At 44.2% G+C, this 144,179-nt stretch overlaps 1 protein-coding gene across 1 annotated transcript; it reads right to left on the bottom strand.

The window, feature by feature from the left end:
* Positions 1 to 45,747: 45,747 nt before the first annotated feature.
* Positions 45,748 to 141,608, bottom strand: LOC122919826 (protein crumbs homolog 2-like). Its single transcript, XM_044269017.1, has 13 exons — positions 141,536 to 141,608; positions 110,477 to 111,145; positions 90,691 to 90,886; positions 90,461 to 90,600; positions 88,138 to 88,320; positions 85,369 to 85,482; positions 58,301 to 59,260; positions 56,588 to 57,135; positions 55,708 to 55,873; positions 54,517 to 55,372; positions 52,900 to 53,016; positions 49,960 to 50,080; positions 45,748 to 46,564 (listed from the first exon to the last, which is right to left on the bottom strand). The coding sequence occupies exons 1-13, from the start codon at positions 141,606 to 141,608 to the stop codon at positions 46,337 to 46,339; spliced, it is 4,371 nt and encodes a 1,456-aa protein (XP_044124952.1). The 3' UTR covers positions 45,748 to 46,336.
* Positions 141,609 to 144,179: the final 2,571 nt, after the last annotated feature.

Raw genomic sequence — 144,179 nt, 5'->3', positions numbered from 1 at the left:
CTATCTCAGCCGCTGCCTCACGCAAAGTTGCCACCCTCTTCTTCTGATGGTGGTGATGATGATGAAGCCCCCTCTTCACCCGGCTCCCACTTGAAATTGGCCACATCATCGTCCGCTACTCTCTGCACGTCACTGATGTCACCCTCACCAGTCTTAGGGCCACGTGCCTGATTGCTCGCAACACCACCTCCCACTCGACTATCATCATCGTTACTTGCACACCTACCGGAGGAAGCAGCAGATTTCTCCTCCTCATCTGTCTGTTGGACATACTGTACTGTAACATTAACTGCAAGGGTAAAAGAGTAATAGTATCTCCGCATCTACTGATTGATGCATCAAATTAAGTGTAAAAGAATTTGAACACCCTAAAATGTATAGTATCAAACCAGGTTTGGGTCAAAAACACAGAACAGGTGCAGATCTTTCCATTACACCTTATCTCTGAGTAGGCTTCACTACTGGTTTTGGCTCACAAAAAACGATAGTTTTAACTAATCAAATAACTGAAGTGTGAACTCACCCTAAAGTGTGTAAAATTAGACCGCTATTTCACATCAACTCTGCAACTAAAGATTGAGGCATCAAATTAAGTGTAAAAGAATTTGACCACCCTGAAAGTGTGTAGAGAAGTGTTCTGCTTTGGCGGATAACACTTTTCGGGTTTTCTGTTCTCTGCCTCTATGATGTGATCACTTCTAATATCTTTTTTTCTCTTCTCTTTTTTTCTCTTGAGCCCGAGGAGCTTGCTTTCTTTTCACCCATGCCAGACCATAAGTACTTATTTAAAAACTAAATACACCCCAAAACTGTTTGTATCAGACTGCAAATACTTATATATATATATATATATATATATATATATATAAAATTAACACACCTCAAAACTGGTTGTATCAGAACGCAGTTTTACCACAGAATCAAGGATGAATGGATGTACTTATATATCAACTAAATATACCCCAAAACTGTTTGTATTAGACAGCACTTTCAGTACAGAAGCAAGGGTGAATGGAAGTAGTTATATATATTTAAAATTAACACACCCCAAAACTGGTTGTATCAGACCGCAAATTCACCCCAGAAGCAAGAATGAATTGAAGTACTTTTATATATATAAAAAAAACACACCTCAAGGAGGGCGGGGCGTGGGCTGCCACACTGGTGAATGGACGCAGGAAACAAGGCCTAAGTTGTGGCCTACCATCCGGCCAAAGCCCCGACCTTAAGTATCGGGAACATCCTGCACCTCCACCAGAGACCGTGCGCAGTCACCCCGAAGGGACAGCCTCCTAAGTCCAGACCCGTCCCGATCCAAAAGACCCACCGAAGGACAGAGCTGGGATGGGTAGTCCAGAAGCGGACCACAGAAGCGGCGGTGAGGAGAGGAGGCCCAGACTGCGACGCAGACTCCCACTCACGCTGATTCATTAGCAGGTCAGTCTGGTCTGGAGGGGGGAAAGCCAGCCGCATGGGGAACTGAAGCTTGCGCTCAGCCACCATCTCAATCCCCAACAGCAATTAGTGGACTGAGCGCTGGGGGACATATTAAGTCATAGACGCTGTGCTAGCGAAATACCTTGGAGAGATTCCCCTGGAGCAGCGTCTCCATGATTCTCACACACCGGGAGAGGGGGGAGAGACTCACAGTCTGATCACAAGGCTGAGCATCAAACCACTCACCAGGCCCAATAGTCAAATAGATTCTGGCTACAAATCAAAATAAAGAGGCCCATCTGGCCCTATCACTGCAGCAGGCTTAACAAGGACTATTGCAACGGACCCACCAACTAAGAGCATTGTTCCAATTTTTCAGATCCCTCACAGGATCTACACGCTATCAAACAGCCTCTCCTGCTACCCACTCTCCCCATCTGACCTCTACTGCACATAGCGAAGAGACTGGTCAAAAACCTTTTCTTCTTTAAAGGCTCAATATAATGTGATCCTCCCATCATTCAAACGGGGGACCTCAGGCATACTACTAGTCTACAGGAGATCATTATGGTGAAAATTGGCCGTAAAACACTTAGAATAGAACAAGAGATAACTATAGCATCTACCAACTCTGAAATTCATAAGTTCCTGACTAAACAAAACTCTATGGCGGCATCCAAAACACTCACCTAAAGACACCCCTGCATTGTACTCAGACCAAGCAAGTGATGACAGCAGTGAATACTGTGAAAATAACAAACCAATCTAGAGCATTTCTTACCCGCCTACTAACCTCCTCCCTGGCCCCATTGCTAACAACATCTCCGAGCTCAAGCGAGACCTCCAACATCTGGGCCACAGGATACGCTTGAACAGACACAGGAGTCTGTCATAAACCTCTCGGCAGCAGTCGCTTCAAATCTCGAAATACAAGAGGCACACATCTGTAAGGGTGTGGAGCAATGTTCATTAATGCTGTTGAATGTAATTTGTATTCTGCCTGCAACGTCTCTCTTCTGTCAGTAGATGGCGACAAAGGATAAGATATAGTCTCACTGAAGCTGTTAGCAGAGAAAAGTTATATTCAGTTTTGTCTTACAAAGTTCAAATAAAGTTAATTTAGGGGCTTAGTAGGACCCTCAGAAGGGTGATAGTGAACTGTAATTGCAGATTTGAGGCTGCACAAAGATATTAACTTACTGCATCACACTCTCTCTGGAAGGGGACGAGTTCCGGTGCAAAGCAGGAAGTGACTAGACAGAGGTTGCCTGGTGAATGCCAAGGATGTCAGGAGAGAACCTCTGTGGAGCCTGGAAGAGGATTTACAGCTCACAGTGGAGTCTGGCAACAGCATCAAGGGAATATTTGCAGCGACGACTCCGGCAATCACGTGACTATGGTCCAGTTCGGGAGTGGACCAGTGGTTCAGGGAGAGAACGCCAAGAGTCCACTAAGTATCCAAGGAACTGTAAGTGCGGCTTTGCCGCATCCCATGAAATTGCACTGTTCCAGTGACACTTTTGGGCATATATGAAAGCTGCAGGATACAGACTTCACCTTCTATGGATTACAAATAGTATTGCACAATACTTAGGGGGCACCCCAATGTTAAAGCTTGCTCAGGAACATTCAGGCGCAGCCAGGCTGCTTTATGGACATTGGGGAAATGTACGCAAGTACTAGGTTAGAGTTAGGCAGTATTATCCTTAGGCCTCATGCACATGACCGTAGTTATGGTCCGCATCCGAGCCACAGTTTTTGCGGCTCGGATGCGGACCCATTCACTTCAATGGGGCCACAAAATATGCGGACAGCACTCCGTGTGCTGTCCGCATCCGTTGCTTGGTTCCGAGGCCCCGCAAAAAAATATAACATGTCCTATTCTTGTCCGTTTTGCGGACAAGAATAGGCATGTCTATAATGGGCCGCTCATTTCGTTCTGCAAATTGCGGAAGGCACAAGGGCGGCTTCCGTTTTTGGCGGATCCGCAGTTTTCATGAGGCCTTACTGTGTGCATAAGGCCTTACTGTGTGTTTATGCTTTGTTACCATTCTGTTTATGCATGCTCAGCTACTTATTCACGATAACTGTTCAGTAAACGCAAGTGTTGAAAAAGAACAGCGGTCTGTGTCTGTATGGCATCATGTACCCTTTGAATCTGTGGGTCCAGCCCTCGGTCTTCTTTTACATCAACAAGTTGTATGCCAGTATGGAAGATCTAGAAAACCGCAACAGACGCAACAATTTGAGAGTTAGAGGGGTCCCAGAATCCGTTGAAGCCATAGACATTGTGACTACTTTTACAGATATATTCTCAGGCCTACTTGAGGACTTCGAAAAACAGTCGCTGATCATTGAAAGGGCACATAGAGCTTTGAGACCAAAACCCAAACCTACTGAACCACCCAGGGATATTGTCTGCAAACTACTAGACTTTCGCATAAAAGAAAAAATCTTACATAATGCTAGATCCTTGGACTCTCTTATCTATAATAGAAGCCAAATAGTCATATTCCAAGATCTGGTACCATCAATGCTTGCAAAGCGACGATTGCTCAAGCCACTCACAGATGTCCTATGCCAGAGACAACACGTGTTTCGTTGGCTATTCCTGTTTGGCATCTCCATATCCGCCAATGGAAAACGCTACACAGCTCGTATATCAGAAGAAGTGATTACAGTGGCGGCGGAGCTGGAAATCCCACTGGATGCGCCATCAGTACTCAACCATCGACATACCACCTCTACCTGTGCTGTTGCCATGGGAAACTGTTGAGAAGCCCAAGAATCAAAGAGCCAAGAAGAAGTCCCAAAGAGCTTCGACTTCACTAAGATGTCTGGAAACCGCGTGAGCTGCTGAGACACATCTCCCGCGAGACTGCTATTAATATGCTGAGTATTATATTTAACCTTCTTTTACAGGTTTTCACTAGTTAATGTCCCTCAGTTCTACTGGTGCGTCTGACAGTACCTCCTTACTATATTACAAACACCACAAGATGTTCAATTTTACGTTCTTAGACATACTGTAGTACACATAATACCACTACCTGTTACTCCAAAGGTAGTACACACTCCACCTTTACATTTGCCTTCCCAACTTCTGCCTCCCCTACCACACGAACTTCCTCATCCGAGATCATGTCTCATGCTCAGGCTATCGACCACTACACTTCCAGATGGCCACTGACATACAAGCTATGACTTTCGTCTCATATAATGTGAGGGGCCAACACGTTAGTAACAATAGGAAACCTCTGTGCTCCGAACATGCACTATGAGAGAATGCAAACAATTTATACAGGGAATCTTCCTTTTCGGAGGATACTTAAATGTAGCCTTACATCCTCACATGGACACGTCCACAGGGCGCTCAATACTGTCCAAAAGAGCGCTTACCCGAATCCATAAAACCTTACACTCTGCACAACTTGTAGATATATCCATTCAACAGACAGAGATTACACCCACTTTTCTCCGTGCAATAATCATATGGACGCATAGATTACCTATTCCTTCCTCTCCCATCGCTCATGACCATCAGAGAAGTATATAATCCCCAGTGTGCATTCAGATCACTCAATCCTACTGTTACGCACATCACTTGGCAACATCCACACTGACTTGGAGATTAAACGAATCCCTCCTCTCCAATCAACAATATAAAAGCTGCATAGAAAATACCCTAAGAGACTACTTTAATCAGAACACTGATAATATATTACCCTTTACCATGATTTGGGAAGCCCACAAAGCCGTCATTCGAGGCAAATTTATTTTGATAGTTTCACATCTCAATAAATCTAGACAAGAAACAGTAAAGAAATTATACAGTGAGATCCAACAACTAGAACTCACACACAAATCATCTAACTCTAAAAATACCCTCCGAACACTAGTGTCCAAAAGGCAACAACTGAGATATATATTAAACATGCAATCAACTAAATTTTACATCTCATGGAAAAATAGACTCTTTATACATGGGCGATAAGGTATCCAAACTAATGATGTCTCTCATTAAGAAACGCAAAGCACGCACGTATATACATTCAGTAAAACACCATTCAGGCTCTTGTGTCACAGACGCAAAAGGCATATCTGAAGCATTTTGTCTGTATTATAAAACCCTATATCAGCTAAGGGCACAAGTCACAACGATCAAACAGTCAAGAGACAGGAAGATATCAAGGACTTTCTTCTCTCCGTCTCCCGACATTATAGGGGGACCAACAAAGAGAGATCAGCAGGCCTTTTACGCTGCTCGAGGTCCAGTCCATCCTGTCGAAGAGCCCGGGCCCTGATGGTCTCCCTATCTCATACTACAAATCCCTACGAGAAATTCTCCAACCCCTCCTCCTGTGCTTCTGTAACGCTGTGCTGCAGGGCTTGGCATTACCGAGACAAGTGCTTGAAGCACATATCTCCCTTATACACAAAGAAGGGAAAGATCCAGAACTATGCAGTTGGCTTTGTAAAGGGTAGGGAGGGCAAGGACAATTCCATCAGACTTTTACATCTCATGCAACATGCTGCTCCCCTCTAGTCCTCCTTGGCACGGACACTGAAAAAGCCCTCAACAGGATGGACTGGACCTTCATGACTGAAACTCATTTACAAATCCCTGACCCCTTTATTAAAGCCATCTCTCAACTATACTCCCGCCCATATGCACGAGTTCGTGTCAATGGCCTGCTGTCAGATTCATTTGACATCCTAAATGGTACTTGGCAAGGTTGCCCACTGTCTCCATCACTATTCATCCTACTGATGGAAACTCTGATCCGGAGTGTAAGTGTCATGATCAGTGTGGGGGGGGAAACTCCACACTGAACATAGGAGGGAAGTGGAACAGTAACTGGGCCTGGAAACTAGGGAAGAAACAGGTCACCTCCTAGACAACCCTAATCCGGGCCCTAACTATCTATCAATATGAATAGACCCTGAAGGTAGGAATATTCATATGCAGGATACCTAGACCTTTATATGCCTATTATGCCATGGAAAAGGTTAGGACCAGAGACAACCCATTCCTCCCCGGATGGATGAATGGAAGTCTCTGTCTCAGGCCCAGAAACAAACACAAACAAACACGACACTTAACATCTGTAGAGATGAATGAGCAGGAACACTAGAGACTATCTCACATCAGCTCAGCCAAACCCAAATGAAGCTATCTACCGCATAGTTAGAAGGGTGGGGCCAGACTATAAAGGGTAGAAGTGATGACCACTGAGCAACAGCTGAGAAAATGGAAGTGGTCATTAACCCTATCAACACTGAATCAAGAGAAATCAAGGAGGCTGTTAGATTCCTCCACACTCAGCCAATCTCCTTGATTTCCTGACGTCAGTCACCTGAGGGACCGTGACAGTAAGACAACACCCCGCCATAGCAGGATATATACGGGCAACACAGTAGATCATAAAGCAGCAGCCTTTGCTGACGATCTTCTTTTGATTCTCACTGACCCTATAAAATAACTACCAGCGGTACTAGACACGTTTACCAGATTTGGCTCCCTTTCCAACTTCAAAATAAACCTTGAAAAATCACTAGGCATAAATATCTAGGCATAAATATCTAGGCATAAATATCTCTCAAGAACTTAAGAGCACTCTTGAAAGCCAATTTCTATTTAAATGGCCAAAAAGCCACATGACGTATTCAGGGATTAAACTCAGCTCACGTTGGTCAGATTTGACCAAACTCAACTACCTACCACTACTACAAAACTCTCTACATGAAATCGAATCCTGGTCCGCTCCCTTCATATCCTGGATAGGAAGGAAAAACTTACTAAAGGACTCATTCTACCCAAATTCATTTATCTGTTCCAGATGCTGCCGATCAAGGTAACTAACTCCTATATTATAAAAGTCAGATCACTCTTCTCAAAATATATCTGGAAAAACAAACGACCCAGACTAGGTTTCTCAACACTAAGGGCTCATGCACACGACCGTGTGCTGGCCGTTCCGTGCATTGGGGACCGTAAAATCCATGCGGCGGCTACAGACAGATCCAGACCCATTCAACTAGAATGGGTCCATGATCTGTCTGCACCGCAAAAAAGTAGTGAGTGCACTACTTTTTTGCGGTGCGGAGGCACGGACAGAAATCCCACGGAAGCACTCCGTAGTGCTTCCGTGGGCTTCCCTTCCGTGCCTACGTTCCGCATCTCCCGGATTGCGGACCCAGTGCCCGTGTATTGTGGACCCGCCGTATGCAGGCCGTAATACGGCCACGGGCAGCACACGGTCGTGTGCATGAGCCCTAACACTCCCCAAAGCGCTAGGTGGACTGGGTGTACCAGACCTAATCTTATACCACTCGGCAGCAGTTCTTTCTAGAGTAATACATTGGGCTAGACCCACAACAGACAAATTACATGTAGCACTAGAGGAACTCTCCTCTCCGATACCTCTTAAGACCTTACTAGTAGCACCAGTTGACTACTTAGACACAATAACTTTTAAGAATACCCTAACTCATGGGGGTAGCACACTTATGGAAAATACATGCAGCACACCTACTACCCCCTCCCCGTTAGCTACAGTGAGAAACCTGCCGAAGCTATACATTCCACAATAGCATCTTTATTCCCCAGACCGATTACAGACCATAGACATACCACTAGAAAACATAATAGAAAATGGAACAATGAAATCTCTTACCGACATAAATAACGTAACGGGTGGGACACCATTAAATTTCCTAGAATACAATAAACTCAAAATGGCACTCCACTCATACAAGTTGTGCTCATAAGTTTACATACCCTTGCAGAATTTATGATTTCTTAACCATTGTTCAGAGAATATGAATGATCACACAAAAACTTTTCTTTCACTCATGGTTAGTGGCTGGCTGAAGCCATTTATTGTCAAAAAACTGTGTTTATTATTTTTAAATCATAATAACAACACAAACTACCCAAATGACCCTGATCAAAAGTACATACCCCAGTTCTTAATACCGTATATTGCCCCCTTTAACATCAATAACAGATTGAAGTCTTTTGTGGTAGTTGTGGATCATGGATGAGGCGCTTTATCGTCTCAGATGGTAAAGCTGCCCATATTTCCTGGCAAAAAGCCTACAGTTCCCATAAATTCTTGGGCTGTCTTGCATGAACTGCACGTTTGAGGTTTCTCCAGAGTGGCTCAATGATATTGAGGTCTGGAGACTGAGATGGCCAATCCAGAACCATCACTTTATTTTGCTGTAGCCAATGACAGGTCGACTTGGCCTTGTGTTTTGGATCATTGTCATGTTGGAATGTCCAAGTACATCCCATGCGCAGCTTCTGGGATGATCAGTGCAAATTTTCCTCCAGTATTTGTTGATACATTACTGCATTCATATTGCCAGCGATTTTGCCCAAATTTACTGTGCTTTTGTAGCTCACACATCCCCAAAACATCAGCGATCCACCACCATGTTTCACAGTAGGAATGGTGTACCTTTTATCATAGGCCTTGTTGACTCCTCTCCAAAACTTTGTGCCAGAAGGTTTGAGGCTTGTCTCTGTGCTGTTTGGAATATTGTAAGTGGGATACTTTTGTGGCATTTGCGTAGTAATGGCTTTCTTCTGGCAATTGGACCATGCAGCCCATCTTTCTTCAAGTGCCTTCTTATTGTGCATCTTAAAACAGCCACATCACATTCTTTCAGAGTCCTGTATTTCACCTGTTCACCACAAGTTATTTGTGGGTTTTCCTTGCATCCCGGACAATTTTTCTGGCAGTTGTGGCTGAATGTTTAATTGGGCTACCTGACTGTGGTTTGGTTTCAACAGAACCCATACTTTTCCACTTCTTAATTCGAGTTTGAACACTGCTGATTGGCATTCTCAAGTCCTTTGATATTTTCTTATCGCTTTCCTGTTTTATAGAGTTCAACTACCTTTTCCCGCAGATCCTTTGACAATTCTTTTTCTTTCCCCATGACTTAGAATCCAAACAACATCAGTGCAGCACTGGATGAAAGATGCAAGGGTCTGTCAGGAGTCTAGAAAGTCACTGACCTTTTATACACACCAATAAATTACAAGCAAACAGATCACAGGTGAACATGGTTACCTTTAATAGCAATTGTAACCCATTTGTGTCAAGTTGTGTGCATGTTATCGGGCCAAATCACTAGGGTATGTCAACTTTTGATCAGGGTCATTTGGGTAGTTTGTGTTGTGATTATGATTTTAAAAGAGTAAACACAGTTGTTTGACAATTATCGGCTTCAGGCAACCACTAACCATGACCATGAGTGAAAGAAAAGTTTTTGTGTTATCATTCATATTTCACTGCGAAAGGTGCACCACAATGATATGCAACTGACAACTCTGGCTAATCCCTCAGGCTGATGTTAAGAGCTGAGACTTTAGCCAATGTAGTCCAGTCAGGAACACATCGGAGCTCTTTTGCACCACCGTCAAGGTATCTCAGTGTGGCATGGGTTCCTACCAGTAGACTATCTACGGTGTGTGAACACGGTCTGAGAGGTGCTAAGATACAACTCACAGCCAAGCTCCCACATACCTCCATAGTGAGATCACTCAGGTAGTGGGAGAGATGATAAGGCTGTAAACCCCACCTATAACAGGCCATGTGACACAGGCTACCGGGTGCAACAGAATGCTACCAGCATTGCGCAATGGCACATTCTAAATATCAAGAAAAATAACTGAAATGGGAGGAAATGCTCAAAAACTCCAAACACTGTGGCGTGTTTATAACAGGGGGAGCAATTCCTTCACATGTGATCTGTTGCTAACGGCAATCCCCAGCAAAAATGCATACAATGGAGAATGTCGGCAGCGGACCACATGCACCACAATGGCATCCTACACAAGATGGAGTAGTGTGTGGCTGCAAATATTAAAATACATAAATCACTGCGAAAGGTGCACCACAATGATATGCAACTGACAACTCTGGCTAATCCCTACAGCTGATGTTAAGAGCTTAGACTTTAGCCAATGTATTCCTGTCAGGAAAAGATCGGAGCCCTTTTGCACCACCGTCAAGGTATCTCAGTGTGGCATTGCGTACTGCTGGTAGCATTCTGTTGCACCCGGTAGCCTGTGTCACATGGCCTGTTATAGGTGGGGCTTAAAGCTTTATCATCTCTTCACTATGGAGGTATGTGGGAGCTTGGCTGTGAGTTAGATCTTAGCACCTCTCAGACCGTGTTCACACACTATAGGTAGTCTGGAGGTAGGACCCATGCCACACTGAGATACCTTGACGGTGGTGCAAAAGGGCTCCATTGTGTTTCTGACAGGAATACATTGACTAAAGTCTCAGTTCTTAACATCATCTTGAGGGATTGGCCAGTGTTGTCAGTTACATATCATTGTGGTGCACCTTTTGCAGTGATTTATGTATTTGTATATTTTCATCCACACACTACTCCATCTTGTGTAGGATGCCATTGTGGTGCATGTGAACCGCTGCCGACATTCTCCATTGTATGCATTTTTGCTGGGGATCACATGCGGAGGAATTGCTCCCCCGGTTATAAACACGCCACAGTGTTTGAGGTTTTTGATTGTTTCCTCCCATTTAGGCCACTTTATTTCAGTTATTTTTTATCATTTATATTCTCTGAACAATGGTTAAGAAATCATAAATTTTGCAAGGGTATGTAAACTTAGGAGTAGTGATGGGCAGTTCGCAGTGTTCGCCGACGTACACATGCGATCTGCCATCTTTATTCCCAAGTCCGGCGATGCAGAGGTAAGTCCTTACCTGTGCCTGCGCCGTGAGCCGTTCTGAAACACATGCGGTCACCGGGAGCAGGCAGTTCCGAGAACAGCCTTCATCGGGCTGTTCTCGGAACTGCCTGCTCCCGGTGACCACATGGGTTTCAGAGAGGCTCGCGCTGCAGGCACAGGTAAGGACTTACCTCTGCATCGCCGGACTTGGGAATAAAGATGGCAGATCGCATGTGTTCGTCGGCAAACACTGCGAACTGGCCATCACTGCTTATGAGCACAACTATATAGATCACATAGAACATTAGACAACTGACACAACTCGAAACCCTAATAGCACAACATAACTCAACTATCAAAACTCTATAACCTTATTCTCACTAGGTCTGTCCCAATAAAGCAGGCTTATGTGGCCTCTGGGAAAGAGACTTTTAAATTTAACTTGTCACCCACCGTAATCTCCAACATTTACGAGTGTTCCCACCACTGGCGGAACCATGGGGGGGGGGGGCAACTGGGCACTAGGCCGGCAGCCTATCAGATGCCAGCGCAGGCAGCGCAATGACGTCATCGCGCCACCTGAGCCGTACAGCACGGGACACAGGCCGGAAGAGGCCTGCATCGCTGACATGGAGGTAAGTATAAGGCCTCTTTCACACGAGCGTGACAGATTAGGTCCGGATGCGTTCAGGGTGCGTTCAGTGAAACTCGCACTATTTTGCAAGCAAGTTCAGTCAGTTTTGTCTGCGATTGCGTTCAGTTGTTCTGTTTTTTCCGCGGGGTGCACTGCATTTTGATGCGTTTTTCACGCGCGTGATAAAAAACAGAAGGTTTACAAACAACATCTCTTAGCAACCATCAGTGAAAAACGCATCGCACCGGCACTTGCTTGCGGATGCAATGCGTTTTTCATGCAGCCCCATTCACTTCTATGGAGCCAGGGCTGCGTGAAAAACACAGAATATAGAACATGCGGCATTTTTCACACAACGCATAACTGATGCGTGAAAAAAAATGCTCATGTACACAGACCCATTGAAATGAATGGGTCAGGATTCAGTGCGGGTGCTATGTGTTCACGTCACGCGTTGCACCCGCGCGGAAAACTCGCTCGTGTGAAAGGGGCCTAAGTGTTTTATTTTATTTTTTATATGTACAATAGTTTTACTGGCACATTAGGGGGGGCTCTTGTTACTGGCACATGATTGGGGGTCACTTATTACTGGCACATGATTGGGGGCACTTATTACTGGCACATGATTGGGGGCACTTATTACTGGCACATTATTGGTGGGCACTATAGGGGCATCTACTGAAGCCACAAAGAAGAGGTATTTTATATGGAGGGCTCTGTATAGTAGCATTTTGTACTGGGACACATTATGGTGGGTACTATGGGGAATGGGGGAAGAAGAGTACTATGGGCTCATCTACGGGGGGGCACTAAGAAGGGGTATTTTATACTTGCAAATTTTGGGGGACACTGAGGGCATCTACTGGGGCACTATATATGGGGAATTTTATACTGGTACATTATGATGGGCACTAGGAGGAAGGGGGGAGAGGAGCACTATCGGGGAATTTACTGTGGGCACTATATAAGGTTAATTTATACTGGCACATTATAAGGAGAATTTTTTCTACTGGGGGGGGGGCATTATGGTGGGCTTTATTACTCCCCCATGGTATGACCCTCTTGTAGCAGCACCAGCCTCTCCCTGCTCTGCTATCCCTCTGCCCCTTCTCCAAATCTTTATTATGAAATCTTTCTCATTAGGATAAAATACAACATCAGCTCCACCGAGCCCCCCAGCCAAGTGTTGAAGTGGCGTCTGGGATCCCCAAGGGCCAAGTAACTGTAAGTTTGCATGTGAAATATGTTTGTTATACACATATAGCATACACTGTGCCACACAATATACAGTATACCTCTACACTGTGTAGTCTGTTCTATAAGCACCATTGTTTTGTGGCGGCGGACAGAAAATAATCTGGAAGTGCCCCTCCGGAGACCAGGCTCTGGGTCCGCCACTGGCTCCCAGGGACCATCCTCTTGTATATGAATGAAAGAAAACTCATACAAGATACTGTCCCACTGGTATATAACCCCAGTTAAAACTAATATTTGGTATCCCTCTATCCCTGACACTTGCTGGAGGTGTAACTCCGAAAGAGAGACATACTTGCATATCTGGTGGTCAAGCTCAAAATTGGCACCATTCTGGACATCTGTTTTAGAGACTACCAAGTCCATCTGTCTTTGAAAACAATACCTTCACCTACCTTGATATTCTTAGGTTGGAATGCAGAGCAACAAAATGTGCAAAGCAAATCCCTTCTTTCATTCCTGTTAGCAGCCGCTATACTTCTCATCCCCCCTTTTTGGAGAACATCAACCTGCCCCACATTACCTCAATGGTTACATAAAGTAAACCTAATATATGGTATTGAAGAGATTGTTGCGTTAACCCAACATACCCATAGTAAATTTGTGACACTTTGGACCCCGTGGGTTACCTATCACAAATCAACCTCTTTCCTTTACCACATATCAAAAGAAAATTCACCCACAGACTGGGTATGAGGCATATGAGACAAAATCACCAATCATGGCACCATTATCACTTCCTGCACCTCTGTGAATATTAGAAAGTGATCTCGGGTTTGCATAACCCCCCCCCCCCCCCCCCCATACATATATAGTTATCATACAGTTACTATACCGGTTCTTTTATTTATTCTCTTCTACATCCATGGCAGTTCATTAAGTCCTTAACTTTGCTCCTCTGAAGATTACTAATACAAGACAAATACAAACACTTTGAAACAAGGAATGTCCCAGATGGTACGAGTCCATGTCCTTTGAGATTTAACATCATACCCGGGACTGTAATATTTTACTGTACTCAAGGTCTACCGATGTTAAGGGTTTGACTGATCTATCTGCAATACCTATCCAAACAATGTACACTCACCTAAAGAATTATTAGGAACACCATACTAATACGGTGTTGGACCCCCTTTTGCCTTCAGAACTGCTCAGGTAGCCCGTGGCATTTAAACGATGCCCAATTGGCACTAAGGGGCCTAAAGTGTGCCCAGAAAACATCCCCCACACCATTACACCACCACCATCAGCCTGCACAGTGGTAACAAGGCATGATGGATACATGTTCTCATTCTGTTTACGCCAAATTCGGACTCTACCATTTGAATGTCTCAACAGAAAACCCCAATTAGTGCAGCAAGGTGTAATAGAATCACTCCTATTACCCAGGCTGTACACTCTCCTATTGCACCCTGTTCTTCTTTTATAGTGTAGTTGATGCCTCTCTATCCTTTCCCTACACCTTGACTAATCTTTCCCTGAACTTGTAACGTCTCTCCCTGCACTAAGTACACTTTAAAATGGCGGAGATCGGGCATGAGGAGGCTTTTTATAGGGCGGTGACATAACAGTGGCTGGCTATCTGCTGATTTCCAGACAAGTCCTTGCTCATTTAGAGGTCATCAAATAAATGGGATAATGCCTTGTACACTTGTTCACATGTCTTCTTTGTCCAGTCTATCAGATAAACTGAACAAAGCCTTCCACAAACATTTCCACACCAGTTTCATTGTTAAATTTCATCAGACAAAAATATACAGGGTCTCAAATAAACAGTTAAGACAAATAGACATAGGTCAGAATCATTTTAATATTTTATTTTAGTGTCAATTTGCAAATTTAGGCTATGAACACTTTTGGGGGCATTTTTTATTATCGCTTTCTACAACTTTTGGGCTAAAAATCATTTTTGCAATAGGTTTTTATTAAAAATGCTCAGTAGTTTTTTAAATTCAGGGATTAAATAACTTTCTCTTTAGTCCCGTCAGATCAGGGCTCATTTAGAGCTCTTATCTCTGATCTCCTGACCTCATAAACACTTAATATAGCTAAATTCTGAGAAAACTTCCAAATAAGAAAAGGATTTTTAGCCCACAATTAGTAGAATGCAAACTTTAAAAAAAAAATTGCCCCTGGAGGTGTTCATAGTCTTTAAAGAATAGAGAATGAAAGAAAAAAATGTTTTCAAAAATTATCAGCAAATGAAAATTAAGCTTGCCGATTCACACATTAGGTGTATTCTGTCCAAACCCCACAATTTCTGTGGGGTCAGCCACCCATATGTATGGGGCCTCCTGACACTTCGCTGATGGCAGATTTTGGAGCAGATAAGAAATGGGCATGCTAGACTTTAAGTCCTTGATTCGTTATGTTCTCGGGGTGCTAAGCCACTGCCAGGGTAGTCCTCTTATTATTTAGCACACATGCTTACTTGGCCGAGCCAAGCAGGCATGTTAAGAGGGGATCTGGAAGGATAGCTGTCGGCTGAACAAGGTTTCATCCGACCGCTATGTTATAGGTATGGCGCCCTGGGCCATCATACCACCACGTACGTAAACTGCTAAAACGTGGTGGCTTTAGGCAGTGTTAGCATTTGACCCAGACACTGTGCCGCTGTTGTCCACAGGCTGTGTCTGGCATTGCAGCTGTGCTTTACTCTTATGAATGCGGTTGAGCTGCAACAATATTATTTTTTTGAGTTTTAATAGAACTTAGTAAAATTATTTTGGCTAAAGTGCCATAGATATTGGTTAGAAAACAGATGTAAAGGGGTTCTGTACTAATGTAAAATGTATGTTACACTATATCAGAACCTCGGGTACTACACTTTGTAATACAATACAGTGTCAAGGTTTTGCCTCCTTGTACAGTGTCCGGGGTTGTGAATTTTGAAAATGTGTAATGTTTTACTTTTGTCCATCAGGGGAACAGTTTACCTCAGTCCCAAAGAACCTTACGAGTGTGTAAGACTCGAGATAGAGGTCAGATTATCCTTAGCAACTAAAAGCAATATTTCAGCTAGTTACTCTTTGTAAATTAATGACATTCTGGGATCAAAGCTACAAAATTGGGAGGAGATTTCATTAAGTAGTGTGTGGATACTTAAGAGAATTAAATAAAAATTTGTACAGGAGCACTGAATGAAGCCATTCGCCCACAAATATCGATTATAATCTGCCTGAAGACCCATGAACTAGGGATCCGGTATCAAATTGAAACTGCTACATACAGTTGCAAGAAAAAGTATGTGAACCCTTTGGAATGATATGGATTTCTGCACAAATTGGTCATAAAATGTGATCTGATCTTCATCTAAGTCACAACACACAAATAATTAAATGTTACCATGTTTTTATTGAACACACCATGTAAACATTCACATTGCAGGTGGAAAAAGTATGTGAACCCTTGTATTTAATAACTGGTTGAACCCTCATTTGGCAGCAATAACTTTAACCAAACGTTTCTCGTAGTTGCAGATCAGACGCGCACAACGGTCAGGAGTAATTCTTGACCATTCCTCTTAACAGAACTGTTTCAGTTCAGCAATATTCTTGGGATGTCTGGTGTGAATCGCTTTCTTGAGGTCATGCCACAGCATCTCAATCGAGTTGAGGTCAGGACTCTGACTGGGCCACTCCAGAAGGCGTATTTTCTTCTGTTTAAGCCATTCTGTTGTTGATTTACTTCTATGCTTTGGGTCGTTGTCCTGTTGCAACACCCATCTTCTGTTGAGCTTCGGCTGGAGGACAGATGACCTTAAGTTCTCCTGCAAAATATCTTGATAAACTTGGAAATTAATTTTTCCTTCGATGATAGCAATCCATCCAGGCCCTGATGCAGCAAAGCAGCCCCAAACCATGATGCCCCCACCACCATACTTCACAGTTGGGATGAGGTTTTGATGTTGGTGTGCTGTGCCTCTTTTTCTCTACACAACTTTTCCTCATCTGTCCACAGAATATTTTGCCAGTACTGCTGTGGAACATCGAGGTGCTCTTGTGCAAACTGTAAACGTGCAGCAATGTTTTTTTTGGACAGCAGTGGCTTCCTCTGTGGTATCCTCCCATGAAATCCATTCTTGTTTAGTGTTTTACGTATCGTAGATTCGCTAACAGGGATGTTAGCATATGCCAGAGACTTTTGTAAGTCTTTAGCTGACACTCTAGGATTCTTCTTCACCTCATTGAGCAGTCTGTGCTGTGCTCTTGCAGTCATCTTTACAGGACGGCCACTCCTAGAGAGAGTAGCAGCAATGCTGAACTCCATTTATAGACAATTTGTCTTTCCGTGGACTGATGAACAGCAAGGCTTTTGGAGATACTTTTATAACCCTTTCCAGCTTTATGCAAGTCAACAATTCTTAATCGTAGGTCTTCTGAGAGCTCTTTTGTGCGAGGCATCATTCACATCAGGCAATGGTTCCTGTGAAAAGCAAACCCAGAACTGGTGTGTGTTTTTTATAGGGCAGGACAGCTGTAACCAACACCTCCAATCTCATCTCATTGATTGGACTCCAGTTGGCTGACACCTCACTCCAATTAGCTCTTGGAGATGTCATTAGTCTAGGGGTTCACATACTTTTTCCACCTGCACTGTGAATGTTTACATGATGTGTTCAATAAAAACATGGCAATATTTAAATATTTGTGTGTTATTAGTTTAAGTAGACTGTGATTGTCTATTGTGACTTAGATGAAGATCAGATCACATTTTATGACCAATTTGTGCAGAAATCCATATAATTCCAAAGGGTTCACATACTTTTTCTTGCAACTGTATCTTGCATGAGAGGGAAGAAAGTGAAAGCTAATAGAAAGACACAGAGGGTCATTTTTCAAAGACCAGTCTTTGATATTCCCTGCACCACCATAGAATATGCTTAATTTATGATGGGTGTGCAGGCTTTGTCATAAATTAGGCACATATTCCTGTAGTCTGTGCCCCTAAGATTGAAATCTGCTCCACCTAATAGCTGGAGCAGATTTCAGTCATAATTTACACAGTAAACTGGTGTAAATGATGGTGACTATGCCAGGAACGATGGGGCAGCCTATACGACACCCCACCCCTGTCACGAACCCTATTTAGAAAACGGGCGAGTGGTGTAGAAGCACTATTTACATCTAAATATAGGCGCAGTGTTGTTCAAAAAGTAGCAAACTAATACTGTTTCTGGCATAGGAGGTCATTGTGCATGACCCCCATTGACTAGGGCTAGCCACTCAAGAATCACAGAAAAATTGTGCTTATAAACATCCACCTTCTGGGGTCAGAGCTTTCTTTTCCTGAACCGGAGCTCCAAATCCAACAGGTTATCACTGTTCCTGCCCAACCTTAACTTTAATGATTGGTACTGATGGCATTATGATAAGAATGTTGCTTAAATAAGTGTTTTTGAGTTCAGGAAGTCCGAGATAAGATTTAGGCCTCTTTCACTGTCACGGAATGTGTACAGGTAACAAGGCAAAACAACATGCATAAATGTCTCGCTGGATCCAAAAGCTAAGGAACGAAAGGGAGACCCCTGTAGAAGACCTGGCACTTTCCCTGGCTGCTCAGCCTATGCATAGATCCGAGTGGTGGAGGTATGCATATCCACGAACCTTGACTATAAAGCCCTGAGCACCCTACAATAGTGAGGGGACACGACCACCGGCTCCCTACACCAGACACGGAGGGAGTCAGGGTCACCTGGGATCCAGCAAACAGAAAATAACAGATAACAGTGTAACACTTAACTTTGTGGAGGAGAGGAGAACCAGATGGGCAAGCACACATACTCCAGGAAGAAATATAAGCCGCCCAGAAAAGCATTCTGGGGAAGAATTTAAAGGGAAACAATTAGTCCAGCACATAACAGCTGAGAGACGCTAATGAGAGGAGGAGCTGAATACCACAACACAGAACTCAAGGAGGAGGTTCTGAAAGGCCTCTGTCAGAGCTTCTCAGCTGTCTGGTTGTGACAGTACCCCTCCCTCTACGAGTGGACTCCGGACACTCAGAACCCACCTTCTCAGGATGGGACCTATGGAAAGCCTTGATGAGACGAGAGGCTTTAATGTCCGTCACTGAGACCCACATCCTCTCCTCAGGACCATACCCCTCCCAGTGAACAAGGTACTGAAGAGAACCGCGGACAAGACGAGAATCCACAATCCTAGAGACCTGAAATTCAAGATTCCCATCAACCATAATCGGAGGAGGAGGCAAAGGCGAGGGTACAATGGGTTGAACATAAGGTTTCAATAAGGACTTATGAAAAACATTATGGATCTTCCAAGTCTGAGGAAGATCAAGACGGTATGCAACAGGATTGATGACAGACAGGATTTTGTAAGGCCCAATAAACCTAGGACCCAACTTCCAGGAGGGAACCTTCAATTTGATATTCTTGGTAGACAACCACACCAGATCACCAACATTCAGGTCCGGACCAAGCACACGTCTCTTATCTGCCACACGCTTATATCTCTCACTCATGCTCTTTAGATTATCTTGAATCTTTTGCCAAATAGATGACAAAGACGAGGAGAATCTGTCTTCATCAGGTAAACCAGAAGACCCCTCTCCCGAGAAAGTCCCAAACTGTGGATGAAACCCATATGCACCAAAAAATGGTGACTTATCAGAGGACTCCTGACGACGGTTATTTAAAGCAAACTCAGCAAGGGACAAAAAAGAACACCAATCCTCTTGATTCTCCGCCACAAAACAGCGCAGATATGTCTCCAGATTCTGATTGACGCGCTCTGTCTGGCCATTCGACTGCGGGTGGAAAGCAGAAGAGAATGACAACCGAACCCCCAAGCGAGAACAGAAAGCCTTCCAGAATCTGGAAACAAACTGCGTGCCCCTATCAGAGACTATGTCTGAAGGAATACCGTGCAATTTGACAATGTGATCAACAAATGCCTGCGCCAGCGTCTTAGCATTGGGCAAACCAGGAAAAGGGATGAAATGCACCATTTTGCTAAAACGGTCCACCACCACCAGAATCACAGTCTTCCCCGAGGAACGAGGCAGGTCCGTGATAAAGTCCATGGACAGATGTGTCCAAGGACGGGAAGGAATGGGTAAGGGAAGGAGAGGACCTGATGGCCGTGAATGAGGGACTTTGGCACGAGCGCAAGTCTCGCAGGCTGCCACAAAACCCTCAACCGACTTACGAAGCGCAGGCCACCAGAATCTCCGAGCAATGAGATCCAGTGTGGCTCTTACCCCCGGGTGCCCAGCAAGGACCGTATCGTGGTGTTCTTTAAAAATCTTGTGTCTTAAAGCGAGAGGCACAAACAACCTCCCAGGAGGACAAAGATCAGGAGCCTCTGACTGGGCTGCCTGCACCTCTGCCTCCAATTCAGGAAAAAGAGCAGAGACCACCACACCTTCAGCCAAAATGGGACCCGGGTCTTCAAAATTCCCGCCTCCCGGAAAACAACGTGACAGGGCATCTGCCTTCACATTCTTAACTCCAGGGCGGAACGTGACAACAAAATTAAACCTAGAAAAGAACAACGACCATCTGGCCTGTCTCGGGTTCAGACGCTTGGCTGACTCCAAGTAGGCCAGATTTTTATGGTCAGTAAATACGGTAATAGGGTGTCTGGCTCCCTCTAGCCAATGGCGCCATTCCTCAAAAGCCAACTTGATGGCCAACAATTCCCTATCTCCCACATCGTAATTTCTCTCTGCGGAGGAGAGTTTTCTTGAGAAAAAGGCACACGGTCGCCAATTGGCAGGAGAGGAACCCTGAGACAAGACCGCCCCCACACCCACCTCAGAAGCATCAACCTCAACTATGAAGGGTAACGAAACATCAGGTTGCACCAAGATGGGAGCGGAAGCAAAACTCTCCTTGATATCAGAAAAAGCCTTACGCGCCTCTACTGACCAAGAAGAAAAATCTACCCCCTTTCTGGTCATATCAGTGAGTGGTTTAACAATAGAAGAATAATTATGGGATTTTACTAAAGTATGACGTAAAGTCATGATTTTATTAAAGACACGGAGGCGAGTATTGCTTTAACCTTTCTTTACTTCTACCATAGCAGCAAAGAGAGAAAATGGTATACAAAAAAGAAACCATGGTAACAGACTCCTCCCCCTTATCCCAGTATATCCTTCCTTGTCTGTCTGAGCTCTTCCTCTTTCTTTGTGTCTCAAACAGCGCTGGTCAACCGGAACAACAGACGCCGAAACCACCGGGTAACGAAAAAACCCCTTGAACTCGTCGGCTTGGACCGCCACAACTGGACCTCCGACCGGAACTGTGTAACTCTAAAACATGAAGCCGTAAGCCTCTCAACCTAGGAAAAAAGGAAATAAGAGAAAAACCTTCTAAGAGCATAATCCAGTGCATTAGAAACATAGGATCCACTAGTTGGAAACACAGTAACAACTTTAAAATTCTGACCATACGGTAAATCAACAAAACATACTTACGTCAAAAACCCCAAGGGGTGGGTCCAGGGAGGGCAATACTCGCCTCCGTGTCTTTAATAAAATCATGACTTTACGTCATACTTTAGTAAAATCCCATAATTTTATAACAAGACACGGAGGCTCCTATTGCTTGTTTAAAGCTGAGCCACTATAGAATCAAAAGCATGCGAAGCCGGTCGGAAATAAAACTCCCGGAAAGTGGAAGATCTGGACCAATCCGCCAATCTCATAACATCCTCCAAACGAGCCCCAGATAACGTCATGGACGTAGCTGTCGCACTGCGGACCGAATGTGCCGTGAAGATAGACGTATCAATCCCGGAAAGGGATAGAATCCACTTGACCCAGCGAGATAACGTAACACTGGTAACCGGAGCAAACGGGCTGCGAAACGAAATGAATAAGTGGGGGAGAGAAAGAGACCGCAGTGGACGGGTTCTGTCCTCATACTCGCGTAAGCACGCTACAGGACATAGCTGTGGAGAAGTCGGAAAACGGGGGTAAGAGACCGACCGGATACTGGTTTTCGTGCGACGGGAAATGTTAAAGTGGACCCCCTCCGGGGTGAAGGATCTGGCGTCCCAATCCAAAGCACGCACATCCGAAACTCTCTTACAGGAGATTAAACAGAATAAAGTGACCAATTTGGCCGATAACTGACGTAACGACAATAGCTCATTTGAGGGCCAACTGACTAGAAATTGCAAGACATCCGACACATCCCAGGTAGACGAAAACCGTGGCCGAGGTGGTCGGGCCAAACGTGAACCCTTGAGTAAACGACAGACCAGGGGGTATTGACCCGCTGGACGGCCGTCGACACCGTTGTGTCTGGAGGAAATTGCTGACCTAAAGACATTGATGGTGCGGTAAGCCTTCCCTGCCTCAAAAAGTGAGGATAAAAAGGCTAAGATGGAATTGACAGGGGCCGTAACGGGATCCAGAGTCCGGTCGACGCACCAGCGAGACCAAGAACCCCAGGCGGCTCGATAAGCCCGTCTCGTCCCGGGCGCCCAAGCGCAGTCCAATAAGAACCTAGCTGTTCCTGAAAGTCCAGCGCCTCCTCCTGGACTCCCGATATCTTGCAAGCTAGGAGGCGTAGCGACCCGTTCTGCAGGAGTGGGTGAACTTCTCCTGCAGGCCCTTGGAGTAGTGACACCTGAGTGGGAAGGAGAAACGGAAAGTCCACTAGAAGTTCCAGGATCTGAGGGAACCAGGACTGGGTTCTCCAAAACGGAACAATCAGAACCAGGTTCGCCAACTGCTGACGAACCTGAAGGAGCACTCGTGGAATGAGCGCGAAGGGAGGGAATGCGTACATCAACGCTCCTCCCCAATGTTGAAGCAGAGCGTCCACTGCCTCCGCCAAGGGATCCGGCCTCCAGCTGAAAAACCTGGGCAGTTGGGTATTCAAACGGGAAGCGAAGAGGTCGACTGCAAAGGGACCCCACAGAGAAGAAATAGCAGAAAAAACCGTCTCGTCTAACTTCCAGTCGCTGGAGTCCGATATGTAGCGAGAACTCCAGTCCGCCAGAGTGTTGTGAAGGCCAGGAAGGTACTCGGCCACCACAGAGATGTTCCTGTCGAGACAGAATTCCCAAAAATCCTTCGCCAAATGGGTCAGAACCACCGACCGTGTGCCACCCATACAATTGACGTACCTGACCGCAGATATATTGTCCATGCGGAGCCTGATGGCTGAGCTGACCACACCATTGGCAAAACTGCGAATGGCAAACGACCCTGCTAGGAGTTCCAGGGCGTTGATGTGAAGATGGGATTCTTCTGGAGACCATGGACCGCCCGTGGACACACCACTGCAATGTGCTCCCCATCCGTGCAGGCTCGCATCGGATTCTATGATCAGATCCGGTTGGGGACCCACGATCGCTCTGCCATTCCACACTGACAGGTTGTGGATCCACCATCTCATCTCGTCCGTCGTCTCGGCATCTAATGAGACCAAATCTGCGTAAGAGGCCCCCGACCGAAGGTGAGCAATTTTGAGGCGCTGCAACGCACGATAATGGAGGGGGGCTGGGAAAATGGCCTGTATTGAGGAGGCCAGAAGTCCGATTATCCTTGCCAAATGCCGCAACGACATCTGAGGTAGGCGTAGAGCATGCTTCAACTCCTTGCGGATAGCCTTGACTTTCGAGAGTGGAAGACTGAGGGATAATTCTTCCGAGTTCACCTGGAAACCCAAGAACTCTATGGATCTGGAGGGGGTCAAACAGGATTTCTCCTGGTTGACAATGAACCCCAAGTCGGAAACGAGCGTCACCGTCAAGTGGAGGTGTCTCAACAAGAGAGCCCGTGATTGGGCCATGATCAAGATATCGTCCAGGTAGACGATCAGACGAACACCTCTGCTGCGAAGCCAAGCCACCACTGGGCGCATGATCTTGGTAAAGCACCAGGGGGCGGAGGACAGGCCGAACGGAAGGCAGGTGAAGCGCCAGGCCTGACCGTTCCACAGGAACCGCAGCAGGTCTCTTGAAGAGGGGGACACTGGGACCGTGAGATAGGCGTCTTGGAGATCTATCTTGGCCAACCAATCGCCTGGAAGGAGCAGATCCCTCAAAAGATGGATGCCCTCCATCTTGAAATGTCGGTATTGTACAAAATTGTTCAGGGCTTTCAAATTGATCACCGGGCGCATCTGGCCCCCTTTCTTTTGCACCAGGAAAAATACTGCTGATGACACCCCCACGATTCTCCGGTGCGCGTTCGATCGCGCCTTTCTGCAGAAGATCCGACAATTCCCTCTGAAATTGGGACCGTGCCGCATAGGACAGTGGTACCGTAGGGGGGCTGGGATGGAGCTCGGATCGGCAATCAGATCTATTGTGAACCCCTGCACAGTAGAAAGGACCCATTGGTCTGAGGTTATGCCTGACCACACATGAGAAAAGAATCGGAGTCTGCCCCCGACTAAATGGTCTAAAAAAGGAGGGGGACGAAGAACATAACTTACCGAATGGTCGACGGGAGCCTGGATTCCCTCGGAAACCTCGTGACCTGAAGGGAGCGCCTCGTGAGGGAAAAAAGGACGGCTGATGTCTCTGATCCTGGAGGGATGCTCTATAATTAAAGGAGCCTCTGCCGGAACCTCTGGCATGAAAGTTGGAACGGCCGGACAGTCGGCCCCTAGCACTGCCGGCCCTGTTGGAAAAACGCCCTTGAAAGACTCGACGCATCGAAGTCTGGGCTTTATCAAGAGCCGTAAAAGCTCCTACATATTTCCCTAGCTCTTTAATAAAAGAGTCGCCAAAGAGCAACCCCTGGGCGTCCTTGCCCGCTTCAGTCAATGCTAAGTTCGAGAGCTTTGGCTCGATCTTAATTAGTATTGCCTTCCGCCTTTCAATGGCGAGCGAGGTATTGGTATTACCCGCTACGCATATGGCTCGCTGGGCCCAACCTCTCAATTCTATAGGGTCTACCTGGCTACCTGCCGCGATAGCGGACTCAGCCAAATCGAAAATCTTTGCTAAAGGACCTGTAATGTCCAGTAGCTTGTCTTGGACAGCCTTCAAGGCCGCGTCTAGCCCTTTACGGGGGTTAAACCCCGTCTTCGCCAGAAACTGGACCATCTTTGGATCCACTGATGGCGTCTCGCACACTTTGTGTGGTATTAAAGGACGAGGGCACTCCGCCCGCAACTTATTACGCGATTCCTTACTAAGCGGATTGCGTATGCGAGCCTCCATATACTGCGCCACATGTGTGGCGGGCATCCATTCCGCGGAGCGGGGATGATGCAGCTCCTCGGGGTTAAACAGCGGTTCCCCAGACGGATCCAATAAGAGATCCTCTGCTGATCCCTGTTGTAGTAACGGGGCTTCCGGGTCTAGATTACGAACCGGATCCACAGCAATATCCGCCAAATCGTCCTCCACCTCATCCGTCAATTCATAGACGTTGTCATGAGTCTCCTCCTCTGACTCCCTATCAGAGTCTGACCTAGGCTCAGGTAGAGACCTGGCAGTCTTCCATGCCCGCGTTTTTTCTGCCTGGCGGGTACAAGCTCGTTTACGCGACTGAAGCGCGTTGTCTTGGGATGGGGATGGCCCATCAATCTGAGGTGTTCTGGAGACAATAGGAGGTGGTCCTGGAGGTGGGACCAAAACCTGGGTAGTAGTAGCAGGGCGCGCCATAAGGGCCTGAGATATAGACTGGGTCAATGCAGATGACATCGAACCCATGGCGGTTATAATGGCATTAGATATGGATCTTTGCAGTGCCACCTCATGGTCGTCCGGGTGGATCACCTCGGACCTCCTATCCTGCGCAGGGGAACCCTGATCTACTTGGGGGGCTTCACTAGGGGCCACAGAGGCAACGGAATTCTTTCTGACAGACATGGTGAAGTAGCAAAAGGCAGGGGTTAGTCACCCCGACCGGAGCAGCAAAAATAGCACTAGAGGAGAAAAAGAGAAAAGGGGATAATGAAGCCAGGAATCATAGCCAGCTAGTGGGTAGACGAAATGGAATAAAACAGAACTTACAAGGCTCAAGAGCAGTGGAAAAAGACCGCCAGGAGATGCGCTGTGCAGAGCGGGATGTCCGGTGTGTGCAGAGCGGGGAAACGCACAGGGACGGCGAAATCTCGCGAGATCTCGCCGTCAGTAGCAGCCGAATGCGAAAAAATGCGAAAATGCGAAAATATGCGAAAATATGCGAAAAAACGCGCGCGAAATCTCGAACTCGCGAGACTTCGGGCGAGAAGGAGAGGAAGAAGAAGCAGAAAGCGCGCGCAATGGCGGCGCAGTCTGAGGTAACGAGGGACAAGGATGACAGGGCAGAGAAACGGATCACACGGGGGGAAAGCGGGGAAGCCGCAAAAACTGTTATAAGGACAAACCCCTAGGCAGAACGGCCACAGAAGTACCTGAACGAAAAAACATATACATATATATACGTACCCTAGATAAATAAATATATATATATACAGGAGAGAAATATGTATCTACGATAAGAGTCTAATCAGAATCTAATAAAGAAACCGAACGAACCGATAATCCAAGCACATAAAAATACAAATATACCAGACCCTGAGCAATGCCACAGAGCTGGAGAGTACTTATCTGCCTGGTAGCAGCAAAGAAAGAGGAAGAGCTCAGACAGACAAGGAAGGATATACTGGGATAAGGGGGAGGAGTCTGTTACCATGGTTTCTTTTTTGTATACCATTTTCTCTCTTTGCTGCTATGGTAGAAGTAAAGAAAGGTTAAAGCAATACTCGCCTCCGTGTCTTGTTATAAAATTCAAGATGAACTTCCTGTAATAATTGGCAAAGCCCAAAAAACGCATCAGCGCCTTTTGATTCTCAGGAAGCTCCCACTCAAGCACAGCGCGGACCTTCTCTGGGTCCATGCGAAAACCAGAAGCGGAGAGAAGAAACCCCAGAAATTGAATTTCTGGAACCGCAAACACACATTTTTCCAGTTTCGCATATAATTTATTCTCCCGCAGGATGAGCAAGACCTGACGTAAATGTTCCTTATGAGTTTTGAAATCGGGAGAAAAAATCAAAATGTCATCCAAATACACCAATACAAATTTTCCCATCAATTGATAAAAAATGCTGTTCACGAAATGCTGGAAAACGGCTGGGGCATTCATCAAACCAAAAGGCATAACCAAGTTTTCAAAATGGCCCTCAGGGGTATTGAAGGCCGTCTTCCATTCGTCCCCTTCTCTGACCCTGACCAGGTTGTATGCCCCTCTTAAATCTAATTTGGAAAAGACTTTAGCCCCAACAACCTGGTTAAATAGGTCCGGGATCAGAGGAAGCGGATAAGGGTCACGAATTGTGATATTGTTCAGCTCCCTGAAATCCAGACAAGGTCTTAAAGAACCATCTTTTTTCTTAACAAAAAAAAACCAGCGGCAACAGGTGACTTCGAGGGTCGTATGTGTCCCTTTCTCAGACTCTCAGAGATATAAGCACGCATAGCGATCCTCTCAGGTTGGGAAAGATTGTATAAACGAGATTTAGGCAGCTTGGCGTCTGGGATGAGATTAATAGGGCAATCGTACTCCCTGTGCGGGGGCAAATCCTGAACTCCACTCTCAGAGAAGACATCCGAAAATTCAGAGAGAAAAGATGGTATAGTCTTAGTAGCAACCTCAGAAACAGATGTCATGAGGCAATTCTCTCTGCAAAAGTCACTCCAACCATTTATTTGCTTCGCTTGCCAATCAATGGTGGGGTTATGCTTAGTGAGCCAGGGCAGCCCCAACACCAGCGGGGTGGGCAAACCGCTAAGGACGAAACATGACACATCCTCAACATGAGCATCACTCACAATTAAACGGATATTGTGAACTATGCCCTTTAATGATTTCTGAGAAAGTGGAGCGGAATCGATAGCAAATACAGGAATATCCTTTCTCAAAGCGCACACCTGGAAACCATGAGTTATCGCAAAGTGATTATCAATGAGATTGACCGCTGCTCCACTATCCACAAAAATCTCACAAAAAATGTTCTTGCTCTCTAGCGCCACCCTAGCCGGCAGGACAAAACGGGAACTACAAGCAAACGGAAAATCTTCAATCTCCGCCTCAATCCTGCCAATAGTAACAGACGGAACATTTTTTAAAGATTTTTTCCTCTTTGTTTCTTTATTATACCCAGAGAACTGCCTGAATCTCCTAGAGGGACAAATATTTGCCAAATGATTAATACCTCCACAACAAAAACAAACCCTCCCATGCGGGCTGAATCTTCTATTGTCAGAAGCAATCAACCCCAGCTGCATGGGCTCCTGCTCAGAAGGGGCTGACAGCGACTGAGACCCCTGCGCAGAGAATGGGACCGCTGCACAGTCCTGAGACCGAGTATGACAGGAAGGAGAGATCTCTCCTCTCTCTCTAAGACGCCTGTCAATACGAACGGCCTGAGACATAGAGTCCAAAGAAATAGGCCTTTCATGAAAGGCAAATGCATCTTTCAATCCCTCTGAAAGACCATGGCAAAATTGACTTCGGAGTGCAGCATCATTCCAACCAGTATCAGCTGCCCAACTCCGAAATTCTGAGCAGTATATTTCTGCGGATTGTTTACCCTGGCATAGGAGACGTAGTCTAGACTCCGCCAGAGCAATACGATCCGGATCATCATATATCTGACCCAGGGCTAAAAAGAATTCATTCACTGATTGGAGGGGCCGTGCCCCCTCCGGCAGCGAAAAGGCCCAGGACTGAGCGTTACCCCTGAGCAGCGATATAATGATCCCCACCCTCCGTTCCTCATCACCAGAAGAATGGGGAAGAAGGCGAAAATGGAGTTTGCAAGCCTCTCTAAAACGCACAAAATTCTCACTACCCCCGGAGAACGTATCCGGGAGCGAGATCTTAGGCTCAGAACAAGCTCCATGAACGCAAGCTGAACCGGTCACTTGAAGCTGAGAAAAAGTCTTACGGAGGTCAGCTACCTCCAATGAAAGACCCTGGAAGCGTTCAGCCAAAAGTGAAACCGGATCCATGCTTAAGACGGTTTTGGCGGCTTATAATGTCACGGAATGTGTACAGGTAACAAGGCAAAGCAACATGTATAAACGACTCGCTGGATCCAAAAGCTAAGGAACGAAAGGGAGACCCCTGTAGAAGACCTGGCACTTTCCCTGGCTGCTCAGCCTATGCATAGATCCGAGTGGTGGAGGTATGCATATCCACGAACTTTGACTATAAAGCCCTGAGCACCCTACAATAGTGAGGGGACACGACCACCGGCTCCCTACACCAGACACGGAGGGAGTCAGGGTCACCTGGGATCCAGCAAACAGAAAATAACAGATAACAGTGTAACACTTAACTTTGTGGAGGAGAGGAGAACCAGATGGGCAAGCACACATACTCCAGGAAGAAATATAAGCCGCCCAGAAAAGCATTCTGGGGAAGAATTTAAAGGGAAACAATTAGTCCAACACATAACAGCTGAGAGACGCTAATGAGAGGAGGAGCTGAATACCACAACACAGAACTCAAGGAGGAGGTTCTGAAAGGCCTCTGTCAGAGCTTCTCAGCTGTCTGGTTGTGACATTCACACGGGCGTCATGGATTTGGGCCAGATAAGATGCGGGTGCGTCGCGGGAAAATGCGCAATTCTTCTGCGTGAGTGCAAAACGTTTCAATGCGTTTTGCACGCGCATAAGAAAAATCGGCATGTTTGGTACCCAAACCCGAACTTTTTCACAGAAGTTCGGGTTTGGGTTAGGTGTTGTGTAGATTTTATTATTTTCCCTTATAACATGGTTTCTTTTTCTTTGAGGAAAAGGACCTGTGGTGACGTCACTGCGCTTATCACATGGTCCGTCACATGATTCATAACCATGGTGATGGACCATGTGATGAGCGCAGTGACGTCACCACAAGTCCTTTTTCTCTTGGACAGCAAAGAAGAAGACAGAAGAGAAGCCGGGCTGGATGAGGATGAGTTAAATATTTTCTTTTTTTAACCCCTCCAGCCCTATTTTACTAGGCATTCTGTATTAAGAATGCTATTATTTTCCCTTATAACCATGTTTTAAGGGAAAATAATAATGATCGGGTCCCCATCCGGATCATCTCCTAGCAACCATGCGCGAAAATCGCACCGCATACGCAATTGCTTGCAGATGGTTGCGATTTTCACGCAGCCTTATTCACTTCTATGGGGCCTGCGTTGCGTGAAAAACACACAAAATAGAGCATGCTGCGATTTTCACGCAACGCACAAGTGATGCGTGAAAATCACCGCTCATGTGCACAGACCCATAGAAATGAATGGGTCCGGATTCAGTGCGGGTGCAATGTGTTCACCTCATGCATTGCACCCGCGCGAAAATCTCGCCCGTGTAAAAGAGGCCTTACACATGAGCCTTCAGATGATGGGATGGGATTTTTAACCCCTGTATCTCAGAAACAGCTGAACATTTTTAATAAACTCCAATTGAAATGATTTTTAGCCCAAAATTAGTAAAATGGAATCATAAATAAAAAGTGTTCTGAAGGTGTACATAGCATTTAAGTGTGCAAAAATAGAGAGTGCACCGGGAATGCAGCGCTCCCCGTGCGGGCTCTGTACTCACTGCTTCCTGGTCTTCCTCGGCCTCTCACTGTGTTGTGTTCTACGCACAGCGTGAGGATACCAGCGCGTGGTGTGGTGTTGGGTCACAGTACACTGTGGAAGGAAGAGCGCTGGGTCTTATTTTATTTTTTTCTCTTATCGGAGATCTTCTTCATATGGGGGACTTATTAACATGAGGAGCTGATCTGAGGTCTGCTTCACATGGGGGGACATATTTACATGGAGGTCTGATAACTTATTAAACATTCTAGACATTGGGCATCCGATCTAATGTTTGATTGGGGGTCTGATCTGAGGTCTGGATAGGGGTCTTATTAAAACTGGAGGTCTTAATAGGGGCCTTATTAAAATTGGGGGTCTAATCTTAGGTCTGACTAGGGGTCTTATTAACATTGGGGTCTGATTGGGGCTGTGAGCTGAGGCTTGATTAACATTGGGCGTCTGAGCTGAGCTCTGATGAAAAATATTTTTTTCTTATTTTCCTCCTTTAAAACCTCAGTGCGTCTGATAGGGCAAAAATACAGTACATTTGGAAATGATGGTTTTGAAAACAAGTTTCAGCAAATAGTGTTGTATTTTTTATTATTGTAGTATTTAATAAAGACCGCTGCTGTTGATATGCCTTTTTAGATCATATGGATGTCATAGAAAGAATAGAGACCTACTATGGTGGACTCAGGCGCGTACATACAGGGGTCGCAGTGGCCGCCTGTGGACCCCTGGCCCCTGCAGTAGTGCTGTACCCAAGGCAGCTGGGGCCCGCAGATTTTTAAAGTTTTAATAGTATATGGCCGGTCGGGCCCCGGCCTCTGTGCCTGGCTGGTGGTGCAGCACTGCGCACTCGCAGTAAGTAACTTACGCGGCGGCCCCTCCTCCATCCAGGGCTGCTGCCAGTGCCTTGCTCCAGACCCGTGACCCTCGCACCAGGTCTCGCGGGATCACGCTGCTTGACGGGATGACGCGGCCGATGCACGCCAGAAGACGGGATTATGAACAAGACGGCGGGAGCAGAGCAGGTTCAGGTAGGGACGTTTTTTTTTTTATAACACAGGGAGCATCTGGCAGAGTGGGAATCGCAGCAAATCCTTCATAGGGGACCGACCCCGGGGGCAAATGTAATTAAATATTTGGCAAAATGCAAAAAATTACAAAAATTAAATATATACAGAGGGGGTAAAAAATTGAATACATACACAGGGGACAAATGGAATACATACAGAGGGGGCAAAATGGATATCCATGTTGCCCCCTTTGTATGTATTCCATTTGTCCCCTGTGTATATATTCAATTTTTTGCCTCCGCTGTATATATATTCCATTTTGCCCCCTGTAACTGTGAGAGGGACACATATCTGGCCATAACTACAGTGAGGGGGCACATATCTGGACATAACTACTGTGAGGGGGACACATATCTGGACATAACTACTACTGTGAGGGGGACACATATCTGGACATAACTACTACTGTGAGGGGGACACATATCTGGACATAACTACTACTGTGAGGGGGACACATATCTGGACAGAACTACAGTGAGGGGGTACATATCTGGACATAACTACTGTGAGGGGGACACATATCTGGACATAACTACTACTGTGAGAGGGACACATATCTGGCCATAACTACAGTGAGGGGGCACATATCTGGACATAACTACTGTAAGCGGGACACATATCTGGACATAACTACTGTGAGGGGGACACATATCTAGGCATAACTACTGTGAAGGGGATACATCTGACCATAACTATTTTGAAGGGACCACAAGGTGGGCTTAAGTACTGTGAGGGGCCACAAGGTGGGCATTAGTACAGTGTAGTAGCACTTAGGGGAAATGTATGCTATACATTGGCATGGCTCAGTCTTACAGGACAGCACAGCGCCCCCTGCTGGTGATTTCACAGGGGCAGTCACCATCCCTTCCTTATGTGATTATTCTTTTTTTCTCTATCACCACAGGAACCTTGTTCTGGATCCAGTGGACATCACGCCGACGCCAGCGACACCCTGGATGAGGTAGGACCAGATTTTATTAGTTAGGACTGGGTGAGTGTAGCCATGCATTGGGCTTAGGGCTCGTTCACCCGAGCGGATGCCATGCGGGTAATCTGCTGCTTGAAAGAGAGCCATGCCCCGTCCCGGACAGCCGAGACACGGAGCAGTAACATGATTGATATGGCTCTTTGCCTCTCTGTGATCTATTTGCTACAAAATCACAGTGACAACTTTATCTCACTGTGATTTTGTAGTAAAAAGGTCACAGAGAGGCACGAAGCATTATTAATCCCAATCCAGGGGGCCCAAGTAAATTCTTGCGGCAGGTTGGGGGGGCGACAGGGAGGGGGGCCCCATGGATCACTTTGGCACCGGGGCCCCATGGATTTTGTGTACGCCACTGGGTGGACTTATGTAATTTATGATTCTAAACGGCTGCTATGTAATAGTGCACTTACCTGCAGTTGCTGCTGGGGAAATGTCTGGGTGGCCATGGTGTCAGTAGCATATGCTGAGGTATGTTCATATAATATAGGTGTACTGATCCATCCCGGTGCCTGTACTGTGTTAGGTAACCTGTTTCTCCACATAACACACATCGAGACTACACTAGATGGTGCTGGGCCATTCCATCCCATGTCTAAAGTAATCCGGAGAGCATTCTAGATGTTGTCATCCTTTCATTTATGTCCACACGTGGCTGAAATGCTGCAAACTTTCTGCATCTGAGGTGGAAGTAGAAATGTGTTGAGGATTGTAGCTCACTCAGATTTTGTCGCGGATGTCCAGCATGTGCTGCGTGGATGTACCCACAACATTACACAGGAATCTCAATTTGTACCTTTTCTACAAGAACATGAATATTGTTGGGGCAATAGTTTTAATAGTGCATATTGGTCACTCACATAAGTTAGCTTATAAACTTTACTAGCCCTTCACAAAAATGATTGACAAGTGCCAGTCACTGAAGTGGCCACGAACTAGAAGCAGAGGCACTGCCCCCGACGCCCTCCTTCGCTCTTATGACAGAAGCTGGACTCATTAGGAGTTTTCAAAAACTAATTAGCAGGATTAGCCCTGATGGTTTTTATAGTGGACGTGAAGCTGCTATGCAGTAGGGCACAAAACCGTGCAAGACATGTCTAAAATACACACAGTTTTTATCCCAAAATATCCACCACATGTAACTAGGAAGTAAAATTAAATGTGAGAGGTGAATGTGCTCATGGTGGTAAATGGTAGTACACGGCTATAAAAATAAATTAGGATTTTAATAGTCTGTAGATGAGTCAAATTAACAAAGAGCAGAGCGCAGGTAATTAAAAGAGATGAGTAATATGCAGGTGTCAGCAGTTTTTCCTTACACTACAATGTGGACTCACATACACAACGGTAATAGGACCGCCATTGAGTACGAGTGCGCTACTCTAACTTTTGTATTCCTTCAATTTCATACAGAGAGATACAGAGATTTCTACTAAGAAATTTCTATAAATCCAACATAAAATTGTAGCATGTTCCTTCAGATTCTTTATGTATGGAGGTATACTCTCCTTAAGGGTTCATTCACACGTCCGTTGTTTCTTTCCTGATCTGTTCCGTTTTTTGCGGAACAGATCTGGACCAGTTCTGTACCCATTCATTTTCAATTGGTCCTGAAAAAAATCGGACAGCACAATGGCCGATTTTTTTTCAGGACCCATTGAAAATGAATGGGTACAGAACTGGTCCAGATCTGTTCCGCAAAAAACGGAACAGATCTGGAAAGAAACAACGGACGTGTGAATGGACCCTAAAGCAAACCTGTCGCGTTGAAAATGGTGTTTGACCTGCTGGCAGGTTATAGAGCAGGAGGAGATGAGTAGATTGATAGGTTCATGGGGAAATTCGGTAAAACTTGTAATTTATACAATTATATTCCTGCTCATTCTGGGCTTTAAAGTCCAGGAGGCGGTCCTATCAGTGATTGACAGCTCTCTCTGTATACACATTAATAGAGGGAAGGCTGTCAATCACTGATAGGACTGCCTTCTTGACTTCAAAGTCCAGAGTGAGCAGGAATTTAAAGGCTATGTACACTTTTGGAGGCAATTTTTATTTATAATTGCATTGTACTCATTTTTTCCAAAATGTTTAACCCCTGTCTGTGAGCACCCTTGAGATTCTCTAGTAGCAGGCTCTGAATTTTCACTCTGTTTCGTGAAGCAGCTCAGCTGATGGCTCATCTCTGATCACTGACCTCCTAAACACTCATTATAACTAATCTTTTATCTTACTGATAGGAGTGTGACTTAAATAAGTGTTTATAACCTTTTATTAATTTATAATAGTAAAGTATGATTCACACAGCTAGGCAGTTAAAGGAGTTTTCCAAGATTTTCTTACTGATCCCCGCCGATCAGCTGTTTGAGAAGGCACTGGCGCTCCTGGAGTGCTGCTGCCTTTTCTAAGCTGAGCGATGACATGTTTATGTGTCACGTGGCCTAGGAGCAGCTCAGCCCCATTCAAGTACAGGAAATGGGGCTGAGTGTGATACCAATCCCATTCGCTATACAATTTACAGAGCTTTGCTTGGTAAGCTGCGAGAAGGCCGTTGCTGCCTTCTCAAAACAGCTGATTGGCGGGGATCCCGGGTGTCGGACCCCCACCGATCAGTAAAGAAATCCTGGAAAACCCTTTTAACCTTTTATGACAGAACAACTCAATATTTTTAATAAAGACCAATTGAAAAATTTATTTTTTTGCCCAAAATGAATAAAATGCAATGATAAAAAATGCCCCCTAAGATGTAAGTAACCTTTAAATGTATAAAGTTGTACTCAATCTTTTTCCATAACACTATATATATCAATCTGCTCAGCTCCTCCTGCTCCATAGCATGCTGCCTACAGCTTACAATGTATTTTCATGGTGACAGGTTCCCTTTAATGGAGAATATCTTCATAAACACCAGACTCTGTATGGCGCTTTCTGGCCTTTTACTGGGCCAGGCTTATTAACATGCTAGAAACTTCTGTATTAAACAGGGAGAAAATGCCTATGAAAATCCATATGAATTTGGATCCCATATCTGTCTATGGGAGCTGTAAGACAACTTACACACATTGTGGATTACGCACTGTTTTTCCACAGCATACAGTACCCCAAAGCGAATGAGATTACACAAATCTTATGTACATTTTGCTTTTTATTTCTGTACAGAAATTGACTTGCTGTGTGGATTTTGAAATCTACAGCATGTTAGCTGTTTATATGATATTTAGTGCAAATTTCATCCTTTTCAAAATCACATCAAATTCGCAACATAATCCGGAAGTAAGACATGCAGATTTTTATTTGGAGTGGAAACACATAGAAATTTGCACAGAAGTTTGTGTGTAATTTCTGCAAGTCTGCCCGTTTGCGTGTCCAGGTAGCTTAATACAGCTTTACACCATAAGTGAAAAAGCAACATGCTGCCAGCACATTCTCTTTTAAAGCTATGTCGGGGATTCTCTATATTACAAAATATTTAGCATCTAGCCATTGCGATACCAATCACAGCCGCTATACAAATTACGGAGCTGTGCTTGGTAAGCTGCGAGAAGGCCATTGCTGCCTTCTCAAAACAGCTGATCGGCAGGGGTCTCGGGTGTCGGACCCCCACCATCAGTAAAGAAATCCTCACCGGGTTCAGGTAGTGAAGGAATTCTCTTATGGATTCCGTTATAACGGAATATCATTGAATTCAATGACAAAATGCAAAATGGAAGCCTTTAAGAGGCATTCCGTTTTGATCCGTCATAATTGAAGTCTATGGCCAAGCATAATGGATCTGTCTGGTTTCCGTTATGCAGGACCGAAAACAGACGGATCCGTTATGCTTGGCCATAGACTTCTATTATGGCGGATCAAAACGGAATGCCTCTGAAAGGCTTCCATTTTGCATTCCGTCATCGACTTCAATTATATTCCGTTATAATGGATTCCATAATGGAATTCCTTCACTACCTTAACCCGGTTAGGTTTGGGTTCGCTCATCCCTAATCACCACCAGATGTTATTGTGGGACAACCCCTTTAATTACATTCAGAATGTAATTAGGATAAATTTTTGTGAATATTTAAGTACGTAAGAGAACCTGACAATAATTCAGAAGGAAAATATTTTATTTACATTAAATAATTTAATCATTAAAATCACTTTGTCCATTTCTGCCATTACATGTTCAAAGACCAACCACAAGAAAATATAAAAATCATTCATTATTAGCATTCAACATACCTTTATCAAATGCGTACACTATGCTAACATCTGCATTCTGGATGTTTTCTATTCTACCTTCTTTAGGCAGGACGAATAGTCAGACACCACTCCAAAATTCGTGGTGTCTGCCTCCTATTGTCTTCAGTGGGAGACAGCACTGTAATTTACGGCCCAGCGGTTAAAAGCCACGACGAGAAGGAATGTGTCCCTTCTGGGTGCGGTGTGTGTCCGCTCATGGTTTAGTGCTTAAAAGTGTCAGAATCTGATGTGGTTTCCGCCACTGTATAGGGTGTCACTTTGTGAACGGGCCCTCAAGGGTAGTTGCTTGCCTATGAGATGAGATTACCCTTGAACTAAACTTTACAACATTACAAGGCACTTAGTTTGGACCTATAGTGCATGATGGAAATCTGAGGTTATCACTGCCAATGTAAGCTGTAACTTTTAAAGACTCTAAATTAAAAACTTCACACAGATCAAGGCAGATCTGTGTGTTTCCATGGTTACAGACTACAAACAAACACAGCGTAGTCTGATTCTTTAGTCAAGCTCCATTTCATCTGCCTGAACTCCTTGCTAACATACCAAATGTATGACTGCAGGGTCAGACTACACACAGGGTTAAGATTTTTAATTGACTATTTACAAAGTTGCTTCACATTTTATTCTAGCCAACCTTATTGGGAGCATATGTTTGCTAATTACTATGTGATATAAAGGAGTTGTCCCACAACCACTCGTTTTACTTATATAACTCATCAATCAGACAGGTCATAAACGTTTGGTGGGTGTTTGATCTCTGGGACCACCACCAGAGAGGAAGATGGACATGATACTCCCATTCACTTATAAGGAGAGCAACAGAGTTTCCTCATCCCTCCCTTCAGCCAAAAACAGAGACATGTGGCCCCCATTCTCGGAAATGATGGTGATCACAGAGGGCAGAACCCACCAACCTTGCTTTTATAGCCTGTCAGACTGCTGTAACACTTGGGTGTTCTTGTGGGATGACCCCTTTAAATTAAATAATTAACAGACTGAGAGAAAAGTACATGAAAAAGAAGTGTGACATTTTGACAATGATGTAAAGCAACTTGTCTAAGTGCATGGAGAAGGCTAATGCAGATTTACTATTGCAAATGGGCCAGAATTAAGATGCACATGTCTATTATTAAAGGTTTTAAGACACTCTTTCAAGGGGACATTGATTACTGGAAAGGGGGTGAGTCTTAAGATGCAACACCATGCACCAAAATTGTGTCAGAATGTCGGTGCAATTTTGCCACAAAGTAAGACAACTAATAAATGGCATAAACTTAGACTAGAAAATCTTAAGGTGTGACAAATTTGTCACCCAGTGTCAGCCATTGTGTTAAATCTGGTTCTTTGTAGACTGTCTAGTCTAAGTTTGCACTAAATCTTAGCCAATTAAGTTTTAGAATCATCTCTTATTAAAGATGACCTGTCAGTTTTCCCAACAAACCGCTCTTTAGGCCTCTAAAACTCCCGTCACATTCAGATTGAAGATTTGGCCATTTGGGTGTTGTTCTACGACAGGCATCCTCAAACTGCGGCCCTCCAGCTGTTGTAAAACTACAACTCCCACAATGCCTTGCTGTAGGCCGATACTTGTAGGCTGTTCGGGCATGCTGGGAGTTGTAGTTTTGCAACAGCTGGAGGGCCGCAGTTTGAGGATGCCTGTTCTACAACATGGCTCATATGGATCATCCTGACTTCAGTATTACCAAATATTTCACTTTACTGTTCTTTATCCCTCCATGTTTAGGCTGCATTTATACGACCGTATTCTTTTGGGAACCCCAAACCCCCGATACCATCCTTGCGCATCCTGCATCACAGACCCCTTTCTCAAAATTTATATTCTTGACCGCAAAACAGACAAGAATAGGACATGTTTTATAATTTGTGTCATGACCACGTAGATGTGGACAGCACACGGATGACATCTTTGCTGCCCCATAGAAATGAAGGGATCCGCTAAAAATCTGGATTGGACGAGAACCTAAAATACAGTCGTGTAAGTGATGCCTTTCAGTGAGAATATGGTTTCTCAGCCAATAGTCATTACGTTGATTAAAGGGAATCTTGTCACCCCCATACCTGCATATATCATACCAAATGAATTATTAGATGCGTGCTGGTCTCCAGAGTAAAACACTTTCTCCCATCCTGATTGGTGCCTGCATTCCAGAGAAATTATTTTTCTGATATCCAAATTATCTGCTCTGTGCAACGAGGGCATCACTGTTGCACCGAGAGCCATACTGCTTATCGTTGGCCACCCCACCAAGCTTTGAGTGACAGGGCCAGGCAGTGGCAACAGATACTTTCCTGACTCTGTGCGTTTGCCTCAGGGTTCGGCATATGCAGGCCTGTGTGTGCCTAGAGTCGTGGTGAGAGAATCAAACTTTGGATCATAGATGCGAAGTCGATTCATTCTAACACTTAATTTTAATGCTTTATGGAGACCTGTACAACATTAGGGCTCATGCACACGACCGTATATATTTTGTGGTCTGCAAAAACGGAACAGCTGGCCCCTAATAGAACAGTACTATCCTTGTCCGTAATGCGGACAATAATAGAACATGTTCTATTTTTCTGCAGAACAGAAATACGGACATACGGAAACGGAATGCACACAGAGTAACTTCAGTATTTTTTTTGTGGACCCATTGAAATGAATGGTTCCGCATACAGTCCGCAAAAAAGATGGAACGAAGCGAAAATATGTTAGTGTGCATGAGCCCTTAAAATGTATCGGCTCAGTTGAGGCAAAATTCATTTCACCAGAAGTCACTCGAGACTTCAGTGAGTGAATTTGGTATTGATTGCTACATCTTTGAAAACATTTAAAATTCATAATCCGAAGTCAGGTTTGGTACCAAGGTACCAGTCATTACCAAACCCGACTTCAGATTACGAATTTGAAATGTAAAAGATGTAGAACTGAATACTAAATTCATTCACCAAAGTCTCGCGCATAGTGTTGAGCGGACCTATGGTTTTGAGTTCGGCATACAAGGTTCGGGTTATCTAAGAATTCCGTTATGGATTTCGCTACCACGGACCATAAGCAATGTTTTGTTTTTTTCTAGTGAAATGCTTTAGTTTAAATGTCAGTTCTTGTTCCCCTGTCCATGGCATCTAGGATTGTTCCAAACAACATTTCATTGTATTGTACATTGTATTACATTGTATTGTACAGTGACAATAAAGGCATCTTATCTTATCCTTGTACGCCGAACTTGAAAACACAAGTTCGCTTATCCCTACTCGCACAACTTCGGGTAAAACGAATTTTGCCTCAACGGAGGCAATACATTTTGATGCCGTATGGAGACAGGTCTCTGTAAAGCATTAAAACGAAGCGTTAGAACCAATCGGCTCAATTCGCTCAACACTAGCCTAGAAAGTACTGGGCCAGGCGAGATTACATCACTGCTTCCTGGCCCTGTCACTCAAAACTGCGGGGTGGCCAACAATAAGGAGCAAGGCTCTCTTGGCAATGGTGACTCCCTTGTTGCAGCGAGCAATTAATTTACATATCAGAATTTTTTAGTAATTTTTTTTCTGGAATGCAGGCACCAATCAGGATGTAAGAAAGAGCGTTTTACTCAGGAGACCAGCGCACATCTAGCAGTTGATTTGGGTTGATATGCAGGTATGTGGTGACAGCTTCCCTTTAAGTTTTGTAACATAACATGAGGATAACCTTTTTACTATAGTGGAGAAATCTTAAGAATGATGGACTGTATTTTTTTCTCTTAGTTCTCCTTTTTTGGTGTCCCTCCTCAGATCAGTCTCTCTGTAGGTGGCAGCTTGAGGACATTCCACATTTCTACTCTGGCTCCTTCCTTTTCTTGCCGGCTCGGACTATAGGTCCCTTGTGTGGCTCTCTTTTTCCTCATCGCTACCATAACAATCGTGATGACAAGCAGTAGGATGAAAAGCATTCCTGTTCCTATAGCGGATCCAACCAGAGTGGAGGCATCGGCTTTTCGCAGTAAACGTGGCTTCTGCATAGAACATAGAAGGATGAATGCAAATACCAAATCCAGCAAGTTTATAGAACGTACAAACGTGTGGGGCTTAAAAATGAGTTCTCTCCCCATTTATTTATAGATGTAGCTGCGCTAAACTTGACGGTAAACACGTTAAGTAAACAATGGCAAGAAAATGTTAATTGACTTTTTCCATGGATTTCCATAGCTTTTGTCACGAGATAACACTGTGAAGTGTAATCAGAGTCAATTTTACCTCGGCTACATCTGTACGGCATTTCTCGGTCTTTCAGAACATTAAAGTGATGGTTGGTTTAGGCTACTTTCACATCTGCGTTTTCCTTTCTGGAATTGAGATCCATCATAGGATCTCAAAACCGGAGGAAAACGCTTTAGTTTTGTCCCCATTCATTGTCAATGGGGACAAAACTGAGCCGAACAAAACGGAATGCACCAGAATACATTCAGTTCCGTTTCGTTGGGTTCCCATGACGCACACAAAAGTACTGCAAGCAGCGTTTTTGAGTGCGTCCTGGGAAGCAGAGCAAGACGGGTCCGGCATGAAACACAATGTAAGTCAATGGAGCAATGGTTTTCTCGAACACAAAAGAAAACTCATCCGGTTCCTATTGACTTACAATGGTTTTATTGCCGGATCCGGCATCTTGGTCATTTTAGAGATAATACAATCAGAACGGATGCAGACTGTTGTATTATATACCGGATGCGTTTTTGCTGATCCCTTGACGGATCCAGCAAAAACACAGATGTGAAAGTAGCCTTAGAAACCCTTCATTCTGTAATCGGTGGAATAACAATGGACACAGATTATCAGGATTTTTTTTTTCCATTTTATTATTTTTTTTTAGAGTTCATTCATTTGCTGTTGCATTTGGCGGCGTATTTACATAGGATAGGGCACCTGGGCAATGCCGTTTTCTTACAGTACAAAATATACAAACCAGTTATCATACAGTTTATACATAGGAATTTACAGGACATAAAAGCAGTATTCATACAGCTGCGCTCTCTGATAAATGGACATGGAAAAAAAAAAGTTCTGTATGCCTTTGTGGCAGTACATTTTGGGGTGCGTTATTTGACATCTATTGAATCCCGCATACGCCCATGTTCTTTAGGCCTAATGATCATATGGGCTGTTCACAGGGAACTAAAGTGGACAGTAAGTAGAACACAGCATGACATTGCTTCTAGGTCATCTCATATGGCAGATCTTAGCTAATGCCCATAGCCATGAGGTTCTACCTTTAGCAAATATACATTGGGCAGCTTTAAATCAGTTTATCTAATCAAAACTATGACCACATGGCTGCCTACAGGTTCCATCATTTCTGGAAGTATGGTCCATATTTACTGATGTGTCTGCACCAAACATCTGTCTAAAAAGGTGGTGCAATTTCACGCATCCAGGGTTTCTACACGTTTATTCCCCCAACATGTTTGACAAGGGGCAGAGCTTTGTAGGAAAGGGGTGGTGCCTGAGGAGCACCATTTTGCGCCAAAATTGCACCACAGTTCTAGCGTAAAAATCTGTCTCAAAGTAAGCCAAGCAAAAGATGGTGTCTATCCCAGGACCAGATTTATCATCCAGCCTTAGCCCCTGTGATAAATCTGGTGTAGGTTTAATCGTACGCCCTCTATGGGATTAGTAAATCTGGGCCTATATGTGTGCTCTATAATGGAGGTGGTTCATGAAACTAGAGTCTAGCCTGCTTGAAATCCTGAAAATGTCATTATTAACGGCATAAATAAAATCCAGTGTAATGCGACCATATTTAAGCAGTCTCATAAAAAGAACGAGACAAAAAATATTCTACATTTTTCAACCAGCACCTGGATCTGAATACTTTTGTAACTACATGTAATAAAAAAAAAAATTGCATAGCCACTGAGCTATTCTATTAAATTTGTATGTATAGCGCCACCTGCTGTTTATTCTTGTTTTTTATCTCTTAGTATCATTGCTGAAGTGGTCACACATGACATGCTATGACAGTTAGGGCACTTTCACACGAGTGGATGCCGTGCGTGGAATCCGCTGGACAGCCAAGCCTCGCTCCGGACAGCAGAGACTCGGAGCATTAACATGAGTGATAATGCTCCGTGTCTCTCTGTGATCTTTTTACTACAAAATCACAGTGAGATAAAGTTGTCACCGTGATTTTGTAGTAAAAAGATCACAGAGAGGCAAAGAGCATTATTAATTATGTTAATGCTCCGTGTCTCTGCTGTCCGGGCTTGGCACTCTTTCATACAGCGAATTACCCGCACAGGATCCGCTCATGTGAAAGAGCCCTTACAGGGAGAGAGCTGCAGCAGAATGGACACACCCCTGAGCTGTCATAAGGAGAGATCTGCAGCAGAAAGAAGATGCCAGCCCACCCTCCCCGAGCCGCCACCTTAAGTCTGGTGGAGTAACGAATGGTGAGATCTTTGGATCCATATGAGGTACAGGGCCAGTTCTAGTTTTTTTTTGTTTTTAAAGAATATCTTGTAATATGTGATGTCATTTTTTTACATTCACTGTGGGATAACTCCTTTGAATAGGATTGTGCTGCCGTGCTAAATACAGTCAGTAAAGAAGAATGGTGATGTTTCTGGGGGAGACATTCTGAAGCCAATCATAAGTAATACATTTATGATTGTTTCATAGGTAAAATAAGATGTTTGACTTATTTAAGACCTAGAGCAGGCATCCTCAAACTGCGGCCCTCCAGCTGTTGTAAAACTACAACTCCCACAATGCCCTGCTTTAGGCTGATACCTGTAGGCTGTTCAGGCATGCTGGGAGTTGTAGTTTTGCAACATCTGGGGGGCCGTAGTTTGAGGATGCCTGACCTAGAGCATTCGAAAATTTCGGATTTCTTTGTGAATGAGACAAATAGTTGACTTCTTATTCTCCCAAACCAGAGACTAGATTATATTTGTTTTGTAGGAACTTTACATTCTGACAAAAATCCATCTTGGCTTGGCTAATTTCCCCTGTCAGGTCCCAAGGCTTGTTAAAAAGTTGGACTTTGACGCATAGGGATCCACTTTCAAAGGTGGCACTAGCAAGATGGTTCTTTTTCTCTGGGAGATACTTCTTTGCCTGTTATTTTCTCATGGAGAACTGCTAATAAGTCTCCATACAGGGCTGGTCCCTTTAAGGAGATTCAGAACCCTCAAGGAGAGAGTCGACACCTGGATCCGATGCGCGTCGGCACGGGAAGGAAAAAAATACACTGTGTAATAAATGAAGTCCCAGCGAGCACTTGTTATCTTCAATTCATCTGCTTTTTATTTCAAAAATACATAAAAAATGGACCCGTTTTGGCCCGTCCAGCCTTTATCAGCTTGCATTGGTATACAAATTTGCAAACTTAAATCACAAATTGCCCCGACGCGGGTGGCTGCAGCCCAGAGGACTGAATAGGGAGTATGAAATCGTGCACTTGGTATAATATCATGTTGCAGTATGATTTATGTCAATCGTTTCTTGTTTTCCAGACAGAAAATCAAAGATGACTAGCTGCAATTGAGCGGTATCCTTATTAATGTTTAAATTGGTATGTCCACGTTTTGTTTTTATGTGTAACATTTGATATGTAGTGTCCCACTAGGTAGGGGTGGGCACTACACAAGGGTCAATTGGTGTGCACGTTACTCCTACTCACAAGGGACAGAAATTGTATATTTAATTGTGCAGTTAATGTATGTTCTAATGTGTTTTTATATGCAATGTACCCCTGTATGATGCAATAGCAGGCCTAGTTGGGTGTAGTTGGACATCCCAGACACTAGAGGGAGATAGGGAGCCCCTAGTATAAATGTCCAGGCCTAGACAGGGAGAGTTAGTGTGTGCAGAGTCAGGAGTCTGAGAAGACAGAGGTTAGAAAGCCTGCTCCTGACATGCAGCTGGATAGCCCTGGCTGCTAGCTATGACCAGGAGGCTAGTGAGGAGACCTAGCCTGCCTGAAGCCAAGAGAGCCTTAGTTAGCTCTGAAGTCACCCCAGTAGCAGGACAGAACCTCCTGGGAGAAACCCACAGTCATCCACCAAACAAGTAAGGAAATCCCAGGGAAAGATAAGTAACCCTGATGGGCAGATGCATTACAAAGTAAAGCAAGGATTTAATTAATACCAGAGGAAGAGAGATATTGACCAAGGATTTAAGCCACCCTTTAGGCATCCGGGCCTTGGGATAGAAAGCCAGACAGGAGTTCTAGAAAGAACAGTGTACGCCATTTCTGAGGAAAGGTACAACCTGCTTCTGAGTGCATTGTGGATTTACCCTCTGCGTATCTTGCATAATTAATACCTGCCATTTTGTGGAGAAAGCCTACTTGTGATGCTGTGATTTAAAGGACTGTTATCACCTGCTGTACAAAGTTGGACTGTTTAGTAAAGCAACGTTTGGTTCACTATACTACCCGTGTACCTCAATTATTCCAACTACCAACCGGTGTGCCACCGTCAAAGGCACTGGCGTCATGAACCTTAAAGGGACCTTGCTCCAGGCACTCAAAATACCCGTAACATCCAGGGCACCTCATCCACCATCAGGCCTGGTCCCTACATGCAGAGTGTGCCCCAGAGGAACCGTGTCTACCTCTCCTTCACTGCCACATGCCTGCCCAGGGTTCTCCAATACAGTGAGTAACCCTCGATTGCCCATAACCGTGACCTCACTTCGCTATACCCTGCAGGTCTGGCGTGTTGCAGATATACAATGTGATGTCATTTGAGTACTGATTGACATGCGTAAAATTACCGCCCCCCTTCTTGGGCGTCTGACATCATCACACGTGGCGGGGCAATTTGTGATTTAAGTTTGTGAATTTGTATACCAATGCAAGCTGATGAAGGCTGGAAGGGCCAAAACATGTCCATTTTTTATGTATTTATGAAATAAAAAGCAGATGAATTGAAGATAACAAGCGCTCGCTGGGACTTTATTACTAAGTGATATAATAAGGCAGTAGCTCATAATGGAATTGTCATAACCTTCATTGCAGACAGATATTGCTCTTGTGCCGTGGCCGATACCCCTGGCACTTTTCACACTAGTGTATGGAAGGTACTGAAAATAAGACAGGAGAAATGAGAATGTGCTTGGTTTGGTTATACTACAGCAAAACTATGCAGTCCAAAGGCACAAGTAGGAATACCCTAAAGACTCCATGTAATGTATAAAAAAAATAAAAATAATCAAAAAGGCACATCCAAAACATCGCCCTCTGGATAGTATTACAGATGTCTCACCGATTGAAGAACAGGGCTGTGGATATTTACCACGTCTGTACACAATATCAGTCACAGGTTTGTCTTAGCTTCTATATATTGTGGCTTTGTCTCAATGGTTAAATGGCCAGTAGTAAGACTAGCTGCCAAATATAAAGCGGAACCAAAAATATCTCCAGTGTTGGGACTGTCCATATGACGTATTGTCCACTTTACAAAATTACCCACATTCAGATCGGGCAGATGTCCATTGTCCCGCTTCATATCAATCGCTCTTCAGGGGGCACTTTCAGAACACTATCCATTTCTAGCCGGGCTCCGGCCACCTCCTGTTGGCTGGGACTGTATGTGCCTTCCGATTGTCTCCTCTTCCTTGCTGTCAGCACCATGAAAATGCCCACAATAATAACTAGAAGCAAAACCCCACAAGACACAGGGACTGCAACTCCGAGGAGAGGGAAGGGGAAAGCCCAGGCTGCACTGCTTTTCTGCAAGAAATGAACATCATATTATATCACAGGAGCCCTACCTGAAAGGTACAGGATATGCTGCATACTTAAATGGTCATAACAAGTAAAAACATAATATAGTATATATTGTATATATAGTAAAAACATAATATAATAAAGTTATAGAACATAACCCCTCAATGTGTTGGTACAATCATCTGCTGAACTTAGTTGAATGCTCTTTGTGGGATAACACAATTAATAGATCTACCACCTGTCCACAGAATAGGTGATAAATACATACTGGATTGATGAGGGCCTGCTAGAGGAAAGCCGCTGCTGCGCCGGCCCACCCCTTCTTTGGCTTCACTGCAGTCCTCTGCTGTGGCTGGTTACTTCCACCCGCTGGATTTCGAGCTACGGACCGGCGCATACGTAGTCCAACTCCCTGTTCCTCTGCCCATATGGGCACAGCAGTGCGCAGGTGACCGCCAAGTGTGAAGCGGCGCAGGCGCAAGATTTGTGAAGTAGAGGAGGAGGTAATAATAGGAAAGGAGGGCGAGCCAGAGGGGTGAAATAGGTGTGGTTTTCTGGGCACATCGCTGAGGGGTCTGGGCACTTGCTGCAGTAACGTTGCCCCTGGGCACTTGCCGAACCTCATTAACATAAGTTTCAAAAGTCTTTTTTTTGAAGATCTCGGCAAGAGACAGCACAAATAAAGTAACATTGTAATGTGGGCACAGGAATCTATAACCTGATCTGAGCGGTCTAAAAGCCTCAGATTAGGTGACAGACTCCATTTAAAGCAACATATTTTTAAATAATTTTTTATGTTATTTTCTAAGTCAATATCTAGATTTAAACTTACAAACCATAAACTCCTGCAGTTTTTGCACGGATCACGAAGCCTAATAATATACGCCACTTCTTGGTCTGTACAGATCACTTTTCTGCAGTTATATATCATTCTAATCCTGCCTGTAATAATATCACCTCTGTGTATAGATAAGACAGGATCCATCATTCACAGTAGGTGATTGTCATATCTTATCTATTCCTCCCTTGTGCAATGTCCTCTGCACAGGTCACAGAGCATGCGTAGAAGACTCTCCTATAGAAGTCACTGAGGTCCCCCCGAGACTATTGTGTCTATGGACCATGGGGCTGCCGTAAAGCAATTTTCTAAATGCCCTTAAGAGCAGCTCAGGCAAGATGGCCGCACGCATAACCATGTTCAGGAAATAGAATAGAAAAGTTTGCAAGAAAAGGGGATATGTGTTGCTATCTGGTTTTAACTCACAGCTACAATTTTTGGTGACACATTTCCTTTAATGGCCCAAACAGATGCTAACTGTTCATCTGATGCATAGGATCTGTTTTTTTCTTTATTTTTCTGATGGATCAGAAGAACAGAAAAATAACGGTGATGTGAACTCTCCCTAAGTTTGTGGGCGTAACATGAAAAAAGGTGGAAAAGTTCAAGGTGGATGAATACTTTTTCAAGGCACTGTATATGTAAAATTCATAAAGCCGGTGATTTGAAATTTTAATACTTGTTTACTTTTAAAACTCGTGGTCCCCATAAAGGACTTGAACATGCAATTGTTTGATTGCTTATACCACAGACCACAACTATTTATTTCTAGTCAATTAATACCCTGCTGCAGCCTGCATGGCTGCATGGTACTTGGCCACACAGCAGCTACGGTTTTGGCTGTACACAAGTGTGACATACGGTATAAAGTCATTGGCAGGTGGGTTGTGGGATTAAAGTGTTTTTCCCATCTCAGACAATGGGGGCATATCGCTAGGACCCGCACCTATATCAAGCAGGGAAAGTGGTGGCTGGAGGACTCCTGTTCCGGCCACCCCCGAGCGTTATCCCCATAAAAGTGAATGCTATTGCACCGCGCATGGACAGCCCCCCCTCCCATTCACTTTTATGAGCCAGACGGAAATATTTTCGGCACATCTACGCCGAGAATGAAGCCCTGAAAGTGGTGGAGGGCGCACTGCCCTCCTTTCATTTCATGTACGCCGAAAATAGTTGAGCGCTGTCTCAGCTATTTTCATCGGGCCCATAGAAGTGAATGGGAGCGGTGACCACGCATGCTCAGTGGGCTCCCATTTGCTTCTATGGGGAGAGCGCTTGATGGTGGCCAGACCCAGGCTCCTCCAGCCACCACTTTGGCCCCCACTGTTCTTGATATAGGTGCGGGTCCCATTGGTTGGACCCGCCCCTTTCAGACAATGGGGATATATCCTAGCGATATACCCCCATTGTCTCAGATAGAAATACCCCATTAAGTACAGGTTTTGCTTGGGGGTCCCAGAAGTTGGCTTTTGGTGTCAGAAAGCTAGCTAATGTACAAAACCACATGTAGCACAGCCCAAATCCTAAAATATTACAAAATACATGATAATCAGTGACAAACACTATCATTGATTAGCTAGATTTGGAGAATACTTGAGAAGCACATACATAGACATGCAGGTTATACACAAAGTGTGGACACCAATCAGATACACATCAGGAGTCTTAAAGGGGTTATCTAGGACTTTAAAATTGTCTTTAGTATAGGCCAGGGATGGGCAAACTGCGGCTCTCCAGCTGTTGTAAAACTACAACTCCCAGTATGCCCAGTCTGCCTACAGCTATCAGCCTACAGCAGGGCATGATGGGATTTGTAGTTTTACAACAGCTGGAGAGCCGCAGTTTGCCCATCCCTGGTATAGTCAATCAATAACCTATCTGGTGGGAGGCCAACTAGTGGCACCCTGCCAGTCAGCAAGTGCCACATCCACATCATCGTTTAACTGGCACTTTTCATAGTAACTGGTATTACAGGTGACTGGGACTGAACTGGAATTCTAGGCACAGCTGCTACTAAACTAGTTGTGCCTTGAAAACCACGAAGGGGACACAGAGCCCACTTGAATGCCGTGGCACCGTCAGCTAATTAATGGAAGAGCCAAGAGTCAAACCCCCCAGGAATAATACTGACTGCGAAGGGTCATCAATTTTAAGTCCCAGATAACCCCTTTAATTACAAGTAGAAATAATGTGGAATCAGTACAAGCATGCAATTTTACAACCCAGTGTGGCAAATACAGTCATAGTAACAGATGAGCTGAGGTTTCCTGGCAGAAGTATAGAGCGAGTGATTAGCAATTCCCAGTGTTAATGAAGGTGGCACAATTTCAGGTGACACAGAATAACATAACGTGATCACACAGACCATGCAAACAGATTGTTAACCAACATGCAGATTCCCGACAAAAGCAACAGCAATGAAGGAACTCTGGCTAGCACGCGATCCTGGCAGGTGGAGCTCACACGTCTGGAGTGAAGTCACAAGACATTGCTTTGGAAAGCTTAGTGACACAAGACAGGTCCATATAGTCATCATCATCTGAGATCCATAGTCACCTACCTCACAGCGGACCCCGCTGAAGCTGGCATTGCAGAGACACTTGTAGTTGTTGACCGAGTCCTGGCATGTCCCGCCGTTGAGACACGGGTTGGGCTCACAGTCATTGATGTTGATGTCACATCTACACAACCAGAAATATTACAGAGAAGATCATTAAGACAAACATCTAGTGCAGGGATCAGCAACCTCAAGCACTCCAGCTGAAACTACAACTCCCCATATGCACTTCACTTCTGTGGAAGTTCTGAGAACAGCCGAGCAAGTTTGCATGCTGGGAGCTGTAGTTCCAGGGGGTGCGCGAAGGTGACGGCTGACTCCCACCAATCAGATATTGATGGCCTACCCTTAAAGTAGATGAGTAATTGACTAAATTGATCCATGGGAATGTGAGGACTTCTTTTACAGTATCCTCCTAATGGATCAGTCTTGGGCCTCATGCACACGACCGTTGTTCGGGTCCGCATCCAAGCCGCAGTCTTTGCCCATTGTAGACATGCCTATTATTGTCCGCAAAACGGACATGAATAGGACATGTTTTTTGTGAGGCTTTAGAGCAAATTCACACCGTGGCTTTTGCATTCCACAGCAGAATCCACTCTCGTTCCTGCTTTGGCTTTTCAGTTTGAATGCAGGTGGACCCGCTCACCATTTAGCCCCAGTGAATCGACACTATGTCAAGAAATGACATGTACTTTTTTTGGCACTGTCGTAGAAGATAAACTGTGGCTGATTGAATGGCAGCATGGCCTCCCATTTAAAACCACGCGACCAGTGCGCGCTTCTTGGCATGGAATCTGTGCCAGGAAAAACTCTGTGAACTAGCCCCTAGGTTTCATGCACACAGAGGTAAAGTATGGATCCATAGCGGTTTATGGGCGCAGTATTACAGTTCCGTACAATGTGGATTGGTAGTGAGGCCATGGGTATACGACTTGAATGGAGATACACAAAGGGGCATAGAACTATTAGGAGAAGGAATACATATTACAAATTTCTGATACAGGAAACAATCTTTATGTGAACAAAGGTGCAAGCCAAGGGCTCCATTAGACAATGCTGTGCATACAGTTGCAAGAAAAAGTATGTGAACCCTTTGGAATTATATGGATTTCTGCACAAATTGGTCATAAAATGTGATCTGATCTTCATCTAAGTCACAACAATAGATAATCACAGTCTGCTTAAACTAATAACACACAAAGAATTAAATGTTACCATGTTTTTATTGAACACATCATGTAAACATTGACAGTGCAGGTGGAAAAAGTATGTGAACCCCTAGACTGATGACATCTTCAAGAGCTAATTGGAGTGAGATATCAGCCAACTGGAGTCCAATCAATGAGATGAGATTGGAGGCGTTGGTTACAGCTGCCCTGCCCTATAAAAAACACACACCAGTTCTGGGTTTGCTTTTCACAAGAAGCATTGCCTGATGTGAATGATGCCTCGCACAAAAGAGCTCTCAGAAGACCTACAATTAAGAATTGTTGACTTGCATAAAGCTGGAAAGGGTTATAAAAGTATCTCCAAAAGCCTTGCTGTTCATCAGTCCACGGAAAGACAAATTGTCTATAAATGGAGAAAGTTCAGCACTGCTGCTACTCTCCCTAGGAGTGGCCGTCCTGTAAAGATGACTGCAAGAGCACAGAGCAGACTGCTCAATGAGGTGAAGAAGAATCCTAGAGTGTCAGCTAAAGACTTACAAAAGTCTCTGGCATATGCTAACATCCCTGTTAGCGAATCTACGATATGTAAAACACTAAACAAGAATGGATTTCATGCACAGAGGAAGAGGAAGCCACTGCTGTCCAAAAAATACATTGCTGCACGTTTACAGTATGCACAAGAGCACCTGGATGTTCCAAAGCAGTACTGGCAAAATATTCTGTGTACAGATAGAACCAAAGTTGAGTTGTTTGGAAGAAACACACAACACTATGTGTGGAGGAAAAGAGGCAGAGCACACCAACATCAATGCCTCATCCCAACTGTGAAGTATGGTGGTGAGGGCATCATGGTTTGGGGCTGCTTTGCTGCGTCAGGGCCTGGACGGATTGCTATCATCGAAGGAAAAATGAATTCCCAAGTTTATCAAGACATTTTGCAGGAGAACTTAAGGCCATCTGTCCACCAGCTGAAGCTCAACAGAAGATGGGTGTTGCAACAGGACAACAACCCAAAGCATAGAAGTAAATCAACAACAGAATGGCTTAAACAGAAGAAAATACACTTTCTGGAGTGGCCCAGTCAGAGTCCTGACCTCAACCCGATTGAGATGCTGTGGCAGGACCTCAAGAAAGCGATTCACACCAGACATCCCAAGAATATTGCTGAACTGAAACAGTTCTGTAAAGAAGAATGGTCAAGAATTACTCCTGACCGTTGTGCACGTCTAGTCTGCAACTACAGGTAACGTTTGGTTGAAGTTATTGCTGCCAAAGGAGGTTCAACCAGTTATTAAATCCAAGGGTTTATATACTTTTTCCACCTGCACTGTGAAGATGTACATGGTGTGTTCAATAAAAACATGGTAACATTTAATTCTTTGTGTGTTATTAGTTTAAGCAGACTGTGATTGTCTATTGTTGTGACTTAGATGAAGATCAGATCACATTTTATGACCAATTTGTGCAGAAATCCATATCATTCCAAAGGGTTCACATACTTTTTCTTGCAACTGTATCTGGCTTTGTGAGTGAAGCAGTTCATTAGACGTGCCTACTTGAGGATATAGGACCATAGGTGACCCAGTACATGTTGCCATGCTCTAGCTGCCAGCAATCTTAGTTCATTCCCTCAGTCTGACAGATGTGGCCAAGTTCTCCAAAAGTCACTTATAAGAATAAAAAGTATACTCATTTTTATGTAAACAGCGCACACCCAGTAAAAATGGTGACTGACGGCTGCTATGATGTTTAATTTCACATGAGTTCTTACCTTTTTCCTGTAAAGCCCGGCCGGCAAGTACAGTTTGCGCCCCAGATTCCATTATTGCATTTACCGCCATTCAGGCAGGTTACATTTATTCCACAACGCTCAGGAGGGAACGGCCATCTGTCAATAGAGAAAGTGAGATGATATTATAATAATCAAGTATTTTCACAACCTATAAATAATTCAAAGCTTCTTTTAGTGTGGCATGCATTCTCCTATTCTGAGAGAGAATCCATTGCCTTCACCGGTCACAAATATGAGCTGTAACATGAATGTATAGTAAGGTCCCATAGGAAAGGCATGAAGAAAAGTAATGTGAAGCAAGTCATATTATTGTACGAGACATGAAAACTTTCCACAATGGAGTTCCTCTTTAGAATAAAACATTTGGCAAGTAGGGTTTTCTTAGTAACCTTCCGTTAAGAAAAAATTGTGTAAGGCTACTTTCACACCAGCGTTTTTGCTGGATCCGGCAGGGTTCAGCAAAAAATGCTACCATTACTGATGATGCAACCGTCTGCATCCGTTATGAACGGATCCGGTTGTATTATCTTTAACATTGTAAAGATGGATCCGTCATGAACTCCATTGAAAGTCAATGGGGGACGGATCCGTTTTGTATTGTGTCAGAGAAAACTGATCCATCCCCATTGACTTGCATTGTGGGTCATGATCGATCCGTCTTGCTTCGCATCTCAGGACGGAAAGCAAACCGCAGCATGCTGCGGTTTGCTCTCTGGTATGAGAACGGAATGGAATGCATTTTGGAGCATTCCGTTCTGTTCAGTTTTGTCTCCATTGACAATGAAAGGGGACAAAATGGAAGTGTTTTTTTTCCGGTATTGAGACCCTATGACGAATCTCAATACCGGAAAATACTAACACTAGTGTGAAAGTAGCCTAAGCCACCATTAAATTGTTTACTGCTTAAAGGATAACTGTCATATTTATTTTATTTGCTTGTTTACTAGAGCTAGGCATGTATACCTGAGTTAGTTTGTCAATGATTCCCAAATGATCTGTAATTACATTATAATAACAGCTTTCATTAATGTCTCCTGTCCCTTAAAATACCGTTGCTAGGGCTTGTCTGTCTTCCCTTTAGTATAAGCAGAAGACAGAGGGGCGGTCCTTCACACTGCATGCCTGCATTAGGCTTTAGAATAAGGAGGCGTGTCTGTCTGTAATCCAATCTGATTGGCTGGCAGGAAGCTGATGGCTAAAGCAAGTGTGTACGTCAGGGATCAGCAACCTCTGGCACTCCAGCCATTCTGAAACTACAACTCCCAGAATCCTCCTTTCACTTCTATGGGAGTTACAAGAACAGTGGTATAAGTGTGCATGATGGAAGTTGTAATTTCACAGCAGCTGGAGTGCCGAAGGTTGCTGGTCCCTGGTGTATGTGAAGTGAGGGAAGGCAGTTTTGGCCTCAGAAAACTGGCGGGGGAGAAGATTCTCATATTGCAGGTTTCAAAATAGCCGTAACGAAGAGAAAAGCTCAAGGAAAACAGTGGTATGTGATTTTTTTTTTTGGACAGTTACACAGTTATTTTTTTTGTTGTTAATTTTTGAAAACTTTTTTTTATTACTTCACATTAAAAGGTCTTTACTGACACTTACTCGCAGTAAACCCCGGCAAAGGTGGCTGGGCATACACATTTGTAGCTATTCACACCGTCTAAGCAGAAGCCTCCATTTAAACAACGATGCTGCTCACAGTCATCCACGTTAATTTCACAGTTTTTGCCGGTGTAGCCTGAAGAACAGTTGCACCGAAAGTCATTCTCCAGGTCGTAGCACGAACCATGAACACAGGGGCTAGACTTACAGTCATCAATATTGAGCTCACAGTGAACTCCCTCCCATCCCGATTCACACGTACAGCTGAATGAATCGAACAAATCTTGACATTTTCCACCATGCTGACAGGGAGCATCACCGCACACATCTGCCCCTTTACATCCAAGCTCCAGTGACACTTGTTCTTTCTTCACAAAATGTTGAGGAAATAATTGATCAGCAAATGGCAGATATAGGCCTCTGATGGAAACTTGTCCAAGGCATCCAGTGTAATTCTTAGCCAGTATAATTGCAGTGTCCTCTACTAAGAAACTCAAGCTGGCAGCATTGCCGTGTAGTGTTGTACTCTGCTCATTGTCTAAGCTTATTGTCCATCGAGGGACCACATCTATAAAAGATTTCATCACCTCAACTCTGTGCCATAAGGCATCAGAAACCATCATCCTTGTATTGAAATGGATTCCGTCCACGCTGTTTCCACTCTGTAAAGTGATGAGCAATTGACCGTTCTGAACGATGATAGAAATATAGTCCAGATCTTTGGTGGCTTCAAGCAAAATAGCATCTGTGTCTCGAGTCTTGAAGTCTATCGAAATGAATTCAAGTTGTGGTCCTGATGAAATGTTGGATGTAAAGATCACTGAGCTTTCTTCTTTGAAAGTGGCGTTGACCAGACCTAAAAATAAGACAGACATCAAATCATCTCAAACTATTAAAGGAGAAAACGGAATTAGTGAAGCAAGCAAAAGTTCACATTTCAGTTTTGGAGATCTGCCGCAAATGCCAGCTGGACAAAATAAGGTTGCATACAACGGTTTTTGTCCAGCCGAAATCAGCTGGATCACCGTCAGACCTCGTTGCAGTCAATGGTTAATGGTGAAGTAGAGGATCCTGTTATATATGGCAGGCTGCTCTAGGCTGGAACAGCCTGCCGTATCTTAAAACGGACATGTGAATGAAGCCTAACTGAATAGGTAAAAAAAAAATTATAAAATAAAAATCTATCCATACATGTATACCCTCCAGGAAAATCTTTGCAGGTGGCCTCTGATGGACAAGGATTCCACTGACACCACACCTGCTCTTCACACGTTGGTCCAGTGAATTTGGCTGAGCACTCACAGGTGAAGTCGTTCCAGGTCACGGTGCAGGTGGCATTATTCTTGCATGGGCTGGACTAGGAAAACGAAGATGAAGATCTATTCATTTGTTCTATCATTACAAGAGAAAAGAAAACACTCCATATTCAGCTGTAGAGGAGAAACGTTGAGTCTAACTTGTGGAATTTAGGTCTTTACCCTTTTTCTTTTGGTTTTTGTAGATGCACATTTTCTCCATGCTGCCTCACACATACATTGGGGCAGCTATACTGCAGCCGCACCCCCTCATCCATTCACTTCAAACAGGGGGCTTTCCATTTACCCTGATTCTATAGACAGGGAAAGGGGAGGAAACCACTATCCGCCTAATAAGATTTATTATAAAGGTTCTTTATTCTACTGATTTATGCAAAGTGATAATTGGTAAGATCTAAACAATATAAAGAAGCCTTCTAATTATTGCCCAGTGTAAATGTGCTCAATTATCCTTGATAAAATATATTTTTATATTTTATATCTCGCCATCAATGCACATAGAAATGCGCAAATTATAATTATAAACTATATTTTTCTTAATTAACCCGTCACATCAATATCTTTACAATTTATATTTTTATTGGCATTATTTTATTACTGTCATTAAACCCCTTGAAGCAGAGAAATGACTAATGTATGAGACTTCAGTATGATACTAAAGTGACAAAACCACCGTATAAAATGTGTGTGCCATATACATAATACAATCGAATAAATATTGCAGGAACATGTTATTTCTCGTGTTTTATGCTCACCTGACACACGTCATCAGACACACAATTCTTTGTGACATTGGTGATGGAAACTGGGTAGACTTGATCATCTTTGTCATCAAACGAGAAAAACTCCAAACGACGATCATTGATTCGAACATCTTGAAGGCATCCTTTAAAATATCCACCCCACTGCTCAACGTCTCTACCCGGTGGCATTCCTCCGATGAGTACAGTGTCTTCTGCTGAAACTGATAATGTTGGCAGCTGCTCAAACTCTTCCTCGAATTTGACACCGTTTAGTTTGACAAGCCCCTCCATTACTGATATAGTGATCATATTCTTCTTGCCATTGCTGACATATTCTTTGAAAGAAAGTGTTTCTGACAAAAATTTGATATTGATTTGTCCAGATTTCAGGTAGATTGACAAGTAATCCACAGTACCATTACTCATCTGTAGGACCAGGCCATCACGTTTGAATGTCCTAATGAAAGCAGATATAGTGAAAGAGTCTCCAACATGTTGGGCGATTGTGAAGTTGGCAAGACTAGGTATATCTTCCCAGAAGAATGTCCCAGATGTGTACTCTGTAGAAAAAGAGAGGAATGAAGGTGAATCCACCAGAAATAGACAGCTGGACTGAAGCGATAAGAACAAAACACAGGTGGTGGAGTGGGTTACAGGGCCGGTGTGGTTTCAAGAGGAAACCTGACGCATCAGGATCGACCTGTAATAGATGATTACTTACCTGACAGATCCCACATCGCTGCTCCAGTTCTCCTGGCAGGGCTCTGTGTTGGCAGCTGTGAAATCGTATCAAAAACACGTGACCGCTGCAGCCAATCATCGGCACCGGTTCATATTTGATTCCGAATCTAATGTAGTGTTCTCACAGTGAGCACAGTACATTAGATCAACGATCAGATATTAACCGACTATCATAAATTCTATGATACAGTCAGGTCAGGGGAGTGTGGTTGGTCCAGTAGATGTGGCCAATACATGGCCCGTGTCTCCTGGGCCGATCACATTCGTCTGAATCAACCGTAATTTGTAACAATCTGTTTCCATTGAGTTCCCCCTAGTAGTGGCTGCAAGAAAATGCAGGGTTTTCACATTGGGAAGTGGACTTTCTGAGAACGTTCTCCATCCACAGACCCAATAGTGTACTCACCTTAGAGGCAGACCCCATGAATGCTAAGGGACCCCGCATTTAACTCCTCCTGTCCCTGATATAAAACAATGGCATTTTCTTTCAGCCATCACTAGGGGGAGCTCAGGGCAGAGATGTTTACAGCTTACACTGAGTTTAATGGTAGCTGCCCATGCACTGAGCTCCTAGTTTTATAATGTATGAAGGGAAACCGTGGAAATAAGCTGAGAAATATGGTGTTCAGAATGAGTGCTGTATTTATAAAGCACCTGTTCCACTTTTTTATGACATAGAAGTGGGTGAGGTGGAGTGTGATACATTTTTAATCAAAAAAATTCTCGTTATTAAAATAATAATATGTCATTCTGACAGAATTCTCACTGGGTGGCCCACACTGTTTTGCTATTAGGTCCTATGATATCTGTGTACGTCCCCGCACACACCTCAACAACAACAATTTGTTTTGGAGGGTTTTAAAAAAAAAAGCATGAAGGAGTCACAATTTTATCTGATGAGCAGAGATAACTAAATATACACAACAAATTGCAAAATGTGCCTGAAAGAAGAAAAAAAATTAAATCAGTAACTTAAGCACATACCTTCCAAGCAAGTTGGACCAGTGTATGGTCTGACACAGTCACACTTATAATTGATCCACTGGTCAATGCACGGTGATTGATGGTGACAAGGATTGTTGTGGCACCAGTCTGTTTTATTACATCCCAGTATGAGATTATAGGACTGGTCATCTCCAATATTCTCTGGTATCAGGATGGCGTAGTCAATTGTAAGATCTTCTAAACATCCGGTGAAGTTCTGCTTGCTCCTTGTATTGTTCAGTAGGGAGTCCTGTGCAAGTCCTCCTATGTATACTTTTTTGAATGTCTCCTGAAGCGGAGGATCATACGCAGTGTTTAAAGGTTTTCTGCTGTAACATAAGCCATCACTGCAACCTTGATGGTATAGAGTTAGATTGAGGTATGAATTCAGGCTAACACTTGCTTGATACCAACGGCCGTCATCTACTTTATAATTATCTATTACTAGGACTGAAAGAGTGTCATTATAGTTAAATATAACCTGCAAGAATCCATTATAAAGTTCAAGTATTAGATAGCTTCTCTCATTTCCCCAATACAGGAGAACCATATCTGGCAAAGTGGTTCTAAACCGTACTGCTATGTGGGTTGAGTCTTCTTCAGCACTTCTCTTACTTCTGTTGGATACCTCAAGTTCATAGACAAAGTACCCAGTTGATGAGAAGGAAAATGTGGTGGGAGTGGAACAATCCAGCCCATAAAAGCCTGGTTGGCAGATGCAGAGATGCTCATGGATCGCCATCTCCTCCATATAGATGGGGGCGCACACAGCATCATTTTGGCAGCTATGATTTAAGCATCCCAGCAGCTTTACGGAGCAGTTTTTACCTCCCCAACTGATTCCATCTAGTGTGGTTGCTGGACATTCACAGGTATAGTCTGCAACTCCATCTTTGCAGGTTGCTCCATTCTCGCATGGGTTGCTTTCACAGTCATCAATGTTTATAGTGCATAGCACACCTATAAGATACAAACAAAGGGAATCAATCCTAGGGACTGTAAGCATGGAAAACAAAAGCCCCCTTGGCATGCCATAGAGAGGGGCATCTCAGAGACGTCTCTCAGCGGGCATCTAACCACCATATACAAAGCTGGCTTATAGCTTTGCTGCATTGGGTGAAAATAACCAGAGAATTCCTGATACTGACAAGGCTCGTCATTGTTGCTGCCTTTACACAGCTATCGGGAATAGAAATAGACCACACTGTGATATACTTTGGAACTGTGCCTATTGCTGTTATTTGTACTAATACTACTCCCATCATCAACTTTACTTATTGTAACCAATGGGCCTAGTCACTGATGCACCATCATCCGCTGGCCCTTGCATCTGCCCTCCGTCCATTTACTGCATAACTCCAGGGAGCATTGGAGTGAGAACAGCCTCTGTAAATCAACTACTACTCCTATCAGTGCCACAACTACCACTCTTCTCCTCCCAGCGGGTCACTGCAGTAGAGGAAGAGACACACTGGGGATGGGGACTCGGTGTCATAATATTGCAGAAATTTCTGCAATGTAAGGCCTCATGCACACAACAGTTGTTTCATTCCGTGTCCGTTGTTCCATTTTTTGTGATTTTCTCGGGACCCATTGACTTTCAATGGGTCCGTTGAAAACTCAGCTAATGCAGTTTGTCATCCGCGTCCGTGATCCGTGGTTCTAGTCCGTCAAAAAAATATAACCTGTCCTATTTTTTTTCACGGAAAACGGTTCGCGGACCCATTAAAGTCAATGGGACCGTGAAAAACGCGGAGGCACACAAGATTGTTATCCGTGTCCGTTTTTTTCCTATCATTTGCATGGAAAACATGACTTAGACTTTTTTTTACTTTCCTTCATGTCTAGAGATCCTCCAAAAATAAAGGAAGACACACGGAAACAAAAACGGACACGGATCACGGAACAACAGAACCCCATTTTGCGGACCGAGAAAAGCAACTGTCATGTGCATGAGGCCTAAGTCTGTTGCATGAAAGGGAACATTTCTGCAGCAAATACATGGAATACCACAAGCCCTATATGGCGGAATGCGAAATCACAGAAATGTCCGCAACAAACGTGACGCCCGTGAATATATCCTTGTAGGGAGGGGATAAAATGCCATCAGCCGAGATTATAGATTTTAATTCATTCAAGTGGCTCATATAGACTGCTACATGGAAATGAATGTACTGTACTAGACTCATACAGTTGACCTTTTATGTATATACCCAGAGCACAGATCACATATACAGAAGGCACACAATAGTGACTAGTGCACACAGTAGCATCACCAACAGATGGCAGATGGCAGTTTTTGATGTTTGTGTATTTCTAAAAATGTATCATACAAAACTAGTATTGCACACATTTGTAGAACTGTAGTCCCCTGTAAACACCAGCACATGGCAGTGCTACCATTTTATGCCCGTCCTCTATCTGTCGGGCAGTTCCTCTCCGGAGTAATATCTTGTTGTAGACCCTAATGATGAGCATGTGAGGGAATCGACAAAACCAGCCCTGATCCTCACACGTCTTCTCCTTCCAGCTCTTCGGCCATCTTCTATTTTCAATGGACTATGCAGCTGGGAAGAGCACTCTCATCATATCTATTAGGCCTCTTTCACACGACCGTTATTTTTTTCCGTTTACGCAATGTTTTTTGCGGAACAATTCATTGTAATGGTTCTGAAAAAAAACGTACTCCGTATGCATTCAGTTTCCGTTCCGTTGAAAGATAGAACATGTCCTATTATTGCCCGCAAATCACGTTTCGTGGCTCCATTCAATTCAATGGGTCCGCAAAAGAAACGGAACACATATGGAAATGCATCCATATGTTTTCCGGATCCGTTACGTTTTTGCGGAACCATCTATTGAAAATGTTATGCCCAGGCCAATTTTTTCTATGTAATTACTGTATACTGTATATGCCATACGGAAAAATGGAACAGAAACAGAAACACAACGGAAACAAAAAACGGAACAACGGATCTGTGAAAAATAGACTGGAAAACACTTAAAAACCCATACGGTCGTGTGAAAGAGGCCTTATTCCTCTATTCCATGGCTGTCCTAGTTCATTGGGATTTAAGGCAAACTAAAGGCAAAGGATTGGAATTATCCTTTAATAAGCCGCTGTTGGTCAGACCCCCATCCCCGATATAATCAGCCTAATTGGTCCATGTCCTAGAGCTGATGAAGTAAAAAATAACCATTTCTAATCTTTTCACATTGTTCCTTAGTTACTAAGTGTTTAAGTAGTCACATGGCACCCTGTGGCTTCAGGAGTCTATGGGTGACTACTGCCGCTACACCAGGAGATGCCATCAACCGGTACACAAGGGAGGTCCAGAACATGATGCAGGGTTTTACACTCTTATCACCTGTGATAAAGTAAGGCATGCCACCTTCCTTAGGCTCTGTTCACACTTTGATTTGTCAACATATTCGTTGGACGTACCAGCAAAGCTCCCAAAACATATGTCAAATGTATCAATAGGCCTCCCCCCTATGCTAAAAGAGTGTCTGTCCTTTCGGAATACCAATATTTTCTCGTTTTTACTGTATAGGAAAGTGAAGTCTGCTGGGGTTTTCTAAACTGATGGATACAGTTAAAAATGTACACTACAGAGTGTATATATATATATACATATATATATATACATATACATATATATACAGACGTGGACAAAATTGTTGGTACCCTTTGGTCAATGAAAGAAAAAGTCACAATGGTCACAGAAATAACTTTAATCTGACAAAAGTAATAATAAATTAAAATTCTATAAATGTTAACCAATGAAAGTCAGACATTGTTTTTCAACCATGCTTCAACAGAATTATGTAAAAAAATAAACTCATGAAACAGGCATGGACAAAAATGATGGTACCCCTAACTTAATATTTTGTTGCGCAACCTTTTGAGGCAATCACTGCAATCAAACGCTTCCTGTAACTGTCAATGAGACATCTGCACCTCTCAGCAGGTATTTTGGCCCACTCCTCATGAGCAAACTGCTCCAGTTGTGTCCGGTTTGAAGGGTGCCTTTTCCAGACTGCATGTTTCAGCTCCTTCCAAAGATGCTCAATAGGATTGAGGTCAGGGCTCATAGAAGGCCACTTTAGAATAGTCCAATTTTTTCCTCTTAGCCATTCTTGGGTGTTTTTAGCGGTGTGTTTTGGGTCATTGTCCTGTTGCAAGACCCATGACCTGCGACTGAGACCAAGCTTTCTGACACTGGCTAGTACATTTCTCTCTAGAATTCCTTGATAGTCTTGAGATTTCATTGTACCCTGCACAGATTCAAGACACCCTGTGCCAGACGCAGCAAAGCAGCCCCAGAACATAACAGAGCCTCCTCCATGTTTCACAGTAGGGACAGTGTTCTTTTCTTGATATGCTTCATTTTTTCGTCTGTGAACATACAGCTGATGTGCCTTGGCAAAAACTTCGATTTTTGTCTCATCTGTCCACAGGACATTCTCCCAGAAGCTTTGTGGCTTGTCAACATGTAGTTTGGCATATTCCAGTCTTGCTTTTTTATGATTCGTTTTCAACAATGGTGTCCTCCTTGGTCGTCTCCCATGTAGTCCACTTTGGCTCAAACAACGACGGATGGTGCGATCTGACACTGATGTTCCTTGAGCATGAAGTTCACCTTGAATCTCTTTAGAAGTCTTTCTAGGCTCTTTTGTTACCATTCGGATTATCCGTCTCTTAGATTTGTCATCAATTTTCCTCCTGCGGCCACGTCCAGGGAGGTTGGCTACAGTCCCATGGATCTTAAACTTATGAATAATATGTGCAACTGTACTCACAGGAACATCTAGTTGCTTGGAGATGGTCTTATAGCCTTTACCTTTAACATGCTTGTCTATAATTTTCTTTCTGATCTCTTGAGACAGCTCTTTCCTTTGCTTCCTCTGGTCCATGTCGAGTGTGGTACACACCATATCACCAAACAACACAGTGATTACCTGGAGCCATATATATAGGCCCAATGGCTGATTACAAGGTTGTAGACACCTGTGATGCTAATTAGTGGACACACCTTGAATTAACATGTCCCTTTGGTCACATTATGTTCTGTGTTTTCTAGGGGTACCATCATTTTTGTCCATGCCTGTTTCATGAGTTTATTTTTTTACATAATTCTGTTGAAGCATGGTTGAAAAACAATGTCTGACTTTCATTGGTTAACATTTATAGAATTTTAATTTATTATTACTTTTGTCAGATTAAAGTTATTTCTGTGACCATTGTGACTTTTTCTTTCATTGACCAAAGGGTACCAACAATTTTGTCCACGTCTGTATATATATATATATACATATATATATACACATACATATACATATATATACATACACATAGAGTAGCACTCCAAAAAATAAGTTAAAAAATTAATTAGTTTATTCACCCAATGGTGTAGCGACATTTCGGCTCTATCCCTGGGATAGAGCCGAAACGTCCCTACACCATTGGGTGAATAAACTACTTCATTTTTTAACTTATTTTTTGGAGTGCTGCTCTATTTTACACTTGTTAATATTGGGTAAGCTTTATCCCTTTGAGCTTGCACCCAGCCTTCCCTTCTTTTTAGTCGTCTCTCTCTCTCTCTCTCTGGTCGCTGCCAGGATTGTAGCGTTGAGGAGATCCCATAGAAATGAATGGGATCTGCAAAAAAATCCAACACTAGCTGCCATGATTTAAGCACCCAACAGCTTTATGGAGCAGTTTTTACCTCCCCCACTGATTCTATCTCGCTACAATCCTGGCCGTGACCGATGTCGCCATGTAGCCTTAGATCTCCTAGGACAGTGATGACGAACCTATGGCCCGGGTGCCAGAGGCGGCACTCAGAGCCCTCTCTGTGGGCACCCGCACCCTGGAGAAAGTCTATGGCGTACCAGTATGCCTTAGACTTTTCCTGCCATTCATCAGCGCAGGGCATGAACAGCACAGGCACCGCACTGAGTGTAGGCAGGTTATTATAGATAAATGACAAAGTACATGGAAGATACACTATGTTGGTGTTCAGGTTAAATTGCCGTGTTGGCACTTTGCGATAAATAAGTGGGTTTTGGGTTGCAGTTTGGGCACTCAGTCTCTAAGAGGTTCACCATCACTATCCTAGGACATGAACAGAGCATTGCCTACTGGAGCTGTCCTTATACCATTGCTTTGAAAGACCCAAGTGCACCAAACAAATATTGCAAGTATACAGGTATTACTGAGAGGCCACTATCTGTACCTGAGGTGCTGCAAACGGAGCGGAATGCATTTTGGAGCATTCCGTTCTGTTCAGTTACGTTTTGTCCCCATTGACAATGAATGGTGACAAAACAGAAGCGTTTTTTTCCCGGTATTGATACCCTATGACGGATCTCAATACCGGAAAAGAGAAACACTAGTGTGAAAGTAGCCTAAGACAAGTTACTTGGTGAAAGAGGGGATATCAAGACCTCTGTAGAAGAGGTTCTTACCCCAGGAGACACATACAATGTCCCGATGGGATATACGAGCTGTGCTCAGGCCTCATTTTAACAAGAACCTGTCATGACAAAATGCAGTGTAATCTGCAGGCAGCCTGTTATAGAGCAGGAGGAGCTGAGCAGATCGATATATAGTTTTCTGGTAAAAGATTCAGTAAGGCGGACCGTTTCCGTTTCCATTCTGTTTTTTACGGACTGTATACGGAACCATTCATTTCAATGGATACGCAAAAAAAACGGAAGGTACTCCGTATGCCTTCCATTTCCGTTCAAAAATAGAACATGTCCTATTAGGCTCCATTCACACATCCGCAATTTTGCAGAACGGAATTGCGGACCCATTTATTTCTATGGGGCCACACGTTGTGCGGCCCGGATCCGGAAATTGCGGGTCCGGGTCCGCAATTCCGATCCCGAAAAAAAATAGAACATGCCCTATTCTTGTCCGCAATAGGTCTATTCTATTGCCACTGTCCGTGTTTTGCAGATCCGCAAAACACACACGGATGTGTGAATGGACCCTTATTGTCAGCATAATGGACAAGGATAGTACTGTTCTATCAGGGGCCAGCTGTTCCGTTCCACAATAAACGGAATGCACACGGACGTCATCCGTACTTTTTGCGGATCCGTTTTTTTTGCGGACTGCAAAATACTGAAAAACCCATACGATCGTGTTCAAGAGGCCTAAAACTTGTAATTTTTACATTTCCCACAAAAGTATGTATCGATCAGCTCCTCCCGCTCTATACCATGCTGCCTGCTGACCGCACTGCATTTTTACAGTGCAGGTTCCTTTTATACTCATAGTGGTCACTTGTCATATCAAGTGGTCAAATGGTATAGTCTCATATTTCAATTCAGAAGTCCATAGAAGCTTCTACAACCAACAGATCCAAGTTTTAGATGCACCTTCATACTGTGTGTGTCAACATATCAGCTAATTACTTCTCTTTCCTTCTCATAGTTTGTCACCCAGCCTGGCACACACTGATTCCGCTTGTGCAGATTACCCTAATAATCTGATACATGTGACGTGACGGATGTACTGATGTGCGAGCCAGAAAAACAATAGACGTGATCCTCACAAACCAGAAAAATGCAGGTTATGTGTGCAGAGTACCCAGGGGCGAGGTGGGGGATAGAGACATCGGGTGCGCACGCGCCTCTGACAAGGGGGCACGGTTTGCCTCTCTACAGAAACGCTTTTCAAACAAAGAATTAATCCAACTTTAATGAAACTTTGAGTTAGCTGGAATACAATCATAACAGGGGGGTGCAGGGAAAATCAGAAGCAGCCTCAAAGTCAGGAGGAATAAAAAGCCCTAAGTAGGGCTGCAGCTATCGACTACTTTTGTAATCGAGTATTCTATCAATTAATTCAACGATTAATCGATACTCTAATAACAAAAAACTAATTAAAAGAACATTTTTCTTTATAAAAGCTCATCCGCCCTCCCCCCCCCCCCCCCCGTGCCATCAGCTGCTCCCCATGCCATCAGGTTCCTCCCTAGTGCCATCAACTGCCCCATCAGTGCCACCATCTCCCCCTCCTAGCCATGTCTCCAGCGCCAGTACTTACCTTTCCTGTAGGGGCGCCGCTACACAGCTCCTCCATCTTCTTCTCTGCGCGCTGCACTGTCATCTTGACGTCAGACAGTGTTGGGTCATAGTGCTCGGTTACTGTACGCGCACTATGCCCTGACGATGTGTCAGCATACAGTGCGGTTCATAGCAAGCGCTTCATTCCCGCTCTGTGGTCACGTGACACAAACGAATCCTCGATGCCAAAAATTTGCATCGAGGATTTTTTTGTGTCGAATTACTTGATTCAATTGAGTAATCGTTTCAGCCCTAACCCTAAGACACACGTGTAGTCAATATTATTTCTTCTATAAAAGCCCTAGCACCAAAGTCATCCTAAGCATGTATACAGCCGACTATGTTGTATCACATGGCGGGGGGCACTGACAATTCCAAGTGGAAACATCTGGGTCTGGGGTATAACCTGGAGCCTCTAAACTCCAATGCAACATTCTGTAATAGGTCCCCCAACACTTAATGTCTCTTTTCTTATAAAAACACTAAGGGTATGGTCACACATAGGAGGTTTTAAGACAGATATGTCTACAGGATTTTCAGCCAAAGCCAGAATGGATCCACCAGAATAGAAAAGTATCCTTCATTTGTATTTCCGGTTCCTTTCAAATCCACTTCTGTTTTTGGCAAAAAATCCTGTAGGCAGATCAGCCTCAAAACCTTTTCCAAAAACTATTTGTGGCCGTACCTTAAAGCCTCTTTCACAGGTCCATGTTGATATCTGTGACAAGATGGTCAGTGATTCATCCTTGAAGATGTCCATGAAGGATCCGTGTCCGTTATATTTGCCCTCCATGTGTCATGGGTATTCCACACACCCTGCTAGGCCGAAAATAAATTTCCAGAGCACCTCTTATGAATGGTCCTTGAAAACCACTGAATAAAAGCATAGGCCCTCTGTGTTGTGTCCGTGGATTTCATGCACCTATAGACTATAATGTGCATGAGGGATCTTTAATCACAAACAAAAGTGGGCATGCTTCCATTTGTCACCACGGATCCATGGTCCATGGAAAACCACTGATGTGTGAATACACACAATGGGTACATATGCTGTCTGTGTGTAGACCATAGAAAGAGGCACAAGAGATTGTTATCACACCGGTCCGTGTTCTCTATGGTGCTCACAATGTAAACCCCCGCCGCAACACTCACTTGGGTCACATGTTTTCAAACTAAGCCTTCCAAAAGCCTCCGAATCGGCCATGTACAGAAACCTACCAGGCTTTGCCAAAGACAGGGTCTGATAGAGCCAAGTGTCAGTGTAAAACTAAGGTACAATACACTGACATAAATTGTACCAGCAATTGGACTGCTGTATCCTCAAGTCCCCAAGTGGGACTTAATAAAATTGAAATAAAAAATAATAATTTTAAAAGGGTTTTCCGGGGCTTAAATACTGGAGCCTAAAAACCAGATCCATCACCCATTCACTTTTGTTGTATTTAGTGACGGATCCGTTTTTATTTCACACAACCGCATCCTAACAGAACGGATGCATCCTGATGTGCAAAATTAAAACGGACCTGTTTAATTCCAGTATTGAGATCCTCTGCCGGATCTCAATACCAGAAAACGTAACTGTGAAAGTAGCTTTAAAGGAAAAATTATATTTGTACCGTGTTAGCGAGTAAATAAAAGAGAACAATGGAATTAACAACGCAAGTGGGAAAGTAGCCTAACAAAATCTGAGCCATACAGTCAGGCATCTAGTTAACCCTTCATTCCAAGAGCTTGTACCTCATGCTTTACCTCCCCCTACATTTCCTTTTCATGTCCATCAGGAGTGAACGCACACAGGAATGCAGAAAATTCCTCCCAGAACTGACACAAGCAGTCCATTACTTAAGACAAACAAAATGCCCCGGGCTGTACCAGGCGGCGCTGGCTCCAGAGAAATATATTCATTACCACAACTCCCATCAAACACAACAGCTGTTCTTGCCATATTCAAATGCACAATTAGTTCAATAAAGATGCTTTTTATCAAAATGCAGTGTAATGTGAACATCACATCGCTTGTACTTCCGGGAGCCAAAGAAACAATGTTTAAACAAATTGGCCCAGATACAAACTGATTTAAAAATATACGGGATCTTAAGAAACGTGATTGTTAAAAAGTGCAATTGGTGCATTCCTGATTTCTTCTGTCTAGGCATTCGGCTACTGTATAGCTATGGTCAAAATAGACAATCGGTAATTACTGTCTAATTAGACTAGCAATTTACGCGCCAATTAGTAGTAACCTTATGTACTGATTGGTTTAGCTGTATCTGTGAAAAACGCACTTTCTTACACTCGCTATACAGCATTCAGTCATTTTATAACAGCTCTAACTGATCAGGATGATCTACAGGTTAGGTTATGGTTAGGGTATGATCATGTATCATACAGGCACAATATTCACAGTCTAAAGTATTACCATCATCCATAAATCTCAAACTTCATACCTCATAGTCCAGATCTATATTTTATTCCTCATCTTGCGGATACTTTTGGGATCCACAAGCTGCGCAAGTCTACAAATCACGTAATTTACAGTAAATTTTCAATTTTTTTTTTTTTACAAAAACAACCAAAGGCCTCTAAGTTTTTTCTTTAAAAACAAACACAATGAATTTTACAATTGACGACCAGCCTCAGATCTACCAAGTCAACTCTATGATCATGAACTGTGGAGAATGTACAAAGGACACTAAAGAGACAGACAACTGTTGGGTAACGGTACGTCGTGCTACAACTTTGCCTATGAGCCGGGTAACTACAGTTCCTACACTAGTTTTACCGTGACCTCTAGCTCTCCCTGGATCAGCAGGAATGCTCTTATGGACCCTGTGATCCCCACCTCCAGGCTAAATCTTATTTACCTGCAACAAGACAGAGTGCACTCCAGATGGCCGCAGCAGTTCTCCTGCTCATGGTGTGATCACAGGCATTGGGGAAAGTGAGAAGCAGAAGAGAGGTAGAGATGGGCGCAGCGTGCAGCAAGCACCAGCCTCTCCCCCTGATACCAGTCAGGCAAAAAGGATTGGATTTGTATCCAGTCACAGAGCTAGGCTACACATCTAATCCGTTCCTGGTGCAAACTACCAGCTGGCTCCTGTCATTGCTGACTCATGGGATGCCTGCCTCTTCTGTCCCACTGACAGTACTCAGCTTCGTGAGTGAAATCCAATTTACTGTATCCACATAAAAGATCATTCAGTAAAGTGAGCGTCCCGCATTGCTGTGAGCATGAAACAAACCTTTATACATTTACTGTGCACGAATAGGAGGTAGGACACTCTCTCTGGATGCTCAAGGCAGGGGGTTTTCAGCATGGTAGCAACAAGTGCAACCATTCTTTTATTTGTACCCGTCGCCTAATTATCTTACAAAACCCTTGGAAATGTGCATCAGCAAAAAATTCCTCTAAAAAAAATAGCACATTGTTAAAGTGTTTTGTGACTAGAATGCCAGTGTCACCCCAAAGGGTCTACCTACCACAGTAGCATAGATGTAGGCAGGGTGCTGTGCACTACCGTCACTGTACATGTGCAAATCTCCATGAAATTCACATTGTTTGGTGTATTTTGAATTGATGACATTTAAGGATCAAAGAGGGACAGAGGGACTTGGGTCAAAAAGAGGGACTTTCCCTCCAAAAGATGGACACTTGGGAGGCATGAGTTCATTCTGTAGGCCAAGGGCTAACAGACGCAAGAGTTTGTGTTGTAGGTACATTGTGTAGGCCAGATAGCTATATTGAGGTAGATGGGCTCACACAAGTAGCAGAGATGTCTTCAGCAGTGCCATGAGAGGTGAATGGTGTGGCAGCCCCACTAAATTTATACAGTGGGACGAAGGACCCCAATTCTAGTGGGGGTCCTAGCAGTTAAAGTCCCACTGACCAGACACTTGAGCCTGTCCTGTGGGTAGGTGATTAATTTAAATCTTGGGATAACCCATTTAAGAAATAACTTTCCATGTTCCAAGCTTATTGCTGAAAATGGTCATGGTGGAGTGGGGCGGCATTCCAGGTTCTCATATGGTGCCCAATGGACCCTTGGGTAAAAAAAGGCCATTAGAGCCAATCACCTGCCACTAGGACCTATTTCTTGTATTCAAATCTTATCAGACCTTATTGATCATATAGGAGTTGGACCCTAAGAATAATATCCTGTGCTGGGCAAGATGCCCCAGTCCTACAATGCCAATCAATATTTCTTGAGTTCTATCTGTAGATCGTGACCTACATATTTATAAGAAATCTATTATCTGTGGTGGGTTCAGATATGTTTGCGTTTTTTTTTTTTTGTTTTTTAGCAGGACAAGTTGTACTTTCTATTGGCACCATTTAATATTGCATATTGATGTATTAAGAAGATGGGGGAAAAAAATCTAAATGGGGGAAAAATGCAATTCTGCTACAGGGAAAAAAATATGAAAATTTTTATTTTTTTATTTTTCATTCTCATATTTTGACCTCCATAAACTTTTTTATATAGTTATGTCTATGGAGCTGTTTAGGGGCTAATTTTGGTAAGACGATCTGTAGTTTTTGTTGACCATTTTGGACTTTGTATGACTTCTTGATCACCTTTTACATTTTTTGGGGTAGGTGAAGAAAAAAAAAAGGCAAATTGGTCATTTTGCTTTTTTTTTTTCCATTACGCCATTTGCCATCTGTCGGGGGAAGTGACAGGTCCTCTTTAAGGGACTATTAAAATACAGGAGCCCTCGTTCCTATTGATTAGCCAAATTAGCCAACTTTGGAATTTGGGGGATGGTTGGTTGGTTTAGGGAAGCTATTGCAGGAGCACAAAATAGACATGTTTACTTTAAAGGGGTTATTCCATGACTAATGTAAAAAATGAAGATCAGACATCATACAGTACACATTACAATCTCTTTCCAACAAAGCTAGAACCAGCCCTGTACCTCACATGGATCCAGAGATCTCCCCATTCATTGCTCTGCTAGATTTATATCAAGCTGGTAGCTCAAGGGGAGTGTCTTTTCTGCTGCAGCTCAGGAGGCGTGTCAATGCTATCCCTATGACAGCTCAGGGGGTGTGTCCATGCTCTACCTATTACAGCTCAGGAGGCAGTTGAAGGATGAAACTGAGCATGTGCGGCCAGCTCAGTGAACAGGTCAAAGAAATAAGAAGAAAAAACCTGCAGGAAGGCACTATACGGATACATTTTATTGAATAAAATATATGCAAAATTTTTAATTACATGCAATTACAGAAGTATTCAGATCCAGGTGCTGGTGTGAAAACTTTAGAATATTTTTCGTGGGACAACCCCTTTGAAATAATCTAGAATGGAAATTGGATGAAGGTTAAGGTTTCAGGTGACTGAACTCATCCTCTCTAACATACTGTATGTTGTGTGTTGAGATATTGTAGGCTGGGATTGCAGCTTTTTAGCTGACTGAGCTGTTCTAAGGTGGCAGCGTCTTTCCATATGTTGGGAAGTTGATTTAGGATATGTTATGGAGATATGCTGGACGCAAGTCCTGTTGGAGTAGTAATGGTCGACTGGTCAGTAGGCGCCCAGCTTAGGAGAGCCTGGAGGCAGACGTGCTAGATAAATTTGGTCAGGCTTTCATGCGAGTTTGTAACCAAAATTTATAGCAATAAAATATGTCAACCCAGCTCACTTACAGACAGGTTTACAAAAACTTGACGCTGTTGGATTCAGAGAGCAAAGCCAAGGGCACGCAGAATTTCGGGAGCCAAGTGAGCTTGTCAGCAAAACACTTGTGATGAAATGGGCTCCCAATATGACCAACAGCCATGGATTGTCCTATCTCCCTCTATAGGAGTGCCAGTCACAGAACCAACCAAAGGTCACCTATAACAGTACTAACGAATGTCCCTATAAATTTGCTAGCCGTTATGCTGCCATGGATTGTTAGACATATTTCCTCATATGGGTGCCAGCTGTAGAGTCTCAATATCATACCACAGAAACCCAAGCGGCTCCAGACAATGTCCACATAATGCCAACCACAGTAACTCTATAAGTGTTACTGCTGATCAAGCAACTTGTTTGGGGGGTTAGGGGAGAGAATTGTGATGAAGTCGGGTGGCCTGGGTGACTGCTTGCTCTGACCACCTCTAGTCCAGGCCCTTTTAAAGGGGTTGCCCCATCAAAAATATTCTACAGTTTAGAAACCAGCACAAGGACCTGACTACTTTTGTAATTGAAACACATAATTAAAAATATATTATAGCTACTGAGTTAGATTTCATTGACCATCTCTATAGCGCAACCTGCTGTTTGCTCTTTTTCTAATTTCTCTGTCCTGCTCACTGAGCTGGAAGCACATTCTCAGTTCCATCCTTCAACTGCCACCAGCTGCAGTAGAAAGGACGCGCCCCCTAAACTGTCAGCTTGATATAAATCTAGCAGAGCAATGACTGGGGAGATCTCTGGATCCATGTGAGGTACAGGGCTGGTTCTAGCTTTGTTAGGAAAAGGTTGTCATATACTAGATTAAAATTTAGATTATTCATAGGATAACCCCTTTAAGTATTTTTTATGGAACAGTATTTCTTACAGTAAAGCAAGCTTTCAGTATGGGCATGAGCGGACACCAGTTCTTGATTCGCACTTGGCGAGTGACACGTATTACAGAAAACATACAGCGAGGATCTTATTCTGATGACTATTATTCCACTTCAGTCTAGATGTCGTAATTGTGCCCGTGGTGTCACAGTGACGGATGATCTCGCCCACCCTGTTCTGCATTTTCTTCTCACAATGACTGTGAAGGGTCTGTGTGTGATCCTAATATGAACTAATAAGCTGACTCTGGAGGGATTACTAGATGGAGTGCAGGGGATTAGCGGCTTTATTTTCTTGTCAGGCCATGTTGTTTATTCCGGGCCTCGCTTTGCTTACTAAACCAGTGGAGCATGTTCCCTTAAAGGTGCGATACTACTGTCACTGGCCAAATGTGTTTGGATAAAATGTTATGTTGAATCTGCAGCTTCTCGTGCTTACAAGATTACCGGGGTGAATGATTTTGAAGCTTCAGGGCTTACTGAGGCTTCTTCTTCTTGGCTGCACAGCCACAGTAAACTTCTGATCAGCATGTTCTGACCAGACCAAAAGATGTCTGCTGTATAAATGCAGAGACCCGGAGGCGAGGCGAGGATGGAGTGGCCAAGATGGTGGTTGTAGTCCTCGGTTCACGGTGGCTAGCTCCACAGTGGCGCTGGAGGACGCACCCTTTCTTCCCTCCTGGTGTTTGGGGCTCCTGCTTGGTAGTAGTTAGGGTGCCCTTGATGGTGAACAGTTTGGCTGGGTGCAAGGCAGGAGCACAGATGCAGGGACGGTGGATGGATGATGGAGTCAATAATGAGGCCCATTGGTTGCAATAAAAAAAAGTCTCTCTTTACAAAATCTCTTATACCATAAACAAGCTAATGCCCTGCCGTTAGAATCTTGCATGGCCTGGATCTGCACCTTCTATAAAGTATGGTCCATTTCCTTCAGGAGTACTGTGGTAGTAGAGTTACTAATTTGGAAGTTATAGTCTCAGACAGTCGTCTGCAGGAACTCTCACACACGTCCTTCCTGTAGCTCTGCTCAGACTAGACTCCCCAACTAGCCAGGGGCGGACCCAGTCCATCACTCGGGTAACCTAACCAGTCTGCCAGTATTAACCCATATATCACCCATACATGGCTGTTTGGGAATGCATATGAAAATAAGTGCTTTACCAAGAAATCACAAGATTTAACTTGGTAAAATTAAATTAACCCTTTGCAGTAGTCCTCTGGGGGACTGTAGCAATGCCCTCCAATACCTGACTGACTATCAGGTTTTCTTCTGCCAATTCAGGATTGGGACAATATGTGTTGAATGTAAGTTTAGCAGTATTTTAAAAGGGGTTGAGAAAGAGTGAGTACATTAAATACAAAGATAGATATGAGATAGATACATTCGAGATAGATAGATACGAGATAGACAGACAGATCTATAGATACCGGTAGATAGGTTTATATGTATGTCTATGGAGGCATTCACATATCATCTCACACTGTATAGACAACCACAGCAGTACCACAAGCATAAACAAGTGACCTGTTTGGCTCATTGAACTGATGGGCCTCATTGTGCTATCCCCCCCCCCCCCCTGCACCCTGGTGAACTGTTTATACCACACCGCTCCCACTACATTCTCAACCTCTGGTGCCCCCAGGGAAGCTGACATGGCAGGACTGAGGGCAGGGATGGCAGACTCCTCCTCTGGTCACTGTCTGACACTCCAAGCCAAATCCCTTGTTCTTTAGACCTCATTTCCTTGCATTAAAGAAAATATGTTCCCCTAAGGCCTGCACCGCAGACGCCAATCATAAGGAAAGAGGAGCGACCTGTGTAATTATCCACATCTGGGATAAGAATTATATTTTATGCATGTACCTTTATCAATTACATACTGTACATCCCACTGCTCTCCCAGTATAACATGCCAGTCTAAACCATAATATGAAGTGTAACGTGTACAGAATCATACATCTTGCGGCATGTAGTCACCTACGGTATGTAGCTCTTTCCATAGGCAGGTTAGTATTCACCTGCAAAGTGATATGCTTCACAATTATTTTTAAAAGGTAGTTTCCATCATAAAAAAAAACAAAAACATAAAAACTAATATTCACTTCCACCTCCCACTGCTCTCTGCTTCCTTCTCCTGTCTCGAAACATAAAAAATGCCAGCCAATCACTGGCCACTGTAGTGACCCACCCCAGACTGTGATTGGCTGAGCAGGCATTTCTTGTGTATCGAGACAGGAGCAGGAATCGGAGAGCAGTGAGAACCCAGGCAACATAGGAACGGCAGCGCCAGGGAACTGGTGGAGGTGAATATTGTCCCTCTGTACTTTAGCAGCATCAACAACAGAGTGCCCCCATAGTCAGTGCGTGGTCAGAGTCCCTCTGTACTATGGCAGTATCAATAACAGCAGAGTGCCCACACAGTCAGTGTGTGCTCAGAGTCCCTCTGTATGGCAGCATTAATTACAGAAGAGTGCCATCATAGTCAGTGAGTGGTCAGAGTCCCTCTGTACTATAGCCGAATGAAAAACAGCAGAGTGCCCCCACAGTCTATGAGTGGTCAGGGTCCCTCTGTACTATGGCAGCATCAATAACAGTAGAGTGCCCCCAGAGTCAGTGAGTGGTCAGGGTCCCTCTGTACTATGGTAGCATCAATAACAGTATAGTGCCCCCACAGTCAGTGAGTGGTCAGAGTCTGTCACGTCTTGCCCTGTGAATGTGCGGAGGTCTGTCAGACTGGTTGCACATGTCTGACTTCTCTGTTTGTTTTGGTTTGGGTTTGAGCTGGATCCACCTTCCCTCAGGTGTACTGGGTTTGATTGTTAGTGGGGCTATTTATCCCTCCTTCCCCCAGTGGCCTGTGCGGGTTATAGTTCTTTCTTGTGAGCTCTGGATGTATGGTGGATTGTCTGCTCCAACTCTCTCCGTTATTTCTCTATGTGTGTTTCATCTAGGCCTCTAGGGAGACGCTTGCTTTCTCCGGGTTTGAGGAAGCAGGTTGACTCTTCCCTTTTCCCTTCTGCTTAGGATTTAACCAGGGTGTAAAGGTTTAGGAATGAGGGCATGTGCATATCCACCATAAGGGTATGCACATGGGCACAGCAGTTTAGGGAAAACCTTTAGGGATCGCTAGGAGGTGACCCTTTCTCCCTAGCTATTGGGCCTAGTCATTTGTTCTGTTTGTTTTCCTGTGTTTGGTTAATTCCCCGCTTACCTACCTATCGTGACATTATAACCCACCCAAAAACTGTCATTTCCCTGCTGTTTGCGAAATGGAGGCTATGGCTGCCTTAGTTGATCGCATGCAGGAATTATTCTGGGAGGTAGCAGACCTCCGTAATTCAGTTGCACTGTATCAGAGATATCTGGCGTCTGGCGCCGCTGGTGGGAACCAGGTCAGCCTTGAACCAAAGGTCGCTCTCCCAGATATCACTTCCCCCGGAAAAACGTAACTTCAGTTCAGGGAGTCCTGTAAATTATATTTTCGTCTGCGGCCGATGTCATCTGGTGACGAGAATCAAAGAATGGGGATCATTATATCTCTGCTCAAACGGGACGCACAGTTCTGGGCTTATTCTCTGCCGGCCGGTTCACCATTCCTCCAGTCGGTGGATGAATTTTTCAGAGCCTTGGGCTTGATTTATGATGACCCAGACTGGGTCTCTATGGCTGAATCTAAGTTACGCAGTTTGTTACAGGTAGAACGTACTGCGGAGTTGTATTATGCTGAATTTAGAATATAGGCAACTGCTCTCAGGAGTCAGTTTTGTCAGGGGCTATCTGAGAGGTTGAAAGATGCCCTTACTTTTCATGAGTATCCCGATTAATTGGAAACGGACATGTTTTTAGCAGTGTGGCTTAATAGACGTCTTAGAGAGAGGTATGAGATTCCTCTCGAGCGAGAGGTCCTGTCTGTAAGTGGATACGTCCCATCTATTCCCCGGGGTAATATGACATTTGAATCTGGGGCAGGAGAGGAGCCTATGCAGTTGGGCCAGGTTTCCTTCCGCTCAGGTGATTGGGATTTTAGGAAGCTGAATAAACTATGTTACTTCTGTGGAAAGGAAGGTGTCACGGCGGACTGGATCTCAGATACACAGACAACCAAATAAACAAGTATCTAGGCGAGATGCTGGGGAAAGGTCACCTCCTAGCAAATCCCTGAGTTCTCTCCCTACGCTGCTAAGCCCACATTCAGACCTTGAAGGTAGGAATAATGTGTCTTCGTGCCTGGACTGCAAGTACCCTAGAATCCCTGAGATGGTGAAAGGGGAAAAGGGGCAGAAGACCAAACTTATCTGAGCTGGAACAGAAAATCCTTCCTTCCTTGAATCCAAGGCCAGACTGAATTCTATAACCCGCATGGCCCTCTGGGAGTGAAAGCAATTTAAGCCAATGACCCCACCCAGAGCACCTGAAGGAAGGCGGATCCAGCACGATTCCAAAACAAAACAAATTATTAGACACGTGCTGCCAATCTGACAGACCTCCGCAGACCATCCGAACAGGGCATGACAGAAGGTCATTTTGTTTGTGCATGTCCTTTGGTTAAACAACAAAGCTGTAAATTAAAAACGACAGAGGTATTCACATAAAGAGAAAAAAAAAACTTTCCTGACTCTTGGTAGTGTGAATGGGGAGTCTGAGCAAGCAAATATGCATTCTCCCTGCAATACTCTTTCCTCCTGCCTGCCATGGTGGCGCTAGACTCAGGAAATTTTGATTTTGAGATATTTGTTGACAGTGGTGCGGGGGTAAACCTTATTGATTTTCAGTTCCTCCAAAATCTTGGTTTTAGAACTACCACATTAGATAAAGAGATACCAGTGTTTGCTATTGATTCCTCCCCTCTGTCAGAAAAAAAGAGTCTTACTCATATCGTTCAGGACATTCAGTTATGGGTGGGCGATTCGCATGTTCAGTCCATTTCTTGTTTTGTTATGAAGGGCTTGCCTGCCCCGATGGTTCTAGGTTTACCGTGGTTAATAAAGCATAACCCTTGCCTTGACTGGCAAACAAGACAAATCAGTAGCTGGTGTGAATTTTGTACGGACAACTGTCTTTGTGCTTCCATCTCAGGGGTGTCAGCTACGATCCTACCTCAGTTTCGCTCTGATTTTGAGGACATATTCTCGGAGGGTGGAGCTCAGGAATTGCCACCCCATCGCGAATATGATTGTTCGGTCAGTCTCATCCCTGGAGCTAAACTGCCAAAATCTCAGCTATACAACCTTTCCCAACCTGAAAGAGAAGCTATGCAGAAATATTTTGCAGAGAGTTTGTCAAAGGGACATATTAGGCCATCTAAGTCCCCTGTGGCTGCCAGTTTCTAAAGACGGATCACTTAGACCGTGTTTAGATTTACAGGAATTGAATCTCATTACGGTCCATGATCCGTATCCCCTTTCATAGATTTTTGATCTATTTGATCAAATTGTAGGAGCCAAGGTGTTCTCCAAGTTGGATTTAAGAGGAGCAAATAATCTGATCAGAATTAAGAAAGGAGATGAGTGGAAAACGGCCTTCAATACACCCGAAGGTCATTTCGAGAATCTTGTCATGCCCTTTGGTTTAACTAATGCGCCAGCGGTCTTTCAGCGATTTATCAATGATATTTTCCATCTTTTAGTGGGAAGGTTCATTGTTATTTACCTTGATGACATACTAATTTACTCACCTGATTTGGAGACCCATCAGGATCACGTGAGACAGGTGTTGTTGATCCTTCGGGAGAATAAATTGTATGCAAAGTTGGGAAAATGTGTATTTGCTGTCCAGGAGCTACCGTTTTTGGGATAACTGCTTTCCGACTCTGGCTTTTGTATGGGCCTCCGAAAAGGTACAGGCGGTACTGGAATGGGACCAGCCTGAGAATCAGAAAGCTCTGATGCGGTTTTGAGGTTTTACCAATTACTACAGAAAATTAATCTTGAATTATTCCAGCATTGTAAAACCTTTGACAGATATAACTAAAAAAGGCGCCGACTTCTCTGTCTGGTCGGATGAAGCATTATAGGCCTTTTCTGCTATTAAGAAAAATGTTTCGAATCTGCTCCTTTTCTGATGCAACCTGATGCGTCTCAACCGTTCGTCGTGGAAGTTGATGCATCAGAAGTGGGGGTCGGAGCAGTTCTGTCGCAGGGTTCATCCCCTAGCAAATGGCGTCCGTGTGCTTTTTTTCTCCAGGAAACTCTCGGCCGCTGAGAGATATTATGATGTAGGAGATAGAGAATTACTGGCCATCAAATTGGCCTTTGAGGAATGGCATCATTGGTTGGAAGGGTCTACTCATCCTATTACGGTATTTACTGACCACAAGAATTTGGCTTTCCTGCAGTCTGCTAAGAGCCTGAATCCTAGACCGTTTAGGTAGTCACAGTTTTTTACTAGGTTCAATTATGTGGTCACCTTTTGTCCTGGAGTTAGAAACGTCAAGGCAGATGCGTTGTCACGTAGTTTTCCTGGGGGGAGTGATTTGGAGGATCCTGCTCCAATTTTGGCTGATGGGGTGGTGGTTTCCGCTCTGTAACCCGAGTTGGAGATGGAGCTGTTGGAGGCCCAGGAGTAGGTTCCTGATTCTTGTCCTCCAGACAAGCTGTTTGTTCCTGCTGAACTGCGATACAAGGTGTTCAAGGAACATCATGATACAGTCCTTGCGGGACATCCTAGAAGCAAATCCACCATAGATCTTATTTCCCGGAGATTCTGGTGGCCAGGGTGTGGAAGGTTATGTGGCAGCTTGTGAGACCTGTGCACGTGCGAAGGTGGCTCACACTCGGCCTTCAGGATCCCTTCTTCCTTTGTCCATCCCGTCCCGTCCTTGGACGCATTTGTCCATGGACTTTATTACCGATTTACTGAGTTCCCCTGGGAAAACTGTGATTTTTGTGGTAGTGGACCGCTTCAATAAGATGGCCCACTTTGTACCGTTTACCTAGCTTGCCCAATGCCAAAACTCTCGCTCAGGTTTTTATCGATAACATTGTGAAACTACATGGCATTCCCTCTGATGTGGTGTCTGATAGGGGGGACGTCATTTGTTTCCAGGTTTTGGAGGGCGTTCTGCTCTCGTCTGGGAATTCAACTGTCTTTCTCTTCGGCATTTCATCCCCAGTTGAAAGGTCAGACAGAGCGCACTAACCAAAACCTGGAGACCAATTTGAGGTGTTTTGTTGCCGAGAACCAGGATGACTGGTCTTTGTTCTGGTCTCTAGCCGAATTTGCCTTGAATAACCGTAGACAGGAGTACACTGATAAGTCACCATTTTTTGGCGTTTTCACCCACAATTTGGTACCTTTTCTGGGACTGGTTCTTCTGGGATGCCAGAAGAGGAGAGATTCTCTTCCGCCTTGTCATCTATCTGGCGGAAGATCCAAGTTAATTTGGAAAAGATGGGTGAAAGATATAAACGGATGGCTGACAGGAGACGTATGACTGGTCCAGACCTGTGTGTGGGGGCGATTCGGTGTGGTTAACCACTAAAAACATTAAGCTGAAGGTACCATCTTGGAAATTGGATCCAAGATTTATTGGCCCTTACAAAATCTCTGCTATTGTCAACCCGCTGGCATATGGAAGATCCATAGTGTGTTTCACAGGTCTTTATTGAAGAAATATGTGGAACCATCTCCATTGCCACCTCCCCCTGTCCTAGTGGATGGCAATTTGGAATTTGAGATCTCTAGGATTCTCGACTCACGTGTTCTTCAGGGTTCCCTTCAGTACTTGGTGCACTGGAAGGGATACGGTCCCGAGGAAAGAATGTGGGTTCCAGCTACTGATGCTAGTGCTAGCCACCTGGTGAGGGCCTTTCAGAGGACACACCCCCACCCGTAGAAAGGGGGGGTACTGTCACGCCTTGCCCTGTGAATGTGCGGAGCTCTGTCAGACTGGCTGCACATGTCTGACTTCTCTGTTTGTTTTGGTTTGGGTTTGAGCTGGATCCACCTTCCCTCAGGTGTACTGGGTGTGATTGTTAGTGAGTCTATTTATCCCTCCTTCCCCCAGTGGCCTGTGCAGGTTATAGTTCTTTCTTGTGAGCTATTGATGTGTGGTGGATTGTCTGTTCCAGCTCTGCTCTAAGAAAAGTCATCTCTGTTATTTCTGTTTCATCTAGGCCTCTAGGGAGACGCTTGCTTACTCAGGGTTTGAGGAAGCAGGTTGCCTCTTCCCTTTTGCTTAGGATTTAATTAGGGTGTATAGGTTTAGGCACGAGGGCATGTGCATATCCACCATAAGGGTATGCACATGGGCACAGCAGTTTAGGGAAAACATTTAGGGATTGCTAGGAGGTGACCCTTTCTCCCTAGCTTTTGTGCCTAGTCATTTGTTCTGTTTGATTTCCTGTGTTTGGTTATTTCCCCGCTTACCTACCTATCGTGACAGTCCCTCACTGCAGATCCAATTATTCGAAACTAATCCAAATTTTCTCATGCTTTGTGGTAACGAATCAGGTTTTCCTAAAATGGCGGCTGCACATTTTACAAAGCGGAACTAAGTGTAAAGGAGAAAAGTCCAAGAAAGCAAGAGCAACCATAATGCAGTGCAGCCAGACAATCCGCAGATAGCCATCCCCTGTGATGTCAGCGAGGGAGAGACGTGGCAAGTGCTCATGTGCTAGGGGCAGTGTTGCAAAAAACGATGAATAGAAGAATATTGGAGAGGGAGAGTGCAGAGAGACTGCAGAGAGAGTACAGGGAGACTTGTACTGTATCCGTTTTATTTATTTATTCCTACATTTACTTATTTCTACATCAGCCGTAAACTAAGATATGTAATTCAATAATAATAAGATGGAAGCCTTTATTATTCCACTGTCAGCGTGCCAACTAATATCATCCAGTCTACACCCCTTAGGGGGAACCAGGTCCTAACCCCTTAGTGACCACCCATACACCTTTTTACTGCAGTCACTAAGGGGCCTTAGGCTGAGCCCGGTCTAAGCACTGCATGGGTCCCCCGTGCAGTGGAGAGCACGGGCTTGGCTGTCACATGAGAGCCGCGCTCCTGCTCTAACATCACTGACTGGCAGGAGTGCTGATCCAGGCCGTTTAACCCATTACATGCTCTGGGCAATGGCATGTAAGCAGTGACAGAGGGAGCGGACTCCCTCTGTCTCCCATCGACACCTTGCAAATGTGATCGTGGGGTGCCGATGTGTGTAAAGGCTGGCTGGGACTTGGTGTAGGTCTCAAGCCTCTCTGGCACAGCCTGCTGGTCAATGTCAGTATAGCACTGACATTGAAATGTAATGCACTATAGGGATAGTGCATTGTATTTTAGAAGCAATCAAAATATTGCCTGTTATGGTCCCCATGTGGGACTATAAAGTGGTTAAAAAAGTAAAGAATAAAAAATAAAAATAAGTATAAAATAAAAAAAATCCCCCAAAAATAAAAATTACCTCATACAGCTACATAAACAAAAAAAATTCAAAAGTTATAGGTCTTGGAAGGCGACAAAAAAAGGAAGAAAAATGCTTGGTCAGTAAGTCCCAAAACAGGCTGATTACTAAGGGGTTACTGATGACCATCCTCTTCTTTTGTTGGCTTTACTTCTTCCAAATCATCCTTTAAAGTCTCCATGTCCTAGAAATGTCAGCAAGATGCAGAGATGGGAGGAGCTGGATGTTCCTGATGACATATTACTGTATGGGGGCAGCCACAAGGATACGTTATACTGTATGGGGGCAGCCACAAGGATACGTTATACTGTATGGGGGCAGCCACAAGGAGATATTATACTGTATGGGGGCCACAAGGACAATTATACTGTAATGGGGCCACAAGGACACATTATACTGTATGGGGGCCACAAGGACATATATACTGTATGGGCAGGCAGCGGGGCACAAGGACACATTATATACTGTATGGGCTGGCCTCTCACCAGGCAGTGGGCCACAGGAGTTACTATACTGCATGGGGCCACCGGGAGACATTATACTGTATGGGACAACAATTTGTACCCCCTCCGCCATCAGTATAATAATGTCTTGTGGCCCCCATACAGTAATGTCTTCTTGTTGCTCTTGTATGGGGCAACAGGGAGACATTATAGTTTATCAAGTGCCATTACCATGTGCAGTGCAGCTTGCAGGCAGGGCCAGGGCCACAGAAGACATAGACAGTACAACCTTTATTTCGGACACCTGGGCCATTAGGGTCTCTCACCCTCTTCCCCCACCTTGGCTTGGACACGTACTGCTTACTGACTTTGCGTGCCAGTGGGCGGAGACTTGAATATGGGAGCGAGGAGGAGCCAGGGGCGGCCGCTGCAGGAAGTAATATGTACGGTACGCATATGCACAATGCAGGGGCGGGCACAGAGTTAGGAGTGGCCAGCACGCATATGACCACTCATATGACATCACCAAGTACCGCGGTTATTTGGAAACAGCGATATCGCCATATCGCTGTTTCTTAATACCGCAATATATCGTTGACACCGGTTTACCTATCAACCCTATGCCAGAGCTGATTAATATTCAGTGTTTACTGTCAAATAACCAGCAGGAGATTGCATACCAGAACAGCAATAATATGCATATAGTGCCTACACTTAACCAGCCAAACCCCATACCAGCAACAGCCCCTGTTTAAAGGTGCATTAAAGGTGCCGCGCGACCATTAACAATGAAAAAAGACTATACAGTGCGGTCTTCATTATCAAATGAAAGACAAATGGGGGTTAATTGGCCGCGTGGTTCTTCACCCTAGCATGGACACAATCTGCCCGCATCAGAGGTAGAGTGGCTTGGGTATACCTGATTTATAGCAATTCGTGATCAATTAATTCAGAACAAATCGAATTTGTTGGCGAACTTCGGAGAAGTTGCTGATTCGAATTTTTCTAAATTTCGCTCATCTCTAGTTATAATGATAAGGTCCCTACATAGCAATTCGCTTGGGGGACACATGGTGGCTCAGTCACTATTGTCATATTGTTCTGGTTAGAAGGTTAACGTCCTGAAAGATCATGGCTGTGTTTTTTAGGGTTAGTCTCCTTTTATTTGTTATTCTCCTCTCTATTTTCATGGTTCCCCTCATGTTTCTGTCTTCCCCATTCCCCCTTTTATTGTTGCAGTGGTTCTTACCATTTGAAGAGGTCAGATAAGGGTCAGCTGTGCAGAGCACGAGCAGTTTAATCCGGTTAGTGCTGGTCCAAGATTTGAGTTCACGGATTGGTTCAAACTTCCAGTGGCGAGAAGAATCCCCTTTATATGGCGGTGCTTTCCTGAGGTTGACTCCTGCCAAGAAGATTCAAGAACAGCTCCCTACCTGCCCTTCCTAATTTTATGAACTGTCACTCTGTTTATTAGTTTTGTCGCCCAGCTAATACTTGGTGGACTGGATGATATCCCATTAGCGTCATAGCTCTCCGGCGGGCTGTTCTTGCAGATAACAGATCTGCTGGAACAGCCTGTCACAGAGCTAGAACTTTAATTGAGGATATGAATATTTTATGGTTTTATTGAATTTGCTATAGTTCATTTATTATGCTAATGCATTGAAATATTTATTCATGAAACCCTTAATAAACATTGCAATTTACATGTGTCTGTGGTCATTTATTTTATTAGCTTATACTTAAATTATTTGATAGATATATATAAAAATAATGACTAATGTGACTTGAGCCACCATGGTGAAAACAGTGGTCCAGCATTAGAGTTCAGCAGCTGGAAATCTCGATCTCCAATGAAAGTCCACCTCTTGAGTGAAAGGAGTGAAGGCCATTATTCTGGAGGTCCTAGAAATAGTCACCCTACAGTTGCATGCAAGCTGGCATCACTTTGTAGGTATGATGTATTTCAAAATGCAATGTCCATACGGTAACATAGGCTAAAAAGCAGTGCCAGAAGGGTAGAAACATCCACAAATAATCACCTATACTATGGTGCCCACCACACATTTGACAACCAGAGCATAGCCATAAGGAAGGGTTTCTCAACTCCGGTCCTCGAGTCCCACCTACCGGTCAGGATTTAAGAATATCCCAGAGAATGAATACCTGTGGTAAGTCCTGATGCCCTGACACTCTTTATATCACCTGCTCAATACTAAGGAAATCCTGAAAACATGACTGGTAGGTGGGTCCAGAGTTAAGAAACCCTGCCATAAGGAAATCAGAGTTTAGTACAGCTGTTCCAGCCACAGTGCCCCCATAAGTCAGCACACCAGTCCTCATGGGCCTGGTCTTCTGTAACCAATCAGCAACTTTTACATGTCCCCATCCCTTCCCATGCCCTTATTTGGTCACAGATCATGAAAATGTCCATGAGGTGGAGGTGATAAGGAACCATCCTGACTGTAGAGGTATTTCCCATTCAAGTAAACCATGGTCCCCAAGATCAAGGACGCATTTTGACACAGTATATTAGAAAGTTCTACTCTACAGTATGTAATTCAGTAGCATATAAATGTCTGACTTACCAGTATATCCAGCAGCACACTGACAGATGAACCCATTGATCAGATCAACACAGGATCCACCATTATGACACGGAGCCGAGTTACATTCATCAATATTCACAGAACAGTTTTCCCCTAGAAATAAAGTCCATGTGGTCAGCTGCCATGTCCATACTGGTCTACCACAGTACTGTTCTATATTACTTTACAGAATAAATTATGTTCAGTAAGTAGGTAAGAAAATCAATGCAATTCTGACCATTTTCTGTCAACATATGTGAAGCCGTTCTACAGAAGAAAGTCTGGTGAGCAACACGAGGTATTAGCCAAGAGGTGCCTTGTGGTATGCCAGTATTAAAGGGTTTTTCCAGGATTTTGATACTGATGACCTATCCTCTGATCACCCATCCTATTATCTGATCGGGCACCCGGGACTCCCGCCGATCAGCTGTTTGAGAAGGCACCGGCACTTCTCTGAGCATTGCGGACTTCTCTCAGCTTACCAAGCACAGAGCCGTACATTGTATAGCAGCTATACTTGGTATCGCAGCTCAGCTCCATTTAATTCAATGAGTCTGAGTGCGATACCAAGCACAGCCGCTATACAATGTACGGCTCTGTGCTTGGTAAGCCGAGAGAAGGATGCAGTGCTCGTCGGACTGCCTTTTTGTGGCATTTTTTGCACTTGCAGTTTTTTTGTTTGAGATGTCAGGTAAAGGTCTATGGGAAACATGAAATGCAGGACATACATGCTACTGATATTTGTTTTTCAGTTTAGGTGTCTTTTTGGAATAATTTTTTTTATTTTTTAAGAAATGTTGAACCATTTGTGTGTTTAAAGAGGACCTTTCACCGATTATGACACTGTGAACTAAGTATACAGACATGTAGAGCGGCGCCCGGGGATCTCACTGCACTTACTATTATCCCTGGGTGCCGCTCCGTTCTCCTGCTATGCCCTCCGGTATCTCCGGCCACTAAGTTATAGTAGGCGGAGATTTCAGTCACTAAGTTATGGTTGGCGGAGTCTGCCCTTGGTCTGCTGTAGCGCTGGCCAATCGCAGCGCAGAGCTCACAGCCTGGGAGGTTACTTTCTTCCAGGCTGTGAGCTCTGCAATGCGATTGGCCAGTGCTACAGAAGAACAAGGGCAGACTCCGCCTACCATAACTTTGTGACCGGAGATACCGGAGGGCATAGCAGGAGAACGGAGCGGCGCCCAGGGATAATAGTAAGTGCAGTGAGATCCCCGGGCGCCGCTCTCCATGTCTGTTTTCTTAGTTCACAGTGTCATAGTCAGTGAAAGGTCCTCTTTAAAAGCAAATTCCATCCACACATTTGTTTTGTGGGAAAAAAAAGCCATAAAATGCCCAGCTGAGGGGTGTAGTCCTATTGCAGTTGGCCAATCTGCCTTTAAAGCATGCTTGAGCCCTCAGTTCTCCCAGACAAGTGTGCTGTGAAGTCCTAAGTCTTAGGCCTTATGCACACGTTGTTTTTCTCGGCCTCCGTTCCGTTTTTTTTTTTGCTGATAGGATGGGGACCCATTTATTTCAATGGGTCAGCAAAAAAATGCTGATAGTTCATCCATTTGTGTTCCGTGTCTGATGTCCGCGTTTCCCTTCAGCAAAAAAAATAGTCCATGTCCTACTTTTTTCACATTTGCGGACAAGGATAGGCATTTATTACAAGGGATCTGTGGGAAAAAACTGAAACTCAAAAAAAAAAAAAAAAAACGGGTGCCGCATCCTTTTTTTTGACGGACGCAAAAAACAACTGTTGTGTGCATGAGGCCTTAGGCAAACTTCATCTCCACAATCTATGTCATTCACCTTTTCTAAATGGCAGATTTGCTTCCTGTCAGAGGCTGGTATTGGCTGTTTTCTGCTGGCTGGAAATCCCCCAGGACTGCTTTATTTTCCCTTCCAGTCTCTTCACTGTCTCACACTACACTGAGTCTTAACCACAGCATCAGAGGACATTACAGGGAGGAGGTATACGAGGAGAGGACTATAAATCCCAGCATTTCCAAGTTGTTATTATGTGATATCAAGAGGACCTTACAGGGATGAGGTATAAGAGGAGAGAGAACTACAACTCCCAGCATGTCCAGGTCGTTATTATGGGATATCAGAGGACAATTCAGGGACAGACACCAAAAAAGCAAATAAGCTATGTGGTCACTAAGGAAAGGGATACAAAAGGAGGTGGGTAGTATGAAGAGTCTGGAAAGGACTGATCCTTAAATGTCCCTAGCTGTAGGTATGACCAGCTAGAGTGGGACTAAATAGACCAGTAAGCGCTGGCTCAATGGTCAGCGTGCTGGTGACCAGCCAAGAAGCAGCAGACTCAATACTGCGCTGGGTAAATGGTCAGGGTAATGGTGACCAAGCCAGAAGCTGCAAACTTAACACAGACCTAACTACCTATCCCAGCTAAACTACAACTCCCATAGAGCGTCTACAGTCATGCTCATCAGAAGCAGGTAAGGTGCATGTGTAGTATACTAACAAAAGCACCGCCACACAAGTGGTGTGCGGCAGCGTAACCGACGCTATGACACCCTTCACGCCTGGACACAACTTGGCCAGTCATATCGCTAAAACTCTGTACCCCTCAGTGGACATTACAGCCACCATTCTAAAAATTAAATTGTGTGCCATCTGCAGTAACAGACTTGAGACAGATATCCTAAGAATAGACCATCAGTATCAAATTCTTAGATAACCCCTTTAAGATAGAACTAATGACACAAATTTAACTGGTAGACACCGACCTTAAGCGCCGTTGCTTACCTGTGAATCCTGGCCGACACCTGCACACATATCCTGCAGCGCTCTCATAGCTGAAGTCTATACTGAACTCTGGTTGTGATCCGTAAAAGGTTTCATTTGACCGTTCCATACAAAGGGAGTCATGTAGGCATGGACGGTCAGCACATTCATCAATGTCCAACTCACAGTGATATCCAGTATATCCTGCACAAAGAGAAATGTAATATATGAAATGTCAGGAAGCAGTGGCGGATTGGGAACCTACAGTAGCCCTGGCCAAAAAATACCTAAAAGTGGACCCAAATTGTAGGAGGGTCTAAATTGACAGGAGGCGGGCAACAAAAGTAGGTGGGTACACCACATACCACAGTGCCACACAACATATTGCCCCATAAGCTGTCCCTCCGAGTTGGCCATCAATAGAGGCCATTTTCTCTCCTCCTCTTCCAGTTGTCTCTGATTAAGATCTGGAGTAGGGGCTTAGGAGGTGACATGTGGGACATTCAGGAGGTCATGTCGCTGGCCAGGTACATGAGTGCCTGATTCTCACAGAGGTAATTACCACTGATAGCTTATTATGGACCCATCCAGTGGCACAGAGGAGGCCTTGGGTGGCCACCTGGGCCTCGGCCCACCAGGAAATTTCCCAGTATGGCCAATCTGCCCCTGTCAGGAAGAAAGAAAGAGTTGTAGGACAGCATGATAGAGTATAGAAAGGGAGTTAATGTACAGAGCAGAAAGATTCATGTAGGTCCACACCACATTTGCAGCGTTTACACACACCTGGAATAACAGGAATAAAAAGCACAGCTTGCCCCCCTTACAAAAAATATATATATATCAGTCGTACTTTATACGGTATGTTTTTTATTTTTATTAGAAGGAAATTGAGAAAGAATCTAAGGTTCTGTTCACATCACTTTTTTAAGGTCTATTTAGTGTGTACACCAAGAAAGTGCCCAACTAAATGTGTCCATGTGTCCATGTGTATTATAATGCCGGTGGCCGGTGGCACCCACCAACCTCCTCCCCCGCCCCCTTCCTTGAGAAGTACAGACATTTTTGGTCATTTATAAATCCTGGCCGGACAATATTTTTAGGTCCCAGAAAGAGGACATACCCAGGAAAAAGAGGACATATGGTCACTCTATTAAAAGGCAATCTGTCACTGGTTTTGGATTGTTATCTACAGTAATACATGAGTGGTGCTGCAGATCCCTATTTTTTATTTTCCTATTGCCCACCATTCCGCCATTGTCAGCGCTCAGAGCTGCATTGCAATACATTGTGAGGATTGCTCTGCATGCACACGAGTCCTTTCCACTATGTTAGAACAGCAGAGCAGTCCAGACTGTGTATTTCAGTGCAGCGCTGAGCACTGACAGTGGGGGAACAAGGGCGGTAGGAAAATAACAGATAGTGATCTGGACTCCTTATCTGCTGTACTGCTCATGTATTACTGTAGATAATAGTCCAAAATCATTAATACTAATGACCAATCCTCAGGATAGATCTGTATGTGATTGATGGGGTCCAATTGCCACCACCCCGCCGATCTGTGACCTCCTTATGTGATTACTTGATTTTGGCCTGCCCCCTCCATGGGCTCCTAGGACAGATGCATTGGCTGGTATGATATGCCAGCCAATGACTACAGCTTCTCTGGCCAATGCTGTGCAGGAGTTGAGTGTAAGGGCGCATGCCCACGAATGCAAGGGCTCCGTGCCCGTATTGCGGACTTGAACGGGTCTATGATTCTCAAGATATGGCAAAAACTAGAACATGTCATATCTTTAGAGGAGTGGAGGCATGGATCGGAAGCCCACAGAAACACTACACAGCGCTTCCATGGGCTTTCGGGTCCGTGCCTCCACACCACCAAAGAAAAGAGTCTTATCTTGGATCTGAACTCGACTTCAGTTCCGACTGGTACCTCGGAACCGAAGCCAAGTTCGGATCCAGGTTTTAAAATAAAATGCCAAAGTTATTCACAGAAGTCTCGCGAGACATCCGGAATAACTGACTTGGCCTTGTCGGAGGCCGTACATTTTACTGGTGTACAGAGCCGGATCTCCGTACAGATTTTAAACAAAGTTTTGAGCGAAGCGACTTCGGATCTAGGATCCAAAGCTTTCTTTGCTCATCCCTAGATAACGCATGTCCTATCTTTTTGCCTGCAGTTTGCGGATCGCGGACCTATTCAAGTCAATGGGTCTGCATCCGCAGCACGGACTGCACATGGCCGTTGCCAATGCATTGTGGACCGCTATTTGCGATCAGAGGCACAGGCACTGAGCCCTTACGTCTGTGGGCATGAGCCCTAAGTGACTGTACTAGCACTTACCTGCCCAGCAGAGACAAATGTAGCCTTTGATTCTGTCCTGGCATGTGGCATTATTCATGCACGGGTCGGAGGCACACTCTAGTATATCTATGTCACAGGTCTCTCCTACAAATCCAGTGTCCGTGCAGTTACAATAGAACCTGGAACACAAAACCCAAGTAAGTAACGTGCCTCCTACTACACACCATCCCCTATATTATACAGGTCAACAAAAGTCTGGAGCAGACAACCTGTTAATGGCGTCGATGCAAAGTCCTCCATTCTGACACGGTTGGCTTTGGCACTCATCAATGTCTAGCTGGCACAACTGGCCTTCATACCCCGCAGGGCATTCACAGGTGAAGAAGCCAATGTGATCCAAGCATGTGGCTCCATTCTGGCAGGGGTCTGACTGACACTCATCGATCTCAGTCTCACAGTTGACACCTGCAGACACAAAGAATGATCTCATTAGTCAAGATGATCTGTTATAAGCTTTTTTTTTTTTTTTGCTTTGGACAATATGTTTTCATTAGAAGAGTTCCTTAGGTTGGTCACAGGTTGTCCCATTGATGAGATCCCCAGTGATCTGCAGTAATCTGTAGAGGAACCTGTCCTTCAGAGAGAGCTGCTTTTTGTTGGTGCTCTCTGTAAAGAGATCTGAATGGGAGACCCCCTTGGTATTGGAAAATGGGTATATTAAGCCAATCCCTTTAACCCTTTCCTTGAAATGGGAAGCACATGTACTGATCAACTAGGTTAATGGTCTTCTGCAGAAGTGGTCACCATGGAAGCCCAGCTGCTGATAGCCAGCCCTAACAAAGTTCCCCGGGTTCCCATAGGTTTGCGCCAGGCAATAGTGCAGATTTGCCAGCGTAAAACAGTGAAGGACCCCACAACAGATCATGACGGACACCATTATATGGCAAGTCAATAAGCTATAAATCAGCTTACAATACCTTCTATGTATATTGAATATAAAATATTTTAGCTCTAGATTATAAAAGTGATTGTTACTATCCGCAATACTATGATTGTTCCCATGTTCTGACAGCAGGTGGCAGTATAATACCATACAACTACTTTACCTATCTTCCTAATAAGATGCAGGGGTAAGAGAAAATCCTTTTTGTAGAATCCCAGTTCCTGAACTGTAAATTCTCCCCATTGGACCTATTTTTGTACACGGAAATATATGCAATTCTCAAATACACTTTTTTTTTTACAATGAAAAATATGATTAGTACATAAATAAGCTGTTTAGTATTACAAAGGAGCAAATGTCCGAGGTCTATACTACCCTAGCAGGACGATTCTAGGGGCTCATTCACACCTGGGATTAGCTTTCCACTCCATAAAAATGAAATATAACGGAGCCATCTTAGGGTTCGGCTACATGGCGATCTTGTTCATGCGACAACTGTCAGGCCGAAGCATCATAGTGCAGTGGTGTTAGCTTAGAAATGAATAGGGTTGCATTTTTTGCCATTCTGGGGTCATAGTTGCGGCAAATGCGTTCTGTCTGTTGGATCCTCTACTTCACCGTCGTATCCCCATTGACTGCAATAACGTCCGGCAGTGATCCGACCAATTTCCTGCATAAATACCGGGTTTTGGCTGGACAAAAATCTTTGTATGGGGACAATGGAGATCTGTCGGTGAAGTAGATTCCGAATCCTGTGAGACGGAACAGCCTGCCGGATCTCCTTCTTCAGCGGTCTATTATCTTAATGCGGCTTCAATGTAGCTCCAGCGGCGGAGCTACACTGAAGCCGCATTAAGATAATAGACCGCTGAAGAAGGCCTTGACAGGCCGAAACGTCCGGTCACGTAATCTAATACCTATAATCAATTGTGCTTCAGAGAAATTGCTGGATCATGAATTCTATGTGATGTGACAGCAGACCATGGAACTAATTTACTAACTAGACCTTGATGTAAAACACAGCAAAATTTGTCATTTTACGGAAAAATGTGGCATCAAGTTTTAGACTTATTTAGATTTATGAACTTTTGGTAACTACTTGCATTTCCCATGAAGTAACAATTCAGGAGCTTCTTTCCATCTATGCTGTGCCATTCCTCTATTATACATGCTAGAAGTTTATAATTGATTTGCCAGCAGTCTGAAAAAGACAAAAAAAAAAAAAAGGTCCACTTGGGTGTTACCAGTTAGGGGTGCGTCACTATCCCCCCAGTGCTGCTGTGGCAGACTGTGCTGGGACATTCATACATTTTATCAGGAATTACAGAGGAATGACACAACATAGAGTCATACAAATGGATGTTCCAGAATTGTCATTACATGGGGAATGCAAGTATGTACTAAAAAAAGACGCCAGGAGAGGGGACAGGTCCTCTTTAACATGTTACATACCATGATGCAGCAATGTTAAACGGACATTTAACACATCTCATCCCTCTGAAAATACCAAGTTAAAAATGCTACATCTGTATGTAGTGATAGTATTTCAACAGTCTACAGTGTTATTTGGGAATCTTATGGAAGTATATCATCTGGATATTTCAGAGTACTGTTATCTGTCCAGTATATGGCGGTATTATGTTAACAGTGTGTTGTTTAAAGAGGACTTGTCACCTCTCCACACATGGCTCATTCTCCATGTAATAACAGCTCTGGAGCGTCTATTCTTATGATTACGTTGTGCCATTCCTCTGTTATTTCTTCTAGAAGTTTATGAATGAATTATCAGCATCTTGCAGCAAAGGTACTGCTGGGTGTTACCAGTTGGGGTGTGGCCTTGCACAGTCCGACAGTAGCAGCACTGATTGGACAGAGTCAGACACACCTGCTACTGGTAACACCCAGGAGTACCTTTACTGCAGGCTGCTGACAACAGTGGCGGGGGGGAAGCGGTGCGCCCCGGGTGCCGGCTCTGGCGGGGGTGCCAGCAGGCCCAGAGGTAATGAGCGCTTTCATCAATACAGATGGAAGCACTCATTGCTGAAGCGCTGACACCCGCGACCCAGTCCCACATACTGCGGCGGGGCAGGGAGCGGAGCCCATAGTTCCCTGCCCCGCCACCGATCACCGCCATAGGCTTCAGGTGCAGGCGCGCGTGATGACGTCATCGCGCGCACCTGTGCTGGGACTCAGCAGCAAGGTGCCAGGACTCTGCAAGCAAGCGCAGGTAAGTATTTAGCTTTTAGGGTTTCTTTCTTTCTTTTTCTTTTATGTGCCAACTTTGGGGGACATGAGGGGGCCGGGGTGCACACAGGACAGAGGACGTGTGGGGGCAAACTTTTATTTTATATTATAATGTGGCAACTTTGGGGGACATGAGGGGGGGGTGCACACAGGAGGATGTGGGGGGGAATATGGTGGGATGCTGTGTGGCACAGTGGGGGGGGGCAATTTATTATGGGAGGGATGGCAATGTGGGGGACACTACTGTGTGGGGGAAATTACTGTGTGGGTGACACTTCTGTATGGGGGCAGCGTGGGGGACACTACTGTATTGAGATAAGTCGGCCAGCACACGCTAAATTGATGAATTCAAAAATCCGCCCCTTATTTGTAATAAAAAAAAAATAATAATTACAGGGACAAACTAGTACGTGCGGATATTGGGAGTACTCGTGGTACCCTCAAACAGAGTGTACTGGCCACACAGTGGAAGGGTACTTTTCCGTGTCTGCATTGCTTCCAGTGCTCTAACATAATCAAAGGGCCCAATATATATCACCCACATACTGGACGTACATACCCAGTGGATGGCTTTTTCACGTGCGAATCAGCCAATGTCATATATTTGATAAAATGTCCATGTGGGTTGCTATATATTGGGGAAACAATGCAGAGCATTAGAGATCGCATTGGCAAGCATAAATCAACTATTAGGACCAAGAATTTACTTTTACCCATCCCTTCCCATTTTGAGAAACATAACCATACAATTGCTCAATTGAAGTTTCAGGTTATAGAGCGGGTCATTAGACCCAGGCGGGGAGGTGACATAAAAAAACTTCGATTGCGTCGGGAGGCCTACTGGATCCATACCCTGGATACCCTACATCCAAGGGGTCTCAACAGAGATTATGAAATTATGCACATTTGAGTTCTGGTTCTGTTCACTTTCTGTTTACCATCAAATAGTAATTGATGTATCATTGTTTTCTAGACATCTACCACCTAATGAAGAATTTTCTCTGCTATGCTGGTATTTACCATCTACTATCTATTATAATCATTAATATGTGTTCTAACACCTGTGCCGTCTTTCTGATTGATCGATTCTCTGTTACTATGAATGTACTGCCCCTTATGGGCATTGACGTCACTCGGAGGTTCCCTATCCTCAATCATTGATGTGTGTGTGTATATACCTGCTACTCACAATGTACATCTACTTGTTGAAAAAGGCAGTCTAGCCGAAACGAGTCATCCTAGATGATGGGACATATTGATATATGATAATAAAAATTCTATGAGCATCAAGTCACGTCTGCTGGGAATTTCCATTCAACTACTGTATTCAGGACACTACTGTGTGGGGGGCAGAGTGGGGGAAAATACTGGGTTTCTATTGGGGAGGCACTGTAGGGGCCAATCTATTATTTCTGGGGACACTATAGAGGGATTATTACCTGGAGCACAGTATAGGGTCTTATTATTACTGGGGGCACTCTAGAGGACATTATAGCTGCTGTGGACACTATAGGAACATTTGGGGTCATTTATCAAACTGGTGTAAAGTAGAACTGGATTTGTTGCCCAGAGCAGCCAATCAGATTCCACCTTTCATATTTGACAGCTCTTTTGGAAATCCAGTTCTACTTTACACCAGTTTGATAAATGACTCCAATTAGGTCCATCAGGGTCACTATTTTTTCAGCAGTATAGTACCTGGGGCATTGGGGGGCACAACGGGCACAGGTATTGGGGGAGGCAGGAGGTTCACACTGTGGGGACACCAGGATGGGGAGGTTGATGGAAAAATTGAGAAATCCAACTTGTCTGTGTTACAAACTCTGTAGAGACGAGATGTGGCTGAAAGAATTTGTCATGGCGGTCTAATGGAGGAGAAGAGGAAAGAGAAGGTCTACATGACAGGAGATGTCCCTGGATGTTTAAACTTCTAGCAGGAATAATACAGGAATGGTACAATATAGATGCTCCAGAATTGTTATTACATGAGGAAAGCATGTGGTCACTACAACAGACTATCAGGAGAGGTGACAGGTCCTCTAAGCACTGAGGGGGTCATTTACTAACAGATATACACTACTGTTTGGCGTATATCTCTTGCAGATTGCGGTGCAAAGTTTATTTGTGCCGAAATCTGCAACTTTTTCACGCCAGGTCTAAAAAAGTGGGCGCGGAGAGGGCGGGGAATGGCACTTCTCATTTATCATTTTCTACGCCTGTTTCAGGCAAAGAAAATGGTCTAAATTTAAGACAGTAAGAAAGCAGTCTTACATTTAGATCGGCAATGAATATGCAAAGTTATGGAGAGGCCGGCGCTTTATAACTTCGGCGGATCCTCCGCCAGCGCAGGTGGATCTAAAACGCCAGTCTCAATAAATGACCCGCTGAATCTTTTAGGCAATATATGGGGAGGTTTACCAACTGTATATGGCACTATTATGTTGGTATAAGGTATTTTTACCTTATTTTAGATGAACAATTTTCATGTTTTATCTATAACCTAATTTGAACTATTGCCTTTTTGCTTGTCCCAAGAAAAGATGGGTCTGACACCAGACCCAGAATATTGGGCCCACACGGCTGTCCCGGACTTCGCTCAGCTTCTTCAGCATTGAAGTCACTACTTGTGATCTCTATAGACCTTGACAGGAGCAGCTTCTGCGACCATTTGCATTACGCCTGCTGTGAATGACTTAACTGACCAGTTAATTTTATTTGCTCTGTGACCTGAACCAAGAGGAAACCACACAATAGAGTAAATCCAAGACTATAAGAGGTCAGGGGGCGGCAATCTCCAGCAGATGCTGCGCTCCCAGGATGATGAGCGTGGCAGGGGTTATAAACCTGGGTTAATTGGTGGTTTCTGCCGCTGGACCATTAAGTCTGTGCTAAAGCCTCAAATCCGCGAGCAGGTGGTCAGTAATGCATCCGCAAAGCTGTCCGTGAAGGATCTGTGTTGGGTCCGCGAGTCCTTTTTTTGCTGTCCGTGTTTCACTGACACTGAACAGCTGAATTTTTTTTTCAAAGCATCTCTTCCTATTGATCTGTGAAACACGGATGCAACATAAATGGCATCCATGTTGCAGGCGTGGTTTTCACAGACTCATAGACTATAATGGACGTGATGAACAGGGGAGAACTCAGGAATTTTGTCTGGGGGGGGGGGTCTGAAGGCAAAAAATGTTGCATGTGTAGCGCGATGTGCCAATTCTTTTGCCCACCCATTTTTCAAAGCCCCCATTAATATTTAAAAATGAAGCCCAATCGGACGAGACTAATTAGTCTCGTCCCATTGCGTAGTGTGTTGCGCTGATTCTTTTGCCTGGCCATTTCTAAAAGCTCTGTAGGAGTGGGAAAATGCAGCGCTCCGCACATTTTTTTGTCCCGCCCATTATTAAAAGCCCCTCCTACATATAATAGGCCACTCCCAACAAACACTGTACAGCTGACATTCTATAGTTGAGGCCTGTCTCTACACATCATATGGAGAGGGTGGTCTGTCCTGGCTGCACTGCTTCACATTATACAATAGACAGCCGGCTACAGCCAGGAAGCTCCTCCGCTCTCCTCCCTCCCCAGATCCTGCTCAAGGCTTGTGGTTCCCCCACCATCTGCCACCCGCCCGTGGCCTGCTGCCCCCTTTGGCGGTCCTCACCCAGCTCTGACTCCTCCTTCTGCAAATGGCAGGGGGAGGAGCCAGAGCATCTCCTCTCCTACATAGCACCTCATACATCCAGTGATGTCACCTTTGTTGTAGACGTTCTCTTTCCTCATCTTCTCCATTCAGACCAGACTGCCATGATGATTTTTCAGCCATCTCCCATCTCCGCAGAGATTGACATACATTAGTTTCCCACATTTCCATCCTCTTCACATCTTCTGAACATCCTTTTCTGCTACCCCTAATACTATACTGCAGAAACAGTCCCCCTGGAAATACTACTACCACACAGATAGTGCCCCCAATACTATACTGCAGAAACAGTCCCCCTGGAAATACTACTACCACACAGATAGTGCCCCCAATACTATACTGCAGAAACAGTCTGCCTGGAAATACTACTACCACACAGATAGTGCCCCTTCAACAATTATTGGCACACAGTGCTCTAAAAAATAACTGTGCCCAGACACTAATAGTATAAAGATATGTCCCCCAAAAATAATTGTACTAAACTAATACTGTGCCAGGGTGCCCCCCAAAGTAACAGTGCTCCCCAAAATCCCACCAATAGAAATAATTCTCTGCCAGGGCACACTTAGTAGTAATAATGCCCCTATAGTGCCCATACTAGTAATCATGTTCCTCATAGCCCCCCAGTAGTAGTAAAGCGCCCCATAATACCCCCTAGTAGTAATAATTCTCCTTATAATATGACAGTACATAAAATACCCCCGCTTAGTGCCTGCAGTTGAGCTAATGTCCCCATAATGTATGCCAGTATAAAATACCCCTATATAGTGCCCCAGTAAATGCCCTCATAGTGCTCCTCTCCCCCTTCCCCAGTGTCCCCCATAATATGCCAGTAAAGAAATGCCCCTTCTTAGTGCCCCCAGCAGATGCCTCTATAGTGCTCTTCTCCTCCATAATGTGCCAGTAAAAATGCCCCTTCTTAGTGCCACCAGATGCCCCAATAGTGCTCCACTCCCCCATAGCGCCCCCAAATAATGCCCCATAGTGCTGCTCTCCCCAATAGTGCCTCCCATAATGTGCCAGTAAAAAAATGCCCCCTTAGTGCCACCAGATGCCATAGTGCCCCCCATAAAGTGCCAATAAGAAAAAAGGCCCCTTTAGAGCCCCCACTTCCCCATAGTGCCCCCAAATAATGCCACTATAGTGCCACCAGATGCCCCATAGTGCCGCTCTCTCCTATAGTGCCCCCCATAATGTGCCAATAAAAAAAAGCCCCTTTAGAGCCCCCATAGTGCTCCTCTCCCCCATGGTGCCCCCCCCCATAATATGCCAGTAAGAAATGGCCCATAGTGCTCCCCCCCCCAAAATGCAAGAAATGCCAGATGCCCCCATGGTGCTAGCCCAGCCCCCCCCCCCAAAAAAAAACAACAACAACCCACTAATACTTACCTTCATCAGCAGTGATGCGATGCAGGCCTCTTCCGGCCTGTGTCCCTGCTACGTGCACGCCCCCATCTCCACCAAGCCACGCTCCGTCTACCAGTAACGGCAGGAAAAAAAAAAAAACGAGAAGGTGAGCTGCGCGGGCCCAAAGTGCTTCTATCACCCTAAGGCCTCATGCACACGACCGTTGTGTGCATCCGTGGCCGTTGTGCCGTTTTCATTTTTTTTTCGCGGACCATTGACTTTCAATGGGTCCTTGGAAAAATCTGAAAATGCACAGTTTTGCAGCCGAGACCGTGATCCGTGTATCCTGTCCGTCAAAAAAATAAGACCTGTCCTATTTTTTTGACGGACAACGGTTCACGGACCCATTCAAGTCAATGGGTCCGTGAAAGAACACGGATGCACACAAGATTGGCATCCGTGTCCGTAATCCGTGGCCGTAGGTTACTTTCATATGGACGGATCCGAAGATCCGTCTGCATAAAAGCTTTTTCAGAGCTGAGTTTTCACTTGGTGAAAACTCAGATCCGACAGTATATTCTAACACAGAGGCGTTCCCATAGTGATGGTGACGCTTCAGGTTAGAATATACTAAAAGAAATGTGTACATGACTGCCCCCTGCTGCCTGGTAGGTGCTGCCAGGCAGCAGGGGGCAGACCCCCCCTCCCCCCCTGTAGTTAACACATTGGTGGCCAGTGCGGCCGCCCCCCCCCCCCCTTCCTCTCCTGTAGTTAACTCGTTGGTAGCCAGCCCCCCCCCCCCCTCCCCTGTAGTTAACTCGTTGGTAGAAAGTGGGCCCCCCCCTCCCTCCCCTGTAGTTAACTCGTTGGTGGCCAGCCCCCCCCTCCCTCCCCTGTAGTTAACTCATTGGTGGCCAGTGGGCCCTCCCCGCTCCCTCCCCTGTAGTTAACTCGTTGGTGGCCAGTGGGTCCTCTCCCCTCCCTTCCCCTCCTAATTAAAATCTCCCCCCCTATCATTGGTACAGTGGAGAGTACCGATCGGAGTCCCAGTTTAATCGCTGGGGCTCCGATCGGTAACCATGGCAACCGGGACAGTACTGCAGTCCCGGTTGCCATGGTTACTTAGCAATTTGTAGAAGCATCATACTTACCTGCGAGCTGCGATGTCTGTGACCGGCCGGGAGCTCCTCCTACTGGTAAGTGACAGGTCTGTGCGGCGCATTGCTTAATGATCTGTCACTTACCAGTAGGAGGAGCTCCCGGCCGGACACAGACAGACATCGCTGCTCGCAGGTAAGTATGATGCTTCTACAAATTGCTAAGTAACCATGGCAACCGGGACTGCAGTAGCGTCCCGGTTGCCATGGTTACCGATTGGAGCCCCAGCGATTAAACTGGGACTTCGATCGGTACTCTCCACTGCCACCAATGATTGGGGGGGGGGATTTTAATTAGGAGGGGGAGGGAGGGGGAAGGGCCCACTGGCCACCAACAAGTTAACTACAGGGGAGGGAGGGGGGGGGGGCCCACTGGCCACCAACAAGTTAACTACAGGGGGGGAGGGGGCGGCCGCACTGGCCACCAATGAGTTAAAAACAGGGGGGGGAGGGGGGTCTGCCCCCTGCTGCCTGGCAGCACCTGCCAGGCAGCAGGGGGCAGTCATGTACACAGTTTTTTAGTATATTCTAACCTGAGCGTCCCCATCACCATGGGGACGCCTCTGTGTTAGAATATACTGTCGGATCTGAGTTTCACGATGTAACTCATATCCAACAGTATATTCTAACAGAGGCGTTCCCATGGTGATGGGGATGCTTCAAGTTAAAATATACCATCGGATTGGAGAAAACTCCGATCCGATGGTATAAAGCGACTCCTGACTTTACATTAAAAGTCAATGGGGGACGGATCCGTTTGCAATTGCACCATATTGTGTCAACGTCAAACGGATCCGCCCCTATTGACTTGCATTGTAATTCAGGACGGATCCGTTTGGCTCCGCACGGCCAGGCGGACACCAAAACGACTTTTTTTTCATGTCCGTGGATCCTCCAAAAATCAAGGAAGACCCACGGACGAAAAAACGGTCACGGATCACGGACCTACGAACCCCGTTTTTGCGGACCGTGAAAAAATACTGTCGTGTGCAGGAGGCCTTAGGCTACATGCACACAAACTTATTTTGTTTCCATGTCCGTTCGGCTTTTTTTGCGGATAGGATGCGGATTCATTCATTTCAATGGGTCCGCATCAGTATGACCATTCCGTAGCCCCGCAAAAAAAAAAATAGAACATGTCCTATTCTTGTCCGTTTTAGGCATTGTTACAATGAATCCACAATTTGCCACAGAAAAGAGGCACCCAATCGTCCGTCTGGGCCTTGTGCCAGTTGGAGAATACAGAACCAGTAAATCAGACTGTCTGACCACCCTACCCGTCAAAGTGATCTCACAATGATGCAGGTGAAGCGTCCCGACACCTTTCATTCGTTCCCTAATTTCACAGAAGTATATAGCTCTCTCTCTAGACAGCGGAGAAGGAAATCGTGAGGGCATGACATACCATATGTATCTCTGGGGCTAGATACGAGGGACTAATATGTATGCAGGGGAGGAAGGGGTTAACAAGAGCTCATTGAAATGCTTCCTGGGAGATGTAGGTGCTTAATGAGCTGCCGCCCACCCATAGAAAGGAAAGTCCTTTAGATAAGTGAGTAAGGTCTCTTTCACATGGGCGTCCCGGATTTGCTCCGGATGCGTCGCGTGTGCGCACGCAATTTCAGTCAGTTTTGACTGCGATTGCGTTGCATTGTTCCGTTTTTATCGCGCGGGTGCAATGCGTTTTGCACGCACGTGATAAAAAAACTGAATGTGGTACCCAGACCCGAACCTGGACTGCTTCACTGAAGTTCGGGTTTGGGTTCGGTGTTCTGTAGGTTTTATTATTTTCCCTTATAACATGGTCATAATGGAAAATAATAGCATTCTTAATACAAAATGCTTACTGAAATGTCGATTGAGGCGTTAAAAAAATAAATAAATAACTCACCTCATCCTCTTGTTCGCACAGCCAGCATAGTCTTCTTTCAGGACCTGCAAAAGGACCTTTGATGACATAATCGCACTCACTACGTGGTGAGCGCGGTGATGTCCGCGCAGGTCCTGCTGAATGAAGATAGAAGATCCTTCCATCTTCATTCAGCAGGACCTGCGCTGACGTCACCGCGCTCACCACGTGGTGAAAGCGATTACGTCATCAAAACTGAACACCACAACACAATCAAAACGGACTGAAATTGCGTGCGCACTTGCGTGGGTCTCCCGCAATGCACACGCGACGCATCTGGAGCAAATCCGGGACGCCCGTGTGAAAGAGGCCTAACCCTAAGTTCACACCTGAGCGTTTTACAGCGCGTTTCTGTGAATAGGGGATAACTTTAACCAACTGGAATACCCCTTTAAGTCACAACTAACTGACCTAGGGGAGGATCTGTCTATACCTAACTTCCTGCAGAGGCTGAGTCAGGATGGTTAACCCTGACTGATCCATACAAAACCTATACTGGTTATATTACAAAGCATTAACAGATGAGATAACATGAAATAACAGGAACAGTTTGCCAGTACCATGGTATGGGGTACTGCAGATACTTTTGACCTGTAAAAAATGCATGCTTTTTTCATATGGTTTTAATCGCAACGTCTAAATACACCCTTGTGCAGAAGTCTGTTAGCAGGTCAAAATCCTAGATGCCAATGCTTTTTTGGAGAGCAAAGTGGTCACCTGTTATACCAGCGCTATCCTAATGGTCTATGAAAAGCACATATGGCAGCCATGTTGTGTCTGTGGTTCACAGACCCATAGACTATAATGTGCATGAGGGATCCATAATCATTGACAAAAATAGGGCATTCTTCTGTGATGCCACCACGGTCTTGAAAAACAACTGAACTGTGAATACGCACATTAAAGTCAACAGATACTGAACGGTCCAGACACCACACGCCCGTTATTCACGGACATGTGACAGGGGCCTAAGAAAACCACTCAAGTCAAATAGGGCAAATTAAATTTGTGAATAAACAGCTTAAAAAAGCCGATATGGTCAAGGCCAAGGATGCAACAACATATTGTACGGTGATCATTACACTTTGTGATCGCAGTAGACAGGGCCGGCATCAGCACCTGGCATACCCTGGCAAGAGTTGGGGCCCACCTCTCCTGGGGGGGCCCCAGAGGTGCACTGCCAATTAGGCGAGGTGAAGCCCTGGAGATAAGTGGGGGGCGGCGGCAACAGGGCCGTGGGAAGACTTTTGGAAGCGCTCATCTCTCTACACTCATCCTCAGGACAGCGGTACAGTTGGATGCTGCAGCGGGGCAGGCAGAGGCGTCTCCCTTCCCTGTCCCTCTGATAAGCTGCAGTCACTAGGCCTGAAGCCTATCAGAGGCCGGTGCAAGCAACGCGATGACGTCATCATGTTGTGCCACCTCAGCCGGGCAGCGTACAGAAGAGACCTGCATCACATTGCTGCCGGAAGCATGGAGGTAAGTATTATTATTATTAATACATGCAGTTTCATTGCCGCTTGCGACGTGCAAAATGTCACAAGGGGGACTATCACCCAAGGGCCCACATAACCCTGAAGCTGGCCCCGGCAGTAGAAAGTAAAGTGTTATTGCCACTAATGTTACCTTATACAAGGTCACATGAAATAGTATGAATGAATGCAGTTTCATATTGCACATCATCTGATATCTCATAGTGTGATCCTATCTCTCAGAGATCATATTATTATGAAGTTTAGGCCTCATGGACACGACCCACTCATTTTAATGGGGCCGCAAAGAATGCAGACAGTACACTGTGTGCGGCCCCATGTCTGTCCTGAATAGGCATTGTGACAATGGGGCCTGCGGAAATTGCAGGATGCTCATGACCGGTAGCCATATTTTGCCGATCCTAGCCGCGACAGCTGTCACATGACCTGTGTAGCCATGGGGCTTTTTGGCACATTTTATCAAGCTCCCCTGTTTTTAGGCATAAAATGAGACAGGTGTATTTCATTCTGCTGTCTTTCTGGTCCCTACTATTTACTAAAAGTCGCACAGCTGTTGATGAATTAGACTAGGCGTATTGTTATTACTCCGACCTCTGCTGGTTCTTTTTCAGTCAGACAGGTTCATATTCACTTAGACTGGTCTAATATATTTGCATGTGAAAAAAGTTGCATCTGTGCAGAGAAAAGTCACATGTCTCCAGGAAAAGTGCAACTTATTTGCATTAAAAGTACCACTCAAAAAAACTGTAAAAAATAAAAATAAATCAGCTCTGGAGTGCAGTAAAAATTTGAGATTTTGCACCTATTCAGTCATAAATAAGGCGCACCTACATCAGTAGATCAACAAAAAGTGGCAAAATTAGACAACTCCGGAATCAGTCTAAAACTTTAAAATAGTCAAACGAGGTTCAAAATCCTCCAAAACAGGTGCAATTTCAGTAGTAAATGCGAGTAATAAAATGATACTGTCTAAGACTACATGTAAACGAACGTATGTGGTTTGCGGTCCGCAAAAAAAAAAAAAAAAAAGGATGACGTCCGTATGGCATCCGTTTTTTTTTTGGTGATCCATTGTAATAATGCCTATCCTTGTCCGCAAAACGGACAAGAATAGGACATGCTCTATTTTTTTTGCGGGGCCACGGAACGGACATACAGATGCGGACAGTATACGGTGTGCTGTCAGCATTTTCTGCGGACCCATTGAAATGAATGGGTCCGCATCCTATCAGCAAAAAAAACGGAACGGACACAAAATACGTTAGTGTGCATGTAGCCTAAAACAGCATTTTTTCGACTGAAAACCAGGCGCAGACACAGGGGTGCAGGCGAAAACTGACACTGTGATCCCCCCCCAAACGCCAATTTCTTAACCTAACCCCTTTGACACAATGAAAGCGCTCATTCCCCATGGCCGTTCTGCTGCCTCCCTCTTGCCCCTACCTGGTGCTGCCTGAGGCGATTGCCTCATTGGTGGTGCACTCCTGCACAGACACTTTAGTAAATGTGCCCCAGTGTGCTTCAGGACCTGGTGTTTTTTTTTTAAAGGTGTTTTTTGTATCCCTATCCTTTTCTTTTTTTCCTGGGAAAATATGAACCCCCTGTAATGTCAATTCCTCTTTACAGTTGTATAGGAAAAAAGCATTAGTAAGAAAAACGCCATGCAAAAACACCATGTAAATTTTGGCGCATCTTAGGCCCAGCCCCTTGACAAGCGTGTTGGGAAAAAAAGTGCAGAAACCCTAGATGTGCCAAATTGTGCCACTTTTTTATACAGATTTTTGGCAAAGACACATTGGTCACTCTGGTCCATAAGGCTACATGCACACAAACGTTGTTTATTTCCGTGCCCATTCAGTTTTTTTTGTGGATAGGATGCAGACCCATTCATTTCAATGGGTTCGCAAAAAATGCGTATGTCCGTTCCGTAGCCCCGGAAAAAAAAAATACATGTCCTATTCTTGTTCGTTTTAGACATTGTTACAATGGATCCGCAAAAAAAAAAAGGGATGGCATACTGATGTCATCCGTTTTTTTTTTGTGGACCGCAAAACACATACGGTCGTGTGCATGTAGCCCAAGGGCTCATGCACACGACTGTTGGTGTCCCGTGCCAGTATTGCGGACTGCATTTGCGGATCCACAATACAAGGGCACGGCTCCGTTGTCATTCCGCATCACGGATGCGGACCCATTCATTTCAATGGGTCCGCAAATCCGGAGATGCAGAACGGAAGCACGGAAGCCTCCGCAAAAAGATAGAGCAAGTTCTATCTTTTTTTGCAGAATGGAGGGATCGCAGACCCATTCAAGAGAAGGGGTCTGCGATCCCCATGCGCCTGCCCCACGGAAGGTGCCCGTGCATTGCAGACCGCAATCCACAGCACGGGCACGGGACACCAACGGTCGTGTGCATGAGCCCTAAATCTGTATGGTACAGGCAATAGTGTGTGACTGCTCATACAGAGTGGGAAGACTGGGAATGTAAAATGGCCCTGAAAAAAAACGAAAAGTGACCCGACCCCCCTTTGCCCAAAATGTTCCTGCTAGTGGGTGAGTGACCCTCCTGGTGCTCGATCTCTCTCTCTCCAAGGCTGGCCTTTCTCTGTGCTTCTCTGTGGGGAGAATCTGGCCAGACACTTCTGAGGCCTTACTTGTCTAAACATGTGCTCCACACTCTGCTCCCTTGCACTGGTTCATGTTGCACTCTTCCCACTGTGCCACACAATGCTCTGCCTGCCGCAGCCTCTCTGATTAGCACTTACTGTGAATCTGCTGCCTGTTCTGCCTATACTCCATAGCTGAAGGACCTGTGATGACATCATAGTCATGTGATCCTTTCAACACTGTGGTAGGACCTGTGATGAAGTCACCATCATGTGACCAGTGCAGAAAGAGGCCGCTCAGCAGTGGAGACCTGTGATGCCATGGTATGAATGTAAGTGTCAGAGAAATGCTGGGAGATGTGGTTCTCCCCATTATACCTCCTCTCTGCTTAGTGGGAGGGAAATATGTTATTTAACTAGGACTGTATGTTAGAGGGGCCAAAGGGAGGGGAGGGGTGTTAGTTACATAGGACTGTATGTTATAGAAGATTGGAGGGAGATGACTGGTGTTTTTTACATGGCACTGGATATTATAGAGAACTGGAGGATTTCTTTTTCACTCCCATGTATATAACACCAGTCCTCTCCCACCAGTCTGCTATATGATACAGTCCCATGTAAATAACACAGTCCTCTCCCTCCAGTCCCATGTAAATAATCTCTCTTCCTTACAGACACAAGAAAAAAAAGTCACCTATTTCTACGGACTGTCCAGAAATTTCTGGACAGTTGGCCACCCTGGTTCCTGTCTGTAAATGATTATATTAGTAAAATGGATGAATAGCCATTCCCAAAACTGGTGTAAAGTAGAACTGGCCTAGTTGCCCCTTGCAACCAATCAGATTCCACCTCTAATTTTCCAAAGAAGCTCTGAAAAATGAAAGGTGGAATCTGATTGGTTGCTATGGGCAACTAAGCCAGTTCTACTTTACACCAGTTTGATAAATCTCCCCCTGTGTTCTCTCCAAATTACCACAGTCTCTTTGCTGCTGGGATGGTGGCGCTCCTGCATCAGGGCATCATTCAGTACCTGAGCCTCAGTGTAGATGTTGTACACCCGCCGCCGTTCCATCTGCCGGCCTAATAGGATTAGATTAGTTTTGTACAGGTTTTGTGGGGGTCGGGGGAGGGGGGGGTCTCCTTTCAACTTCCAGACAGAGATGTTACAAACCCTGGACAGCAGATTTTTTTAGCTGTGCACCTCATGTCCCCCCCACCCCACAGTATGGCTGCCATCACTGATAGTACGAGGCCGTGGTCTGGGGCTGGTGGGGGGCAGTGCAGGGAGGTGGGAAACAAAGGACTGGATTACACCGCATGCATGTCCCAGTGTATAATAAGTGTATACTCCCCGTGTATAATAATGAGATAGTGTATATGGAATATGCACCGCTCTATGAACAGCATGTATGAAGATATTATCTGGCATCGTCATTATTCCACCAAGAACACACTGGTCATAAAGGGTTAACCTTCCCAATCCCTGCAGACAGGTACAGCTGCTAATGGGATCACTGACCGCATTAAAACCTTGTTTTAACACTTTCCTCTCCAGAATGACAGCACATAGGAAACTCCTTGTGGAAGCCTTAGGCCCCTTTCACAAGAGCGAGAATTCCGCGCGGGTGCAATGCCTTATGCACAAAACAATGCTCGTCCATGCAGCTGCGGTCCCCAGCATCCTCACTGGGAGATCTGGTTTTACTGTGTCTGTATAATTTTATGGCGTTGTTCACACCCAGCATGGTATTGAATTTTTTGTACTGGGGCTCCATGGGGTGTGGCGGCTCCCTTAAACAGCTGATCGGAGGGGGTGCCGAGACTCGGACCTCTGCCGATGTGATGATGATGACCAATCCCTTTAAGAATGAATATCGTGTCAGTTTATGCTTCCGCAAGAAACATTTTGAGAGCTTTCTGCTGTGGCATATTTTTCACCTCATGCAGTCGCCAAGTGTGGACACAGCCTTAGTGTTCACTCACACGTGACAGAATTTTCCGCCATAAAATCCGCAGGTGCAGATTTTTACAAATTTGTGGATTTTTTGGTGTAATTTATGGTACAGATTTTGTTGTGGATTTTTCCACAGCGTTTTCCGCTGCAGAATCAATTTGCCATTGAAGCGAATGGAGAGATTCTCATGCCGAAAATCTGCAACACAACATTATTTATGCTGCGGAATGTAAAACCCAAGGGTGCCTGCCCATAGTGCAAATCCGCACCAAAATCGCATAAAAAAAAGCACATAAATCAGCACTCTTTATAGTGATTATGGTGTGTTTTTGTGTTTTTTTTGTTCTGGATTTTCGTAAGGTTTTTCTGTTAATGTAAACAAAACCGCTTTGCTGATACTGTATTATGCCTCATTTAGGCCTCTTTCACACTTGTGTTGTCCGGATCCGGCGTGTACTCCACTTGCCGGAATTACACGCCAGATCCGGAAAAACGCAAGTGTACTGAAAGCATTTGAAGACGGATCCTTCTTCAAAATGCTTTCAGTGTTACTATGGCAGCCAGGACGCTATTAAAGTCCTGGTTGCCATAGTAGGAGCGGGGAGCGGTATACTTACAGTCCACGCAGCTCCCGGGGCGCTCCAGAATGACGTCAGAGCGCCCCATGCGCATGGATGACGTGCCATGCGATCACGTCATCCATGCGCGTGGGGCGCCCTGACGTCACTCTGGAGCGCCCCGGGAGCCGCACGGATGGTAAGTATGCTGCTCCCCCGCTCCCCACTACACTTTACCATGGCTGCCAGGACTTTAGCATCCCAGCAGCCATGGTAACCACTCTAAAAAAGCTAAACGTCGGATCCGGCAATGCGCCGAAACGACGTTTAGCTTAAGGCCTGATCCGGATCAATGCCTTTCAATGGGCATTCATTCCGGATCCGGCTTTGCGGCAAGTGTTCAGGATTTTTGGCCGGAGCAAAAAGCGCAGCATGCTGCGGTATTTTCTCCGGCCAAAAAACGTTCCGTTCCGGAACTGAAGACATCCTGATGCATCCTGAACGGATTTCTCTCCATTCAGAATGCATTAGGATAAAACTGATCAGGAGTCTTCCGGCATAGAGCCCCGACGACGGAACTCTATGCCGGATCCGGACAACGCAAGTGTGAAAGAGCCCTTACATTTTAGTGTTTGGTCAGTGATTCCCATCAGTGATTTTGAGCCAAAACCAGGTGCGGCTCTAAACACAGAACAGGTGCAGATCTTTCCCTTATGTCTGTGGAGACTCCAGTCCTGGTTTTGGCTCACACTCACTAATGGAAATAACTGACCAAACACTGACGTGTGAATGAGGCTTTACGCTGTAGTTTTACTGCATGAAATACACACTGAAAAAACAAGCATAATCTTCATTGTGTGCAGCAAACAGTAGACCGTTGAGGACAGTGATTGGCTGCAGCAGTCACGTGCCACACTGTGGCATATCACTGATGATGTGTGTAAACAAACCACAGTTGGGCAACTGGACCAGTATCACAGAGAAGGGCGCTGGAGATAGGGGTAAATATAGCTTTTTTTCAATTATCTCAGACAACCCCTTTGAAGCGGTTGTCCCATGAAACATATTTTATATTTCATACTTTTGAAACTGCATGTAATTAAAAATTTAGTTCAGCCGCTAGATTATTCAATAAAATGTGTTTGGATAGCGCCACCTGCCGTTTGCTCTTTTCCTCATCTCTCTGTCCACCTCATTGAGGTGGATGCACATGCTCAGTTACATCTTTCAACTGCTACCATCTATGGTACACATTTACTAAGACCGGTCTTAGTTTTCCTTTCTGCGCTGCCGTTTGATCCATCTGATTTATGATGAGGCGTGCGCCTTGTCTAAAATTACGCAAATCTGTGGCAGTTTGTGCACTTGGAGTAAAAACTATTTTAGCCCCTGTTTCCAGGTGCAAATGTAAGTAAATTTGCTGGGGCTGAAGTCTCAGACTCGGCATGGCCCCCAACACGCCCTCGCCCCATCATGCCCAACTAGCATACACGGCACAAAACCGGCCGCTCGGCACAATATTATCACACGGCCGGACAGAAAAGGGCACTTTTTGCACCTAAAAGTGTTGCAAGTTCCTTAGTAAATGTGCCCTTATATTTTCTATTATAAGCTGTAGCAGCTACTGAGAACTGCAGCAGAAAGGACACACCCGCTAAGAAGAAACATGCCTGCTGAGCTGCCAGCTTGAAATAATTCTAGCAGAAAAATTGGAGTGATAAATGGGGAGATCTCTGGACCCATGTGAGGTACAGGCCTGGTTCTAGCTTTCTGGGGTTCCGTTCCGTGCTTCTGCACCGCAAAAAGAAATTGCTCTATATTTTTGTGGGACGGAAGGATCGTAGACCCATTCAAGTGAATGGGTCTGCGATCCCCGTGCGCCTGCCCCACGCACGTTTGTGTGAATGAGCCCTTAGAAAGAGATTGTCATGCACTATACATATTTCAGTTTTTACAGTAATCCTGGGATCACCACTTTAACTAGCACTTCTTCATTTTGAAAATATGTGGAGGTCCTGGTTTTAATTTTCTTACACTAGGTGGTTGGCGCCCCATCTTATTTTGCTATGGATTATAGTTGTGCCCCTGTATACACGGTCTTCTAAATTTACAGCAAACTATACATGAATTAGCAATGCCTACCATCCTTACCTGTGTAGCCTGTGGCACATTCACATTGATAACTATCCATATGGTTGAGGCAGGAGCCATTGTTCTGGCATGGCTTGGATGCACACTCATTTATGTCTATTTCACAGTGATGTCCTTGGAAGCCTGGCACACAGTAACAAAAGTATTTGTTTCCCTTTTCCACACAGATGGCATCGTTCCGACACGGATTTGATGCACACCCGCCTACCACAATATCACAGTGTTGGCCGGTGTAGCCTGCTGGACAATCACACGTATAGCTGTCCGTGTTCTCTACACACACAGCGTTGTGGTCACAGGGGTTGGGTGCACATGGCGACAATTTGTTCTGGCATAGCGGACCATTGTATCCAGCTTGGCATTTGCACGTGAATGCCCTGGCATCATCCGAGCACTGAGAGTTTGGAAGGGCACATGGGTTACTATCACACTCAGTGGTGCAGTTAAATTCAGTTTCACAGACACATCGGTAATCTGGGTATCCAAGGTTAGCTTGACATAGGTGGGTGTTAGGGCAGTCAAATACTGAACATGCATTATATAATACTCCACAATCTGGTCCAGTGAAGGCCTCTGGTTCTGTGGGGCATTGACACGTAAACCCACCAAGTGTCTCTTGGCATGTCCCTCCATTCAGACAAGTGGTATTTAGACAGTTCTGTGCCAGACCTAGAGAGCAAAGAAAGAAAAGAGGTGTTCAAAATGAATCCATGAGATTTATTGCAGAGTGCAGAATTCACATACTGTAGTACTGATTTTATCACTTTCTACATATGCAAAGTTGTGGAGGGGAAAAAAAACAAACACACTAAGGCCCCTTTTACACGGGTGAGTTATCCGTGCGGGTGCGATGCGTGCGGTGAACGTATTGCACCCGCACTGAATCCTGACCAATTCATTTCTATGGGGCTGTGCACATGAGCAGTGATTTTCACGCATCACTTGTGCGTTGAGTGAAAAATCGCAGCATGCTCTATATTGTCTGATTTTCACGCGACGCAGGCCCCATAGAAGTGAATGGGAAGCGTGAAAATCGCATAGCATCCGCAAGCAAGTACGGATGCGGTGCGATTTTCATGCACGGTTGCTAGGAGACGATCGGGATGGAGACCCGATCATTATTATTTTCCCTTATAACATGGTTATAAGGGAAAATAATAGCATTCTGAATACAGAATGCATAGTAAAACAGCGCTAGAGGGGTTAAAAAAAAATAAAAAAAATTTTAACTCACCTTAGTCCACTTGATCGCGAAGCCGGCATCTCCTTGTGTCTCCTCTGCTGAACAGGACCTGGGGTGAGCATTAAATAGAGGTTAAGGACCTTTGATGACGTCACTCCGGTCATCACATGGTCTTTTACCATGGTGAATCACCATAGTAAAAGATCATGTGACGTACCATGTGATGACCGGAGTGACGTCATCAAAGGTCCTTAACCTCTATTTAATGCTCACCCCAGGTCCTGTTCAGCAGAGGAGACACAAGGAGATGCCGGCTTCGCGATCAAGTGGACTAAGGTGAGTTACATTTTTATTTTATTTTTTTAACCCCTCCAGCGCTATTATACTATGCATTCTGTATTCAGAATGCTATTATTTTCTCTTATAACCATGTTATAAGGGAAAATAATACAATCTTCAGAACATCAAGCCCGAACTTCTGTGAAGAAGTTCGGGTTTGGGTACCAAACATGCGCGATTTTTCTCACGCGACTGCAACGCATGACAATGTTTTGCACTCGCGCGGAAAAATCACACATTTTCCCGCAACGCACCCGCCTCTTATCCGGGCAAAAAAACTGACGCCCATGTGAAAGAGGCCTAACCTTCTGACTGTTTGGTTTACCCCTGTTGTTCATGTCTGAAGACTTGTTTGTGTCTGGAAAAACTACTTATTCATTCCCATAGACTTGCATTGAAGCTCTATACAAGTCTATGATAGACAGAAAATGTGACAATGTTTCTGTTTAGGCTGTGGTTCTCCTCTCCACTCCTCCCACTAAAAAGTTCAGTTCTTGTTCAGTTAGAAAATATACTGTATATAAAAGGAGAGCAGTTAGAGCCCTTAGTTGTCTGTTCATGGGGAGCAGTGCTTAGTAGTAGAGACTCTGACAGCCTGCATGAGTGACCAGAAGAAGACCTTGAGACGGGGATACTCTCCCACAGATCCTGGTCACCAGCCCTGTGACCAGGGAGCCTGCCAGGCAACTGAGCCATAGTCCCTAGGCCAGAGAGAGAGAGACATCCAGCTCAGTGCCTTGCCTGTAGTGTTTTGCACTTGAGTTCCTCTAGTAAAGAAGCACACTGGTTTATTGCAACCCTAACTCTCTGGACTTCTTTCCCATTAGGGTGCACCACGCCTTACCATCCCCCACAGAGAGCAGCAACATGTGATGACATCTCAGCAGTGTCAAGGAACCAGAGTACCATTGGGGCCACCCCAAACCCAACCACTGCACTAGTAGCCTGGACAAGTATTACACCTGCTAGGACTCAGCTCAACCGGCAGAGTAACAACTATGACTGGTGCCTGGTCAGAGGCCTGTATTAACCTTTACTTGCGTTGCGGTATCTACTTGGATGCTAACCACTGAGCCACTGTGCTGCTTGATACATTCCTAGCATAGAGTGAAATGAAACTGAAAATGAAATTTCTGGCACCACTAGGTGGCGCTTGGTGCATTCCATTAATACATTGAGCCTGATATTGATGCAATATGCAGTAAGGGTACTTTCACACTTGCGGCAGGACGGATCCGACAGGCTGTTCACCATGTCGGATCCGTCCTGCGGCTATTTCGCCGTGCCCGCGGACCGCCGCTCCGTCCCCATTGACTATAATGGGGACGGGGGCGGAGCTCCGGCGCAGCACGGCGCTGCGCGGAGAAAGGCCGCCGGACTAAAATTACTGCATGTCAGGCTTTTTAGTCCGGCGGCTTTCTCCGTGCACCGCCGTGCTGCGCCGGAGCTCCGCCCCCGTCCCCATTATAGTCAATGGGGACGGAGCGGCGGTCCGCGGGCACGGCGAAATAGCCGCAGGACGGATCCGACATGGTGAACAGCATGTCGGATCCGTCCTGCCGCAAGTGTGAAACTAGCCTAAGCCCCACCTTTGACCAATATAAAAATATACAGTATATCTCTATCTATATAATGTTATATATTACATGTATATAAATGTTATAATAATTGTCATTATAGCAAAAGATGCCTGAATCAATAAGTAAACCATGGTCTACAAATGGGGAAAACCCTGCTGTCTTGGCAACACAGACAATCTGTGTATCTCATATCTATCTATCTGGACGCCACTGAATTTAATGCAAGGTGGCTCTGCTGCGGTTTTCACGTGAATTAAAACGTGGATTACATGCCTAATGTCCCTTTGTGTCCTCTCAAAATATTCTTGACAGGCACTTGGTAGTTACCGTGTATATCATTTTCTAGAAAAACTAGCTGGCAGATTACATGGCCGAGCTCAAACAATCCAGAACAATACACTTAAGTATAGGCATTTGGGTGACGACCCTTAAAAGGGACACATAATGGGGCCATAAGAACTTTACGGTATGTATACTCTCATTTATAGCAAATCGTTACCTACATATAGCTTTATGTGTCACGTACAATTTCTCGCCTTATAATGCAAGAATGTTATCAGTAATGGTCTTTACAATAGGTCAGAGAAAAGGGAAGCACACGGCTACTAAATGAGGGTCATGCTGCACTAATAACCTGAAATATGAAAGGGCTTGGTCCTCTAGTAGCTTTCCAATTGAAGATTTTGCTATGAGAGGGGGCTCTGGGAATGTAGAAGCAATTAGTGCCGAGAGGGCACAGAGGCTCTGCTCCGAGACAAAGCCTGAAGTTTATGGGAATTTACTCCCATTATGTGTGTAACAAGTAACCTCAGTCAATGGGCAGCCTCCTGCAGCCTTCTGATGACATGGCGGAGATAATGCAAATCAAGAAGTAGAATGGGATTCCTTTGCCATTGACAAGGTAACTATTGTACTGGGAGAAAGTCACAGACTCTCGATCTGTTGCACTTGTCTGCAGCAAGTCATCTTATCTGTATAGATTGTGGGTTCTAATTTCCGTGTACAGCATGAACTTTGTAATATCTTAAAAGGATTTTCAGAGATTTTTTTTTGCTGATTACTTATCCACTGGATAGGTGATCAGTATCTGATCGGTGGGGGGTCCGACACCCAAGACCCCGATCAGCTGTTTGAGAAGGCAGCGTCAGTCCTGTGAGTGCCACGGCCTTGTCTTTTGCCACATGTGTCAAGTGGCCTGGGAGCAGCTCAGCACTATTCAAGTGCATGTGGCCGAGCTGTGATACCAAGCACAGCCACTATACAATGTGCGGGGCTCACATTAGCTGATCGGCGGGTGTCCAAGGTGTCGGACCCCCACTGATTGGATGCTGATGACGCATCTAGGGAATAGGTCATCAGTAAAAAAACAAAAAAACTTTTAAGCCACTTTACACTGAATCATTTATTCGGCTTCCACAACCAATAACTCTGTGGCCCATGTTGCTGAGAACAGTGAAAAATATTGATTATCATTTTTAAAAAAATTCTGCATTCATACAAAGTTTTATCAGTCAGTACCACATCATCCAAAGTCATATTGACAGTGTGCGAATTAGGCTTACACTACAAGACATGACCACATTGACAGTCATTAGATATAATGCACGTTACACCACCAAAGTGAAGCCATAAGGCCTCTTGCACACGACCGTATGGCTTTCAGTATTTTGCGGTCAGCAAAAAACGGATCTGCAAAAAATACGGATGACTGAACGGAACAGCTGGCCCCTGATAGAACAGTACTATCCTTGTCCGTTATGCGGACAATAATAGGACATGTTCTATCTCTGAACAGAAATACGGAAACGGAAGGCATACGGAGTACCTTTCCGTTTTTTTTGCAGATTTATTTAAATGAATGGTTCCATATACGGTCCGTATTCGGAACGCAAAAAACGTAATGGAAACGGAAAAAAAAAACGTTTGTGTGCAAGAGGCCTAGCATGTAATGCGCTACCCTAAGAACATTATTCTGGCAGCTCCCCTGTAGTCACCCTTTAGCCCCTATACAAGGATGTGGACTTCACTACAGGTTAGTGACCAGACTACTACCTCCTGGGATGGTCCCAGTGTACATGGCAAGCTGACCTACTCTGGTCAGAGACACTGGTGGAAACACCAGAGATAGTCATTGCATAATTTAGAACCAGGCAGTATACAGGTAAATTCAAGACAAATATGTATTTAAAGGGGTCATCCATCCCCTATAATCACCCCCCCCCCCCCCATACCTGGCACCTCATATAGGTTATACTAAGGCCTCATGCATACGACCGTATTTGGTTTCCGTGTCCGTTTTCTAGTTTGCGGACAAGGATAGGCATTATTACAATGGATCCGCAAAAAAAACGGATGCCATACGGAACGGCATCCTCTTTTTTTTTTTGCTCATCTGCAATTTGCGGACCGCAAAACACATGCGGTCGTGTGAATGTAGCCTTAACCTGCTCTCCAGCACCTGCGTCGCTCCTGCTGCCGCTGCATCTCCCTGTCGCGCAGATCAAAACATTCGGCGAAGAGGGGCACAGCCAATAGCAGGCCGCGATGGGGATGAGCACATGGACACACGGACTTCAGGAACTCTGATTTACACTGCGCCATGAAGCAGCAATGTGCATGAGCCCTAATCCTCTTATCATGAGACCATCATTTCATTATTTTGAGTCAAAATGGTTACTTGTGGGACACATCCCCTGAAAAGGTCTGTCCAACCGATATTCTACAAGAGATGACCATGAAAGCTATCTGGGTAATCCATCTCCCTGGACACAGACTGTACAGTGAAATCTGATAGTGAACATAAAATAACGTGCAGTCCAGTGTAACCCTAGGATCTGAGCTTCAAAAGGCCACTTGATTTATAGAGGTTTTGACCCTCAGTGGCTTTTCTTTTGTTCATCTCTTATACAGTATCTATTTGTAGGTTTTCTGGTGGTACAAGAGGTAAAAAACAGTTTTAGCAATGTTAGCAAAAAACAAGATTTACTATTGTAGATCATATTTTTAAGCATGTTAAGAAAAATCTCTGCTGCTTGTCCCCCATTGTCCAGTTTCTAAAATAGTGTCCAGTGTTACGACCTGGAGGCCATCATCCATGGAGGAATCATGGCAAAGTGTTGTTGTTCTATAATGTGTATCATTAGCACATTTGGAGATTGACAGACCCATACAGACTCCATACACTGCTATGGGACTTCCGAAAATAGCTTGCTCAGATTTTATTAGGAAGTGTCGAAGCAGTGAATGAAGGATGACTGTGCATGTATGGGGTCCCAGAGGTGCAACCCGCACCTATCTGCCATGTATGGCACAACCTAGAGATATACCATAAATATACTGGATGGAAACACCCCTTACATTTTTTGAAGGTTTATCAAAACTGTTGTAATGCAAAACTGGCCTAGTTGCCCATAGCATGAAACATCCGAAGTCGATTCACATAAAACTTTGTTAGAATACTGTACGTAGCGAGCGCTCCATACAGTATTAGAATGTATTGGCTCCAATGAGCCGAAGTTCTTACTTTGTGAAATCTTGCGAGACTTCGGGTAATAACTTCAGAAATTACTTTCTACTGTTAAAAACCTTATCACCTCTTCCCACAATCGTCTCCAAGATCTCTCCCGTGCATCCCCCATACTCTGGAACTCGCTACCCCAACATATCAGACTCTCACCTACAGTGGAATCCTTCAATAGAAACCTCAAAACCCACCTCTTCAGACAAGCCTACAACCAGTGACCCTGCTGCCTCTATACCGCCACGACCAGCTTCACCCGCACCTACTGTGTCCTTCTCCCATAACATGTAGATTGTGGGCCCTCTCTTCTTCTGTACCAGTTTGTAACTCGTCTTGTTTATGCTTAGTGTAATTTTCTGTATTATGTATGTATACTAGTTAGGGGAGCATGCCAATAAACGTGCAGGTAAGTACTGCCATTCACTGTAATCACTGGCATTACAGTGATTGGCTGGCTGGAACGCGTACTCAGGTGCTATATAGCACCCGATGACATATGTTCGGCTCAGTCAGGGAGAGCTGTGCTGAAGAAGGGACAGACAGTGTAGGGAGTGAAATACTAATATTTTTATTGAAAAAACTTTTAAGGACTATAGTTGTATCTGGCAGCAATATATATTTTCAGTGCAACCTGTGCTAAATAGCTGGCAATTGTTTGGCCACTGCAGAGAGCGACATTATCTGTGCTACATCTCCTGTCTAATGTGTGCGCAGCCTAAAAATATCTGAGACATCCGGTGTCCGCTGCGGACAGTTACATTACATTTTTTCCTGCTGGTGGCAGTAACATTACCTGCACAACATCTCCTGTGTAACGTTAGCGCATCCAAAATATCTGTGACATTTAGTGTAATTTTTTTTGCCGCTGGTGACAGCAACATTATCTGCGCTACAGCTCCTGTGTAACATGTGCGCAGCCTAAAAATCTGTGACATTAATTCAGTGTAATTTTTTATTAGCCGCTAGTGACAGCGACATTACTTGCACTATACCTCCTGTTTAACGTGTGTGCATCCTAAAAATATCTGTGATATTTATTCAGTGTAATTTTTTATTAGGTGGCGGTGACCGCGAAATTACTTGCAATATACCTCCTGTATAACATTTGTGCATCCTAAAATTATCTGTGAAATTCAGTGTACTTTTTTTCATAGACGCCGTGGACAGTGACATTACCTGCGCTACATCGCCTGTATAACGTTTGCACATTCTAACAATATCTGACATTCTGTGTACTTTATTTGCGCATACACTTACAAAACCTGCGCTACTGTACGTATGACATACTTGCAAGCATATATACCATTTGCTATGCGCAAGGCGAGCAGTAAGGGACGGGGAAGTGGCTGTGCTGCTGATGGTGCACGCAGAGGCCGTGGCCCTGGGCGTGGTGAAACTGTGCCTGCTGCCAGAGCACAAGAAACACACTCATCCACGTGATTTGGCCCTGTCCCCAAGCCCGCTTGAAGAGGGACATGAGGAGATCTTGTACCCTGATTCCAAAACTCTGGAACATCCACAGTCACACGAAGATGACCGTGGGGAATGGCAATTAGTGTTTAACGAGGTGGATGATTATGATGAGACAGTTGCCAATAAGTTAGTGTAATTAGTGTCTCAAGAGGTTGATGATGAGGATGAGACACAGTTGTCAGTAACTGAGGTGGTTGTTAGGTCAACAAGTCAGGAGGATAACCAGAGTGAGGAAGTGGAAGAGGAGGAGGTGGACGATGAAGTCACTGACCCAATCTGGGAAGGTGGCAAGCCGAGCAAGGACAGCAGTACAGAGGGGTAGGTGTTCCACAGTCTGGCACTTTTTTGAGGAAAGTGCGGGTGATAAAAGAATTGTAATTTGCAACCTGTGCCGCACCAAAATGAGCAGGGGCTTGAACACTAGCAACCTCACCACCACCAGAAAGACCTTCCACATGGCAACAAAGCACCCTAATAGGTGGGCCAAACACTTGGGTCCACAATCAGTGTCTGTGGGTCACACCACTGCCTCCTCTTCCCCTATGTTACATGCTGGCCAATCTCTTGTCCAAGACGCAGGCCCGGATGGCTTCCCGACATGCACCTATACCTTCGCAAGCACCATCAGCTAGCACATCCACTAAATACCCAGCCACCCACCCACAGGCCTGAGCACTAAATGCGCACCTTTCCAAATTGCTGTCCCGCGTTACTCTGTCCCCAGCTGCTATAGAGGGTAGTACCCATGGAAGTTTTATTTCATCTGTTCAGCGTAGTTGGGTAGAAGAGGAGGAAGAGGATGAGGAGATTGCTGTCCTCATCAGGAGGATGACTCTCAAAGTCTTGTCTGTTGGGACTCTGGAACACATGGCTGACTTTATATTAGGCTGCCTTTCCCGGTACCCTCGCGTTGTACACATTTTGGCCAACCTGATGCCCTCCTTTATGTGTAATAATGGGTGTATTGTGGTGCCGGTTCCTTGTAGCTTTTGGCAGCCCTTTCACTTAGTGATAGTCTTTATGAGTGTAGGAGTCCCACTACCTGAACAATTGTACCACAATGTAAATGAGGCCCTCCATTATGTTTTATATACAGGTTGTATCGGAGTGCCTCTTCCGTGTAATTTTTGGCAGCACTTGCACTTTATATACAAGTAAATATACAGGAAAGAATGTTTGCTAACAATTTTTCCTCTAAAATCGATTTTATCTTCGGTTTTGTGCGTATTATTGTCAGTCTGTAAAAGTGGCGTACTACTCGGACAACATCCTTCCCAGCAGCGACCTGGGAGTCCAAGATGCATCCAGACATCCTCCCCATGCTGTTCCTGAACCATTCCCGAGCATCCCGAGGTGTTCTACTCAAACACCTGAGCACTTTGGTGCTCGACCAACACTAATGTATACTCCTTTTCATATGTACAGCGCTATGGAATGAATGGCGCTTTAATAAATAATAATAATAATTTTCTGTGAAAGTACGAACTGGTCTCTTTCTGCATGATGCCAGCCAAAGAGATGAGGAAGGACTTCTGCCATGTGGTATAGCCTTATTATCTTGTTTGGACTTGGATTTGATACATAGTTAAAGAGGACCTTTCATTAGAAAATGGTGTGTTCAATTCTTATACGACCTTATAGGGCTGCTCTCACTGATGTCCGGACACTTTTTTTTTTCGTCGCCTCATATGCAAATGAGGCGACGAAGTTATAGTAGGCATTGTTCTCTAAGTTCTGGTGGGCGCGGTTATGCTCTCCCCGGCAGCGAGCGCATCCAATCGCAGCGCCCCGCTCTTAGCCAGGGAGATTCGCGAGAACTTGAGCTTCAAGACATCCGGACCGAGCGCCATCTTGGAGACCCCAGCGCAGAGCATTGAGCTGGGGACGCCATACTTTTTTGCATATGAAGCGACAAAACTTAAAGGAGAGCGTAGCGGCCGAACGGGGGTCCATTTGAAAAAAAATAAGTGTCCGGACATCAGTGAGAGCAGCCCCATAAGGTCGTATAAGAATTGAACACACCCTTTCCTGATGAAAGATCCTCTTTAAGATAGACTTGTACTATAAAGAATAATATTGAGCACCCCTCGTTTGCTCTCATTTACAAAGAAATAAGTGAAGGATCCAACCCTTCATTATAATTGTATTGGGATGCCTGGAGTCTTTGGCAGTCAACAACCCTTTGAAATTGAGGTTCTGTGTTAATTTTTTTGGCAAGATGTTACTTGACAAGAATACAAAAAGAGAGACTGGGACACGCCTGGTGCAAAAACTATCTTGTATCTTCAAATAAGCTAGCAAAAATCATTTTGAGCGATATTTACTCAAAAGGTCGCAGTAATTCGATTTAATAGTATTTACCCTGCCCATTTCTCTTATTTTAAAGAGCTTTCTGCACTGCAAGTTGTAAAAACGAACAAGTCATTGTAGGTCCTATGTAATGTCTGCATGGATGTGTCAACCTTATACATTAACCATGCATGGATTGTACCTGCAACATAACTTTCTCAGACAGCTCCACTGATAACAGAACCTAAAGCTTCACTTAACATTCCGATGCCAAGAAACTGGGGGCTGAGGTTATCAGTGGGCTGAAGCTGGATGAAAACACCTTCTGAGAACTTAAGAAAGAAGCTGTCTGCATCTCCAGACACACATTCTGCAATCCTATAAAACAAATACCAATTAAGAGTATGGAGACCCAGGTAACATCCTCAGTTTACACAGGAATGACGATGGAATAGGAGACTACCCTGGCACCAAGGGATGGAGCCAGAGGAGCCAAAAGAGCCAGAGGCATAGATATTGGTCAGCGATATAGTGCCCATGGCTCCCTGATTGTCTTTTGATGTCAAATAAAAAAACTAAATAAAATAATAACAACAGCAGGATGGTTTGTACCCTTTTAGATTGTATGCTCTTATGTGCAGTGACCTCTCATCTTCATTGCTTGTTCATTTGATAACATTTCTTGACAGTTTACTTATATGTTATCTGCAGAATATGTTAGAGATATATCACAAAACATGATCATCATGGCAATCATAAAGCTGGATTTGGGGTTTCCTGTCGAAGGTGTCCTTTTATGCCCTTAAAAGGAATGTTTCATCAGAAAATTACCAATTGTTTAAATCACGTTTTTATGTTAATTTTTTTAAACTATTTTTGATGTTTTTTTTTTTTATTTCCATGTCACCATCTATATTTAAAGGGCATCTGTCAGCAGTTTTGTACCTATGACACTGGCTGACCTGTTACATGTGAGCTTGGCAGGTAAAGGCATCTGTGTTGGTCCCATGTTCATATGTGCCCGGATTGCTGAGAAAAATTTTAATACATGCAAATGAGCCTCTAGGAGCAATGGGAGTGTTGCTGATACAACTAGAGGCTCCGCTCCCTCTGCACTTTAATTGATCGGGCCAAGCAAGAGTGATCACGTTTATACTGCCTGGTCCTGTCTATCAAATTGGAGCGGGTACAGCAGTTACAGGGAAAGCTGAGCCTCTAGGAGTAAAGGAAACGCCCCCATTGCTCATATAGGCTAATTTGTATATGCAGCGAGCACCCGAGGAGCCAGTACAGGAGATGGGAGTGGTTGTGTCCCTGATGTTGTGTTGTTGTGTCGAGTCACAGTGTCCTACCTCAGGTCGTCGCTTCTTTCTTTACTAAGTGGATAAACAGATAGCAGAACATCCAGAAGCAGTTCATACAAAAGGCAGTTTCTCCCTTACCAGGTGATTGGGTATGATGGCGGGCAATGTGTCAAAAGATGACACTTAGAGGTTTGCTAGCTGACACTGTCTCTCTCTGGAATCCCTTACTTATGGCTTTGTTCTGGTACCTGTGGCTGTAAGTGACCACTATATGATGCAGGTTTATAGCTCTGCCTGTCCTGCACTTTCATGATGGTGTGTTAATGTGTTACCCACCACTTTGCAGCAGAGTCTTGATAGCTTGGTAGCTTAATCACATTGTGGACTAAAATATGCCCTAATTTATAAATTCTTCCTTGGCTTAGGACCCTGCAGTCTCTGTGGGGCAATTACATCCTCTTAGGTGAGCTGCCCCAGTGGTCTACATGGCCTGGAAGACCAGGAGATGGACAGCATGCTCCCTCACTCCTCACTTTCTACATTCTCAACTCCAACTGATTCTCTAGCTCTGCACCTCTCTTGGTAGGAAGCTGGGCCAGCCCACTCCTACCCAGCGGGGAAAAATGGAATGGAAAGTTCCATTCCTGTTGCCAAACGTACCCCATCTGCTGGTGAACAAAGTTTATTGCTTATAGTGAGACATAACATGAATATTACGAAGCATTACATTATAAACAAATTGTAGTACCCCCGGGTCTGGGGTACTACACATATATTAAAACCTAGGGGGGCATTTATGAAGATGCCAGTCTTTGTCCTGCTCGCGGTTCATGCTCCTAAGTTATGTAGAGGCGCCACCCTCTACATAACTTAGGTTGACTTTACACTTGTATAAATCTATGCTAGCTTCCTCGCTGTCATAGTTTTACAACAGGCGTAGCAAATGATAAAAGAGGGGGGCTTGCCGGTCTGCCCTTTATTCCACCCACTTCACGCCACCTTTTATAGACCTGGAGTGAGCGACAGAAAAGGGAAAAAAGTAACAGAGGTTATTTGTGCTGCAATCTGTGACAGATATACGCCAAAAAGTGAAATATATCTGTTTGTAAATGACCCCCTTCGTGTTTCTCAGCAATGCAGGCACATATGAACATGGGACGACAGATGACTTCAGCTGCCAAGTGCACATGTAACAGGTCAGCCAGTGTCATAGGTGCAAATCTGCTAACTGTACTTGAAAAGTAAAATGTATATATCCTGCAATTTTTACACTGGCCACTGGGCGTAGATTTCAGTTTGGTGCATGGACTGCCTGAGGAAGAATGTCATTTATAATTCTGGTCTTGAAAGATCATAGTCAATGTTTCTAAGGCCTCTTTCACACTACCAGATGGCTATTTCAGTGTTTTGCGGTCTGTTTTTCAGGGATCCGTTGTTCCGTTTTTTGTTTCCGTTGTGTTTTTGGTTCGGTTTTTCCGTATGGCATATACAGTATACAGTAATTACATAGAACAAATTGGGCTGGGCATAACATTTTCTATAGATGGTTCCGCAAAAAACAGAACGGATACGGAAGACATACGGATGCATTTCCATATGCATTCCGTTTTTTTTGCAGACCCATTGACTTTGGCCTCTTTTACACTACCGTATGGTTATTTTGATGTTTTGCGGTCCGTTTTTCACGGGTCCATTATTTTTTTTTGTTTCCGTTGTGTTTTCGTTTCGGTTTCGTTTTTCCGTTCCATTTTTCCATATGGAATATACAGTAACTACATAGAACAAATTGGGCTGGGCATAACATTTTCAATAGATGGTTCCGCAAAAAACGCAACGGATACAGAAGACATACGGATGCATTTCTGTATGCATTCCGTTTTTTTTGTGGACCTATTGACTTTAATGGAGCCACGGAACATGATTTGCGGCCAAATATAGGACATGTTCTATCTTTGCACGGAACAGAGATACGGAAACGGAATACATACGGAGTTCATTCCGTTTTTTTGCGGACCCATTGAAATGAATGGTTCCGTATATATGGAACGCAAAAAACGGCCCGCAAAATGGAAAAAAAAAGAGCGGTAGTGTGAAAGAGGCCTAAAGGAAATGTTGTTCTTTGGAAACATAAACCCTGATATTCATCAATATGGCGGCTATAAATCAATGATATCAGATATATTTGTGACATCATTCATTTTGCCCATCTACACACGTGTTGTCACTAGTGTATGTAATTCTTAGTTGAATTATAGCAAAATATTAAAATAAATGTACAAGTCCAACCCAAATGCTGGACATGTAGTTAGTTGCTGGTGATTTCACCCCTACTGCACTCCAGTGAACACAGAATCACTAGGTCAACAAATATGTCTGCCCCACACACTGCCAATGGAGCATGTAACCCAGCACTGAAAGGAATGTTTTTCTTGCATTCTGACTACACACCCTAGATAACGGGTACAAGGACACAGTACTGGTTTTCTCTTGTAAAGCTTTTCATCTCATCCGGGATGTTAATGCCGGAAAGATCAGCAAATAAAGCGCAATTTATTTTCTTTAACTATAGATGCCTGGAGCAGAAATACATTATGCGATAGTTTTAGATTAAGGGAGGTTCCTGAGGTTAAGGCCTCGTTCCCATCTCCTTTAGGGCTAATACACACAAACTTTTTTTTTTTTTTTTTGTCTCCATTCCTTTTTTTACAGGTCCGTATGCCGAATCATTCACTTTAATGGGGCTTGGAAAAAAAAAAAAGGCGTCCAAATGTCCATTGACAAAAAAAAATAGTACATGTCCTATTCTTGTCCTTTTTGTGGATGGATCTGCAAAAAAAAAAAAAAAACGGATGCAACACTGATGTGCAAAGAAAAAAGGAGTCAGTCAGCACATCCCAATACGCAGGTGAACGTTGCCATGGAACACTGATGTCATCTATTTTTTGGGGAATCTACGACTGCAAAATACATATGGTGGTGTGCATGCGCCTGATCTGCTGCAAATGATGGCTGTCGGCTGGACAAAAAAATCATTGCATGCAGGCAGTTTTAATCTGTCCGAATCTGGCATTTATGCCACCGGATCACTGTTGGACCTCATTACAGTCAATGGGGATCAGACGGTAAAGTAGAGGGTCCGTCAGGCTGCTCTGTGCCGGAACAACCTGCCAGATCTTCTTGATGGAGATGTGACCAAGGCCTAACAAATGATTTGTTTTTTTAGCACTTTATTTGGCCTCCCAGTTCTATCTATCTATCTATCTATCTATATATTTATAAGAGAGAAGTCATATCACAAAACTGGTTCCGGGATTCTAGCTCTTGCCTGACATCTAGACGGCAAAAACAGTGCTACGTGCTGCGATATGTGACGGAACTGCCTCAAAAAAAACAAAAAAACACATCTAGGCAGTGTGCATGCCATAATTATTATTTTTTTACTCCTAGAAATATCCTATCCCTGTCCGCAAAATAAACAAGATAGGACGTGTTCTATCTTTTGTTACGGGGCCACAGAATAGACGTGCAGATGCGGACAGCATACAATGTGCTGTACGTATCTTTTGCAACCCCATTGAAATGAATGGGTCTGAATGCTACCCGCAGAAAATGCGGATTGGATGCGGACCGGAACTACTGGCGTGTGCATAAAGTTATAGAAAAGAGAAAAGTGAGAGCAAGGTCTAAATGGTGGACATCTCCCAGGCATGAAGAAGCATTTTGTACACTAGGTTGTAAATGAAGCAGTACTGTACAAGCTGCAGAGCATTTTATCAATCCATTAGTGAATCCTGTGCATCCCAAAGCCTGGTATGTGAGTCACAGACTACATGCTCCCCTGCTGGAATGTTATATCAGTCTTTGACACCTCATCATGTTGCTTATCTGTGCCTCCCACAGCTGTGTAACACCACACAATGCCAGCACATCACTGGCTTCTGCAATCTCAGCGCTGACTGTAGAAGTTACGCAGGTGTTTGTGTGAATGTGTACAAGACTGTAAGAGGAGGAGGAGGAGAACAGTGCGTGGGCACCAATGTCAGACTAGGGTTCCTTGGACCCACCAAAGGAAATTATTGTTGGGGCCCAACTCCTTTATCATCAGTAAAGTCTAATAGATTTTGAATCAAAGAAATAGACCCTAGTAGAAATTGGCAGCTCCAAATGTTTTTCTTCTCCTGGACCTGTAGAGCCCAATATTTTGTCAGAGACAGGCTCCACTGGATGGTCCTCTGGTACTTTGGTGGGCCAGTCAGACACTGGCTGGCACAAACATAAGAACTTGCCACAGGAATGGAGATGGTCAAGTGAACCCGAGGTTATCATATAGTAAATAAAGGACTTTAGAAGAAAGAGGCTTCTTTGACTCCTCACCAACACTACAGTGTTCTGGACCAGGTGCTGGGTTTAATGTTGACACATAACTCCTTTCAAGTAAAGGGTTTTTTGCTGTAATTTCTATGCAGGGTTTAGGTGGGAATGGCACTAAAAGAAAAGAAAAACACAACTCCTTTGTTTTCGGCATCAGTGGAGTTCAATTAGTTGGACCATCAATGATCAGATATTGATGGCATATCCTAGCCTGGACAAGTCTAGCAAAGGGTGTGAACAAGAATGTTCCAAGATTTTGAAAATCGTAAGGAATTGAAACAAAGTACAAATATATTAGAGAATTAGTACACATTTTATTATACAATGTTTAAGCTTCGTGCAGTAGAAAACTGAAGACCTTCTTAACTCCTTAAGGACAGAGCGATTTTCGTATTTTTTCCTTCTCGAAGCCATAACTTTTTTATTTTTCCAATTACATAGTCGTATTGTTTTCTTTGGGATAAGTTGTACTTTCTAATAGCACCATTTTCATTGAATATTCTCTAGTGGGAAGCTCAAAATTCCAAATGGGGTGGAATTGGAAGAAGAAAAAAAACAATCAAAATTCCATCACAATTTTTATGGGTTCGGTTTTAGTTTTTTACGGTGTTCTCTATAGGATAAATCTGACCTGTTCCCTTTATTCTCCAGGTCAGTATAATTACAACAATACCCATTTGTATAGTTTGTCTTGTGTTTTAATACTAAATAAATACCTGAAAAAGAGAACAAATTTTTTGATTCGCATAGGCATGTCCTGAGCCCCATAACTTTTTTATATTTACAACTACAGAGCTGTGTGAGGGCTCACTTTTGGTGGAGCAATCTGTACTTTTTATTCATACAATTTTGGAATGTGTTTGACTTTTTGATAACTTTTTATTCAATTTTTTGGGGGAGGTGAAGGGCTGAAAAAATGGCAAATTGGCCATTTATTTTTATTTTTTCCATTATGGCGTATGGGATAAATGCATTTTTATTTTAATAGTACAGGCATTTTAGAATGTGGTGGTACAAAAGATCTTAATTTTTTTATTATTGTTTATTTATTTTTATAGGGGGACATTTGAATTTTTATATTTTCTCAAAAACTTTTTTTAATTATACTTACACTTATATTAAGTCTCATTAGATCATACCGCTTCTCCAATCATACCGCTTCTTGCAATCAAAAGGATATTCAATACGTTCCTGTGGAGCCCTGTAACAGGCAGGGCTCCAGAGGAACGTATTGCTGTGGTAGCCTTGAGCCTTCCTTAGACTTGGCTGTGGTCACAATTGACTATGGCATCTGAAGGGTTAAATGTCTGTGATCAGCATTATCACCAATCGCACACTTTCCACCGGGTGCCTTCTGTGTAAAATGGGCATCATCTTTAAAGTACGGACATCCGATGTACATGTAAGCCGCATGTTCTAAAATGGTCAAAGGGGTTATACCATAATTAATGTAAAAAAAAAAAATCAAACATGACAATCGCTTTCTAGCAAAGGTAAAACAAGCCCTGTACCTCACATGGATCCAGAAATCTTCCCATTCATTGATCCAATTGTTCTAGATTTATTATAGGCTGGCAGCTCAAGGGTGTGTGTCCTTTCTCAGGGAGTGTGTCCTTTCCCTGTAACTGCCACAGCTTCTAACAGGATACATTGCTGGTGACAATTGAAGATTTAAACTGAGAGTGTGTGACCCGAGGTGGACGGGGAAATAAGGAAAACAGCAGGTGACGCTATGCAGATACATTTTATTTAATAGCCTAGTGGCCAAACTAAATTTTTAACTACCGGCACATGCAATTACAAAAGTATTCTGATCCAGGTGATGGTTTGAAAAACGTATATATATTTTTTGCTGGACAACCCCTTTAAAGGTGTCTTCAGAAAGTTTAATATTGATGACATTCCTTGGAAAATGTTCAACAGCTCTGTACATTGTATAGTGGCTGTGCATGGTATTGCAGCCCTCTCCCATTCATTTTAAAGGGAGTCTTTTACCCATACTGACCGTATTTGAACACTAACACCATTCTCAGCATTATAGTACCCATATGTGAATGCTACTTACTGTTTAGCTGTCCGTCGCTTATTTCCTTCAAAAAACACTTTAATCCAATATTCAAATTAGGTCTGAAGGTGCCCAGGGGTGGCGTTCAAGCAGCCGGTGCCCAGGCCCCTCTTCACTATTCATATGAAACCCCTCCCATTAAAAAACTCAGGCCTGCCCTAGGTTCGGAATGTTGGGGCCGGTGCATGCGCAATAAACGCTCGGATGCCGATGCCCATAATGGGTAATGCTGTGCGCAGGCGTGGCGATTCGGATGCACGGCGCAGGCGCGGCATTTCACACTGAAGGGAGGCGAGAATAAGAAGAACCTAGGGCCGGCCTGAGGGTTGAATAGCGAAGCGAGGCCTGGGCACCGGCCGCTTGAACGCCGCCCCTGGGCACCTTCAGACCTAATTTGAATATTGGATTAAAGTGTTTTTTGATAGAAATAAGCGACGGACAGCTCAACAGTAAGTAGCATTCACATATGGGTACTATAATGCTGAGAATGGTGTAAGTGTTCAAAAACGGTCAGTATAGGTGAAAGACTCCCTTTAATAGTCGAGAGATACAGTAGAATTCATGACTACTACAAAAAGTACGAAGCCGTGTCTCTTCAGATACCTTGGGTTCTGAGAGTCAGACCCACCGATGTGATATAGAGGATAGCTCATCAATAATAAAGTCCCATAAAGGTGAATTTTGAATGTTGTTCTTACAATTGTATATTGCATTGTAGTAAATTCCTTTTGGACGCTTCTTATTACATATATGATTTATATGCTACATGATTGTGAAACAGAACTGCCTGTCTTTAGGTAAGGCTGCAGTCATTGCTCACATGGACTCGTCATTCACAAGGGCTGCGTGTTCTTAGTCAGTGGCCTTGACATACTTTACACAGCAACAAAGTTGCCCACAATGACTGTTCTGCGCATAGTGGAGTAAATGGTCATTGTGCATTGTCAATGATTTGCTTATCATATCTGTATATTTGTATCAGTGGCACAGGGATATTGTCATTCATGTAATACATTAATAATGTATAATAAAACCCTCATAACCCAACTGTCTTAATACTGCACAACGTGGTCAATGACAAATATAATTTCTTCATATCCCCTCATCTGACTGATCTCTCTGAATTAAGGCTAATTCACATGACTGTAGTACACCAGTCTAAAATGACCTCAATACTGACTATAATATTAAATGGTTTCGATTCACACAACTGGGTTTCCTGCATGGACACACGATGCCGTAGAAATAAATCAGATGAAGATTTTTCGGTCAAGAGTTCCCAAAAGAAGTCAGGGGAGAACCAAAATAATCACATTCGTAATAAGACTCTCATTAGGATCCATATTAGATCTGTATTACAGATACGAAGGGGAACAGAGGTTCTTTTTTTAAATATTTTTATTAATCTAATGTGGAATTGTTAGGTATAACAGACAATAAAGACATGCTTAAAGCGTACCCACCCTTTCAGCGAACTCTGCATTAATCAATAGTACAGGGTGTGTATATGAGGGGAACAGTATTTCCAACTACTATATGACGTCACTTTTATTAATAATACCTGAAAATGTATATATCTACCCACATCAAAAAGAAAAAACAAATATATAAAAAAATATTATGAAGATAATAAACAAAATGTAGGGAATGTAATAGATTTACACTAGTTACCACAATTGTGGTTACTCATGGTACTTCAGATTTAGATGATGGAGGGATTGAATTCTCTACGTCACTTGGAGAGGAAACTTAGATGTAAGATATCGCCACTTTTAATCCATAGATCTCTGAACAATTCAGCGGGAGCACAAATACTATTATTAAGCCAAGTCCGCTTTTAGGCATCGGATACTTTCCCCGAGATGCTATACTGTCCCTGCCAAAAAGCTGAGTAATCGCCCCGAAAGGGCTGTACCCTCACCTAAAAATCCCTACCTATCCAGAAGTTCCCAAGTGCGATGATGCCTTATTTTCACTTAATTTCCCATCAGTGTGTAAATTCTCCAATCTTCAATCATCCCGACGCATTTCCCCCAATTATAATATGCCGGTTCATCAGGGGACCAAGTATAAAAACCATTTATCATCTATATGCCATTGTGCATTTTTTATACTTGGTCCCCTGATGAACCTGCATATTACAAGTAGGGGAAACGCGTTCGAACGTGGCGATTGAAGATTGTGTTTATTATTTCCATAATTATCTTTTTTTATATATGTTTTTTCTTTTTGATGTATACATTTTTAGGTATTATTAATAAAAGTGACGTTTTAAGGGTAAATATACCGTTCAGTCACATTTTCTTATACGCTTACCCAGTTTTGACATCATTAAGTATTCAGTGATTTTTCCAACCACTATATGACTTGTATCTGACATTTCCTAGCAGTTTTCCTCTGTACATGCTGAACATCTATTTAGCAGCTCTCTCAGATAAGGTGGGTGGAGACTAGCTGTCATCCACTGCACACAGAAAGTAGAGGAGAATCAGCTTCTTAAGCCTCTCTTAATCACTCAGAAGCAGCTCCAAGATCATGGAGGACATTACAGAGAGGTACTGACCTGTGTGGTTGTGAATTTAGCACTTTTGCTGAGATATAAATCTCCAATGTACAGTAGCTGTTCAGTGTCTTTAGTGTCTCTCTTTGAGTCTCATCTCACTCATGCTCCTGCTCACTCCTCCCCCTCTCCTCTCCATAGACTGGTATTGACATGTGTAAATACTGCTCTTTCTTGAGACAGAATTCAAAGCATTTTTCAAAGTGAAAAGCAATTAACATGGGGGGAGCGTTAAAGAGCTGATAAAATGAAAACTAGACATTTCTCACTGACAAAACAAATTACATAGTCTCTTGTGGTCACTTGTACTATTGATTTCTGCAAAGTTTTAAAAACTTTTTTAAACCCCATTTTTTTTTCTGCATGCAAATCTGATGTTTTTTTTCCCATGTTTGTGTGAATTAGCACTAAGAGAGGTGCAGCAGAAAATTTTTATTGCCAAGTTCGGTGAAGTACTAAACTCCCCTCACGGATGGTGCACCTATGGATGCATATCTGCATATAGGATATACCAGATTTCAACAACCCTCATGAAGATTGGCAGTTAATGTGACTTCTTGCTTGGACAGTCACTTCAGATATGGTTTGAAGACCACATAGATATATTAAGGCCATATATTACTTCTCCTGTAGGATTGTACTAGCAGCTAAAAGCTGCCATCCCGATCTTGGAGGTTGTGAAGGTGACACAGATGGCCATAAGACTACTGCCTCTCCCCAGTGTCAGCTGGAGGTAACAGGTAGTCTGTGCTGATACCTGTCTAAGTAAATGGCATAGCAGGCACCAACTGGTGACGTCACTACCCAAGCAGCATCAACTGGGAAAAAGGAACTAAGGGACAGATTATACATTATTACTGATCTGTAGGGCTCAGAATGATCATCCACTGAGCGGACATTTACTTTATGAATTATTTAAAAGAGAGTTTTCCAGGATTTTTTACTGATAACACCCAGGACCCCTGCCAAACAGCTGTTTTGGGAAGGCACTGGCGCTCCTGTGAGCCCCGATTCCTTCTCGCAGCTTACCAAGCACAACACCATACATTGTATAGTGGCTGTGCTTGGCATTGCACTTCGCCCCATTCACTTGAATGGGGCTGAGCTGCAACTTGGCCACGTGACACATAAACGTATTGTCACTCGATCTAGGAAAAGCAGTGAGAAGGCTGTGGCATTCTCAGGAGCGCTGCTGTCTTCTCAAACAGCTGACGACAGGGGTCCCGGGTGTCAGACCCACACCGATCAGATACTGATAACCCATCCTGAAGATAGGTCATTAGTAAGAAAATCTCGGAAACCCCCTTTAGCCTTTGGTTGACTATAACCTACAGTCATGTGAAAAAATGAGGACACCCTTTGAAAGCATGTGGTTTTTTGTAACATTTTTAATAAAAGGTTATTTCATCTCCGTTTCAACAATACAGAGAGATTAAAGTAATCCAACTAAACAAAGAAAACTGAAGAAAAGTCTTTTCAAGATCTTCTGTAAATGTCATTCTACAAAAATGCCTATTCTAACTGAGGAAAAAGATAGGACACCCTCACATGTATTCCCTCTTAAATTGGCTCAGATCTCACACAGGTATATCACACCAGGTGCACATAATTAGTAGATCGTTACTCTGCATGTTGAATGAGGCTTGCCCTATTTAAACCTCAGACATTTAGTTTGGTGTGCTCCTGACTGTTGAAGTGAGAGTGAGCACCATGGTGAGAGCAAAAGAGCTGTCAGAGGACTTCAGAAAAAAGATTGTAGCAGCCTATGAGTCTGGGAAGGGATTTAAAAAGATCTCAAAAGATTTTGAAATCAGCAATTCCACTGTCCGGAAGATAGTCTACAAGTGGAGGGCTTTCAAAACAACTGCCAACATGCCCAGGACTGGTCGCCCCAGCAAGTTCACCCCAAGAGCAGACCGCAAGATGCTAAAAGAGGTCTCCAAAAACCCTAAAGTGTCATCTCGAGAACTACAGCAGGCTCTGGCTACTGTTGATGTAGAAGTACATGCCTCTACAATCAGAAAGAGACTGTACAAGTTTAACTTGCATGGGAGGTGTGCAAGGAGGAAACCTTTGCTTTCCAAGAGAAACATCGAGGCCAGACTGACATTTGCAAGAGATAAAGTTGACAAAGACCAGGACTTCTGGAATAATGTTCTTTGGACAGATGAGTCCAAAATTGAATTATTTGGACACAACAGCAGAGGACATGTTTGGCGTAAACCAAACACAGCATTCCAAGAAAAGAACCTCATACCAACTGTGAAGCATGGAGGTGGAAGTGTCATGGTTTGGGGCTGCTTTGCTGCAGCAGGACCTGGTCAGCTCACCATCATAGAATCCACGATGAATTCTACTGTGTATCAGAAGGTGCTTGAAGAACATGTGAGACCATCAGTTAGAAAATTAAAGCTGAAGCGGAACTGGACCATGCAACATGACAATGACCCAAAACATACTAGTAAATCAACCAAAGATTGGCTGAAAAAGAAGAAATGGAGAGTCCTGGAATGGCCAAGTCAAAGTCCAGATTTGAATCCCATTGAGATGCTGTGGGGTGACTTGAAAAGGGCTGTACGTGCAAGAAACCCCTCAAACATCTCACAGCTGAAAAAGTTCTGCATTGAGGAGTGGGGTAAAATTTCCTCAGACCGATGTCGAAGACTGGTAGATGGCTACAAGAACCGTCTCACTGCAGTTATTTCAGCCAAAGGAGGTAACACTCGCTATTAGGGGCAAGGGTGTCCTATCTTTTTCCTCAGTTAGAATAGGCATTTTTGTAGAATGACATTTACAGAAGATCTTGAAAAGACTTTTCTTCAGTTTTCTTTGTTTAGTCGGATTACTTTAATCTCTCTGTATTGTTGAAACGGAGATGAAATAACCTTTTATTAAAAATGTTACAAAAAACCACATGCTTTCAAAGGGTGTCCTAATTTTTTCACATGACTGTATGTTGTTTCTGAAAAATTAGATGCCTGGAAGGCTATGCCTATACAAGAGCAAGGTGTGTGTTGGGGAGAAAAAATGCCACAGACCCAAAAATTAAGAAAGATGCTACAAAAAACTGCACTGTTTATACTGTATTTTATATCCTCTTTGCGATTACAGCTAGCATCTGGTGCAATGTTTTTTTTTAAAAGAAAAAAAAAAAACATGCAGGAAAAATGCTGCAAAGAAAAAAAAAAAAAAAAAAGCGTTTCATTTGAGAACAACCTAAAGCTATGGCGCCTCTATGAAGACACTTTTGAAAAACGGTCTAAAATAGCTGAATGTGATATTGGCCTTCGTGGAGTGAAGCATCTATTCGGACTTGCTAATGAGATTAGACTGAAGCAGAGAGAAGGACACTAAGCTGTAAATCTCAATTTACTGTGAACCTAGTAAGTGCCATATTGCCGTCTGACACGTCTCCAGGCGTGTATTTTATAAGAACTGTCACCATTATGTGCAAGTGCCTCACTTTCTAGAGATCAGTGACAGTGCTTGGGACACTAAGGCCTCGTGCACACGAAAGGATTTTGTTTCCATGTCTGTTTCATTTTTTTTTGCGGATAGGATGTGGACCCATTCATTTCAATGCTGTCTGCATCCGTATGTCTGTTCCGTAGCCCGCAAAAAATATAGAGCATGTCCTATTCTTGTCCGTTTTGCGGACAAGGATAGGCATTGTTACAATGGATCTGCATAAAAATCGGAATTTTTTGCGGATCCGCATTTTGTGGACCGCAAAATACATACGGTCGTGTGCAAATAGCCCTACGAACAAGGATAGGACTGTTCTATTAGGGGCCAGCTGTCCGTGTGCATTCCGTATTTTTTGCGGATCCATTGTTACATTGCCTATCTTTGTCCGCAAAACGGACAAGAATAGGACATGCTCTATATTTTTTGTGGGGCTACGGAACGGAAAAACGGATGTGGGCAGCACGCGGTGTGCTGTCTGCATTTTTTGCAGACCCACTGAAATGAATGGGTCCACATCCTATTGGCGAAAAAAAAACAAAAAAAAACGGAACAGACACGGAAACAAAATCCATTCATGCGCATGAGGCCTAATATGGAAAATAATAGGACATGTTCTATCCATTTGCGGAACGGACATACGTAAACGGAATGGTTCCACATATGGTCCGCAAAAAAAATGGAACGGACACGGAAAGAAAATACGTTTGCGTGCATGAGCCCTAAAAGAGACAACAAGGTGTTCAAAAGCAGCCGCCCCATTCGTGTAGGAATGTATGATATATACAGGGTAATGTCGCAGTATTTTGCCAGAAATTATATGTAAAACTAGTATAGCGGCTCCACAAGGATGGTCGGATTGTCACCTACTTTAGTCTTGGAAAGCAAATCCTACCTAATTTTGGCGCTATATGGAAGCTAAAGATGTATCGTTGCAAAAGAAGGCGGACATTGTCTCCATTGGGGTATGACTGCATGGCGCAACACATTTCACATAATGTATTTCAATGGTGTTGCAATCCAACATGCTGCAGCTGCAACATGACAGCCGCCAAAGAATTCGACTTGGATGGATTTTTTGCGCCTGTCGCAACATGAGATGAGCGAAGTATTGAAAAGTTTAATTCGGCTGCTTCGACAAATTTTACAAAAATATTTGCTTTGTGCTGAATAAGGGCTTGTTCACATCATCGTTTTGCTTTCTGTTCTTTTGATCAGTCAGAAGAGAGAGAGCGGAAAAAAAACAGGATCCTGAAAAAATACGGATTCTGTTGCATCAGTTTTCATCCATTTGAGCCATTTCTGTCTGAGATCCGTTTTATAGATGGGGAAAAAAAAGTCCTGTGTGCAGTACTTTTGTTTCCGTCTAAGGCTACTTTCACACTAGCGATCTGTCATAGGATTTCAATGCCGGAAGAAAATGGACAAAACTGAACGAAACATAATGCACCAAAATGCATTCCATTCCGTTTGGTTGTGCTCCCATCGCGGACAGAATAACGCTGCAAGCAGCGTTTTTCTGTCCGCAACGTGGTGCGGAGCAAGACGAATCCGTCCTGACACACAGTGGAAGACAATGGGGACGGATCCGTCAGGGCTATAGAAGACCTAATACAACCGGATCCGTTCATGACAGATGCATGCAGTTGTATTATCCGCAAAAAAGGCTAGTGGGAAAGTAGCCTTAAAAAATGGATCTCAGACGGAAATGGCTAAAACGGATGACAACTGTGGCAACAGGATCCGTTTTTCTACTGGATCCAGTTTTTTTTCTCTCTCTCTTCTTCTGACGGATCAGAAGAACGGAAAGCTAAACGGTGATGTGAACTCGCCCTTACTTCTTCACGAAGCGCTTTTCTTTGTAAGTCGTGGGTGCAATGACAGGGAACGGCGATAATACAGTGTAAAATAAAATAAAAAAATCATACTTACCTCTTCCGTTTGATCGCGAAGAGCCGGCCGCTGCCATTTTGATTGAAGATCTAGCTCGAAATCTCGCGCGGCCCGTGATGACATCATACGTCACCGTGCATGGGATTTCATGTGAGATCATCCGTCAAGATGGCGGCGGCCGACTCTTCACACTCAAACGGAGGAGGTAAGCATGATTATTTTTATTTTTTTTACCACCATTCAGGGAAAAATCTATTTGCTACCACGAAGCACAAGGAAATTCAGCTTTGCAGCAAATTGAATTTTCCCTGAAATTCTGATTGAAGTTCTTCGATTCGCTCAACACCAGTCACATTGTGACACAATTAAAATACAATATATGAAATGTTGCGCTACTTTCTTGACACGCGACACATCACCGTGTAGCCATGGCTAAAAGCAGAAAATGAGGAGCTGCCCTTCCCTCCACAACCCATATGTACATTCTATGTCATGAAAATTAATGTCACATACATGTAGCTTTACAGTCCAGCAGAGAGGCCGATGCTTTTTCCTACAGTGCACAAGCACGACCACCGCTGCTGGATTGCAGGGTGGTCGTACCCATGGAAACGAGCAGTGTATAATGTGATGGAAAAATGAATCCAGCCAGCAAAGGAAGCAATATGGACAATCACAATACATTAGTAAGTGCCTTGTATTAAACTTCCTCTATATAATAAATGCCATTTGCTAAAGTGAGACAACCCCTTTAAGAACACCCATTTACTATATATACACAATTACAGCAACGGCTCATTTTTTTTACCCTCAGTTATTCCGTCTACGGTTCGCGCTCGGTTTGCTGGATTAAATGTGCTTCAATGAATTTAGTGTATTTCGATTCTTGCTTTGCCGAGGCCAAATGGAAAAGCATGACCAGTGCAGCATATCTAATTCCTTACCACTGACAACTAAAGTAAGGGCATGAAAATGCTTCGTGTCAGAGGGCAAAGAAAAGAACGTCACATAGCGCGTCCTGTCTCCGGTGGAAGCAGAAGAAATAGGTGGAGAAATATTGTGCGTGAGAATTGCAGCAAAGTGGTGATGATTTTAATGTAAATGATATTTAACTGGCAGCAAAGGGTTAAAGGTGGTATGGAAGATTAGAAAAGAATGACCGCTTTCTTCCAGAAATGGAGGCAGTCCGCAGTATTCCAGCCGAGCAGTCCCATCCACTTGAATGGCGATGAGCTGCAATACCACATACGGCCTATGGACAAGAGTGGCGCTGTTTCTGGAAGAAAACAGTCATGTTTTATAGGCTCATACAAGAGCGAGATGAAGTCCCGTCACCTTCTACCTGAAATGTTACGATGGGGTCATTTATGAAACTGGTGTAAAGTAGAGCTGGCTTAGTTGCCCATAGCAACCAATCAGATTCCACCTTTCATTTTTGACAACTCCTTATGAAAATGAAAGGTGGAATCTGATTGGTTGCTATGGGCAACTAAGCCAGTTCTACTTTACACCAGTTTGATAAATGACCCTGATTCTTTTTATAGAGATATGGATGAACCGTTTGCTTTCTGCATCCATATGTCCGTTCCGCAATAGGATAGAACATGTCCTATACTTGGATGTAAAATGCAGATGACGGACCCTTTGAAGCCAATGGGTCTGCAAAAAATGTGGACACAACATGGACGGTATCCATATTTAGTGGATTCACAATTTGGGGAATGCAAAATACATACGGTCCTGTGCGTGAGGCCTTAGGTTCCTCATTTTGAAAAGCCGTGTGAAAATGTATCAAGCTTTATTAAAGGGGTATAGCGGTTGTTAGAGCTTATTACATCGGTGGGGGTCCTACAGCTGGGATCCCCGCCAATCGTACATACACTTGGCCTCTCCATTAATGTCTATGGAAGTTCCAGAGACAGTCGAGTGCAGCGCTCACCTATCTCCAGAATTCCCATAGAAATTAATGGAGCATCCGCAGGCATGTGCGACGATCTGCTCATTTCAGGGGGGCTGCAGGGTATACAGGGCCCCCGTTCTCATGATCGGTGAGGGTCCCAGTGGAAGGACGCACTCCGATCTATCTAACAACTGGGATACCCCTTTAAGCAATGGGTTTCCCATCTCCTAATGTGCCTCAATTAGGTTTGCAGCATTAATGATGCCAATGCAATGACATTTTTGAACTGGCTGAAATCATCTCTACCATAAAAATGCTGCTGCTGTCTTTCAGGAGCAGCTCTGTCCAGGTTCCATGAGACCCTGGTTGGAAATTGCCATAAATACACAGGTATCTATTTCATTCTCATAGCTAAACCATTTCTAAAGAGTGCTGTCAATGGTGACTCCTTCTCAGAGAACCTCAGTCCGCAGCAATACGAATATTGTAAAAGAAGCCATAAAAGGGGGTTGTCCCACAAAAAATATTCTACAGTTTTCAGCACCTAGATCTGAATACTTTTGTAATTGCATGTAATTAACTGTATAGCGCCACCTGCTGTTAGTTTTTTTTAGTTTATTTCTTTGTCCTGCTCACTGAGATGGCCGCACATGCTCAGTTTCATCCTTCAACTGCCTCCTGAGCTGTGATAGGGAGAGCTGAGACACGCCCCCTGAGCTGTGATAGGGAGAGCATGGACACGCCCCCTGAGCTGTGATAGGGAGAGCATGGACACGCCCCCTGAGCTGTGATAGGGAGAGAATGGACACGCCCCCTGAGCTGTGATAGGGAGAGCTGAGACACGCCCCCTGAGCTGCAGCAGAAAACACACTCCCCTGAGCTGTCAGCTTGATATAAATCTAACAGATCGATGAATGTGGAGATCTCTGGATCCATGTGAGGTACAGGGCTGGTTCTAGCTTTGTTAGAAAGAGATTGTCATGTTATGATGCCTGATCTTCACTTTTTACATTAGTCATGGGATAACTCCATTAAGGTCCCTTTAGACAGAACAATTCAGCAGGCGATTCTCCGGAAAGAAACGTTCCCGGCAATCGCCGGCTCGTCAGCAGAGTAGATTACATTGCCGCAATCTCCTCCACAGTATGGGGAGGAGCGATCACTAATGCCATCGCTCGTCCCCATACAGACCTGTTATTTTCAGTCAACAGAGGCTGTTTTCACACACCCTTTACTTATATGACGATATAATAGTATTTTCTCTCAATATCCTGATATTGGAAGTCCCACATGGGGGCAGTTTCAATTATATCATCATAAGAGTAAGGGCTCTTTTACACGAGCGGATCCTGTGCGTGGAATCCGCTGAGTGAAACAGTGTCAAGCCGCGCACTGGACAGTGAGCATTAACATGACTGATAATGCTCCGTGCCTTTCTGTGACCTTTTTACTACAAAATCACGGTGACAACTTTATCTCACTGTGATTTTGTAGTAAAAAGGTCACAGAGAGGCATGGAGCACTATCAATCATGTTAATGCTCCGAGTCTCTGCTGTCCGGAGCGAGGCTTGACATTCTTTCACGTAGTGGATTCCACGCACGGGATACGCTTATGTGAAAGAGCCCTAAGGGTATATGATCATATGGCGCGGCTGCGCTGCGGTTGAGTACTGCATGGCCGCAGAGGGCTCTAGTTAAGCTAATGGGACCGCACTGTTTAGTTGGTCTCTATGGTTAATGGCGGTATGGTAATGAAGGTGCTGCATGGCCATTAACAATACAGACCAAACTAAACTTAATGAGTGCCCACTGTCGCCATATGGTTGTGCAATAGTCGACCGCAGTGCATTGCAGGCGTGACATGACCACGCCATGTGGCAGTACCCTAACTAACTAGTCGCAGTTTTTACATCACTTTTGTTATAATTTCACCAATCCTTGTGGTTTTTACTGTCTTGAGGGTATAACCACATGGAACCGTTGTGTTGCGGTTGAAACACTACCACCACATGGGCTGTTACTAAACTAATGAAGACCGCACTGTTTAGTCCGCATTGTTAATTATTGAAGGTGCCCCATGTTCATTAATAATACCGACCGACTAAACTGTACGATCTTCATTAGTTTAATTAGAGGCCCCCGCTGCCGCATGGCTGCCGATACTTGACCGCATTGCTTTCGCGTCACGACACTACCATGCAGTGTGGTTATACTATTATAATGGAGAATAAATCAAATAGATTACTGCTATTTGTCATCATGGGATCTTCTGATCATCAGACAGTACAATATTACCAGGGTTCATCTGACAATAATAATAATTCTCCCCATTCGCTCCTGACTAGTATTGCCATCATCCAACTGAAATTACCAAAATAAAAGATGACTAGCGCCTACAGGGAGGTGATACATATGGTCAGAAGTGTAAAGAGTGATCTATACGGTCGGTGATGTCTAAGCACGTGAAGACGGATTCACAATACTGAGAAGATTCCAAAACGGTAATGAATGGGGCAAGATGATACAGATGACAAAAATCCCATCTGCATGGACCTGCTTTTGGGAAGACGTAAGACAGTCACTTGGTGAGAACTTTCCTTTTGTGCCCTGAGACTAAGGAGTCCTGGCCGGCTGCTAGATACTTCACATGCTCAGCAAGTTACTAAGGTTACTGGTAACAAAAGAATGCCTGCTGCCTCCATCACAAGAGCTTCAAAGACCAGACAATGGCAATGTATGAAGGCTCCTCACACATTTGAGTGCATGGAAAATATCTAAAGATTACAAATCTAATATTAGATCATTTTTCGGTAAATTATTCATTTCAGATACAGATAAGAAGCAAGTGAAGCCACTTGTAAAGAAGTTGCACTTGCTTCTGTGTTTATTGATATTTTCGCTACATTTGTTGCATCTTTGATTTTGTCATTTTGTGACATCACAGGGAGTTAATTGCAGTTTTACTGTGGACTGCACTTCTTTCACCCAGGAGAGCCATCACACCAGAAGAGTTAAATGACAAATTCAGTTTTGCTACATCTTAATCTATAGTGAATACATGAGGACTATGACAATCAATACAACTGGTAAAATACCTAGGTAGGATGCAGGCTTACCATGTGCACAGACAGAGAGGAGCAGCAGTGTACAGGTCCTCTGCAAGCTGAGATTAACTCGCCTGAACTCCATGCTAAGTAGAAGATTTGCTGTCTGGAAGAAGAAAAATCCTCAAACATGGAAGAGTGGAGGCAAAGTGACCGCCTCGGTTAGGGTCAGGAGTGCTGAGTGCAGGAGGCTTGGACAGAGGGAGCTGAAGTTTGGGACTAGCACTACTGTTGTGGACAGAGACTGTGAAGCCTGACTCCCTGAGACTGGAAGCTCCTAAATAGTGGGCTGGATCTCCCGGAAGGGACTTAAGAGGAGTTACACAAAGTGTGCCGAAGACTTCGCAGGATCAAGCGCAGTTAACTGAAACAGTCGTGATTAGTAAAAGGCAGGTTGACATTCTGTGAAACCTCCCCGAAGGACCACCTCTTTTAGTACAGAACTGCAAAAATTTTAGGCAGGTGCGGAAAGAATGCTGCAAAGTAAGAATGCTTCAAAAATAGAAATTTTTTAAAAAAACTTTAGATTGAAATTTATTCTGCAACAGGACAACAACCCAAAACGTTATAGCTAATGTCATTAAGGCTACTTTCACACTAGCGTCAATATTTTCCGGTATTGAGATCTGTCATAGTGTCTCAATACCGGAAAAAAACACTTACGTTTTGTCCCCATTCATTTTCAATGGAGTCAAAACGTAACTTAACAGAACGGAGTGCTCCAAAATGCATTCCGTTCCGTTTGGTTGCGTTCCCAGACCGGAGAGCAAACCGCAGCTTGTTGTAGTTTGCTTTCCGTCCTGGGATGCGGATCCGTCCCCCATTGATTTTCAGTGGAGTTCATGACGGATCTGTCTTGGCTATGTTAAGGATAATACAACCGGATCCGTTCATAACGGATGCAGTCGGTTGTATTATCAGTAACAGAAGCGTTTTTGCAGAGCCCTGCCGGAAAGTAGCCTAAGAACTTCTTCAGTGTAAAGAAGAACAAGAAGTCCTGGAAGTGATGATATGGCCTTCACAGAGTCCTGATCTCAACATTACACGAAGAGACCAAAGCATTTGAGCAAGCCTACATCCACAGAAGATCTGCGGTTAGTTCTTCCAGATGTTTGGAACAAAGTCGCTGCCAAGTTCTTTCAAAAATTGGCTGCAAGTCTACCTAGAAGAATTGATGAAGAGAAGATTTCTCTTTTGCTCATTTACGTTGCATTTTATTAATTGATAAAAATAAAATATTAACACTTCTGCATTTTTCCCTAAATCTTTTGCACAGTACTGTAGATCATTCCCCTGTAATCAGATCAGATATCCTTTGACATATTATCAGTTATATCATATAGTATTGCCTACCTGAGCATCTCCTTTAAGAAGACAATTATAGATTTCAATGTGTATATATATATATATATATATATATATGAATGGCCATTTGTGCCTTTTGGTATATTTGACCACCTAATAAGTGATGTTGATCCAAGACCACGTTCTATTGTATGTAGTCTTTATTTCTTTACAATATATATAATAATTGTTACCTTTCAATAATGGGGAAAGAGATGATTAAAAAAAAATTATATATTTTTTTATAATTTTTTTAACTTTTTTGTAAGGCACCCTAGATGACTGTAATAAGCAATAATTAGATTGCTCTACAATACATCACTTTGAATTCCTTTTGCAATTCATTGCAGATTTGCCATGTTCTTTTGGAGCCCTGCCACCTGTAGGGCTCCATAGGAACTACAGCTCTTAAAGCCCTGGTTTCTTCAGACAGACAACCACAATCGCCAGACTGGGGAACCAGTCCGGACCCAGGAGTCCAGTGCTCCTGGGGTTTCCACTCTCTGATGTTGTGGTCACATTAAACCACGGTATCTGAGGGGTTAACTGTCCGCGATCTGCGTTACCACTGAAACAGCAGGCACTTGGAGGATATGGCTCTTGCTCCACTCTGGAGCAGACACCAAATTTAACGAGTCTACTTCCGCCGTACATATGGCATCAGTCGTCAAGAGGTTAAAGGACTACAGAAATTGATGGCCTGTCCGCAGGATAGCTCATCAATATCAGATCAGTGGGGTCCAATACCTGGCTCCCCCACCGTTAAGCTGTTTTGGGCAGTCCTGGCATTGAAAACTATATAGTGTAGAGGGCTGAAGCAGACAGCTCTGTATATACTGTATACTTTCTGACACCAGCACACTGCAGCTCAGATCCCATTCACTTGAAACTACAACTCCCAGAATGCTTCATTCACTTCTGTGGGAGTTAGAACAGCCGAGCATGTTTGCATTCTGGGAGCTGTAGTTTCACAGCAGCTGGAGTGCTGACTCCAGGTCTAACAAATCAAGCAAGGCCATTTGTTATGCTAAAAGTCCAAAAAAAGGAGGAAGATAAAGTGTCAGGACAGGTATTAGAATACATGGAGTGACAAAAAATAATATCCAGAAAACCATCAACCTGGTTTCTGAAATAAATAAAAAAATAAAAAATCTAGAAAATTCACATGTAGGCTAATATATGGTAAAAATGTTGATGGTTTCCATTTAAAGTAGATTTTGCTGAGACTGGCAATCTAGTGTGCATGGGACTTTCTGACAGTCTTACCATTGAAAGAAACAATAGGGGGTCAAGCAGAGATATCGGTCTAATG

This window comes from Bufo gargarizans, chromosome 9 (assembly GCF_014858855.1).
Source record: "Bufo gargarizans isolate SCDJY-AF-19 chromosome 9, ASM1485885v1, whole genome shotgun sequence".
NCBI lineage: Eukaryota > Metazoa > Chordata > Amphibia > Anura > Bufonidae > Bufo > Bufo gargarizans.
This window is presented reverse-complemented; position numbering and strand designations above follow the sequence as displayed.

Bases quoted from the DNA above. Each gene is read 5' to 3' on its own strand.
- LOC122919826 (XM_044269017.1), bottom strand. From the start codon at position 141,608: ATGGAGTTCAGGCGAGTTAATCTCAGCTTGCAGAGGACCTGTACACTG. The intron at 90,601-90,690 runs GTTGTCTGCTCC...TTTGTGTTCCAG, and splicing joins TGCATCGACGCCATTAACAG to GTTCTATTGTAACTGCACGG. The intron at 55,874-56,587 runs GTGAGCATAAAA...TCGTTTTCCTAG, and splicing joins TGTCTGATGACGTGTGTCAG to TCCAGCCCATGCAAGAATAA.